This window comes from Macaca nemestrina, chromosome 18 (genome assembly GCF_043159975.1).
Source record: "Macaca nemestrina isolate mMacNem1 chromosome 18, mMacNem.hap1, whole genome shotgun sequence".
Taxonomy (NCBI): Eukaryota; Metazoa; Chordata; class Mammalia; order Primates; family Cercopithecidae; genus Macaca; species Macaca nemestrina.
Genome location: NC_092142.1, coordinates 62710829 through 62855007, shown reverse-complemented (window position 1 = coordinate 62855007; position 144179 = coordinate 62710829). Strand labels below are relative to the sequence as shown.

The following is a 144179-nucleotide window of genomic DNA, read 5'->3' as shown; positions in this document are numbered from 1 at the left end:
TGACGTGCAGGATGAAAGTACAGGAAATCTCAGAGTCCACTTCCCCTCATAAAAAGTTCAACTAAGAACTATCTACAGACCAGAACATCCTTGAGAAATGTCAAGAGAAATTTGTCAATGTCTCATCTCCCCATTTTGTTGTGTAGTGGCCTCTACAAGGCAAAAATTAAAGGTCTTCTCTCACTAGACCATGTGTGAAATCACTGTATAATAAAAAGCCTTGGCTCTTATACAAAAATCCCTTTGGCAAGTCTTCTGACGGCCTGGAAAATTCAATAAAAAGGTCTTCCAAGGTATGTTAGTTTAGTCATCAAAAACAATCTAATGGAGCTCCAAAGCACCAGACAGAAATTAATCTGTGCGTGTATAACAGCAACGTAAAAAGGAGGCAGTACATTGCAGCCACTAGGCAGGCAAGCAATTCTGGAAGGATTTCACATGATGATAATACTCACAGAGATTTCTCCTTTACTTTCTGTGCTTAAAAGCTAATAAATGCCTCCTGTTAAATGTTACAATTACCACATTCTTTGACACATTCTGACACCTTTATGAACTGGGTATCTATTTACTTTATTGAGTAGTGGAAGTAACCGTATATATACTCTGTGTGGTTTAAAATGGGAAACAGTGCCAATAAGATTGTCTCTTCTTTGCTTCTCTATGAGTCCAAGATTAATGGGAGAATATAGTCATGAATCAGATACCTTCCGAGAAATGCATCATTAGGCAATTTTGTCATTGTACAAACATCATAAAGTGTACTTACATGGACCTAGATACCATAGCCTACTACATACCTAGGCTATATGGTATAGCATGTTGCTCCTAGGTTACAAACACGTATAGCATGCTACTGTACTGCATACTGTAGGCAATCGTAATACAATGACACATTTATGTATCTAAACATACAATAAAAATACGGTACAGAAGATTTAAAATGGTACACCTGTATAGGGCATTTACAATGAATGAAGCTTGCCTGACTGCAAGTTTCTCTGGGTGAATTAGTGAGTGAGTGAATGTGAAGACCTAGACATTATTATACAGTACTGTAGACTTTATAAATACTTTACACTTAAGCTACACTAAGTGCACTAAATGTATTTTTATATTTATTTATTTATTTTTTGAGACGGAGTCTCACTCTCTCGCCCAGGCTGGAGTGCAATGGTGCAATCTCGGCTCACTGCAATCTCCTCTTCCTGGGTTCAAGCGATTCTCCTGCCTCAGCCTCCTGAGTAGTTGAGACTACAGATGCCTGCCACCATGCCCAGCTAATTGTATTTTTAGTAGAGATGGGATTTCATCATGTTGGCCAGGCTGACCTCGAACTCCTCACCTCAGGTGATCCACCCTTCTCTGCTTCCCAAAGTGTTGGGATTACAGGCGTGAGCCACTGTGCCCAGCCCAATAAATGTATTTTTAAAATATCTCTTTCTTCAATAATAAATTACCTGTACCTTACACTGTAACTTTCAAACTTTGTAAACTTTTAATTTTTTTTAACTTTGACTATTTGTAAGAATACTTAACACATGCTGCTGTATAAAAATATTTTTCTTTATATTCTTGTTCTATAAACGTTTTTCTATTTTAAAATGTTTTAATTTATTCTATTGTACTTTTTAAACTTTCTGAAAAACTAATACACAAACATACACATGAGCTTAGGTCTACACAGGTCAGCATCATCTGTATCACTGTCTTCCACTTCCACCTCGTGTCTCACTGGAAGGTCTTCAGGGGCAATAACAGGCATGGAGCTGTCATCTCCTGTGATAACAATGCCTTCTTCAGAAATAGTTTCTGAAGGACCTGCCTGAAGCTGTTTTACAGTTAACTTTTTTCCTAATAAGTAGAAGAGATAGACTCTAAAACAATAATAAAACATGTAGTATTGTAAACACATAAGCCAGTAACAGTTGTTCATTATCATTATCAAGTATTAGATACTTTATGCAAATGTGTTAGACTTTTGTATGACTGGCAGTAGGTTTATTTACCATAGCATTCACCACAAACACCTCAGTAATGCATTGTGCTATGACATCACTTGAAAATAGGAATTTTCCAGCTCCATTAAAATCTTTTGGGAACACCATTATATATGTGGTCCTTAGTCGACCAAAACTTTATTGTGTGGCACATGACTGTACTGTTAGATAAATAATACCCTAATATAAGGTCAGTATGAACAATTCCTATGTTAACAAGAAGCAAGAATTTAAGAAAGATCTCTAGACTTCCTTTCTAAGAGTGAGAGAAGACAGAGCGGAGGGAAGGTAGAATTAATTAAAATTAGATTTAAAAAGTTATTGGGAGAGAAAAGCAGAAAAAATCTAAGAGAATTGAATAGGTAAAGATTTTGAGGACATCAAGATGTAATGTTTGCTCCAGGACTTACATATGGTTGGAATTGCAATGATACAGTGGACACAGGATATAACTGTTGTGAACCTAAAAAGAAATACTACTTTAGTCTCTAAACATTAAATATTTATGCATTAGTGTCAGATGTATTCAAGTGTCAGCACCAAATACATCACTAATAGTATAATTATTTCAAATGTTATACCAATATATATTCCAGAAATTCTACAATGGATGACTATAATTATTACATATACGTATGCTATGATTGATAGAGTGTTATCAAGTTAATATGAATTTGCAATATTATTGCAAATAATAATTAGAGTGTTACCAAGTTAATATGAATTTGCAATATTATTTCAATGCCTAGCAAGTACTAGACACTCTTTAAAGCATTTTACAGGTATAATCTCATTTCATGCTTACAAAAACCTAATGGAATAGGTATAATGGAAACCTTCATATTACAGATAGAAAAGCTGAAACACTGAGCCATCAGAAAAAATACGCATGATTCACACAGTGGTAAAAATTAGAGTCTGGATTCAAATTCAAGGCATCATGAGTGTAAAACTTAAAGACAATGAAGCAAAGGAAAAGAGTAGAAACAAAATAAAACTATAACATATTGCAAAGATCCCAGCTAGACATTAAGTATGATTATCTCTACTATTTAGGAGATCACTGTTTCTCTGGAGAAGCAACACAGATTCAAGAAAGACTCACAATACAAGAAAAATAGAACATGAATGTCAAGTTCAAAGGAGTCAGACATTGCTTTTAACGATGTGGTGAAAAAGAACTTGAGGAGGTCCAGTATGAGTAGAAAATTGGAGCAGATGTACATTTATATTCCATTTCTTAGAAAAAGGGAACAAAGTGTCAGAATAGAATAATGCTAAGATGTCAACTTTACCTATCTTTGGTTCTCTAATCACAGATAAAACACTTTGAATCAGAAGAGCTGCAACAGTACCTGTCTTAACAATATCATTTACTTTATAGAGAACAATGAGACACTTGATAGGCACTCAGTTTTTTTGTTTGAAGGCGTAGATACACTCAGTAAAAATTGATTTGTTCTTTCTGCAATATTATATTTGTCATTTTCTTAACTTTTGAAGATGTAAATCCTACCCAGAGGAGTTAACATGTGAACTACTACATATTAAACACCAAGTAGCAAATGTCACTCTTAGTATTTAATAATATTTGAAATCCTAAAATCCACCTAAAAGAGATTCCCTGATGAAGCAAATTGCAAGTTCCAATTTCACCTCTGACTTCTACTATGGCCATGAAAAACTTTTCTTATCTACGAACAAGGAAAGTTAGACAAATTTTAGCTCCCGTTTTTGAAAGTCCAGATGCTTGAGTCTAGGTCCTAAATTGAATGCATCTTTCCTGGCCTCTCACTTTGAAAGAACTCTTTAGTTGGGTTTTTTATTTAATGGTATGAACAATTCTGTACAACTTAGCATCCCTGCTGCGTCCGTTGCAATTGCTTCCTATTTTCCTTCTGAAAGGAAGATTTAGCAAATTGGACTTTAGGCTTAATGTCCTTCAGAAGATATCCCCTGTATATTTTTTTCTTGATAAACTATTTCAGAACTACTTAATACACCATGAACCAACACTGATTAGTATTCATTTTGGTGTTATACATTTCCTGAAAAATAAAATGGTTGCATGCATTTAGTTTGAAATGTTCTACTAGTTGCTTTAACAGCTTTTGAGTAGTTTCACAATATAATTCCATTTAAGAGGACAAAAAATAATAGGCAATAGAGATAAACCGAAGTAGTAGCTCAGAGGAAGTTAACACTTTAAGTGACAAAGTAACCTGGTGAAAACACATATTTAGTAATTATTCCCAAACTAGGGTGGCATCCAACTTTCTTCACTGGTTTTCTTAGCAAGACATTGTTAAGAGGCAACTTCTTGGTGACAAACTTTATATTGCAATGCCAGAGGATGAAGCTGCCCATTTCTTGTCTGGGTAAGAACAAGCTAGGGCAGGCAAGGCTTCTGAGCTCTCAGAAGCATTCAGGGTTCAAATCACAAAGCCACTTGCAGGTATTTCTCTGAATCCCTAACAGTAAATCCTTCATTTTACACTATTGCTAATTTATTTTTCTCTTGTTCTTTCATTCTTTTGCTCTCTTTTAATTATTACCTTTAGTAGTTATTTTAAAAATAGCCAATTGGAGGTGGAGCAAAATGGCTGAAAAGAAGGCTTCACTACCCTACCCCTACAAAGACACCAATTTAACAACTGTCTACACACACCAAAACAAACAAACAAACAAAAAACAAAAAAACTCATAAAAACCAAAACTGAAGTGAGCATTCATAGTACCTGGTTTTAACTGCATATTACTGGGGGGGGAAAAAAAAAAAAGCACTGAAAAAGTAGAATAAACAGTCCTGAATCACCAATGCCACCACCCCCACCCCCAGCAACCCCAGCAACCCCAGCATGGTGTTGAGGGTGTTTTTGGGCACTGGGAAAGGGAGAGCACAGCAATTGTGAGGCATTGAACTTGGTGCCATTCTGTTAGAGCAGAAAGAAAAACTGGAGGAAACTCAGCTGACGCCCACCCACAGAGGGAGCATTTAAACCAGCCATAGCCAGGGGGAATCAGCGATCCCAGTGGTTAGAACTTGAGCTTGTACAACCCTCACCACCATGGGCTGAAGGGCTCTGGGTCTCTGAGTAAACTTGAAAAGCAGTCTAGACCATACAAACTGCAACTCTTGGGCAAGTCCTGGTGCTGAACTCGGCCCAGGACCAGTGGACTGGGGGGTCATACAGCCTACTGAGACACACACAGGGTGGCTAAGGAAAAGTTGGCAACACCCCTCTTGTAAACCCAGGCTGGACAGCTCACGGCTCCAAAAGACAACTCGCCTTCTTTCCACTTGAGGAGAGAGGGAAGACTGGGGAGAACTTTGTCTTGCATCTTGGATACCATCTCAGCCACAGCAAGATAGGGCAGCAGTCAGAGTTGTGAGATCCCTATTCCAGACCCTAGCTGCTGAATGACATTTCTAGACACACCCTGGGCCAGAAGGGAACCCACTGCTTTGAAGGGAAGGACGCAGTCCTGGCAGCATTCATCATCTGCTAACTGAAGAGCCTTTGGACCCTGAATAACTAAGAGTAATACCCAGGTGCTATGTGGAGGGCCTTGGGTGAGCCTCTGAGACTTGCTGGCTTTAAGGGAGACTCAGAACATTCCTAGCAGTGGAGTCTATGGGGTGAAACTCCTTTTTCTTGAGAAAAGCAGAGGGAAGAGTAAAGGGAACTTTGTCTTGCTACTTAGGTGCCAGCAAGGCCACAGGAGGGTACAGCACCAAGTGGAGTCCCTGATTCCAGGACTTGACTCTTAGACAGCATTTCTGGACATACCCTGGGCCAGAGAGGAGCCTGCTGTCCTGAAAAGTGAGTCCCAGGCCAGGCAACATTCACCACAAGCTGATTTGAAAGTCCTTGGGCCTTAAGGGAATATCAATGGTAGTCTGGGAGTACTCCCCATAGCCTGTGGTGGCAGTGGCCATGGGGTGAGGATCCTCTGCCTTTGTAAAGAGGAGGGAAGAGTGGGAAGGACGAGTCCCAGCTCAGCCACAGTGCAATAGAACACCAGATATATTTCTAAGGTTTTTGACTCTAGTCTCTGATTCCCACACAACCCACAGCACCTCTGGACTCTTCCAGGGCCTGGGAGAACTCACTGCTCTAAAGGGAAGGACACAAACCTTGTTGGCTTTGCCACCAGCTCACTGTAGAGCCTCAAGGCCTTGAGTGAACATAGGGAGTAGCCAGGGAGTGGTTACAGCAGGCCTTGGTTGACACCCAGTGCTGTCCTGGCTTCAGGTCTGACCTAGTGCAGTAATAGTGGTGGTGGCCACATGGGTACTTGTGTCACTTTACCCCCAGCTTTTGGTGACAGAACAGAGAAAGAAGCTCCATTCGTTTGGGAGAAAGTAAGGAAAAGGAACGAGAGTCTCTGTCTGGTAATCCAAATAATTCTCTTGGATCTTGTCCAATATTATCAAGGCAGCAACTCAATGAGTCTGCAAGAACCCCAGTGTTACTGGGCTGGGGTGCCCCCTTAAGCAGATACAGCTTATATCACAATACCCAATTCCTTTATAATATCTGGAGAGCTTTCCCAAGAAGAATGGGTACAAATAATCCCAGACAGTCAGACAGTAAAGACTCTAATAAATACCTAACACTTACTTCAATGCCCAGATACCGAAGAACATCTACAAGCATCAACACCATCCAGGAAAACATGACCCCACCAAATGAACTGAATAAGCCACCAATCCTGGAGAAACAGAAATATGTGACCTTTCAGACAAAGAATTCAAAATAGCTGTGTTGAAGAAATTCAATGAAGCTCAAGATAGCACAGAGAAGGAATTCGGAATTCTATCAGATAAATGTAACAAAGACATTAAAATAATTAAAAAGAATCAAGCAGAATTTCTGAAGCTGAAAAATGCAATTGGAATACTGAAGGATGCATCAGAGTCTTTTAATAGCAGAACTGATCAAGCAGGAGAAATAATTAGTGAGAGTGAAGAAGGCTATTTGAAAGTACACAGAGGAGATAAAATAAAAAGGAATAAAAAACAATGAAGCATGCCGACAGAATCTAGAAAATAGCCTCAAAAGAGCAAATCTAAGACTTATTGGCTTTAAGGAGGAGGTAGAGAAAGAGGTAGAAGGAGAAAGTTTATTCAAAGGGATAATCACAGAGAACTTTCCAAGTCTAGAGAAAGATATTGATATCCAAGTACAGGAAGGTTACAGAACACCAAGCAGATTTAACCAAAGAAGACTATCTCAAGGCATTTAATAATCAAACTCCCAAAGATCAAGCATAAAGAAAGGATCCTAAAAGCAGCAAGAGAAAAGAAATAAATAACATACTATTAAGCTCCAATATGTTTAGCAGCAGATTTTTCAGTGGAAATCTTACAGGTCAAAAGAGAGGGGTATGATGACATATTAAAGTGCTGAAGGAAAAAAACAAACAAACAAACTGTTACCCTAGAATAGTATATCTGACAAAAATATCCTTCAAGCATAAATGAGAAATAAAGACGTTCCCAAAGAAAAGCTGAAGGATTTCATCAGCACCAGACCTGTTCTACAAGAAATGCTAAATAATTCCCAAGTAACTTATGTTTTAAGGTGGGTTGTGCTCAGCAATAAGTTATTGATACACCCTCCAATAAAGTTATTTCCAAACTTCGACCATAGTTCACTTTATATGCCTGCCACTTGCAACCACATAGTCCTGACTTGAATATCTTTACTTACCCAATTACTAGCTACATTACGTTGGGCAAGTGACTGTTAAGTTTTCTCACCTGTGACAAGGATAGCAATGTTGTTGTTTGGTGGGGAAGATGTGAGGATTGAAATAATGCATTTGAGGTCCCCATGGAAAGAATAAATTTACAAAAATTATACTTGTTATTATAAATTAATCTTTTATCATATACTTAGAAGATGATAGGGAATCTGGTACAGAACAGGTGCTTTATTGAATAAATTAATAGAAGTCATTGATTGATATATTTAGACTAAGGTTTGTTTTAGGAAGACACGAATATGATCTAAAATGAGAATTCACACACATACAGATACACAAAACTATGCCTATAGTGTAACCATATGTTCTTAAAAATATTTAAAATTAAACAATGCCTGTGGTTTTGCATACTTAGAATTTGTTTATCTACTTTAAGTCTCTACTGTAATCAGTTAATAAACATTATAGGACATCACATTTATTTTACATCATATAATAGAAATTGACTTAAAATATTCTAGTGAATTTAGCTAATTATGTTTTGTCCTGCCATATTGAGACATTTAAAACATTATTAATAGGAATGAAATAGACAAGTAGAAATGGAAGTGAGCACAGAATATCTTTTTGAACAGACTATTTAATGGGTCTTATTTTTAGATTCACAAAGTAATCTGTCCTTCTGATTTTAAGAACCTAGACAGAATTACCCCTTATAATCCAAGTATGGAAAAAAAGATATTGATTTATTTTATTTTATCTGTTGTTATTGATACATCATAGATGTACAAAGTTTGAGGATATGTGTGATAATACACTCATGTAATTTGTAAAGATCAGAGCAGTATGCTTGGAGTATCTATCACCTTAAGTATGTTTTTTTCTTCATGCTACAAACAGTCAAATTATTCTTTTCTTGTTATTTTGAAATGTACAATAGATTATTGTAAACTATAGCCACCCTACTATCTATCAACTACTAGATCTTATTTCTGTTATCAAACTGCATTTTTGCGCCCATTAATCAACATCTTTTCATTCTCTCCTCCCCTACCATTCCCCATGTCGGATAACCACAAACCTCTTCTCTATTGTCATATGATCCACTTTTTAGCTTCAGTATGTAAGTGAGAACATGTGATATTTGCCCTTCTCTGCTTGGCTTATTTCACTTAAGAGAGTGACCTTTAGTTCCATCTATGTTGATTTTTTATGGCTGAAAACTATTCTGTGGTGTATATGTATAGGATTTTTCCTTTATCCAATTATCCATTGATGGAGAGTTAGGTTGATTTTATATTTTGGATATTGTGAATAGTGCTGCAATAAATGTGAGAGTGAAGATCTATCTTTAATATATTGACTTCCTTGTCTTGGGGTGTATACTCATACCCAATAGTGGAATTATGGAGCCGTATGGTAGATCTATTTTTAGTAATTTGAGGAACCTCCATACAGTTTTCTATAGTGGCTGTACTAATTTACATTCCCCTTTCTCCACATCCTCACCAGCATCTGTTATTTTCTATCTTTTTTTTTTTATGAACACAATTTTTACCTGGGGTAGGATGGTATCTTACTCTGATTTTGATTTGCATTTCCCTGGTGGTTAGTGGTGTTGAACTTTTTTTTATATACCAGTTGGCCATTTGTATGTCTTCTTTAGAAATTCAGATCTGTGCTTTTTTTAATTGGATGTTTTGCTTTTTCTGTTACTGGGTTGTTTGAGTCCTTATATATTCTGGTTAATAATTCCTTGTCAGAGGCCGGGTGTGGTGGCTCACGCCTGTAATTCCAGCACTTTGGGAGGCCAGTGTAGGTGGATCACCTGAGGTCAGAGGTTCGAAACCAACCTGACCAACATGGCAACATCCTGTTGTATTTTTGTATTTTTGTATTTTTAGTTTGTTGTTTGGTGGGGAAGATATGAGGATTGAAATAATGCATTTGAGGTCCCCATGGAAATAATAAATTTACAAAACTTTTTATAAATTTATTTATAACACAACTAAAAATACAAAAATTAGCCAGGCATGGTGGTGGGCGCCTGTAATCCCAGCTACTAGGGAGGCTGAGACATGAAAATAGCTTGAACCTGGGAGGCAGAGGTTGCAGTGAGCCGAGATCGTGCCAGTGCACCCCAGCCTGGGCGACAGAGGGAGCCTCCATCTCAAAAAAAAAAAAAAAAAGGGGGGGGGGCGCGGAGCAAGATGGCCAAATAGGAGCAGCTCCAGTCTCCAAATCCCAGCGCGAGCGACACAGAAGACCGGTGATTTCTGCATTTTCAACTGAGGTACTGGGTTCATCTCACTGGGGAGTGCCGGACGATCAGTGCTGGTCAGCTGCTGCAGCCCGACCAGCGAGAGCTGAAGCAGGGCGAGGCATTGCCTCACCTGGGAAGCGCAAGGGGGAAGGGAGTCCCTTTTCCTAGGCAGGGGAACTGAGACACACAACACTTGGAAAATCGGGTAATTCCCACCCCAATACTGCACTTTAAGCAAACAGGCACACCAGGAGATCATATCCCACACCTGGCCGGGAGGGTCCCACACCCACGGAGCCTCCCTCATTGCTAGCGCAGCAGTCTGTGATCTACCAGCAAGGCAGCAGTGAGGCTGGGGGAGGGGCGCCCGCCATTGCTGAGGCTTAAGTAGGTAAACAAAGCTGCTGGGAAGCTCGAAGTGGGTGGAGCTCACAGCAGCTCAAGGAAACCTGCCTGTCTCTGTAGACTCCACCTCTGGGGACAGGGCAATAACAAACACAGCCGAAACCTCTGCAGACGCAAACGACTCTGACAGCTTTGAAGAGAGCAGTGGATCTCCCAACACGGAGGTTGAGATCTGAGAAGGGACAGACTCCCTGCTCAAGTGGGTCCCTGACCCCTGAGTAGCCTAACTGGGAGACATCCCCCACTAGGGGCAGTCTGACACCCCACACCTCACAGGGTGGAGTACACCCCTGAGAGGAAGCTTCCAAAGCAAGAATCAGACAGGTACACTCGCTGTTCAGAAATATTCTATCTTCTGCAACCTCTGCTACGGGATACCCAGGCAAACAGGGTCTGGAGTGGACCTCAAGCAATCTCCAACAGACCTACAGCTGAGGGTCCTGACTGTTAGAAGGAAAACTATCAAACAGGAAGGACACCTACACCAAAACCCCATCAGTACATCACCATCATCAAAGACCAGAGGCAGATAAAACCACAAAGATGGGGAAAAAGCAGGGCAGAAAAGCTGGAAATTCAAAAAATAAGAGCGCATCTCCCCCGGCAAAGGAGCGCAGCTCATCGCCAGCAACGGATCAAAGCTGGACGGAGAATGACTTTGACGAGATGAGAGAAGAAGGCTTCAGTCCATCAAATTTCTCAGAGCTAAAGGAGGAATTACGTACCCAGCGCAAAGAAACTAAAAATCTTGAAAAAAAAGTGGAAGAATTGATGGCTAGAGTAATTAATGCAGAGAAGGTCATAAACGAAATGAAAGAGATGAAAACCATGACACGAGAAATACGTGACAAATGCACAAGCTTCAGTAACCGACTCGATCAACTGGAAGAAAGAGTATCTGCGATTGAGGATCAACTGAATGAAATGAAGCGAGAAGAGAAACCAAAAGAAAAAAGAAGAAAAAGAAATGAATAAAGCCTGCAAGAAGTATGGGATTATGTAAAAAGACCAAATCTACGTCTGATTGGGGTGCCTGAAAGTGAGGGGGAAAATGGAACCAAGTTGGAAAACACTCTTCAGGATATCATCCAGGAGAACTTCCCCAACCTAGTAGGGCAGGCCAACATTCAAATCCAGGAAATACAGAGAACGCCACAAAGATACTCCTCGAGAAGAGCAACTCCAAGACACATAATTGCCAGATTCATCAAAGTTGAAATGAAGGAAAAAATCTTAAGGGCAGCCAGAGAGAAAGATCGGGTTACCCACAAAGGGAAGCCCATCAGACTAACAGCAGATCTCTCGGCAGAAGCTCTCCAAGCCAGAAGAGAGTGGGGGCCAATATTCAACATTCTTAAAGAAAAGAATTTTAAACCCAGAATTTCATATCCAGCCAAACTAAGTTTCATAAGTGAAGGAGAAATAAAATCCTTTACAGATAAGCAAATGCTTAGAGATTTTGTCACCACTAGGCCTGCCTTACAAGAGACCCTGAAGGAAGCACTAAACATGGAAAGGAACAACTGGTACCAGTCATTGCAAAAACATGCCAAAATGTAAAGACCATCGAGGCTAGGAAGAAACTGCATCAACTAACGAGCAAAATAACCAGTTAATATCATAATGGCAGGATCAAGTTCACACATAACAATCTTAACCTTAAATGTAAATGGACTAAATGCTCCAATTAAAAGACACAGACTGGCAAACTGGATAAAGAGTCAAGACCCATCAGTCTGCTGTATTCAGGAGACCCATCTCACACGCAGAGACATACATAGGCTCAAAATAAAGGGATGGAGGAAGATTTACCAAGCAAATGGAGAACAAAAAAAAGTGGGGGTTGCAATACTAGTCTCTGATAAAACAGACTTTAAACCATCAAAGATCAAAAGAGACAAAGAAGGCCATTACATAATGGTAAAGGGATCAATTCAACAGGAAGAGCTAACTATCCTAAATATATATGCACCCAATACAGGAGCACCCAGATTCATCAAGCAAGTCCTTAGAGACTTACAAAGAGACTTAGACTCCCATACAATAATAATGGGAGACTTCAACACTCCACTGTCAACATTAGACAGATCAACGAGACAGAAAGTTAACAAGGATATCCAGGAATTGAACTCATCTCTGCAGCAAGCAGACCTAATAGACATCTATAGAACTCTCCACCCCAAATCAACAGAATATACATTCTTCTCAGCACCACATCGTACTTACTCCAAAATCGACCACGTAATTGGAAGTAAAGCAGTCCTCAGCAAATGTACAAGAACAGAAATTATAACAAACTGTCTCTCAGACCACAGTGCAATCAAACTAGAACTCAGGACTAAGAAACTCAATCAAAACCGCTCAACTACATGGAAACTGAACAACCTGCTCCTGAATGACTACTGGGTACATAACGAAATGAAGGCAGAAATAAAGATGTTCTTTGAAACCAATGAGAACAAAGATACAACATACCAGAAACTCTGGGACACATTTAAAGCAGTGTGTAGAGGGAAATTTATAGCACTAAATGCCCACAAGAGAAAGCAGGAAAGATCTAAAATTGACACTCTAACATCGCAATTAAAAGAACTAGAGAAGCAAGAGCAAACACATTCGAAAGCTAGCAGAAGGCAAGAAATAACTAAGATCAGAGCAGAACTGAAGGAGATAGAGACACAAAAAACCCTCCAAAAAATCAATGAATGCAGGAGTTGGTTTTTTGAAAAGATCAACAAAATTGACAGACCACTAGCAAGACTAATAAAGAAGAAAAGAGAGAAGAATCAAATCGACACAATTAAAAATGATAAAGGGGATATCACCACCGACCCCACAGAAATACAAACTACCATCAGAGAATACTATAAACACCTCTACGCAAATAAACTGGAAAATCTAGAAGAAATGGATAATTTCCTGGACACTTACACTCTTCCAAGACTAAACCAGGAAGAAGTTGAATCCCTGAATAGACCAATAGCAGGCTCTGAAATTGAGGCAACAATTAATAGCCTACCAACCAAAAAAAGTCCAGGACCAGATGGATTCACAGCTGAATTCTACCAGAGGTACAAGGAGGAGTTGGTACCATTCCTTCTGAAACTATTCCAATCAATAGAAAAAGAGGGAATCCTCCCTAACTCATTTTATGAGGCCAACATCATCCTGATACCAAAGCCTGGCAGAGACACAACAAAAAAAGAGAATTTTAGACCAATATCCCTGATGAACATTGATGCAAAAATCCTCAATAAAATACTGGCAAACCGGATTCAGCAACACATCAAAAAGCTTATCCACCATGATCAAGTGGGCTTCATCCCTGGGATGCAAGGCTGGTTCAACATTCGCAAATCAATAAACATAATCCAGCATATAAACAGAACCAAAGACAAGAACCACATGATTATCTCAATAGATGCAGAAAAGGCTTTTGACAAAATTCAACAGCCCTTCATGCTAAAAACGCTCAATAAATTCGGTATTGATGGAACGTACCTCAAAATAATAAGAGCTATTTATGACAAACCCACAGCCAATATCATACTGAATGGGCAAAAGCTGGAAAAATTCCCTTTGAAAACTGGCACAAGACAGGGATGCCCTCTCTCACCACTCCTATTCAACATAGTGTTGGAAGTTCTGGCTAGGGCAATCAGGCAAGAGAAAGAAATCAAGGGTATGCAGTTAGGAAAAGAAGAAGTCAAATTGTCCCTGTTTGCAGATGACATGATTGTATATTTAGAAAACCCCATTGTCTCAGCCCAAAATCTCCTTAAGCTGATAAGCAACTTCAGCAAAGTCTCAGGATACAAAATTAATGTGCAAAAATCACAAGCATTCTTATACACCAGTAACAGACAAACAGAGAGCCAAATCAGGAATGAACTTCCATTCACAATTGCTTCAAAGAGAATCAAATACCTAGGAATCCAACTGACAAGGGATGTAAAGGACCTCTTCAAGGAGAACTACAAACTACTGCTCAGTGAAATCAAAGAGGACACAAACAAATGGAAGAACATACCATGCTCATGGATAGGAAGAATCAATATCGTGAAAATGGCCATACTGCCCAAGGTAATTTATAGATTCAATGCCATCCCCATCAAGCTACCAATGAGTTTCTTCACAGAATTGGAAAAAACTGCTTTAAAGTTCATATGGAACCAAAAAAGAGCCCGCATCTCCAAGAGAATCCTAAGTCAAAAGAACAAAGCTGGAGGCATCACGCTACCTGACTTCAAACTATACTACAAGGCTACAGTAACCAAAACAGCATGGTACTGGTACCAAAACAGAGATATAGACCAATGGAACAGAACAGAGTCCTCAGAAATAATACCACACTTCTACAGCCATCTGATATTTGACAAACCTGAGAGAAACAAGAAATGGGGAAAGGATTCCCTATTTAATAAATGGTGCTGGGAAAATTGGCTAGCCATAAGTAGAAAGCTGAAACTGGATCCTTTCCTTACTCCTTATACGAAAATTAATTCAAGATGGATTAGAGGCTTAAATGTTAGACCTAATACCATAAAAATCCTAGAGGATAACCTAGGTAGTACCATTCAGGACATAGGCATGGGCAAAGACTTCATGTCTAAAACACCAAAAGCAATGGCAGCAAAAGCCAAAATTGACAAATGGGATCTCATTAAACTAAAGAGCTTCTGCACAGCAAAAGAAACTACCATCAGAGTGAACAGGCAACCTACAGAATGGGAGAAAATTTTTGCAATCTACTCATCTGACAAAGGGCTGATATCCAGAACCTACAAAGAACTCAAACAAATTTACAAGAAAAAAACAAACAACCCCATCAAAAAGTGGGCAAAGGATATGAACAGACATTTCTCAAAAGCAGACATTCATACAGCCAACAGACACATGAAAAAATGCTCATCATCACTGGCCATCAGAGAAATGCAAATCAAAACCACAATGAGATACCATCTCACACCAGTTAGAATGGCGATCATTAAAAAGTCAGGAAACAACAGGTGCTGGAGGGAATGTGGAGAAATAGGAACACTTTTATACTGTTGGTGGGATTGTAAACTAGTTCAACCATTATGGAAAACAGTATGGCGATTCCTCAAGGATCTAGAACTAGATGTACCATATGACCCAGCCATCCCATTACTGGGTATATACCCAAAGGATTATAAATTATGCTGCTATAAAGACACATGCACACGTATGTTTATTGCTGCACTATTCACAATAGCAAAGACTTGGAATCAACCCAAATGTCCATCAGTGACAGATTGGATTAAGAAAATGTGGCACATATACACCATGGAATACTATGCAGCCATCAAAAAGGATGAGTTTGTGTCCTTTGTAGGGACTTGGATGCAGCTGGAATCCATCATTCTTAGCAAACTATCACAAGAACAGAAAACCAAACACCGCATGTTCTCACTCATAGGTGGGAACTGAACAATGAGATCACTTGGACTCAGGAAGGGGAACATCACACACCGGGGCCTATCATGGGGAGGGGGGAGGGGGGAGGGATTGCATTGGGAGTTATACCTGATGTAAATGACGAGTTGATGGGTGCAGCACAGCAACATGGCACAAGTGTACATATGTAACAAACCTGCACATTATGCACATGTACCCTGAAACTTAAAGTATAATAATAATAAATAAATAAATAAAAAGAAAGAAAGAAAAAGGAAAAGAAAAAATAATAATAATTCCTTATCAGAGGGACGATTTCACGAAAAGCTTTTTTAAACAAGAAGCTGTTTTTACTAACTGAATTTCTATATTCTAATTGGTGGAGAGTTTGGGAAAATCCAAAATCATAGAGTTTAATCAAATGTAACTGACTACGACATATGTCATGTGCACATATCTTTTAATTTGGCTTTAGGTTTTAAATATATTAGAAAAATAAGACTAATATATTTTTAACAAAGGAATTACTTGGCTAGAAAGCCAACCTGCATAATTAATGTAAAAGGTAAAAAAGCTTTAAACAAAATATTATTATTATTATCCATGGTATTAAAATTAAAGAGGAAAATAAGACAAGTGGTCAAAATATAAATTACTGGCTAGATAAAATAAGGTATATACATGTGTATGTTTTTAGTGCATATTAATAATATTATGTAAATGCAGAGGTAATAAAATAGGATATTATTTTAGAAGTTAAGGATACAAGCCGATGTATAAGATAATGACAACTGTAACATAAAACTCAACAGATATGCAGATACATATTTACACAGGAAAAATATCTAAAAAAACCACATTCTACAGTAAAAGCACAGATAAATTATTTAATCCCACTGTGTGGTTTCCCTCATCTATAAAAGAGAGATACTAGTTTCACTTACTTTACAAAGTAAGTACAAGGATTAAAAATAATTTATCGGAAACACGAGGACCATAGTTGAATAGTCAATTAATTAATTAATTATTATTATTGTTTCTATTGCTGGTAATTAGGTGGAGTAATTGTTGGTGGTTTATTTCCTATCTTTCCATCAATTCTATACTAATTACTTTTACAGCGGAAAGCCTATATGTACAAAGAAGGAAACTAGAACTCAAGCCTTGATAATTCCTCTTTTTGATGTCAAATCAGGTTTCCAAGACTAGGGATGCCATTCTTCATGTGCCAGGTGATCAGTTACATCCTCAATTACACATCTGTACTTTTTCTTTCCTATAAGTAGAGCATAAATTTCTGACAGGGACCCAAACCTTATAAACTGCAGAAAGTAGTTAAGAAGAATATAGTCACACATCCTTAGTCCCCCATCAAATTGAATTTTTCAAAAGTAATGCCAGTTACTTCATCTACCAAATATACAGATACATAAATGTAAATATCACAGCATAAAATATCTAAACTATCCATGTAATCAGTGCTTCACGGACAGGAAGGAGACTCAGGGACAGATTCGCCAGGTGAAGCTAATTAACTTTCACCTCCCTGCTAAATTTTTTCTTCTGTTGTACTGTTGAAGGTAATTACAATTGTTATTTGAGGTGTATTTGGTGGATGAGAAGTTTTCATTCCAATCATCTGTCATTAAAAGGTATGCCTTTCCCACCAGTGAAAAATCCACAAGTAACCTTAGAGGTCACATAGAGGTCACATAGCAAGTCACATAGAGGGTGACTTTTCCAAAAGATTTTTTTCCTATATTTTTCTAAGTTCTTCTATTTTCTGGTCTAAGGTTTCTAAAAATGCCTAATGTCAGATAAATCCGAAAGCTTTTACTCAGAAACACTACATTGTTAAGAAATTTATGAATACGCACATTTTTATATGATTCCTATGACTTTTTTCATTGCACAATTAGTTTCCTTACACACTGTGTGTTGAAATCAGCTTTCAGGTTTGTTCTGATAGATACTTTTTTAAAAAGTGGAATAGGAGAAAGGTATCATTAAATGTTACTTCTCAGTTTAAGTGGTATTTCCACAAAGAAACTTTTTCTGATCTAAGAGAATGAGCTTTTTTCTTCCTGTTACACTGTATCAAGCCAATTTACGTTTTTAAGATCTGAGTTTCATTACTGCTTCCCCAGGCAAATCTTCCCTGAACTCCATGACTATGGAAAATCTTTTTTTTTTTTTTTTTAAGGACAGGCACACGAACGTGTACATCTATCTCATCCACAGCACTTTTCCAGTTGAATTTTACCCTGGTGTATAAACATTTGAATATTATCTTTATCACTATTAGGCTGTTAATGATACAAAGGCAAAAAGTGAAGTCTGTATTTGCTAACAATTATATCCCTGTTGTCAAGGACAGTGCTGAGAACATCGAAGTCACTCAGTGAATAGTATTGAGTGAGCAAATAAAGATTGTTAGCATTAAATAAAACCATATATGTAGAAGATCTGGTACATATTAAGTTATATGTTGTAATTAGAGTAACTTCTTTTGGAGATAATTTGGATTTTATGAAATATAAAATGATAGTTTATCAAAATCAATCACTATGGGTAGCTAGTGTAAATTACTTTTTAAGGTATTACAAGAAATAAGAGTTGACATGAAAGATAGAAGAGGCATTGATCCTTTTGAAGGAACAAGGAAGTAGTGTGAGCAGTGCATGCACACTGGCTGCTGCATTGACAGAACATGTGACCTTCTGAGTGGGACCTGCTGGAAAACACTATATTTTCATCTTAAGTAGTTCTAGAAGATTATTTTTAAAACAACCACACATATATTATGGTTTAGCATCCACAAAACCATGGATAGTAACATGGATAGCTCTCCACTGAGAGAAATATTGTGTGGCACAGCAGAAATGCTTTGGGGCGAGATTGATGTGTTTTTTAAGTTGAGCTCTGTCACTTTCTAACTCTTTGTTAGTCTCCTCCCGTGTAAAAGGGAGGCCATGATACCAGCAATCAAGGACTCCTTATAATATTAAATTAATATGTTTCTCAAATGTTCTGAGCCATATAGTCACACAGATAATGATCCTTCTCTCCAGAAATCAAACATACAATCAATCGAAGGTAGACATACAAATGTCAGTTAACTAGTTGTCCCAAAAAGGAGGAATAGCGGCAACATTACATGTTAAAAAATTTAACATCTACAAGGTATATTCATGTGAATCACCTAATATCCTCATAAACAATCTGAGAAGTTGATGCAAGAGAGGAAACTGAGCTCAGCATGATTAACTGCATTGGTCCAAATTCACAGTCTTCCTTTCAAAAGAAAGAGGTGAAGCCTTAACCTGTGAGGCATATTCAAATTCTGTTGACATGAGTATTTTAGTAGATAAACCTACGTGCTACAGAAATGAAATCACTTTAAAACTCTGGCAAAGGAACACACAGCACTTTTTTATATTCCTGTTTGTTTTTTTTTTTAATTTTCTAGTAAATCTATCTACTAATTGTTTAACAAACAAAATAAAAGCATATGAAAGGAAAATTCAACATCAAAGCTATGCAAGGAAGCCATCATCTTGGTAAAACCACCAGTATTTCAAGCAAAGACTTTATCTTGTTGAAGGCATGAAAACATCCAAGTTGAGCAAGTGCCAGAACAAGTTCATGTGATGTAATGAAATTTTTTGCTTTTTATGACAAAATGATGAATATTCCAAACTGACCTAAAAAAATTCTAGCCATATGATCTTACCCTTATAGTTAAGGTCAAAGAAAAAAAATAATACTGGTTACTATTTTTCTCTTTTCTCATCAATATGAATTTTAGATGAGAATTACCAAGATAGTATTCACATACAAGGTGATGTTCACAGGGTCAGTGCTCGATGAAATAGCTATTATGCTGCATGTAAAATGTCTCAAAGACAATGCCTGGCTCACTTTGAGTGCTCACATTGCTAATTCCCTAAATGAGAGAATTGAGAGCTTATTTTGCTTTTACTAAATTACGACCTGCCTCCTACCACCTACAATGGACCAAGGCACCACAAATGAATGAAGACGGGTAGCGTAATTACTAATTAAATCGCTGTAGCAATTTACTTATTTTTTAGCAAGAAATAAACATTTACATAGCAAAAATCTTAACCCGGAAAAAAAGAAAAGAATGAATAACTGGGATGGAATACTAATGCACAGAAAACAACCTAATTGTGATGTTGGCCAAACTAGAAATACAGCATATTCATTGAATTCCATTGAAAGTAGAATTGTCTAAGTAATCATTCAGTCTCAACAAGATTTGCCTAATAACAGGAGAGTTACTTTGTTCATTTCTTGCACAAATATTTTTTATATTTCCAATTATTTCCAAAGCTCCAGATATAAATGAGGGAGAGAGCTCAACCTAAAAAATAAAAGACCAGGACATTACTATCTTGTGGCATCTGCACCAGAATGGCTATATCAGAATTCCGTAAAGGGGACAACTCATAAATGTCATAGAGAAAATACAAAATCTGATATGCTAGTCCCTGAGCAAAGGAAGACTACTTAAAATTTGTTTATACAACAAACTTTATATAATGTTTATAATCTTAAACTTGGACTTTCTTGATGATTCAATTCTGTTACCATAGCAATTTTCATGTATTTCCTTAGATATTGATGTGTTCTTTGCATGGTCTATCATTGTTAAACAATTGCAATCTGTACATGCATGTAAGAATAATTTGGATTTAATATACAATAATTTATATTTTATGATCTACTTTTCAAAGCACCTTTCAAATATCAAACACTTTTATGCTCATTGACTTTATGTTCATTGGTAGTAAAATCCCTGAAATCATGTAACATGTAAACCACAGATATAATAATCTGATTCCACAGATGAGGAAACTGAGACTTAGTTTAAGCTATAAAATATGTTGATGCTCTTATAGAAAATTAATGCAAAAGCTGAAAAGGAGCCATATTAGTCAGTGTTCTCCAGGGGGATAGAAACAATGGGAACCAAAGTTTCTCCAGAGAAACAGAACCTATATACGTGTGTGTGTGTGTGTGTGTGTGTGTGTGTGTGTGTGTGTGTGTGTATGTTTCTGTGGAGAGAGAGAGAGAGAAAGAGGGGTAGTAGATAGAGAGAGAGAGATTTCTTATGAGAAATTGATTTATGAGACCGTGGAGGCTGGGGAGTTCAAGAACTGCAGTAGGCAAGCTGGTAACCAAAGAGGTAAGACTGACATAAGTTCCACTCTGAGGCTAAGTGCAAAGTCAGAAGACTGATGTTCCAGCTGAAAGACAACTAAGGGAAGAAATAATTAATACTTGCCTAGCCTCCTTTTCCGTTTGGGCCTTCAATAGATTGGATGAGGTTCACCTACATAAGGGAGGGCAATCTGCTTTATTCAGTCTACTGGTTTAAATGTTAATATCATCCAGAAACATTCTCTGAGACATCCAGGAATAATGTCTAACCACATATACAAGTACCCCATGATGCAGTCAAGGTAATATATAAAATTAACTATCACAAGAACCTAGATATCTAGGTATTCAATGGAAAATATAGGGTAATCAATCAATAGTTTTTAATTACTATGTATACATTATATAGTTCCAAATAAAAGAAAAGCTTATGGATGACTTCATATTTGCAAATTTATTTCTAGAAGGAAAGGTTCTTTTAGTTTAGCTGAATCACAGGAAATTCAAATCATTGAATCCTCACCACCAGTCTTTGCCTGAGAGTCATTTCCACTGAGGTGTACAGCTGAAGACTAGTCATTTAACCCGGCCATATGTCTTCTGGTTCCATGCATTTGACCATATGGGAAAAGCACAGATGACTGGATAATCAGCCAAAAATCTTGGAAGAGTTTCATTAAAAACTGAGCTCTAACAGTCAACATTACAGATTTGCTGCCTATTTAAATCTTTGTGATAATGCACATTTGTATAATTTGCTCCCAGTGTTTATTCATCCAGCATTTAGTCGACAATCTTTATCGAATATTTTGTTGGTGAATTTATAGTGGAGGGTGATGCTAGTGTTAGAGGACACAATATTATCTGTGCCTCCTGGGAAAGTTAAGTGTATTAAGATGTTTTCCTTTAATAAAACACAATTGCCTGAATAGAGATATTGTCTGTCTGTAACGTGATAAGATTCCCTAAGGAAAACTCAGTTTACTCACGTCAGTGTTGTTTCTGGTGCTAATTAGATACAAACTGGAAGTTGGATATTCTTGGTACATTCTAAATTTGGACAGACGCTTTCTGACAGGCCACTCATAACTAATACCGCATGAGCTCCAGTTTTATATGAAGGGCATTGTATTATATTATTTTGAGTAATATATTTTCCACATCCCCACATAGCCCTAATAAAAATCAAATCAGAGTGTTCAGCAGAGGTGAAATTAGAGAAACTTAAAGGGACCGTTTTTAAATAGATATTTTTGTGGTTGGAAAAGTAATGCCTATTAATTAGAGAGCATTAGAAAACCTAGAAATAGAAATAAAATACAAAGAGTAGACCACCTAAATATAACCATTAATAGCCATAGTTAAAATATAACCATTAACAGCCATAGTTATTAAAATATGCTTTTAGTTTCTATACATGACATATAAGATAGCTAACATTTATGAACTGCTCTTCTGCTACAATTTCTGTTCACAACAATTTACATACATTATCTCATTTCATCTTTTGGATTAGCTATTTTTAGTATTTCTACCTCATAAGTAATAAAAACACAGCAGAAAGATAAAATAATTTTCTCTAGTTAGTCATATCTAGTTAAGTAAATAAACTTTGTTGCAGGTGAATTCAAAATGTGTGCCCTTAATTACTATATTCTAATGAATATTTATACTCATAGACATACAAATTCATCCATGTTCATAGTTGGGTATTTTTGTAGAAAGCAAGAGCACTGAGTAAATTCTGTTTGTAATATGCTTTGTACAAAATCATATTATAAAAACATTTTGTTATTTATGTGTTATGTATGTTTTCAGAGTCTTAAATTGTTTTAGACGATAAACTAGAGCCTTTTATAACACACATGGTACTTGGATTTTTATTTTTAATTTTTTACTATGATTTTTATGAAGTATATTGCCTCGAAAAATATTTCTATTCTTTTCACTCTTTTAGAAAGTGAATAATTCTTGGGAATACCTATTAAACCATGGTAAGTCCTAATGAATTAGAACAGAAAAAACTTTGTGGGGAATGTGAGGATTCATGATATTCCAGATAAAGGTTAACTCTTCAGGGATAGTGTTGTCCACATACTGAGTGCATTTGCTCCTGTTTTGAGCATTGACACATCTAAAAAGAAATAGTATGATTTATCTTTTTTCCACATGACACTGGGAGAGAAATGATAGAAGGTTCAAATAACCTTTTTCGTCCATGCTGTTTTCTTTTTAGTTGACATATAATAATTATACATGTTTATGGGATACACAGTGATATTTTAATATATGTAATGATCAAATTAGGTTAATTAGCATGTCCATCACCTCAAACATCTATTATTTCTTTGTACTGGGAACATTCAAAATCTTTTAGCCTTTTGAAAATATACAATAAATTGTTAACTATATTCACTCTACAGTGCAATAGAACAATAGAACTTATTTCTCCTATTTAGCTGTAATTTTGTATCTTTTATCCAACCTCTCTCTTTATTCCCCTCCTCCCTAATCTTCCCAGCCTCAGAAAAACACAATTCTACTCTCTACTTCTATGAATTCAATTTATTTCAGCTCCCACATATGAGTGAGAACGTGTGGTATTTATCTTTCTGTGTCTTTTTTTACTTAACATAATGCCCTCCAGGCTCATCTATGTTTCTGTGAATGATAGTAAGGCAGGAGATCAGCAGGACTTACTTTCTAGTCACAACTCTGCTAACCAAAATAGGATCTTGTCCAGACAGGATAAAGTGAAGATACCACAGGAACCAGCAGATGGCGATGAAAGCAATCCTCAACTGCCCTCACTACTCATTAGCATAAGATACTCCCACCAGCACCATGGCAGTTTACAAATGCCGTGGCAAAAACCCAGAAGTTACTACCTTTTTTCATGGGCAATAACCTAGAAGTTACTGCCCTTTTTCTAGAAAGTTCTAAACAACCAACCCACAATTTGATCATCCCTCAGTTTGCATGTGCTTGAAAGTGGGTTTACATGAGTATAAATACAGTTGCCAACAGCCCATATGTTGTTGACTCTAGACACACTGCTTGGGAGTTACCCTGCTCCACACGGAGCAGCTCTGGTTCAATTAAAGATTGCTGTTCAATAACACTGGCTTGCCCTTGAATTTTACCTCGGGGGAAGCTAAGAACCTACACAGGCTAAGCCCCAATTTTCAGGCTTACATGTCCTGCATCATTTGGTGACCATGAGGGGACAAAGAAAGCAAGTGACGGACAGTGACTCATGCCATTGTGAGACACAGCAGAGATGGCAGTGATTGGGTGGTAAGATGGCAAGTCAGTGCTGATCAGCAGAGAGATGTTGAGACTGCAGTGATTGGTCACCAGTGGAGATATGGTGAGGTGGCAGTTGATAGGATGTCAAGACAGTGAAAGGCAGCATTTGGTAAGAAACAGTGAGATGGCGATCAATGCTATAGAGTTATAACACTAGCCAAAGGCTCCCTTAAGAGCCATCATCTTTCCTGGTAGGCCATGGAGCTGAGCAGATGAGCAAGTGGCACTAATGCTACTGCCTCATATGGGACCCGCTGCTCCATCCATTAGGATGAAGCTATAAAAGCAACAATAATACCTCAAACCTTTATGAGTCAACTTTTAATATGACCTTTAGAGTTTAGAACAAAAGGGGCAGGGCAAAAGAGGTGAAAAAAAAAAAAAAAAAAGAACAAAAATAACCAAAAAGCACAACTGGCAACAGTTGCTTTAAGCCCCTGGCACCTGAGAATAACCCATCCTGAGAAAGTGTTGTGTGATTGGCATCTAGGATAAACAGATAAGAATCCCCAATATTCTGGCCCCTGGGTCAGAATCAGTGTGCCTACTATAAGACAAGGTACTATTGACAATAATAATGTCCTAACCACCTCTCTGGTGAGAGAGAAAAAAAAAATAATAAACTCCCCATCAATACTAAGGTTAACCTTCTTCCACTAGCCCCAACATGCTGACTTGCTCCTGGGCTCTTCACCCAATGTTTGTGTAATGTGTGTTTTGTCTAGCATGCTGTCAAACTGACTTATAAATAAAAGAACCCTCATAAATTAAACAGATAGGATTAATCTGAACTTGTTAGTCTGAAGAAAATGTGTTTCCTAAAATTTAAGATTTTTACCTAGGTAAATCACTAATGTTTGTAGGCTTTAGAGTGGTTAAAATGGCTTTAAATGGCAATTAGCTTTTTATTACTTTTTATTAAAAGTAAAAAACTTAAATACATGTGAATAGAATAGATGATTAAATAGTGAACTTGTTATATCATTTAAAATGTTAGAATTACAAAATGGTTCTCATGTATAGAATGCCAATTTCTCATAGGCAGTTCAGAATTTCTTGCTTCCTAGGCTTATACAAAATGTGCCAAGGAAATATATTTGTTTATTGGCGGGAAATAATTTTTGTCTAATTCAGAAGTTATTAAAAGGATCAAATTATGAGGGAAGCAGTGAGTAGAAAATAGAGCTGTAAAGAATGTTATACATAAAAAATGTATTTTTTTATGCTTTAAGTTCTGGGATACATGTGCAGAATGTGCAGGTTTGTTACATAGGTATACATGTGTCACGGTAGTTTCCTGCATGCATGAACCCATCATCTACATTAGGTATTTCTCCTAATGCTCTCCCTTCCCTAACCCCACATCCCACGACAGGCCCTGGTGTGTGATGTTCCCCTCCCTGTGTCCATGTGTTCTCATTGTTCAACTCCCACTTATGAGTGAGAACATGAAGTGCTTGGTTTTCTGTTCCTGTGTTAGTTTGCTGAGAATAATGGTTTCCAGCTTCATCCATGTCACTGCAAAGGACATGAACTCATCCTTTTTTATGGCTGCATAGTATTCCATGGTATATATGTCCCACATAAAATTTATTTTTTTGGACAGGTGTGGTGGCTCATGCCTGTAATCCCAGCACTTTGGGAGGCTGAGGCGGGCAGATCATGAGGTCAGGAGATCGAGACCATCCTGGCTAACACAGTGAAACCCTGTCTCTACTAAAAAATATGAAAAATTAGCTGGGCATGGTGGTGGGCACCTGTAGTCCCAGCTACTCGGGACGCTGAGGCAAGAGAATGGTATGAACCTGGGAGGCAGAGCTTGCAGTGAGCTGAAATCACACCGCTGCACTCCAGCCTGGGCGACAGAGGGAGACTCTGTCTCAAAAAAAAAAAAAATATATATATATATATATATATATTTATATATATATATATATATTTTTTATATATATATATAAAATTTTATATATATATAAAATATATTTTTATATATATATATATATTTTTTTTTTGCAAGGAAATATATAAGAAAGAGTAATTTTGTATAAAAAGAATATTGTGCAGTAAATTCTTGTCCTAGAGTAAAATAACTGGCTATTTAAGAAAGAAGTAGCATAGGACAAGTCAGAAAGTCAAAGCATGTTGTAGATCGTCAGTGTAAGGGACGGCAGGATTTATGAAGGGGGATTTATGAAAGAAATTTTGTGTGTGATTAAGCTAGCTGTAATTAAAAGAAAATTTTTATAATAGACTTTATTAAAAAATGGTCTTCATGTTAAAACCAAACTTTCTTAAGGGATTGGTTCACCAAATTACAGGAAATATTGCTTTTAATGCTATAACCAGTTTCTCTTAGTACCTCTCATATTCGTGTCTCAAAGATTCAACTGTTGTTGTGTCTTGCTTTCAGCTCTTTCTCCCTTTAGAAAGGCCTGGAATAGGAACCAGGTCTGGTGGCTCATGCCTGTAATTCTAACACTTTGGGAGGTCAAGGTGGGCAGATCATGAGGTCAAGAGATTGAGACTATACTGGCCAACATGTTAAAACCCCGTCTCTACTAAAAATACAAAAATTAGCTGGGCGTGGTGGCACATGCCTATAGTCCCAGCTACTCAGGACGCTGAGGCAGGAGAATTGCTTGAACCCAGGAGGCGGAGGTTGCAGTGAACCAAGGTTGCACCACCACACTCCAGCCTGGTAACAGAGCGAGACTGTATCTCAAAAAAGAATAGACCTAGGGTAATGGCTGTCTCCTTTAGCTTCTTTGTCAGCTTTTATAACTTTTTCTCCTCCAGTTCTGAGTGTTATTTTGGCCTGATGATAAAATATTTAATCTTAGTGGTCTACAAAAGCAATCTTTCTCCAAGTATAATTTGATTCTATACTCTTGGGTTTTGTTTTAAGTGTAACCTTATTTTGGGGTTTTAGTTTTTGTTTCTTATGTTGTTTAAAAGGATTTTAAGTGTTAATCAGTGCCTGCTCACCTCCATTCCTGTCTGGCCTAGAATGTTTAATTGGTTATAAATCTTTTGACCCTGTGTCCCTTGGCCAAAGGAAGTCCCAAAGAAACTTGAAAAACTAACTTAGGCCATTACAGGAGACTTCACTATGCCACCCTTGATATTTACACCGGGTTCATGATGCCTTTCAAAAGTATTGAAAACAAACTATTCCCCTTTTCCACAAAGGAAAAAAAAAAATAGCTCCTTGTTCAACCAAAAGATTTAGTCATACTAAAAATTATAACAAATGTAAAAATAAAAGATACTCTGATAATACATTACAACCAAAATAAAAGTGCCTTTCATTATCAGATATTAGTAAGTACCCCCATTGCTGTTAAACTTCAGAAAGTCACTACTTGAGTATATTTGTCTATGATTAAACCTGTTTCTTATGAGTCCCTACAGACAGAAAAGGTGAACTCTATAACCTACACTTATAAACCCTGGAAAACTTAAGACTGTTTTTTTTCCCCATACATATAAATAAATAACGTGGGCACAGCAGCATTAATTTTTCTCTTGTTTTGTATTTTAATTTTCTTCTTCAGCCTCCTAGTAAAGTTTATATCTTCTAGATTTCACATAAAGATGATGCTGGCACAAGGATTTCAATGCACCCCATTTTCTGAACTGGAAAATTAAGACATCCTTCCATTGAGCCCCTTGGATCAGGTATCCAAAGAAAGTTTACACCTCCAATGCAGGTCAGGGACTACACCCATAAAATCAGCAAGAAGCAGTTCCAGAAGGTGGACATATGCCCTGCTGCAGCCCCGTTAATATTAAAGAGGAGTATTTAATCTCTGAGGTGGGGAATAACATAGGAGACCAGCAGAACTTATTTTCTGGTTACAACCCTGCTGACAAAACAGGATCTGGGCCAGATAGGATACAGTAAAGAAACTAGCAGGAAGCAGTAAATGGAAATGAAAGTGATCCCTAGCTGTCCTCATTGCTCATCAGCATAAGACATTGCCACCAGTGCTATGACAGTTTACGAATGCCATGGCAATGAATGGGAAGTTATCACCCCTTTCCATGGCAATGACCTGGAAGTTATGGCCTCTTTTCCAGAAAAATCCAAATAATCCACCCCTTAATTTGCATGTCAGTGAACCTGGGTTTGTGTGGGTATAAATATAGTTGCCAAGAACCCATACCTTGCTGACTGCAGACACACTGCCTCTTAGCCCTGCTCCACATGGAACAGCTTTGATACAATAAAAGATTGCTTTTTAACAACCCCAGCTTGCCCTTGAATTTTTTCCTGTGAGAATCTTAGAACCCTCACAGGCTAAGCCCCAATTTGGGGGCTTGCATGTCCTGCATCAACGGGATTTCATATTTTAAAGACTGAATAGTGTTCCATTGTGTGTAAATACCACATTTTTTGTTATCTGTTCATTTGTTGTTGGACACTTAGGTTGACTCTGTATCTTGGGTACTGATATTTCTTTTCCAAAGGAAAGAAAATATCTTGAAGAGATACCTGAACCTCTAAGTTTATTGCAGCACTATACACAATTGTCAATGTTTTTAAAATCAGTGCTCAGGAATCCAGAGGCAATCCTGGATTCCTACATGCTCTGATAGGAATAACCCAGTCAACCAAATAACTGTCTTCAAAGGTGAAAAAAAGATCATATATAAAAGAGAGGGAGAAACATAGTGGAAGGGTTCAGAGAAGACAATGAGTCCTTCAGGTGAGCTGAATAGGAGACCTCAAGAGGAGGTGACATTTAAACCTAGAATGAAAAGAAACCCTTTAGCAGAGCTGTACTGTGTAATACTAGTGGCAAAGAAGCTTTTTCATTATTACAAATATTTGCGCTTGTGGGGATAAGAAAATATTTTATCACTAGACATGGGCAAGCACAGTACGTCTATAGACACATGACAAGATCATGCTCAAGTTCATTTGTTGTTAGTAATATTTGGGAATACTACTATAAAGTGTGTTCTTCATTTTATAAAATACAACCTTGAATCATACACATCCTTAACAAATTTTAATAATTTATCACAACCTCTGCATGCATTGTCTAGCAAATTAACATAGCTGTATGCACAGAAATATAATTTAAGTAATGATTGGAAAAGCCAAATGAAAACCTGACAGCCTCAAATCCCGTTTAATTTATTTAATCAAAGAAACTATTACATGTGATCAATTGATGAAAACTGACAGAGTTAGATATTTTCAAAACACCGTAATTTGGCCAGTGGTTTAGGGAGTAATGAGAAAACCTAATTTGTGCTTTCCAATTTAGCAAATGATACAGCAATATTGAGAGAACTATTAGCATATACTGCAGATGAAATTGTGGACTGAGCGGTTGTATAACTATCTAGATGCATTTTATTTACTAAGAGCAGTGGGCCTCGTTGACCTCAGTTCTAAGATTGATTTAGGTATATATTATCAATAAGCTGAAATAGAATTGGAATAATTATCTGAACTGTAGAATCTTACTCTTTGCTCTTTGGATTTAGCAATCTTTTCTCTTCCTTTTCCTGTCCACAAAATAAAGAGTCTATGAGGTAGACTTTAATATTAAGATCTGTCTTTTTAGAGAAATTTTCTAAAAGTTTCTCGACATGAGAAGATTTAGTTTTTGCATCCCAGATCTATTTATTTGTCCAGAACACTAGGTTGAGGCTCTCTTAATATGTCTTAATTCCATTTATATCCCTAACCCATACCATCTCTGCAATGAGATAGATTTGAGAGGGGTTTCCTAGTGAATAAACATGAGCTTTCCACAAATATTACAAGTCAGGCATCAGAGCAACATCTGCATTTACAAACATCCTCGGCTAATCAGTCAGTGAATTTAATAAATTATCAGGCTCATGTGTAAAGTAGTGTCCATGCCTGATTTTCTCTCACTACCCAGCCAGTGCCTATTTTTATAAGTCAGATAAGAGAAGATAGAAATCTGCTCCTTCCACAAAAGTGTAATAGAGCAGATATTGATAGTAAAGTGTTTCTCATGAAATATAGGATTAATTCCACTTGGAAGGACTGGATACAAATCTGAGTAGTTCCTTTATTTATTTTTGCTATGATTTATTGAGTGATTGTTATGTGCTACACAGCGCTACATGCTGGAGACACAAAAGTGAGCACCTCTCATTGAGGACCTGGTCTTCTTGGAACTTACAGACTAATAGGTGGACATACTTTACTATATACTCATCTAGATAAATATAGACTTACAATTTTTATAAATGTTTAAAGGAAATAAATGATGCTGTAAGAGCATATAATGAATTATTTGTCCTCATAAACAGTTTCCATGAAGTCTTCTTGGAGGAAATAACATTTCTGGTGAGAAGAACAAGTACAGTATAAACTGATTTAGTGATGGTTGAGTACAACCATATTACAGAGAAGATACATCATATTCAATGACCCTGCTGGGAGTGAGGGAACAAGGGCAATTCAAAACATTAGAAGTCTGAGTCACAGGGAAACTCCATAGTTCAGGTCAGCATGGTGGGAGACATTGTTGGATGGGAGACTGGTGTAAAGAAAACATAGTGGCTCTTTGCTATCTCCCATGTGTGGACATTGGAAAGTTCCTCTATAACAGTGGCTGCCTTTTTGTTGAGTCCTTGCTAAGTACTGGGAACATAATATTCATTCTCTGATTCCACCACACATTCTGTCTCACTGCTGTACCATTTCTTAATCTCTGTGAATTTCAGTTCTCTCAACTATCTTCAGAATTCCCGGTTATACCTAATATACCTAATATATACTCTAACGCATATCTAGTATACTTATGGAGCAACTACAAGCCAGGCACTTTCATATACCGTATCTTATTCCATCTATATGTCACTCTTCCTTAATGCAGGCATTATCGCTCCAATTTAGAGAAGCAAAACTAAGACTTTCTTAACGGTATTAGGCAGGTGGAGCTGTAAGCTATATATAACCATGAGCTTTCTATTGCATCACCTGCAAATTCAAAACAGCTCTAGGAATGTTTTTGAGGAGGTACTGTATAAATTACAATTGTCTAATCAGGTGCACATAGCAATACATATAAAATAGTATATATACTAGATAAATTATTTAGTATATATTTAGTACATATGAAAATGTTATAATAGTACATTTATTTAGATATTTATATTTCACACATAAGAAACTTCAAAAGTTTTTTAGAAGAATTTCAACCACTTATTTCTTATTTGATCTTAAACAGCTAAGAGTTATGCGCCTGTATGTATTGCTTTCAAAGAGTTTTGAATTTAAATGTGTTGCCACGAAATCATATACACAGTGAGATATGGATATCATTATAACTGAGCACATTATAAACAAATCTAGTGTAATATACATGTATTAGTCTGTTCTCACACTGCCATGAAGAAATACCCAAGACTGGTTAATTTATAAAGGAAAAAGATTTAATTGACTCACAGTTTCTGACAGCTGAGGAAACCTCAGGAAGCTTACCATCATGGTGGAAGTTGCCTCTTCACAAGGTGGCAGCAGAGAAAATAAGTGCCAGCAGGGAAAATGCCAGATATTTGTAAAACCAGCAGATCTTGTGAGAACTCACTGTCATGAGAACAGCATGGGGGAAAATGGCCCCATGATTTAATTACCTAAACCTGATCCTACCCTTGACACGTGGGGATTATGGGGATTACAATTCAAGATGAGATTTTGGGTGGGGACATGAGCAAACCATATCAATACACACCCCCCACATGGAGATGTAGTGTATCCTCCTTGCTAGGGAGGGCGTGGGCTGCAGAGTCATATAAATCGATGCTGCATCCTTGGCTCTGCCACCAGTTATGTGACCCTGGGTGAGTCATTTCCCCAATCCAAGACTCAGCGATTTGTTAAACTTGTAAATTTAAAAACAGTTAGACTATTTTAGGCTTATAAATAATATATTAGTTTCACCAATAACAGTGTTTTCTTCTAACAGTCTTTTTGAAAAGTTAGCGAACAAGATTATTGTACAATATTGAATTGGTCTATTATCAGGGTTACTTTTCTCCCAGTAGAAAACCCACGTACATGATCAAATCACATCTCTGGTTTATCAGAAAGCCTATCTACTGAAGAAAAAAAAAAAAAGAAAGCCTTTGTTAACTCTTAAATTAAAAAAGAAGCAATAAGCCTACTTTCCTCCAAGCCAAATTCTAGCTGAACATTTTTCTTTACAACATGGTTTATTGATTGAATGTACATTGCATCTTGTTTGGTACTTCTTTCTGTAACTAGCACAGACAGTGTTCTCCATGATATGTTAATACAGCAGATGCGTAGGATTTTTATCTGATGCCCAAAGGAACTTAAGTCTGAAGGTCACCACATGCGCGTTTGTTCGTAACATTTGTTTTGGTTTTGTAACTTTGTTTTAAATCCTTTCCTTATAAATGGGTATCGGGAAGTCTATATTCTAACTCTGGCCCTGGTTTTGTTGTTGTTGTGTGTTGTTGTTTGCCCCTAGGCAGTTGATTCCAATTTTCATCAGTACCATACGCAGGTTGGATTACTTTGGGATGGTCGATAGATATTATTTGTATGGCATTGTAAAGGAAGCGTAATATAGAGTAATAGAAAATAACTATGAAGCAAGGTACCTGAAAATGGATTAGTTAGTCTTCCATGAGAACAAGAAAGGGGCACAAGAAGAGGTACATTGTGCATATTTTACATCCTCTATTATTTGCTTTTACGGGTCTTCCCAGCATAGACATTTTATGATGAGGCTAATCTGTGAAGACAATTAGCACTTTGTTACATCTCCAAGGGCTTTTAGTGGAAATAATATATATTTTGAATAATATTTGTAACTTTATGTGTTTTAAGTGCATGAAAATCAGCTCTTTGAATCATGATTTTTCTTCTCTTGTCTCTCTCTCTCCCTAAATTCATTTCACTTACTTCTAGAAAAACAAGAGAAAGAATGCTTGCAAATCTGTGCTAAGAATAGCAAGCTATTTAAGACATAAACAACAAGTGTGAGAAAGAGATGAATTAAAAATTTCACCCAGAATCTTGAGATTAATAAAAATATTAATCTACACATACACAAAAAATACATCAGCACCTTTCTCTCTTTTATTGATACTAGACATTGCTGATAACAACTCCATGAGGTGGCTATTATCCTTATTTTGCTGATAGATAAACTGTATACAGGAGGATTAAAATGACTTCTCACGGTCATATAACTAGTACGAGGTAAATTTGACGCTAGTCTCCTTTTTAAATATCAGCTCAGGATTTCATAGCTTCTAGTTCACTTACTTTCAAATTAAGATAGCACTCTCTGATATGTAAAAATATCTCTATGTGAAACTTTTGAATATGTCTCCTTGGACAGCTTCCACTGGCATCATCAAAGTCCACATAAAACTTTTTAAAATAAATACATAAATAAGTGACATGCAGTGTCTTTGAAAACCCTAATATTCCATTTTATAAAAGCCATGCCAAATAGGAGGATTGTAGGCCTGATCGTCATCCTGACAATTGTCCAAGATTCCATGTATGTTCATGAGACTAAATAATCCCACTTATGATAGGGTATTTTCTCTCTGAAAAATTCTATGCATATATGCAGAAATGCACTTCAACTTTCTCTGTGTGTGTGTGTGTGTGTGTGTGTGTGTGTGTGTGCACATGTAAATTTACATAAGAATTTTGGGGCTTGGGGAATCTTTTTATGGAACCAGGACACCTTTTACCTTTAGATCCTTCATCTCCAATGATATTCCCTTTGAAAATAACACTAGTCTAAGTCCAGTGTCTATCACAGGGCCTTCACGTAATGACGAAAACTAAGGGCATCAGAGTTGAGAAAGAAGAGCAAACATCAAAGATACCATTTGAGGTGCTTGATATACGTTACATGACAGTGCTTTTCTTTTTACCAGCTCTAGACTTCCCAATAAGATGAGCCAAGAACTTCTCTTTCATGGATTGGCTGGTTGCTGCTTGCAATGGAAAGTATCCTTAAGAGTAGAGATACAAAGATATAAAACCTCAGTTTTCTGGGCCTTTAAGCAACCTTCAGCCTTCCAGTGGGATATTTGTGTGTACAAGCAGCAGCATCCCAATGAGATTCTGAATGGAAATCCTCAATTACTGGGTGGCAAAATACAATGAGAAGTTCTTAACAATGTGAATTATGGGAAATAGAGGATTACTACTCAGATTTATTACTCCAACCTTTACATTTTACAGTCACTTTGAAGTGACTCTTCTGGATCCTCCAGAGATCAATAGTGTATCAACAGTCTGTGTCTTATCATCATCATATTTTCAATAATTAGTACACTTGAATATTTCATATGTGCCAGGTACTTTGTTCTAATGATGAACAGACACAAGATGTGTTCTGGAAATATATGCACTCTGCTGAGAAAGACAAGGATTTCAACAGAATATGACAATAACCAGTGATATACCCTCTGGTAGAAGAAATATAAGCATGGATTGTGGGAGCACAAAGGCCAAAAACATTTCTATGCATATTAGACTTAGCCAGTTAATGCTTAGGAAAGGGCAGAAACTGTTCTAAAAGAGAACAGCCACTACAAAGACATGGAAGCATGAAGGAACATTAACATTTTCAAATAAACAAGTGCGATGGTATATTCAATGTAGATTTACAGGGAATTAGGGTTGGGAGGGGAGACTAGAGAGATAGAGAAGTACATGAGAAGGAAGGGCCACAGTTAATACAAATGAAACAACCAAAGTGTTTAAAAGAACAGCTTTAGCCCCTGGTACACTGTGGAGAATGGATTGGATGGTGATGAGCCTGGTATTGGTTAGGTGTTTTAGGAATCCTGACAAAAGATGGTAAGGACTGCATCCAAGTAAGAACAATGAGTCTTAGAGCACTCTTTACAATAACTTGTGATGATATCACATTTGCTATGTGCCTGCAAAAAGTTATTCCCATTTCTGAATCTCAGTTTGTCTACACAACCCATAAGATCACATGTGCCAGATAGACCCCAAAGATTCTTCCTTTTCTAAAATGTGAGACTCTATGACCCATGTATCAGGTCTGTGAAGAATTTAAAGCATTTCATAGGTTGGCTTTATCCTAAAAACTCAATGAAGTTCATCAATTCAGTTCCAATAATGCAAGTGACAGTTCTGCCTATCTACATTGAGGAACCTTACTTTATTATGTCTCCATTAATTTCTATAAAGATGCTAAATTCACCATTTACCTTTTTTAGTGCAGCTGTGGTTTTCTACTCTTACTCCAAAGCCGCCTTCTCTGCACAAAGATCTATCTCTGTGTGTCTATCAACATTTGACATAATTCAAGTCCTTATTTTTATGGATAAAATGGTTGGTACCCTGCTAAGATCCCATGAAATTCATTTTAGCACATCTTTGGACCCATCATTCAGTTTTTTTTGTGCTTTGCCCTTAACATCTTACACCTACAAACTTCTGAGGCTGGCTTTTTGGGCACTGGAACTTCCATACCCATGGGAAGACCCAGAAACACTTGAGAACTTACCATCCCTCTTCCCCCAATTCCAGGCTGGCCCACACCCCATGACTGGTGGGGGAGTACAACAGTCCACGTCCTTTCTCTCAGAATGTGGTCAATGCAGGTGTAATTTCTTCTTCAAAGCTCTACTGCGCATGATGGTGCATCTGGGGCTTCACCTGAAATCGCTTCTTTGTTTGGCTTCTCTCCCTCTTAGACTGGCTCTCCTCACTCCTTTGCTATTAATAGTTCTTCCTAGGAGCATTTTCTTCACACATTTCAGTTGTACCTGAATCCTTCATCCAGGCTCTGCTTTTGATAGATGCCAATTTAAGACACCTGAAATGTTCAACGTTAGTCTTTTGTGTGGCTTTTGTTAGGCAGTTGATCCTGGAGGCATGATTACAGTATCTGGAAGCATAAGGGACTAATTCTTAAATACTATTATCCTGTGCCTTAGAAATTGAAGCTAAACAAGAAAGAGATTGTGAGTAGCAAATGATTCTGTTTAGAAAGACTCCACTAAACATAGAAAACTAGCCAAGTGGAAGTCGGATAAAAGTGTCAGAGGTCACTGCAGAGAACATGAACACTGGTGGAAATAAACATTCTAGACCCTGTCTTATTTAAACAGGCCTCAGTCCTATCTGGATGGAACATCACTCAAGATAAGCTGCTTTTGTTCACATTCTGTGATTCTCAAATAGATGACTGAGAAATATGGAGAAAGGAAGTGACAGTCTGGGGAAAAAGTAATTGAGTGACCAGTTCTACCTGGTTCTAAGGTAGTCTTTGTTCCAGTTTTCCAGCCTTGACACTGTTCTTGAAAAATCTCTTACTTCTCGCAAAGCCTTTCCTTGGTGGCATCATGTAAGATACCTTTCCCTACTTCTGGGTCCCAGAACTAGCCTTTAACACCAGACCTTTCCATACCTATGTCTGGGAGAGTCCTATGAGGATGCTGTCAGCCACCAGAATGTACTACTAAACTATTACATCAAGCTTCATTTACATGTTGTCTTGGAAAAGAGGCTACTCAGCACATCTCTGTGTCCTAATACATCCCAATATATAAAACACAGACAAAAACAAAACATGACTTGTAGTCTCACTGCTAAACAGAATTTTCTGCACCGAGCTGTGGCTTGCCATTTTGTAGGTTTAGGCAAACCTGTTCCACAAAAGAGAAAAATCTAGATGTGTTAATTAGTGTATTTTAATCATCCCACAATGTAAATATGTATTTAAATATTACATTCTAACCTGTAAATATGTACAATAATTGTCAATTAAAAATAAAATAAAAATTTTAAAGGAATATCTAAAAAAAGGAAAAATCTGGAGTCCTTGCTATTCAGGCTATTTTATTAAGAAAATGGTTTATGATGGAGGTCTCTGATGATGCACTAATCACAGGTTAGCAGCCGAAGTAAATTGTAAATGCATGGTTAGCTTTTTTTTTTTTTTTTTAAGATTGAGCAAATTCATTGTGTCGTTTTATATAAATTAACTCATATCTCCACCAGCACTCCAAACAGGACACATGCTCTCTGTCTTTGATGCATTCAATTTGAAGATCCATTTTTGGTCAAATATATACATTGGCCAGTTTGATATTATAAAATTTGAACTCTGCCACACAATTGCAACCCACAAGAACTCATTAAGCATACAGTTATTGTAATCCTAAAAGAAAAGTTACTCACTTTTGCAAATTCCTAAAGTTATTCATATATATTATCTGAATATTTCTGAGCCAATGCAGATGTAGCTATTCTGTACAAGTGCTCTTAAGATCGAAGAGCCACTGTTTCTAGGCTCAGAGGGTGGACATGTTACAGTTTACATTAATTATTTAAGCATGACTTTTCTAAAATGCCTATTCTCATATCAAGATATCTTAACAATATAAATAAAGTAGCTTAAGGCTGGACTAGGGCATTAATCTTTATGCAGTGTGAATTGTGGCAAGGAACTATGTCCACATAGGATAGATAAGACCTATTAAGTAGCAGGCTTTCAAAAAAGGCCAGATACTTATTAGATATCATATACACACTTTTCAGTAATATATGAGTTTACAAATAATGATGATATAGATTTCAGAATGCTTTGCTCCTTATATAATATGTACGGTTAGAAACAGGGAATATGGAAAGAGTATAAGCATGAGAAAAAAATCAATTTGTAATCATTTAATGCACCACACTGGCCTATCCTAAAGTAATAGGCAGTTGAAAAGAGTGCAGGATATTCCATTTCTCTCACTGCTCAGTTATGAAAAAAAATGTGGTTGCTTCCATTTTTCAACATTATGCTAATGAAATGCAAATAGAAATGGTAGAAAGGAAAACTGGATGGCAAGATGAGACTTTCTGCTGGGTCCAACATTTTAGAAAAGAAGCCCACGGCACAAATCTCATTTTCCGTGTGAAGCAAGAAGGTTAAAATTTGTATTTAATCATGGATTGGACTTGCTACAGCTCTGAAAAGCCATCATAAAGCATTGCTAGCGTGGCCACATTTGTTGACCGGATAGTAGCATAAGATTCAATTTTCCACCCTTTGCAGTTCAACACAGATAAAAAAGGAGTGAAATGTATAAATTCTCTTCTCCAAAATGATATTTCTAGTTGATGATATTCAGCTGTATCAGAGTCTGCAAAATTTCTTGGCTTTCCAAAGGCAAGGACTAAAAAAAATTGGAAAGTTGACAAGTTGGCAACCTTAAAATAGAGATAAATTTTTAAAAGAGAAATTAATAAACGTAAATACGGAAAGAACGTATATGTCCAGGGTGTAAACCGTCCTGCTTTTCAGCTGCCCAGGTCCTTGATTCAGCAAGGACCTGGCCAATGAAAGCTCAGTCCTTGTTGGCCCTGAGAAGTCCTGGTTTAGCAGAATGTTTTTTCTGAAATAGCATAAAATACCAATGATGCAAAGTGATTCTAACTTTTTAGGAAAATCCAAGTATACCAGCACCACATGACACAATCAGGACCAAATGTAGCACCCTGGCTGTGATGAGATCAGGAAAAGTGAGAAAGGTCCCGGAGAATTGTCAGCAATGGCAAACAGGTATGAAGGGCAAGCAGTGGGGAAGATGGTTAGTGAGGTCACAAAAGGAGGGCTTAACCAGCTAACTGGCAGAAACACTGAGCCAGCTGGAATTAGCATAACTCGGCTGATGGAGAGATCCCAGATGTTAAGCCACACCGGAATTGAATTGCAGCGATTCTCCTTTATGGACTGACTAACTTTAAATTTACAATCTCCCAGCATTGTAATTTCATCAATTTTAAAGCTGTTTCACAAATTTTTAAATGTGAGAATTAAGAGAAACAAATATTTACCATGTATCTGACTTGATTCTTGTCACATAGGATGTCATAAAGAAATATTTTCCTCCCATTTTACTAGAAAAGACAGCATAAATTTTGCTTAAAAAGATTATCATGGATTTGTGTTTCCTCTGAAATATCAATGTGAAAATCAATTTGAAAATTTTTGAATTACAAAGTGTAATGTCTGTTCATTTACTGAGACTGTTGGGAATATTCAAACCATCTCTTGAATTTATCCACCAGCAAAAAGCCACAACTTTGGAGAATAATCAAATCAAGATAAAATATACTAAAGAATAGTCCTCAATTCAATTCCAAAAGTCAAATATAGGAGATTAAAGATGGAGACAGAGGGTATTCCTTATGATTGCTGAGATCTTAGCCGAGGGCCTGTGGCATGGCTGGTACATGTGCATGATTGGAGAGTGTGTCAAACTTATGAAGCTACAGTCCAGCGTCTATGAAACAGAAAGCGAAGACGACTATATCATGACTGCTGAAGGAACCCCCAAACCCCATTATTCAATCACTTGTTTCTAATCTGTTTTTATTTTTACCTCTGTTGTCTAGTTGAGCTTCTGATAGTATTGCCAGGCCTGCAACTTCATAGCAATAGAAAAGAAACAAAACAAAACAACAAAACAGTATTTAAACTTGGCTTTGTTTGACATAAGCACAGATACTGAGTTACTGAATCTGGAAACAGCCGTGATTTCCTTTTACTAGGAGTTTTAATTTGGAAGACATAGAAATGAAAATGAAACTACAAAACCCCTGTTTGTGTGTTTCTTTGGTAGCTGTTTAGTGGGGCATTTTATTTAGTCGGTGTGGAATAACCTCAAGCTCCAGGGACCCAAACCCAAGTCAGCTTTCAACATGAGAAAACTCATTTTGATTCCCCCATTTGACAGAGGTGACAAACCTGTGCTGACCTTGGTGACAATTACAGGCAGGAGAAGGGCATGGGGTGTAGAAACAGCAGGCATCAGTGAGTCGGCTCTCAGAGGTAATGAGCCAAAGATGAGACTCTCTTTCAATTCCTTTGGGAAATTGCTAAAATTAGAACCTTTGCTGACTGTAAGTATAAAGCTAAAAGAAGGATTTGGGAATATTGAGGCCATGAGATTCAGACATAAATTTAAGACCTGTAAAATGAAACAAATTTCCAAAGGTGAAAAGATTGATTCTTGAAGAAAATTAAACTTGATTGAAAGTGACAACAAAATCCATGTGTCCATAGAGTGTCATAGCTGGAAGGTCCCTAAGGAAACTAATTCACCTCCTTGATTTTACGGAGGAGGAAAGAAGCCCCGGAGAGCTTATTTAACTTTCTCAAACAGCTGAAAAAGTTTGAGGCAGAGGCAGGTCTAGAACCCTGCAATTTGGAGTAACAGTTTATAGTTGTATCCCACTATCATAAATTGCTTCCTGTGTAGGAGCTACATGTTGTTATTTTCTTAGATATGATAGAGGTTAACTAAAATATTTTAAAGTGATATCGATTATTTCAAATACTGGAAGCTGTATTCTCCTTCACTAACATTCAGTCTTGTCCTTGATACATAGGAATCGTGACATTCACAGTGTTCGGTGTATGTGTGTGTTGAGTGTGTGGGGTTTCTAATAACTTTTTGGGGGGCCCCTATGGATGTGAAATGATTAAGTAAGTGAATTATCAGTTGGTATTCAATTTTAAATCTTGTTGACTAACCCATAGATTTTAACTGAATTAAATGGGCTTTAACTCTAGGCATAAAAATAGAAAAACACATTCTTGCTTTATGAGCAAAGAAGAAAAGACACAAATTATAGTAATTTACCACGTGACCATTTTCATCTTTGGCCCCAGAAAAGAATATTGCTTTCCCTTAGCATGACCATGGCCTTCAGACATATGTTATGTGAAATTCCACGCGGGCCACAGCTTCACTTTGCGGATCTCCATTTTTCTAATGCGAGGGAAATCCAGAGGTGTAGGGTTTGTCTTGGCATTGTCCTGGTGGAATGGAATGCCCAAGATGCAGAGTTTTTATTATACATTATGCTAATTGTGGCCAAGACATGTATTTGGCTATGTCAATATTTGTTTTAACCTTCTACAATAATAATAATAGTAATAATAATAGTAACATTTTTGGCTGGTCACATGTTAAACATGAGCAAAGACTACACCTTCTCATAGTTTTGTCTCAGTAATTAAGTTCTCAAGAAGAAGAAAAAGGGAATGTTGTGGGCTTTCTGATTCTTGGTTAGAGAAGGAGTTTACCTCTGTTTGCCATTATTCATTTTTTTTCTATTCTGTTTCTTGAAACAGATGTGATGGTTGGAGAGCAGGCAGTCATGTTGGATAATGAGATTGAGATCTGTCACCAGGTTCTTGAGGGATTCATGGAACCACATCAGGCATAAACTGCCTATAGTTGGCCTAGGTTGAAGTGGAGAGTACTATCTTGTCAACTTAACCCATTGCTTTAAGTTATATATCGCATGGAGATAAACCTTCTAATACATCACCCTTCATCAGAGAAATGATGATTTATTATTGGTACTTCTCTCTGGGGCTTAAATGAAAGCTAATATCTGTCTAAAATCAATGAAAATAGAGAGTCTTATTATTATTGATTCAATAGCTTTGTTTAGGAATTTGGGCCTAATAAATTAGAACAGTGTTTTGGCTGTACCTTGTTGATCAATTAAAAAAAAAAAAAGTTTACAGCTAGGTGCAGTGGCTCGTGCTTATAATAGATGCAGTGGCTCATGCTTATAATAGATGCAGTGGCTCGTGCTTATAATCCTAGCACTTTGGGAGGCCAAGGCAGGCAGATCACATGAGGTCAAGAGACCAGGCTTGCCCACATGGTGAAACCCCATCTCTACTAAAAATAAAAAAATCAGCTGGGCATGGTGATTCATCTCTGTAATCCCAGCTTTTGGGGAGGCTGAAGTATGAGAATTACTTGAACCCCAAAGGCAGAGGTTGCAGTGAGCCATGATGGCGCCATTTCACTCCATCCTGGGCAACAGGGTGAGACTCTGTCTCAAAAAAAAAAAAAAAAAAAAAAAAAAGAAAAAGCTTTTATTCTTGTCACATCCTGTAATGTTGTATACTGAACAATACACTCAGTTTTCAAAGGGAGGGGAAATATTTGCCTATAAATATCACTGGTTAAAATATTAACTACCTTCTAATTTCAACTAAAATGTTAGATAATCATCTATAGAACATAATATAAACAAAAATGTCTCTACATTCAACCCCATCAATATTATACCATCATCTATTGGCTTTATTGAATAATTATTGAGTACCCTGTTCTGTGCCAGGCACTGCACTCTGTGTCTTGGATATTTTGCTCTACTTCAATGCTCTTGAAAACCTAGGAGATAAACTTAGTTTTGCCAACTTCATTCAGTTCATTTTTCAATGGACTTTCATTAAGGCTTCTCTTGATAACATTACCCTAATTTGCTTGCAGGAATTCTGCACGATCCAGGCTTTCTTTGCCATCCAATATGGCTTTCACGTGACATTGAAAGAGAGCAAGAAAGAGAGAAAAAATACAGGGAGAAAGAGTGAATGCTGGCAACTGTTTGTGTGTGGTTGTGTGGAGGGATGTGTCAGTGCATATGGTCAACCTTACACTGCACTCCTAGATTCTAGAAAACAACATTTACACAGGGTTTTGAGTACTACAAGTGCTGACATCCACTGCCTTAGATTTGTCAGGCTGGTTACAGGGTTGCTCGGGCAGCTGGAGGGGTGCTCTTATTTTTCTGGCACTGTAACTGTACCTCCCAGCTGGGCTCAGTGTGGTCAGTGACTCCCTCAAGCCCCAAAAGACTTTGTAAATTTGAATACTACAAAAAGACCATGAAATTTTAAGACCTCTGTGCTATCTCAGTGTCAGCTGTGCATTCTTGTGACAGTCTTTGCATCCCCCCAAATAAATGTATGATTTTAAGACAGTACTAAGGTCTGGGCTGCCTAATGTTTCTGTTGCCTGGGTTAACACTGATGGATTGGGTAGGCTCTCGGCATGGTCAAGAATCATTCTTTTTGCTCACCAGCCACAGGTACCTGTCAAACCAACTTCATTAATTTGAAATAATAGTGTCTTAAGAGCTGACAGTGTCAAAATAATAAAAGACCTGAATTATTAAATATCTTAAAATATTTAAGTATGGATTTTGTTTTGGGAAGGCATGTTGCTTTATTCCCTTCAAAAACACCGTAACTCCAGTGAATTGCTAATACTTTGTAGTGAAAATCAACTTTGATATTTAGATGAGGACTGCAAGACTGTTTTACTAAGAGATAAGACTAACTATGTATATTTATGTGTAGCCGTAATGTGTTTCAACATTTAGTTTGCTTTCATGTAGTACGTGCCAGGTGGGGGCTTGTGAAAAGTGCCCTACTTATATACAGAAATCAACTGCGTAGAGTTCCAGACCACAGGCAACAGGATGACAAAATTTAAATGAGTAGCATTTGAAGTTAGATTTGGATTCAAAAATCGATTCCTGTATTTAAAACATTTGTGTTTTGGATGATGTGTTATTTCTCTGTGTCTTTATATGAGCATCAGATATTTGTGGAAAGAAGCATTAAAGTCGGTTCCAAGCTCAGGGTATTTGTGTAGCCTTTGTTAGTTCCCTTCCAGTTCATAAGAGAGAGGAAAGTATAACGACCTGGGAATTTGAAGAATGGCATGATCCCTTTTGGCAATCATAGAGAGAAAAGGTTATTACATGAAAAAGTATTGGACTAGAGCTTGAAGCAGGGATATTCTGCTTGGATAAGTTAAAATATGAGTAATGTTTGGAAGGGTAAACTTTGGTTGACAAAGGGGAATCATTTGAGAAAAATATTGGAGACAGTAATGCATGATGCCTGTGTAGAATATATGCATTGTCAAATTTACTTGAAGCATAATTTAATTATCTGAAACTATTTTCCTCTGCAATTTCTCAGTCTTATTTAAAATCTTTGTTGCATTATTAAGCCTGTGTGTTTCATGATATTATTAGACTAGGTATTTCAAATAGCCAGAGCCTGAATTATCACACTTTTTGAATTAATGGAATCTACATGAACACTCAGTGAGTACCGAGCACATGACAGCCTAAGAATAAACTTATCATCTTCACTGTCTTCAATGAGCGCTTGACATGCACAGCTCCAGAAAAATAATACAATGTCTCTGTCACAATGTCTTTTTTTTTTTTTAACTTGGTCTTCCTTTCTTTGATATAAATATGCAGAGAATTGTTTATAAGATGAGATCACCTGGCTGTCTTTGAAGTGTTTACAACAAAGATTCCCCAGGCTGTTAAAGAAAGATTATAGAAACTATCAAAGCCTTGTTAATGACCATCAATAAAACTATGGCTTAGTTCATCTCATATTAATCTAAACAACATTTTGTGATCCAAGGTCAGCCTTTCATCTTGGTTAGGCAATCAAACCATGAATGAAAATTCATTTTAGCAGTTATTGAGTGGCATAGGTATTGGGATCAGAAAGATCTTGATTTGATTCTTAGTTGTACCATTAACTAGTTTTACACATACAAATATGTTTTTATACATATATATCAGTTCTAATTTTCATCTTTAAAATGGGATGATATCTTTCTCATACAGTAGTATGTAATATTTTCAAGATATATTTTTTTAAAAATCTGTCACAGGGCCTAATAGTAAGATTTTAATAATTATTTTTATCTCAATCGTGTACAGAACATGTAGTATGTGCATGTATACACTAGACTCAATCACTATCTTAATGGAAATTTATAGTGGAGGAAGGATTCATTTATGACTAATAAATTATGGTAGGGTAAAATTAATCTTTAATAAATTCATAAGTGTAGTTCTGAAAGAGTGCAGATGAAAGAATGATTAATTTGGGCTTGAGAAATTAGGGCAGGCATCCCAGCAGCATTGACATTTGAATTTAGCCATGAAGGATGAATATTCTAATAATCTGAGAACGAAAGAAAGGGCATTTCAAATGAAGGAACTGCATGGAACTCAGGAACAGGAATAGCAGTCCTCATGAAAACTGGAGTGGAGAAAAGAGATTAGTATTATGGTCTCTAAGAGACAATGACATTCCTTATATTTGCTTCCATCTGAGAATCTACTGCAGCTACATTGCCATCTTTGCCTTCCTCCTCCTTCTCCAACTTACATTTCCCTTACCTCTCTCTCTCTCTCTCTTTTTTTTTTTTTATCATTTTGCATTTCATAAAGTCCTGCCACAGCTGTGTTTCCAGAACACCTATGTTTAGCAAAGGAATCACCAGTATACATCACTAGAACCATACATATTTTTTGGGAGGAAACACATACAAATAGAGGAATAGTAGCTTAGTAGCATGCATGCCACCTCTCCAAACTTTAATTAAAGCACATCATAATGCAGTCATAGATGTTTATACATTACAGGCAAAGTTCCAATGGAGAGTATCCCTGCACCCATGATTTTCTATTTGTTATAAACATAGGAGGTAGGGAATATTGATGTGTTTATATGATGATGGTAGCTCACCATTTGGGAAAACTACCTTGCTAAAAACAGGAAGCTTCTGTAGCTCATTGACTGCCATTAGCTGGTTCCTCCATCTAGCTAACTCAGAAATGTTAAACTGTCTTCTAAGCAGCAGTATTCAGATTTGTCTTTTATCCAGCCAGCTTCTAGCTCTAGTCCCAACCATTGATTGAGTCTCTGCTATCCAAGTGTAGACTTTCTTTCTTTTTCTTTTCTATTTTTTTGTTTTGTTTTGTTTTGTTTGTTTTTTGATGGAGTTTCACTCTTTTTGCCCAGTCTGGAGTGCAGTGGCGTGGTCTTGGCTCAATGCAACCTATGCCTCGCAGGTTCAAGTAATTCTCCCGCCTCAGCTTCCTGATTAGTTGAGATTGGAGGCGACTGCCACCACGCCCGGCTAATTTTGTATTTTTAGTAGAGATGGGGGTTCACCATGTTGGCCAGGCTTGTCTTGAATTTCTGACCTCAGGTGATCTGCCTGCCTTGGCCTCCCAATGTGCTGGGATTACAGGCATGAGCCACTGCCCCCGTTTTCAATGAGAAGCTTTGATTGTCCTCACCTGGGTCAGGTGAACACTCAGCACTCATGGTGTGGGCCTGGGCACTGCAATTAACTTGACTGGAATAGAAACCCTGATATGACAAGAAATGCGAACCAATGTATCACTCAAGACTTTCCAGAACAATGGGGAAATGATATCCAGAAAGGTATGAAGGAAGAGGTAGCACTGCAAGTTTTAGAGGAATTATTACTCGGTAGCATAACTCAGAAGCATAAAGATATACTCTAGGAACTAACAGTGAGGGTCACCAAATGCCTGGCAAAATGGGGCAAATATTATTAATTATGCATGGTATTGTACCCCTGAAAACTCTTGAGTCTTTAGAGCCTTTCTCAAGCCAACACTACATGCAACCAGAACAGATTGCTTCAAGTCAGTTTCATTAGACAAAACTTATCTGGCATCCTAGAGTTCTACACTACAGTCATAGAGGAAGTGAATCTCTGTGGATGGTACAGATGTAAAAATTCTTTAGCTTCTGGGCCTGTCTCCAGGTTTCTATCTCCTTGGTGCTTATATTGGTTAAAGATTTTCTAGGATAAAAACGTTAATGTTGCTATGACAAATGGAGATCTACACCTGCTTTGTATTCCTATCACTAGATTCTCATCCTAACTTGTAATAGCAGGGTACGTGATGAAGGATGAAGGGGAATATGAAAGGTCTGAACAAAAAATAATTTAAAAATTAAGTTGAAGGGGGAATAAAAATTAAAAAAAACTGAAGAAACTAGAATATGAATATCTTATAAAATACCATATATATATATATAAAATGACATAATGAAACTAAAAGCATTTTGGAATATGATTTGGCTTCATTCATATGCTTTATAATCAGGTTTCTGAGCCATACTTGTTGTGGTTGACATAGGAGCTTATATAAGCAACATGGGCTCCCCATTTCTGGAATTACCCATTAGATAAGAGCAGTAAAACACAGGACAAAAAACATGTGTTGATCGCATCTCCTTTATTTTCAAACCACAGATCATAAATAAAGATTTCACTTTCAGTAAACTAACTTGAGTACATGGAATCTATAGATGTGTTAAGTCACTAAATTAATGGAGGGCTCACTAATTCGATATAGAATGTATATACACATTCACTATGTACTCATTTTCACTATTTACCTATATTTAAGTCAAATACAGGGTTTCTTCAACTTATTTTAAGTGCTTACTGAATAATTATAGTTAATCTTCGTAAATTAATCATAACTATAAATTAATAATTGATTACAGCACTGATCTTACTTGATATATTTGACAAGAAAGAATTATTAATGAAGGTTTTATATTACTTTTGCCATTGGGGATTTTTCTCTGTAGACTTTGATTGGCTACAAATTCAAATACTCAACATTTTCAGGCTGATACCCAGATATGTGATTCCAGACTGCTTGGATTTGGTAGATTTGGATAAACTTTCATAGTCTTGTTTAATAAACTTATGTAACACTTAATCTATCTAAAATTTCATTTTATAAATTTTTAAAAAATAAATAAATAGAAGTATTATGGGGAAAGATCATGTTATTCTAGATATTTAGATTCCATCTAGATTTAAAATTGTCCAAAAATAGGCACTTTATTTTTCTCTGTTTTTGCAAGGCATGGAAAAGCCTAGGAGAAATAATCCATATATATTCAAATTGCTATTGTAGTTATTTTTGTACCTGAACAATAAAAGAGTTGAAATTGGACTGTAATATTGATTGTTGTTGAATCCATTTGGAAAGCACTAAGTGTACTTGCAATTTAAATAGCACCATTTTATAGTGTTGATTTAATCCTTCGTATAAATATGTTTTACTAGACTTCTAACAAAAGGAGTATAAATGGATAACGACATACATGGAGTTTAACATTACATACTTCAACCCACAAATGAATTAGATCAAGAGAGCTTTGAAAAGCCCACTCAGAATTGCTCTCCAAGAATAGAATACAAAAGTAGTAATTGATAACTCTTCCTGGGGACCCTTCCTGAGAATTTACAATAATTTGTGATAATTACAAACAGAAGATCAAGAACTGGTATACTGTTTCTGATTATTAGAAGTCTCTCAGTTTCTCATACAGTAGAGACAAATTATAGCGTAAAAGCAAAAAGTGAAAGCCTGTTTTATTTTTGTTTATTTGTTTGTTTTCTCCCCACACCCACACTCTGATATACACTATACACTAAGCACCAACCACACTGCTTGGCACAAATTAAAAATATTTCATGAAAATCTTAATAGGCTAGTTTTCAAAAAGCAAAGAGCTATGGAAGGAGGAATAATACCTATTTATAGTGTTTAAATTTTGGTTGGTAAAATAGTCTTTTCAGTTCTGCCTTCTAAGATGTTAACTACACACGTTTATGTTTTTTTCTTTGCCAGGAATTAATAAGTGGTAGATTTTCAGATGTGTGGGACTGCATTAGGGTTCTTCAGAGAAACAGAATTAGATAGACAGACAGACAGACAGATAGATAGATAGATAGATTGATAGATAGATAATTATGAGATTTGCTCTAGTAATTATGGAGGCTGAGGAGTCCCCACAGTATGCCCTCTGCAAGCTGGAGAACCAGGTAAGCCTGTAGTGTGATTCAGTTTGAGTCAAAAGGTCTGGAAACCAGGGCAGGTGATGGTGTACTCTCAGTCTAAAGCTGAAAGCCTGAGAAACTGGAGGACCATATGTGTAAGTTCCAGAGTCCAAAGGCCAAAGAAACTGGAGTTCTAATGCCCAAAACCAGGAGCTCCAGAAAAGAGCAGCTTCACCTTTCCTCTGCCCTTTTGTTGTATTTAGGCCCTCAACAGATTAGATGATGCCTTCTCACACTGGGTAATGATGGATCTTCCTTACAGAGTCTACTGAGTAATGCCTTGCCAGCTATATGGGTATCCCTTAACCCAATGAAGGTGACACATGAAATTAAACGTTAAGCTGTTCAGTAATCCTATGGCTCAGGAATTGGTCAAAATAAGTCAAAAATGTCATTAATAATACAAAGATAAAGGCTTAACTACTGATTCATAAACTCTGTAACTTAAGTAGAAAGTTTCAAAAATGAACAAAAGGCTTACAATCTAAACAAATTACTAAATGAATTAAAGAAGTAATAATCAAAACTATCAAGTTATAGTAAATGTATCTCTAATGATTATACCCGTCTTTATTGAAACAACTGCATTATGTGAAGTTTAAACACAACATGAACACATGTACATGAATGCATGCCCCACTTTCATATTGAGTGGCGTTTACTGCTATGCTCACCTAAGCCTTGCTAAACCAGCTGACATTGGTGCTGTTGTCCCTCTGAGAGCAGCATCTCATCTCTATCCTTATGTGCAGTAGAGTACCCTTCTAATGCAAGCTATAGCACATTTGTGTTTTTGTTGCTGTGGTTTTGTGTGCTATTAAATCCTCAGTGGCTCAAACAGTGTTGGATACCTAGTAGGTAATCAGTACATTTTATGGAATGAATGAAGATGACAAAATACTTCAAATCCTGTAAGTAACCATTGGTACGAATAAACTTCACATATTTTCTTGCTCTTAAAGCTGGACTCAAGTCCAAGAGACCAATTCAATATAAGCTTATGTACTTTCCTAATACATTGCTCTATATTATTATCTTCCTTCCACAGTGACTTTTTCTCTGGTCATTATTTAGCAAATAATAATGCCGAATAGGGTCTATTTAGCACCTCCTGTGTGTTGTAAGATGTGTTGGCATCTTCTTAAAAGGGTCAGGTGCCTCTTTTCAAGTTATATTCCAGCTATTCTTAACAGAAACCATTTATGAAAATAGAATATTGGGGACACAATTATTCTGCCACATCTGAACCAGAACTGACATTAAAGTCGGGTTTCCAGAAGTACTTTATAACTCTGGAAGTTATTTTCCCAAATAACTTTTTTTTACTTATCTTTGTTACATTTATTTGTGTCTTGTTGCTTGTTCCTAGAGGCTATTTTTTTTTTAGGGAAAAAAAGTACATTGCTTTTATTAGCAATGCAGAAAGCAAGAACTTCAGCATTATTGTTATACAAATTATTTAAATAGAATATATTTTACAGAAAAATCTCGAGATTGTAAAATAGCTGTGGCTCTGTGGTTTCAACTTTGGTGACGAAAACTGAATAATCAATGTAAGTACCAGGAACTTTTTTTTTTTTTTTTTTTAAGACGGGTCTCACTCTGTCACCCAGGCTGGAGTGCAGTGGTATGATCTCAGCTCACTGCAATCTCCGCCTCCCAGGTTCAAGAAATTGTCCTCTCTCAGCCTCCCGAGTAGTTAGGACTACAGGCGCACACCACCATGCCTGGCTGATTTTTGTATTTTTATTAGAGACAGGGTTTCACCATATTGGCCAGCCTGGTCTTGAACTCCTGACCTCAAATAATCCACCCGCTGCAGCCTCCCAAAGTGCTGAGATTACAGGCATGAGCCACGAGCCACCACCCCCGGGCTAGCAGGAACTTTTTAGTAAGTAGGCTTGGACTCTTATCCCTGATAATTTTTAGCTTTGGAGCCTTGACCAAATTACTTACATTACCTTTTGAATCATAGTTTTCTCCTTTACTACATGCAATTTAAAATGCCTGCAATTAAAGGTCATAGAGTTTTGTAGAAAATGTATGCAAACATGATTCTCAGAAAATGACCAATGCATGACTTGGGCTATTGTGATTGTTTTAGAACCCCCTTTTCTGAAAAAAAGAAAACACTTAGTTTATCCCCATTCACATGCTAGCCACTTTGAATAATGTAAGTTGCATTCTATCAAATAATTGGTTCATACTTATAGATTTTTTCTTAAAACTATTTTTATTAACACGTAGGAAATGTACATGTTTTTGGAATGTATGTGGTAATTTGATCATGCAATCAAATCTGGGTAATTGGGATATTCATCACCCTATTTATTTTATATGTTTATGTTTATTTTTGCTGGGAACATTTGAATTACTATGTTCTAGCTCCTTTTTTTGTTTTGTTTTGTTTTGTTTTTAAAAGACGTAGTTTCACTCTTGTTGCCCAGGAGTGTGCAGTGTGCAATAGCACACTCTTGGCTCACCGCAACCTCTGCCTCCCGGGTTCAAGCGATTCTCCTCCCTCAGCCTCCTGAGTAGCTGGGATTACAGACATGCGCCACCACGCCTAGCTAATTTTGTATTTTCAGTAGAGATGGAGTTTCTCCATGTTGGTCCGGCTGGTCTTGAACTCCCGACCTCCGGTGATCTGCCTGCCTCAGCTTCCCAAAGTGCTGGGATTACAGGCATGAGCCACTGAGCCTGGCTTGTTCTAGCTATTTATAAATGTGCAATAAATTACTGTTAACTGTAGTCACTCTAGTGATTTATCAAACAACAGGTCATATTTCTTCCATCTAAATGTATAGTTATACCCATTAACCAACCTCTCTATCCCTTCTCTCTACCTTTTCTGGTCCTCTGGTAACCACCAATCTACTATCTACCTTCATAAAATGCACTTTTTGAGTGCCCACATCAGGGCGAACATGAGTGAGAATGTGCGATATTTGTCTTTCTGTGTACCTGGCTTACTTTTTAACACAATGACCTCCATTTCCACCCATGTTGTTGCAAATGACAGGATTTCATTAGGTTTTTACTTCTGAGTAATATTCCGTTGTGTATTTATACCACATTTCTTCATCCATCCATTGATGGACACTTAGGTCGATCCCATATTTAGGCTATTATGAATAACGCTGCAACAGACAAGGGAGTATAGTTATATCTTTGATATATTGATTTTCTTTCTCTTCGGTATATACCCAGTAATGGAGTTGTTGGATTATATGGTAGTTCTATTTTTAGTTTTTTGAGAAACTCTGTACAATTTTCCATAAAGACTGCATGAATTTACATTCCCACCACCAATGTACAAGGGTTCCTCTTTCTACACATCCTCACTGGCGTGTGTTATTCCCTATCTTTTTGATAAAAGACATTTTAATTGGAGTGAGAGGATATCTTACTGTGGTTTTTAATTTGCATTTCATTGATTATTAGTGATGTTGAGCTTTTTTTGCATATACCTGTTGGCCATTTGTATGCCTTTTTTTTTTTTTCTTTTTGAGACAGGGTCTTGCTCTGTCACCCAAGCTGGAGTACACTGGCATGATTATAGCTTACTGCAATCTCAAATACTTGGACTCAAGCAGTCCTCTTGTCTGAGCCGCTTGTGTAGCTAGGACCATTGGCACATGTCACAAAAAATTGATTTTTAATTTTAATTTTTTTTTTTTTGTAGAGATGGGGGTCTTACTATGTTACCCAGGCTGGTCTGGAACTCCTAGCCTCAAGCCACCCCATTCTCTTGCCTCAGCCTCCCCAACTGCTGGAATTATGAGGATGAGCCACCCCACCTTCCCTGTATGTCTTTTTTTGAGAAATGTTTGTTTAGATCTTTTGCCCTTTTTAAAAATGAATTATTTGGTTTTTTGCTATTAACTTGTTTGATCTCCATAAATATTCATTGTTAATCCCTTGTCAGATAGATAGTTTTGCAAATATTTTCTCCCATTCTGAGTTGTGTCTTCATTTAGTTATTTCCTTTGCTATGCAGAAGCTTTTTAACTTTGTGTAATTCCATTTGTCTATTTTTGTTTTGTTACCTGTGCTTTTGAGGTCTTATACAAAAAAATCTTTACCCAGACCTGAAGAGCTTCTAGGAGCTTTGTAGTTTCAAGTCTTAGATTTAAGTTTTACACTCTTTTTACTTGATTTTCATATATGGTGAGAAATATGGGTCTAGTTCCATTTTCTGTGTATGGTTATCCAGTTTACCCAGCCCCATTTTTTGAAAAGTTTGTCTAATTCCCATTGCAGGCTCCTGGTGCCTTTGTATAAAATAAAATAAGCAGCCTGTAAATGTGTAGATTTATATCTGAATTCTGTATCCGTTTCATTGGTGTATGAGTGTTTTTATGCCATGCTGATTTGATTACTATACATCTGCAGTATATTTTGATGTCAGAGAGTGTGATGCCTCCAGTTTTGTTCTTTTTGCTCAGGAAGGCTTTGACTATATGGGAGTTTTTATGGATTGTTGTAAATTTTAGGATGTTTTTTCAATTTCTATGAAGAATTAGTTGGCATTTTGATAGAACTTGCAGTAAATATATATATTGCTTTGGGTAGAATTATCATTTTAACAATAATAGTTCTTCCAAGCCGTGAGCTTGAAATAGCTTTCCATTGTTTATGTCTTCTTAAATTTATTTCATTAGTGTTTTATAGTTTCACTTGTAAACATCTTTCACTTCTTTAGTTAAATTAATTCCTAGGTGCTTTATATTTTTGTAGCTACTATAAATGTGATTGCTTTCTTGATTTCTTTTTCAAATTGTTTGCTTTTGACATATATAAATGCTACTAATTTTTGTATGTTGATTTTTTATCCTGCAGCTTTACTGAATTTGTTTATTAGTTCTAGCAGTTTTTTGGTGGAGTCTTTAGTTTTTCTAAATATAAGATCACATTGTCTGTGAACAAGGCTACTTTGACTTCTTCCTTTCCAAATTGGATGTATTTTATTTCTTTCTCTTGCCTAATTGTTCTGGCCAGGACTTCCAGTACTTTGTTTAGCAAAAGTGCTGAAAATGGGTATCCTTGTCTTGTTCCAGGTATTAGAGTGAAGGCTTTCGATTTTTCACCATTTGGTATGATATTGGCTGTGAGTTAGTCACATATGGCTGTTCTTACTTTGAGGTATGATTTTTCTCTGCCCAGTTTAATGAAGGTTTTTTTCATAAAGGCATATTTAATTTTATTGAATGATTTGTTTAGAATCTTAAAATGATCACATAGGTTTTGCTCTTCATTCTGTTAATGTGATGTACCATGCTTATTTGTTTGCATATGTTTAACCATCCTTGCAAACTTGGGATGAATCCCACTTGATCATGTTGAATGATCTTTGTAACATTTTGATGAATTCAGTTTACCAGTATTTTGTTGCTTATTATTGAATCTATGTTCATTGGTGATATGAGCCTGTAGTTTGCTTTTTCTGTTGTATTATTGTCTCATTTTGGTATCAGAGTAATTACTGGCCATGTAGAATGAGGTTGGGAGTATTTACTGCTCTTAATTTTTTTGAAGAGTTTGAGTAGAACTGGTGTTAGTTTTTCTTCAAATATTTGTTAGATAGGACTTGGCAGTGAAGTCATCAGGTCTTGAGATTTTCTTTGATAGGATTTGTGGCTTTGATTTTATTACTTGTTATTGGTTTTCCAGGTTTCTTATTTGTTTATGTTATATTTTGGCTTTGATCTTATGACTTGTTATTAGTTTTTCAGGTTTTCTATTTGTTTATGGTATAAACTTGGTAAGTTGTATGTGTCCAGAAATTTGTGCATTTCTTCTAGGTTTATCACTTTGTTGGCATACAGATGTTCATAATAATCTCTAATAATTCTTTGTATTTCTGTGGTCACAGTTGCTATGTCTTATTTTGTTTCTGATTGTATTTATTAGGTTTTCTCTTTTTCTTAGGTAGTCTAGCTAATGGTTTGTGGATTTTCTTTACTTTTTTGAAAAACATTTTATTTTGTTGATTTTCTGTGTTTTTCTTTAATCTCAACTTCATTTAGTTTTGTTCTGATCCTTAACATTTGTTTTTCTTATACTAATTTTGGGTTTGGTTTGTTCTTGCTTTTTTAGTTCTTTGAGGTCCATCATTATACTGGTTATATGAAGTCTTCCAGCTTTTTTTCACATGTGTTTATTGTTATAAACTTCTCTGTTAGTACTGTTTTTGTTGTATTCCATAGATTTTGAAATGTTTCATTTGTATTTGTTTCAGAAAATAAATTTACTTTTACGTTTCCTTCTTGACCCATTGGTCATTCAAGAGCATGTTGTTAAATTTCCATGTGTTTGTGTATTTTCCACGGTTCCTCTTGTTATTGATTTCTAGTTTTATTCCATTGTGGTCAGAAAATATTATTGATAAAATTTCTACTTTTTTTTGAATGAATTGAGACATATTTTGTGGCCTAAAATATGGTCTATTGTGGATAATGTCCCATGTACTGATGAAAAAGAAATGTATATTCTGTCGCAGATGGGTGAAATTTTATATAAAGGTCATTTAGGTCTATTTGGCCTAGTTTGTATTTTGACCCTGATATTTTTTTGCAGACTTTTGTTTAGGCAATCTGTTCATTAATTAGAATGGGTGTTGAAATTCCCTACTACTATTATAATTCAGTCTATCTCTCCCTTTCCATCTATTAATGTTTGCTTTATGTACTTGTGTGTGTAGATACTCACAGGTATTATATCCTCTTGCTGAACTAACCCCTTTATCATCACATAGTGACCTTCTTTGTCTTTTTACAGTCTTTGATGAGTAGTCTATTTTATCTGATATAAATAAAGCTACTTGCTCTTTTTTGGTTTGCACTTGCATGGAATGCATTTTTTCCATCCCTTCACTTTCAGTCTCTATCAGTCTTTATAGGTAAGGTGAGTTTCTTTTAGGCAGCATATAGTTGGTTCTTATTTCTTAATTCAGTCAGCTCTTCTGTGTTTTTTAATTGGAGAACTGAATTCATTTACATTCATTGATATTATTGATAACTAAGGACTTACTACTGCAACTTTGTTGCTTGCCTACTTTATTTTGTAACTCTTCCTTTCTTCCTTTCTTAATGCCATTCTTTGCAGTTAAGTGATTTATCTGATAGTATGTTTTTAAGGGAGGAGACCACCCCTTATACTGTCTTATGACCAATTTTTGCCTCCAAAGAAAGAAGACTTAACAACTAAAAGGCAGAAATGAAATCTACAGGCAGACAGCCCAGTGCCACACCCTGGGCCTGGTAGTTAAAGATCAACCCCTGACCTAATCAGTTATGTTATCTGTAGATTACAGACATTGTAAAGAAAAGCTCTGTGAAAATCCCTGTCCTGTTCTGTTCCGTTCTAATTACCGGTGCATGCAGCCCCCAGTCACGTACCCCCTGCTTGCTCAATCGATCACGACCCTCTCATGCAGACCCCCTTAGAGTTGTAAGCCCTTAAGGGGGACAGGAATTTCTCATTTGGGGAGCTCGGTTTTTGGAGATGTGAGTCTGCCAATGCTCCCAGCTGAATAAAGTCCTTCCTTCTATAACTGGATGTCTGAGGGGTTTTGTCTGTGGTTGTTCTGCTACATTTTAACTTGTTGAATTTTTTTTAGTGTACCAATTATACATTTTTGCATTGTGGTTTCCGTGAGGCTTACAAAAACCAACTAATAGATATAGCAAGTTATTTTAAAGAGTTGACAACTTGATCATGAAATAAGTATAAAAACAAACCAACTCAAACCAAAAATCTCAATTTTAATTCCATACCAAACATTTTGACTTTTGGTTGTCTCCATTTACATTTTTTAATATTGGCTATCTTTTAAAAGATTGTTTTTAATAGATTTGTCTTTTAGGCTTAAATTAGTGTTACAATTGGATTGCACACCACAATTACAGTAATAGAGTATTCTGGGGTTGCTTTTGTACTTAATATTACCAGTGAGTTTTATACCTTCAAATGCTTTCTTTTTGCATATTATTATTTATTTGTTTATTTAAATGTTCATATTGAAGACTTTTTAAATATTTTTTTATAAGATGGGTCTGGTGGTTGTGAATTGTCACTGTTTTTGTTTGTCTAGAAAAGACTTCATATCTCCTTCATATTTGAAGGATAGTTTTGTTCTATTCTCAGATGGCAGTTTTTTCTTTCAGCACTTTAAAAATGTTTTACTCCCTCCTGGCCTGTAGGATTTTCATTTAGAAGTCTGTTGGCAGAGGAATTAAGGCTCCTCTGTATGTTATTTGCAACTGTTCTTTTGTGCTTTTAGGATCCTAAATTTGTCTTTGACCTTTGAGAGTTTGATTATTATATATCTTGGAGTAGTCATTTGCATCAAATATGTTTGGCATTCTCTAATTTTCCTGTAACTGTATATCTATATCTTTCTCAGGTTTGGGAATTTTTTGTTATTATTTCTTTAAGTTTTCCACCTCTTGCTCTTGTTCAACTCCCTACTGAACATCAATAGTTCTTAGATTTTTTTGAGATAATTTTCTGTATCTTGTAGGAGATTATCATTTCTTCTCATTCTTTTTTTTTTCTTCTAACAGCGTAATATCAAATAGTCTGTGTTTAAGCTCACTGATTCTTTCCTTTGCTTATTCCATTCTTCTGTTCAGAGCCTCCAATGAGTTTTTCAGTTTACCAAATTCATTTTTGATTTCTAAGATTTCTATTTGATTTTAAAAATCATTTCAATTTATTTGTTAAATTACTTTGATAAATTTCTGAATTGCTATTCACTGTGCATTCTTAAATTCTTGGTCAGACAACACACATATTGCCATCTTGCTATGGTCAGTGACTGTTTTTTCTTTTTTTCTTGGGATGGGGGTGGAGGGAAGGTTATGGTTCCTAGCTGGCTGTTGTTTCTCATGATGTAGGTCTGTGTCTTTGCATTGAAGAACTAGTTATATATTCCAGTCCTCTCTGTCTGGTTTGATTTTTTTCCTTCAATAGATTAGAAGTGTATTTAGCTAACATTGAAGATGCACCTGGAAAGAAAAACACACAAATTACAGTAACACTTGTAATCTATGCTTTTTCCAAGGCGATTTTGTGAACTTCAATATTTAAATGGGAAAGAGCAAGCAGGAGGGGAAAAAAAGATAGGAAATGTAGGCAGTGAGTCAAGTGGTTACATTCTCATGAAGCTCTAATTAGCATATGTAAATCTACATTTTACATGTGAAAAGAGAGAGTAGAGAAAAAAATCAATTATGCACTGTTTCACACTTAGTGTATCTACATTTTATATAAGATAAAGTAAACATTTGAAAAGAAAATGTAAAGAAGAAGTAAAGGAGATGAGGCTATGACATGTGATTGAACAAAAAGAAGACAGCTTTGATGACTCAGTTTCCAAGCTTAACTTTCCCTTTGGCATAGTGAGTTTCATGTCCCAAGATTCTATTTCTTTTTTCTAACTTTCCCCCATTCTTCAAAATCTTTCAGAGAAAATATTGCAGAAGAAATATGTGTGTGTGTGTGTGTGTGTGTGTACACACATACACATATAGTCTTTATGCTGCTTCTCTTTTGGGATCCTGTTTTGGCTAATTTTTTTTTTTAGTTGGCTAAAACATTTTTCTTTTTTTTTTTTTTTTGAGATGGAGTCTCGCTCCAGGGCCCAGGTTGGAGTGCAGTAGTGCGATCTCGGCTCACTGCAAGCTCCACTTCCCAGGTTCATGCCATTCTCCTGCCTCAGCCTCCTGAGTAGCTGGGACTACAGGCGCCCGCCACCACGCCTGCCTAATTTTTTGTATTTTTAGTAAAGACAGGGTTTCACCATGTTCGCCAGGATGGTCTCGAGCTCCTGACCTCGTAATCCACCCGCCTTGGCCTCCCAAAGTGCTGGGATTACACCAAGTTCGGCGGCTAAGACATTTTAAAACATTTACGTAATTGGCACCACTGTTTACTTCCTTTCTTAAAATTGTTCTATTTATTTTTATTCCACCTTATTCCTCCTTTCTGCCATCTTCAGTTTCTTTTGCATTGCACTGCAACCAGCCTCCGGGGGATGTCCTTACAATCAGGTACACTGTGAAAGCATTTTATCTTGTAGCATTTTCCTCTTTGGAGGAACCCAAGATTTGATGTAAAAATAGGACCCTTGATTTTTGGGGGATCTGTGTTCTGCCTTCCAGCTGTGCTTGCTTCTCACGTATATGAATATTAGGCCCTAAAATCTACATGTTTCCTTCCCATATTCACCACAGGGCTCCATCAAGAAGCTGGTATTCTAATTAAGAAACAAACTAAGTTTGAGAGCCAAAATATAAATTTCTATCATTTAGCTGACTCCCCTCAAACAGTTTTGTACAAAAAATTTACATCTTTATAAAGGTTTCCACTTGGAAGGGTGTCTGCCTGTGTATGTTAGAAACTCATAGCACTGTTTTAGATTTGTAAGTAATACCTTTGTTTAAGGTACTTTTCCTGGACATCTCAACTGAACTTTTATTTATACCACTGTTTCTTCTTGGTTTGAGCAAATGACGGTACAATATTTAGGCCTAATATTTTGGTTCTGTGCTTTGAGACACAAATTTTCTACCTTGTATCACTTATGAGTTGTCCCTTTAGAAATTCAAATTCGGGCTTACCTAGGTAGCAATTATTTGGTACGGAAAACAGAAAATCAAGAGATAGGGAGTCTAAGGTATAGGAGAGAAACTGAAAACTAGCAAATGAAGAATCTTATACATTTGTAAGATCTGCTTCTATATGTATCTATGTCTATCTATATATTTATATGTGTCTCATGTATGTGATATTGCATACCAAAAGATATAAGAGCTGTAATTATTGGCTTAAAACTTAAACGAAGCACTCAAACCAAATATTTTATCAAAAATATAAAAGCTAGCTCAAATGCCTTTTAGTTCACAGAATTTTAGTAATCTTTGGTTAATGAGACAGTTTTAGAATTATTGGTAAGAAATTTTAAAAGGCTTCAAAATTTAATTTAGACATTTGGTCAGATTTTGTCTGCTGGATGGTTTAAGGTTATAAACTACTTCTGTGATATTTTTGATAATTGTTTAAGGTGTCTGTATTAGAGCCATTAATTTCTAGGCTGTAAAACAAATGGCCATGATAAGGCCTAGTGACATGTGGAGCTCCCCTGGGCCCAACTCTGCCTCCTGGCTATGCCGGGAAGGTTCAGGCCTTATCTGCAGCTCTGCCCTTTGTCCTAGACTCCGCATCTGATTCATAATTAAAATTGCTTACTTCCTAGTTTTTTCACTAAATATAAGTTAACATTAAAACAAATGTATGTAATTAAAACAACTATGTATAAGATACAAAATTATTCATGCAAAATACATAAGGAAAGTAGGACGTGTTTTTTGTTAAAAAGGGAAAAATAGTAAGGCAGCATGGGAATATGGTTTTTGCTCAAGTATAGTAAATTTGCCTAGAGTTAAAAAAAAAAAAAAAAGAACTAAAGGAATAAAAAAAAGATAGGTAAAACCATATGGATATAAAAAGTTGGGGAAAACAGTAAATTTATATATAGGCAAGATGATCTCGGAGTATAAGGAGAAGTTATAGCCACTTGCAATAAACCTTCACCTTCTGCTACCAAATCCCAAAATGAAACACCAAACCAGCTCCTTACCTGAAGATAGGGTCCAAGCTGAAAACTTCTCTTTACTATATCAGATGTTGGAAACTTGCCCTCCTTATTGGAAATCAGTAAAAACTCTCAGAAAAAGAAGTTCCATAGCACAATAAACCTCACATCTCAACCAAAATTTTTGGGAGATACAGATCTCTGGAGGGAGAAGCTCCCAGACCCCCGCAAATTGTCCAATTGATCAGAGTCATAAAGAGCTCTACCTGATACCAGAACCCCAATAGGAGAGTCGTTGCAGGCCACAGACCAACCCCACTCAGAGTATCCCTTTGTAGTTACCAAAACGTAAACCAAAAAGTGACTGAGGGAGGTGTCTCAATTGATCAGAGGTTTATTTAGCCAAGGTTGAGGATGTGCCTGGGCAAAAATACACAAATCACAGGAGCATCTGTGAGCTCTGATTTTTTTACTGCATTAGTTTTTATTTGGGTATGTTTGCTTTGAGATTGTTTATAATTTACATATTAAATATTTTATGTTTTTTCCCACTAGGTCATTGCCTCCTTTTTGGCAATAGATGGTGCCTATAAACCAGGTTTGCCTTGGCTACAGCAAATGACTAGAGCCCTATGGTTCCAGAATGAGAAATGCCCTTAAGGGGACATTCAGGCAGTGTGGAAAGGCTGGCTAAGGATTCATGCTCAGGGAAATGTGAAAGGTACATCCTACAGCATGGTGCTACTAAATAACCACTCCGATTCGGTGTCTCCCCTTTTTCCCAGTTGCAAAGCAGAGTGAGGACAGTCAGTCCCGCCTCCTCTCTTTGTCTCTTGGTGTCCTCAAAACTGTGTCTCCTTTCATGCATTTTTGATGCTTCCGGTGGTCTGAGGCCTGGGTAGGTGTCCTCCCAAAGAACTGAAGATGGGAAAGCTAGTTGAACACCTGAACCTGACATTTTTCCAGTGTAGAAACTGAGTTGGGGGAATTTTTGCTTGCCTGGTACCAGACGTATTAGGGGAGGGGCATTGTGGATATGAAAATTTAATTATCTTACCATGTGGTCAAAGATGTTTTCACTTCTCTGTGGCTCCAGAAACTGACTCATCATATTAGAGTTCTGGGATGTTGCTGGTGATAATCTCAAATATATATATATACTTGGTTTTCTGTGATGGAGTGAAACCTGCTTGTATCTGTATCATCATTTTGGAACCAGCGGTCCTTTATACATTTCTAAGTAATTCTGCTTGTTTACCTACCTAAAATTAAGTAAATAGGCTTATGTGTAATTGATAATTTCCACTTCATAGAGCAGTTGGTTGTTGAGCTAAGCAGACTGGCACATTACTTTCTGTGAAATAAATGAATTATGTATGAGAACTTTGGAGCAAGACTTTTCTGGTCTTTCAACTTCTTTAGTATCCATTACAAAGGTATTATGAGCTTTATTTGACCCACTTTAGTTGTTTTCTGTCAAGTGAAATAAGTTAAGCAAAGTGAATCCTGCAACATTCCGCCTAAGAGAAGTTATGAATGTAACAAGCTAAATATCAAAAAGTCAAAACTTAATTTTAAGTTTCAAACAATTTTGTACACTGTGTAAGTAAAAGCAGATGATAACTACCACAATTTTCTACGTGGCTAATTTTAATGAGACCATTTTTTCTACTTCTTTTGTGAAATTAGTACTAGGATTCCAAAGAAAGGAATATTTTTACTCATCACATTTCATATTCTCAACACCATTAGGTATTTTGCATATGCTACTTTGTTTTGTTTCTACAACTGTTGTCTGCAACAAATATTCTTACACCTGAATTAATCAAAACTTCTGGAGTTGAGAGTGTCAGAAATAACTTAGATTAACTTGGGTATAAGGATAGGTTAATTTTTTGGCTTATATACTGACAGGGAAGGCAATGTAAAGCTAAACTGTTAGGGTTTCATAAAGGAAAGTGAGACTTGAAAACCAGTGGTGTTCTCATGTGCAATCTATAAAAAGCAACTCTGATAAGATTAAAAGGAAAAGTAAATTTTGAAAGATATTAGGCATTTTTGGAATCAATGTAGGTTGAGACCCAAGTTTGGAATATGGCAGAAACAAAGACATTTCTGAAAGTCAGAGAGCAATACACTTAGTGTTTTTTGTATCAGGAATGTTCCTCTAGGAAACCACTTCTATTCTACCAGGATGTAGCTACCTCTTTCTGTTAGGCCTCTGAGCCCAAGCGAAGCCATCATATCCCCTGTGACGTGCATGTATACATCCAGATGGCCTGGAGCAACTGAAGACCCACAAAAGAAGCGAAAATAGCCTTAACTGATGACATTCCACCACTGTGATTTGTTTCTGCCCCACCCTTGCTGATCAATGTATTTTGTAATCTCCTCCACCCTTAAGAAGGTTCTTTATAATTCTCCCCACCCTTGAGAATGTACTCTGTGAGATCCACCCCCTGCCCGCAAAACATTGCTCCTAACTCCACAGCCTATCCCAAAACCTATAAGAACTAATGATAATCCCACCACCCTTTGCTGACTCCTTTTTCGGACTCAGCCCACCTGCACCCAGGTGAAATAAACAGTCTTGTTGCTCACACAAAGCTTGTTTGGTGGTCTCTTCACTTGGACGCACGTGACACTTCCAATTAATGGTCACCACCAACAAATCCGCAAATATATTCTTGCAGTTACTCTGTGTATTCTACACTCTGCACTGACAATGGGAGAGTAGCATCCAATTAGACTAGCCTAGAAATTGGCCATCTCTCCTGCAGGTTTTTCTCAAGGAAAGAGTATGACTCTCTGTAAGATTGCCTAAAAAGAGGGATTCCGCAAATGAGCAAAGGTGACAGGAGCCTAGAAAACTCCTGAGCTATCTCCCTTTAACCAGCAGTTTTGTCTTTCTCAGTATTGGCAGTATTATTTCCTATATGTCTTTTTTCATTTGTCAGGAAGAAAGACTTTCATCAAGTTGCAAACTGACAAATCCTTCACCAAAGGGAAAATATTTAATTATCTTTTAGGCTTCTTTATAAATTCTGGGAACCTCTTAGATTATGAGTATCAAAATTGCAAGCCCACCTCTGATTTCATGCTAGTTCCCATTTAAGCATCTTCCATTATAAACATTGTTAAGTTGGCCCTAGAATCATTACTCTAAACATATTAGCTTTACACAGTCACCCAAAATTTTATTTTATTCAAGATAGTATTGAATTTAGCAAAGATTAATTAATATTTGTATAGTTATAAGAATGCTAGTTATTAGAGTTGCTATTGAAATTCAGCAGTGTATGGCTATTTTTCAACTGAATTATTCTATCTTCCAACTTCTCTATGAAGAAGAAATATGGTCACATTAGCAACTTAATGTGCCATACCTAAATATTTGATGAAACAATGGAAAATTTATGTTTTCAAAAATGAAATGGAATAATGATTTTAATCAAATCTTCAGAAGTAAACTATTTTATTTATCTGAGCATGTAAAATGTCTGATTAGAAATTTCTAGTCAGCTTATTTTTAATGGAATTAGCCTGATTTTAAAGAAAAAAAAGTCCTCTAGAAAATGTTAAGTATTGCCTTGATTTCTCAAGTAATAATGTGTAAAATAGTCTTGCTATGACCTTTAATTATTTGGGGGTTATTTATCAAAGACAAAATGTCATTCCAGTGATTAGATAATACTATCAAAGTAATAATTACTTAGGCAGAAATTTGTACGGCAAATTATATAATAGCGTGCTTCTTAGTCGATTTGTGTTGCCATAAAGGAAGGCCTGAGAGTGGGTAATTTATAAAGAAAAGAGGTTTATTTGGCTCATGGTTCTGCAGGTTGTACAGGAAGCATGGTGCTTGTATCTGGTGAGGGCCTCAAGGTGCTTCCACTCATGGTGGAAAGGGAAGGGGAGCTGGCATGTGCAGAGATCATATGGCAACTCAGGAAACAAGAGAGAGAGAGAGGAGGGAAGTGCCAGGCTCCTTTAAACAACCAGCTCTCACAGAAACTACGAGGATGCTATGGGGATGGTACTAAGAAATTCATGAGGGATTCACCGCCTTGCCCAAACCACCTCTCATTAAGGCCCACCTGCAACATTGAGAATCAAATTTCAACATGAGGTTTGGAGGGTCAAATGACCAAACTCTAGCAATCATGAAGTAGGTATTTTCGTGTACATAATAAGAAAGTCCTATATTTAGGAAGAATTGAATGCAGGAGCAAAGAAACAAGGTAGTAAACACAATGCGTGAAGATGGAATAGTTAAAAGGACAGGTTAGAATTGCCGTTTTGGTATGAGAAATGACTGGAAGCCACGTGTAAGATGTATCAGTGTAGAAGACATTAGGGTTTTAAAGACTCAATTTATACATAACTGTAGGAAGTAAAAATCAGGGTTTGACAAGATGAGAATGAGAAAATACAATAGAATTTCAAATTTTGTCATCTGTCTACCTAGCATCCTTGTTGGGCTATCTTAAGAACTATGTGTGTTACAGTAGATTGCTAGTCGGATGTGAGGAAGGCTGAAGCCTCAGCCCCGCAATCAGGAATGCGGGCAACCATCTGGTGATAGGCAGTTGTTATACTGTCTGTCTAAAATAATAACTGGTCACAAACAGCGTCAGGGAAAAGCCATCTCCCAATAGCTACAAAAAAACAGAAACTGGTGATCAGCAGCTTCCCGATAAGATCTCAGGAATTAGGTGTGTGGGCTCAAGCATGTGCACTAAGAGGAAAAATGGTGGAGTTTAACCGGTATATGACCTTCTGGGAACATTTGGCTGGTAAGGGAAGAATGCCTCAAGTGAGCATGCGTACAACTCTAGTAAACACGCTGCACATGTGGCCTCTCTCAAGTGCTGGAAAGCCACTGTGCATGCAGACAACTTACCCCAAAGGAAGATTCAGGCCAGGAGAGATGCAGACCCCGGAAGAATACCAACATAGACAACTCCAAGTCAAATGTCAAACTGCATATGAGAGTCTCTCAAGTCACACACTTGGCCCTCTTCCAAGTGTGCTTGACTTCCTTTTGTAACTGCCCTAAAACATTTGAATAAACTTTCACTCCTGCTCTACCACTTGCTTTGCTCTCTCACTCTGCCTTATGTTCCCTTGATCAAATTCTTTCGTCTGAGGAGGCAAGAATTGAGGTTGTCGCCAAGGAGGCAAGAATTGGGTTGACCCATGGGAATTCACCACTGGTAACATGTGCAGATGCCTTTTCTTTAGATGAGATAAGCTTTTGCCTGCAACCCCTACATGTTATGGAAAATTCGAATACCTGCATGCAATTGATTTAATGGGATGATGCTGATATTTAGCCATAAAGCTTCCCAACAGGAAAGCTACCTTCCTGCAATGGTATACATTCCTGAAGTCTTGGCTCCAGCTTACACTACTTTTTGCAATCAGAAGAATTACAAACTGTCAGAAATAGTCTGACTATACCCCAAGAAGTGTTGCTAAAAGTTGAAGTTTATTGCTTCCAATCACAGTCAATATGGTTTCCTTCCTAAGTTTTAATTACCTCTTGGCTTTATTCGAAGTGTTCCTCATACTGACTAATCAGAGCTTCTGTACTGCTCATTTCCCATCCTTATACATTTTCCATACCCCTTGCCTTTTTCACATACAGTTTGGCTCATTTTGATTTGTCTTTTGGCGAGATACTTTTTTTTTCAATAAAAGTCTTTCCTTCTCCTCTTTGCCCATATGTAAGTGATATCATGCCTATAAACCCCAACCTGTGCTTGAGTTGCTGTACTCGGCTTCCTTCATAACAGAGGACCATCTCTCTGAAACTGAAGCTCCAGAGGAACTTTTCTACTACTGATGCTGAGACTGTTTGATTGTTTTATTATACCCTTTCTGTTCTTTTCCATTTTCTACCTAGTCATGCTGCAAGACTATATTTTTGTGCTCTCCTTGCAGTGAGTTGTAATGTTGTAACTGAATTCTGGCCAGTCGGATATAGGCAAAAAATGTCTCTTCAACAACAGCACAACAACAGCAGCAACAACACATTCCATAATCCTTCATGATCTTTCTCTCACTCTGCTGGCCTAATGCAGGGGAGCTATTGGAGGACCCCAAATCTCTTGGTGATGTCAGATTTACCAGACAGAAGATGTAGGGGTCCTTGCTGACTTGAATTGCACCCTGAAAGTAGAAGAGAAATAAACTTCTCCAGTATTATGGCACTGAGCTTTTAGGTTTGCTACCAAAAGTTATCTTTGTGAATTATATAGCTGAGCACAACTCGGCCAGTAGTCTGGAGCTAGACCTGAAGTTGCTGGTAGACAGACCCTGCACAACTCACTGAACTTGGCTGAACCTTAGCTTCATTAGCTGAAAAATAAGAAGACATAAAGAGAGATAACATTTACTCTTTCAGCTTATGGTGATGTTATGGACTGAAGGTTTGTGTCACTTTAACCTACCATCCGCTCTACTCCATGGTATTTGGAAGAAGGGCTTTTGGGAAAAAGTTTACATGAAGATGACTCACTGATGATGGCATTATTGGACATATAAGAAGAAGAAGAGAGGCCAGATCTTCCTTTTTTCTCCACCATATGAGAACACAGGAAGAAGGCAGCCGTCTGAAAGCCAGGAAGAGAATGCTCACCAGGAGTCAAATCAGCCAGTACCTTAATCTTAGACTCCTAACTTCCCAGACTCTACAACTGAGAAACAAACGTCTGTTGTTTAAGCCATCCAGTCTATGGTAGTTTGATATGGCAACCTGAACTAAGATGACAAATAAATAATACACAATTACTAATAATATTTAGCACAAGGCCTAGAACACAATAGGTTATCAAATGTGAGTTTCCTTTATTCATTCTGCTTTCCTGATTAAATGTTCCAAGTCAAGTATTTTATTACACATTTCCCTGAAATAAGAGTCAAAAATATTTACTTTATTTTTCTTTAAAATTTAACAATTTACCAAACCACATAATTTACACTCTAGTGATTATATTTTTTCTCATTCCTTGCCACTGCCCTATTGCTTTTTATTTTTAATTTTGAAAATAGACTCGGTAGTAAAATTAATAGAAAAAATTTTAAATATCTCTCAACTAGTCACTCATGAATAATAAAAGAATTTTATAGTCAGCATTATAACTTTTATCAAGAAATAGATACTTTATTAATCATTCTACATAATCTGCATTGAAAAAACTATTTCAGGATAACCTGGGATGGTAGCTGCTATCACTCTGGCTTTCTTGATCCACCTGAACTCTTAAAAATGGGAAGATTTAGAAAGTAGACATGCAGATTAAATTTGGCTAAGTATAGTCTTTGCAAAAAAGATTTTTTACTTTTTATTCCATTAGACTGTGAGTAACTTGTAGATCAGCACTATTCTTTACAGGTTTGTCAAAGGAATGAATAAGTGATAGACAGACATATATATTTATACTTTGTTTCCTGTTTCTCTGGCTCCCATGTAACTACATTTTTAAAAAATGCTAATAAACCTTACTTTTTAGAAAAAGTTTAGATGTACAGAAAAATTGTGAAGATAGTAAAGGAAGTTCCCAAAACTCTAAATCCAGTTTACCCTATCACTGAGATCTTCAATTATTATGGTATACTTCTCACTATTAATAAATCAATACTGATATATTGTTATTAAACAAAACCCACCCTTTATCTAAATTTTCTCAGTTTTTTCCTGTTGTCCTTTATGTGTTCCAAAATTCCATCTAGGATATCACACCGTATTTAGTAATCATCTCTCCTTAGGCTCATCTACACTGTAACAGTTTATTAGCCTTTCCTTGTTTTTGATGATCTTAATTTTAGGGAGTACTGGCCAGCTTATTTTATGGAATGTTCATTAAATTGGATTTGTCTGATGCTTTTGCTACGATTAGATTGCGATTATGGGTTATTGAGAGGAAGACAACAGAGGCTGTCATTTCATGACATCATGTTGACGATGCATACTAACAACCTTCGTTATCACCACTGATGTTAAACTTGCTCACATGGCTGAGATAATGTCTGTCAGATTTCTCCTTTATAAAGTTACTACTTTCTCTCTCTTTCCACACTGCATTCTTGTAAAAGAAGACACTCTGAATAGCACAAACATGAGTGGGGAATTACGCTCTATCCCCTTTAGGGCAGATTATATAAATTATCTAGATTCTGCATGTGATATTTGTCTTTTTTGCCCCATTTATTTATAATGAATTATTATTCATCACTTATCTGTATATATGGGTTCATAAATATTGCTTTACTACTTTGGGCTATTATTCTATCCTACTGTCTTTGTTTTATTGCCTAAATTGTTCCAGCTTTGGCCATCGAATGCTTTTTCATTTGAATCTTAAGTGACTTTGTTATACCTCCTACCTCGTGTTTTGCTTTTTGTTGTGTTTTTAGTACTTCTTTACATTTGTCACTACAAAATGCTATAGGCTCATCTTGTATATTTCCTTTTCCAGCCCCAGAATTAGTAATTTTTTTTATAGGTAGTTAACTATTATGTGGTTGCTTTATAGTGTCAATGGTCTATGTACTTAAGTGTGTTTTTGTGGTAGCTGGTAAAGGTCTTTCCATATTTAGCACTCCCTTCAGGACCTTTTATAAGGCAGGTTTGGTAGACAAGTATTTGCTTGTCTGAAAAGTATATTTTTTCCCTTTGGTTATATAGCTTAGTTTGTCTGGATATGAAATTCTTGGTTGGAGTTTCTTTAAGAATCCTGAATACACACCCTCAGTTTCTTCTGGCTTATAGGGTTTCTGTTGAGCCTGGTGGGAATATGTTTTAACCAATCTTGTCCCTTCCCTCTAACTGCCTTTCATATTTGTTCTTTCATGTCCGCATTGGAGAATCCGATGACTATGTATTTTGGGGATGGTCGTGTGCTATAAGTATCTGGTAGGGATTCTCTCCATTTACTGAATATGAATGTTGGCCTCTCTAACAAGGTTGGGGAAATTTTCATGGACAATATCCTCAAATATATTTTTCAAGTAGTTTGCTCTCTCTCGCTCTCTTTTCTCTCTCAGATGCCAATGAGTCTAGGTTTGGTCTCTTTACATAATCTCATTTTTCTCAGAGACTTTGTTCATTTTGCCTTATTCTGAATTCTTTATTTCTGTCTGACTAAGTTATTTCAGAAAACCAAGTGTTGAGCTCTAAAATTCTTTCATCAGCTTGGTTGATTCTGCAGCTAATACTTGTGATTGTATTATGAAATTACTGAAATGAGGTTGTTAGCTCTATCAGATCAGTTTGGTTCTTTCTTAAAATGGCCAATCTTTCATCTCCTGTATCATTTTACTAGATTACTTAGATTACTTGGATTGGATTTTTACTTTTTCCTGATTCTCAATCCTATCCGTATTCTAAATTCTATTTGTGTCATTTCAGCCATTTGAGCCTGGTTAAGAACTATTGATTTGGAACTAGTGTGATCATTTGGAGATGAGAAGAAACTCTGGCTTTTTGAGTTGTCAGAGTTCTTGCAATGGTTCTTTCTCAGCTGTATGGGCTGATGTTCCTTTAATCTTTGAAGCTGCTGTACTTGGATAGGCTTTTTTGCTTTTATGTTCTTTGATGCCCTTGGGTATTTGATTGTGGTATAAGGTGTGTTCAGTTGACTGGCTTCATTTCTGGAAGACTGTAGAGGGATAAGACTCAACTCAGCACTTCTGGGCTGCATGCTGTAACTCTGGGGGTTTGTATTGAGCTCCTGGTTTTGTCCTCTGGCCCCTTGAACTTAGGAACCTGGTGCACTGAAGGGGCTGAGATGTTCCCAGTCAGCTGGCCACAACACTCTGAATGATGTTGATGGCTCACTTTGTTGGGGCAGTGGTAGCAGGATTTGTGCTCGCTTGCACATGCCAGCAGTCGCAGCAGTGTGTCAGTGTTCACATGTGTTGTCATGGGTTGGATACCATTAGTAGCAGGGCTGTGGCATTCCTGCACTTGTTCACATGAGCAGAGGCAGAGCACTGGCAGGAGTGAGGTGGCTGGCATTCGTGGTTGCACTTGTACCAGCCGCAGCAGCAGCAGCAGATTCAGGGCACTGGTGGGTGTGAGACTACCAGCCTCCATGAGTGCATTTGCACTAGTGGCAGTGCAGGGAGGTTGGGGTCACTGGCATCCTTACACGCATTCACCCTGGTAGCTGTGCCTGTGTGGGGAAGGGGAGGTGGTGGGATTGCCAGAGTCTGTGCACATATTGGCGCCTGCAGTTGAGGTGTGGTCTTGTGCCTGTGTGTCAGTGGGGAGAGAAGAGATGGTTTGTTGTGCTTATGCCAGCAGCAAGCAGTGGCACAATGCAGTGCATGTGCACACATACACTGGAGGGGAAAGGGAAGCTAGGTCAGCCTGTGCCATCCACCAGTAACATGATGGGTTATGGCTGTGGTCAAGTTCATGCCAGCAAGCAGGGTGTGGGGGAGGCTGAGGTGGTGGGAGGATGTGGGTGGGCTGGTGCGCTTTGGTGGGGTTCCCTCTACTGCAGCTCTCCAGTGGTTAAGTGTGGTCTGCTGGCAAAACAGCTGTGATGAAGGTCCCTGGGAAGCACCCTGTTTGGCCATCTGAGGCTGTGCTACTAGCAGGCATAACTAGGCTAGGGCCCTAGGAGAAGCCAGCAGACTGGGAGGCACTCTGACTGGACTTGCCCCATCTCATGGGCAAGACTGCTCTGCTCTGTCCAGGTTTGACATTCACGCTAAGGCTAAAGTCTTCTAGAGGAGCATGGTGAGCGTTGGGTACCTGGTATTCCAGGTTGTGCTTCACAACACACATTCCTACACCAAACTCTCTAGGCTCTATACAGACTGAAGTCCTGTCCTTGTCACCTCTCTAAGCAGCTCTCCTTGTAAGCCCAAGTGTCCATGGGGGTCATGGGATCTCCTGCTGCCAGCATTCTGGAGGTCTGTGGCAAGAGTGAGTCACTCCTTACGTGTTCTATTTACCCCTTCCCCAGCAGTCACTGGGGGCCACGAACGAGTACTGGTGCTTCTTAGTCCCATGCGGTGTTCCCAGTTTCTTTCCCCTTTAGCCTAGCATCTGTGTCTTCCCTCCACCTATTCTCAATGTCTTCCCTCCAAAGAACTGCTTGGAGTATGCCAGTCTTCCTGATGTCCCAGTCTCTCAGCAGCAGATGTTCCTCCTGCTGTGTCTCGTTGGTCATCTTGGCTCCCAAAAAGCTCAGCAATTTTTCTAAGGAGGCCTTGGTTGTTCCTTTTGTTTAATAGTGGTATTAGAAACCAAGATCAGGGTGCTGGACGAATTCATGGCTACTGAGTTGTTGCTTCTGGACTCAGTTGAAAGAACAAGAAAATAGATGTGTATATACACATGTATATATTTATACATAAAATCTTCTGAATCTATTTTGACCCAAACATTTCATCCTAATATCCTCAACTCTAATCCCTATATAATTGTTATAATCATTGTAGTCACTTCCACTTACTGATCTCTAAACTCCAACTCCAGTGATGGGAAGCCTGGCTACTGGTATCTATTATTTATGTACTTAAGTGTTCCATTACGTACTTCTTCTATTTAATTATCTGAATTGTTAAACCTACCTCTATGAGAAATGACTGTATCAGCTAGAATACAATACTTTTGTATAGTTTTTATTTTCATAGTTGTTGTTTTAGTTTTATAGATTCCACTCATTTCCAAAGTTTCCTAGGTCACATTTTTCTCTGGCCTTTTCAGTGAGGTTGTTCCATATATTTGAAAAGCAGTACACTGTTTTGCTATTGTCTCCTTACCACATAGGATTCTCCAGACCTTCTAGATTATTTATTTGTAATTTTCCTAAATTAGGGTTCATTCTTTGTGCTATACCATGCTGTCTATTTTAACAAATGCCTAATGCTTTTTGTCCACAATTTCAGTATCAGAGAAAATCGCTTCATCATCCTGAAAATTGCTCTGTGATTCAACTCTTCAGTCTTCTCCTCTTACTGATCTGTTTGTTGCTTGTTTATTGCTTTTTATAGAATGTCATTTCATAGAGTCATGCACTATGCAGTCTTTTCAGGCTTGCTTCTTTGAACTAGCAATGGACATTTAAGCTTCATCCTTGTCTTTTGTGGTTAGATAGCTCATCTCAGCTTATTGCTGAATACGCTGCTATTGCATAGATGCACCATAGTTAGTTCACCCATTTACCTACTGAAGTTTATCTTGGTTGCTTATTACTTCTTACAAACTTTTTGGCAATTATGGGTAAACTGATATAGACATTCATTTGTAGGTATTGGTGTGCACATAGTTTTTAATTTTTTTTTTTTTTTGGTAAATAGGAAGGATATTGCTGAATCATATGTTAAGACTATGTTTACTTTTGTAAGAAACGGCCATACAGCCTTTCAAATTGGTAATATCATTTTTGCATTCCCACCAGCAATGAATAAGAGACTTTGTTGTCCAGCATTCTCATCAGAAATTAGTATGGCCAGTGTATTTGGATGATCAAGATTTTTGCTGTGGTTGTTGTTGTTGTCTTGATATTGTCATCATCTTAACGTCAATTTTTAAAAACCATTCTAATAAGTAAATAGTTGTATCAAATTATTATTTTAATTTACAAGCCCCTAAAACATATGATGTTGAACATCTTTTCATTTGATTATTTATCATGTCCATATCCTGTTTCTTTTATGAGGTGTTCATATCTTTTAACCACTTTTAGTTAGTTTGTTTCCTTTTTGTTTATTTTAAGGGATCTTTTTTAAGGAGGGTGGTGCATATTTTGCATACCCGTCCTTTATTAAAAACATGTTTTGCAAAGATTTTTCTCTGTTTGTGGCCTGTTTTTAAGTTTTCTTACAGCAGAAGTTTTTATTTTAATGAAGTGTAGCATCCGTTTTTTTCTTCTTTCATTGATTATACTTTGAGTGTTGTGTCTAAAAAGTCAGTATTATATCCCAAGTCACCTAGATATTCTCCTGTCTTTTATTCTAGAAGTTTTATGTTTAATGGTTAAGTCTATTATTCATTTCAGATTACTTTTTGTGAAAGGTATAAGGTCAGTGTCTAGATTTATTTTTTTGAATATGGATGTCTAATTGTTCCAACATCATTGATTTAAAAAAACAAAACTATCCTTTCTTCATAAAATTGGCTTTGCTCCTCTGTCAAAGATGAGTCAACTATATTTGTGCAGTTCTATTTCTGGACTCTATTTTATTACATTGATTGATGTCTCCATTTGTCAATACCATCATATTCATTATTTTTGCTTTCTAATTGGTCTTCAAGCCAGGAAGTGTTAGTTCTCCAACTCTTTCTGAAGTATTGTGTTGCTTATCCTAGGCCTTCTGATATTCCACATACACTTTAGAGTCAGTTGTTAGTACATACAAAATAGTAATTGGGTTTTTGATTGGGATGGCATTAAATCTATAAATCAAATTTCATTCAATTGACATCTTAATAATATTAAGTCTTCCAATACATAAAAATGAAATATCTCTACATTTATTTATAACTTCTTTGGTTTCTTTAATCAGACCTATGTGGTTTTCTGCATATAAATAATGCACACAATTTGTTAGTTTTATGCCAGTTTTTAAAAATCTGGTGTTATTGTAAATGGTATTATCATTATTTTTACTTCAAATTCCTATTTCTGTGCCGATACAAAAGACTAATTTTTTTCTATATTAACCTTAGATTCAGTGGCCTTGCCATACTTGCTTATTGTTTAGAGGAGTCATTTTGATAACTCGTCTGCAGTTTTCTAAGTCTTACTTTTGATTCTGTTTACTTTTTCCTTCCCTTCTTTTGTATTTGAACCATCTGAAATGTTCAGTACAATACTGAACTGAATTGGTGAGATGACTTTCTTGCCTTTTCCCTGTTCCTGTTCAATCTCTTACCATTTAGTATGATGTCAGTTTTGTTTAATTTTTGTTCATTTGTTTGTTTCTTGGTAAATGTTCTTTGTTAAATCAGGAATGTTTGCCTTTATTATTAATTTGCTGAGACTTTTAAAAATAAATTATTGTCAATTTTTAAAAATAACTGACATAATCATATAAATTTTCCTCCCTTATCCTGTTCACATAGCTCATTGCAATGATTAATTTATGAATTATCAACCGGCCTTGCATACCTGGAATAAATCCCACTTGTTGGAGGTATATAATTATTTTTATGTTTTCTGTGATTTGATTTGCTTATATTTCACTGACAATTTTTGCATCCATGTTCATGAGAGATATAGATATGTATATTTCCTTTGTTATAATGCCTTTGTCTTGCTTCAGTATTAGGATACTGCTGGTCTCATACATTGATTTAAGAAGTTGTCTCTCTGTTTCTGTTTTCTGGACAATATTGTGGAGAATTGGGATTATTTCTTCAATAAATGTTTGGTAGAATTCACCAGTGAAACGATCTGAGTAGGGGGCTTTATTTTTTTGGAAGGTTATAAATTATTCATTGAATTTTATAAAAAGACACAGGCCTATTCAGATTATGTATTTAACCACATTCAAGTTTAGGCATTTTATGTCTTTTAAGAAATTGACCAATTGTATTTAAATAATAAAATGTAAAGTCATGGAGTTTTTTGTAACATTCCATTGTTATTCATTTAATATCCATAGGGCCATTAATGATCTATCCCCCTCTCAGTTCTGGTATTTATAACTTGTATCTTCTCTTTTTTATTCTTGGTTAGCCAAGTTTACATTTATCAATTTTATTTATTTGTTTAAAGAATCAACTTTTGGGTTTATCTGTTTCTTTTACTGTTTTCTGTTCATTAATGTCTTTTATTTCTGCTCTTTTATTGCTTTCTGCATGGTTTAGGTCAAGTTTTGCTAGTTTTCTAAAGTGAAAACTTTTACATTTTTTGTTTGAGATCTTTATTCTTCTGTAATACATGCATTGGATGCAATAAATTTCCCTCTAGTCTCTAATTTTGTTATATCTCACAAATTTTGATAAGTTGTAAATTCATTTTCACTTAGTTCAATATATATTCTTATATATTATATCTAGTACATTATACATAATGTGAAAATTGTATAGAACATATTAACATATCTTAATTCTTTTCTGTTATGTATATGTTTTTTAGAAGTTTTTTTTTTAATCTCCAAATATTTAGGAAATTTCCATATATCTTTCTCTTTTTTATTTTTAGTTTAATTCCATTGTAGTCCAAGAACATACTTTATAGCTTCTTTCTTATAAGTTTGTTAATGTGTATTTTATTTGCCATAATACATTCTATGATGCTGAATATTACCTGAGAAGCTTGGGAGAAATGTTGATTGTGTTATTGCTGAATGGAATATTCCAAGAAATGTTAATTAGATTAAGTTGATTGATAGTGCTGGAGAAACCAACTATTCCCTTAATGATTTTCTGCCTTCCTATTATATCAATTCCTGAAAGAGGCATGGTAAAGTCTTCAACTATAATACTGTATTTTTCTATTTATCCTCACAATTCCATCAGTTTTCATTTCACATATTTTATCACAATTGTCAGTTTTCATCTCACATATTTTAATACTCTGTTGTTAGGTGCATACACCTTTAGGATTGTTAGGTGCATATACCTTTAGGGTTGTTAGGTACATACACCTTTAGGATTATAATGCATTTTTGGAGAACTGAACTTTTTGGAGAATTGAATTATTATATTAATGCCATACTTATCCCTGGCAATTTTTCATATCCTGAGATTTGCTTTGTGTGCAACTAATACAGATACTCCAGCTCTATTAGATCAGTGTTAGTATGGAATATCTTTCTTGATTCCCTTACACTTAATGTATCTTAATATTTGAATTTAAGTTAATTTCTTGAAAATACCATATAGTTGGCTATTCTCATCCACCTTGACTGTCTTTTAATTATTATTTCATATTATCTATATAATAAGTGATTATTGGCATATTTGGATTAATATATATTATATTTTTGACTATTTATTTGTTACACTTCTTTGTTTCTTTCCAACCCTCAACTTTTAATGTCATCTCTGCTTCTGATTAATCATTTTATATGATTCTATTTAATCTAATTTCTTAGCATACCAAGATATTTTTATTTTTAGTCATTACCCTGGAGCTTGCAATATACATTTTTAACTAAGCCTATCTTCCTATGAAACTGTAACTCTTCACATGAAAAAATATATTCTATTCTTTCATCTATTATTTTCAGATGTTTCTTCTTTATTTATGTAGATTTAAGTTCCAGATATTTTTTATTTAAATCTTCCTTAAAGAAGTTTTTGGAAATTTTTTGCAGGACAGTTCTACTGGCATGGAGTTCCCTCAGTTTTTGTTTGTCATAGAAAGGCTTTATTGTCCGTTCACTTTGGAAGGATAATTTTATTGGTATAGCATTCTAGGTAGGAGGGTTGTTTTTATCCCCAAACTTTAAATATTTAATTCTACTCTTTTCTTGGTGGCATAACTTCTGAAAACACATTCAGTGTAATGGTTTTTCCTCTAACTCTGTTGGTAAGTAAATGGTTTATTCCCTGTCTTCTGTCACAATATTTCTTTGTCTCGGGTTTCTATAGTTTGCATATGATACGACTCTTTTTTAAAAATCCTTCTTGGTGTTTTCTGAGCTTACTGAATCTGTAGTTTGGTGTTTGTCATTCATTTCGAAAAATTCAGTCATTATTACTTCAAACATTTCTTCCGCTGTGCTCTTTGGTTTCCTGCTTCTACTATTCCACTTGCATGTCTGTTAGACATTTTGAAATCATCCCACTGTGCTTGGAAATCTGCTCTTTTTTTAATTGCATGTTGGAAGGTTTCTATTGGATTATCTCAAGCTCTCTCATTCATCTCTCAGTCATATGCATTCTACTGATAAATCTATGAAAGTTCTCATTTCCATGTTTTGTTCTGATTTTTAGCTTTTCTTTGAAACTTTATTATACTTTTCATCTCTCTGAATGCCTACTGTTACTTCTTATTCCTGGTTCTTTGTTTACACTGTATATTCAATTTTTCGCTTTAATGTAGCTCTTTCTTACATATGTCACACACCTGTTATGCCAGTGTACTCCATACTAAGGGTATGGAGAACATGATCTACGCACATCTCACTCTGATATAATTTATTTTTTTCCTCTCTCTCTCTCTGCGTATGCGCATGCACACACATGAGCATTGTGTATTAGAGTTGGAAGACATAAAGACAAAAAATGATAACCATATGAATGCAAGCTAATGTCAGAAAATAATATACGTTAGGAAGAAATTGTACCATGTTGGTTTGTTACTGAGAGAGTCTTGTGCAAGAGTTCTTTATAATGTGTAATCATTCAAGAATATCATTGTGAGGAGATGACTTTGCGCTGAAATAAAATTCTTTAGAAGAATCCAATCATTTGAAGAATCGAGGAGAAACATTCCAAGCAGAGGATAAGAATGAGCCCGATCTATTTAAAAAGAAGAAAAAATCCCCATGTGAGTTGCTAGAACATAGCAAATGCAGTAAAGCATGGTATATAAGATGAGATTTTCAGAGCGTACTGGACGAAGATAAAATAGGGACTTGGAAATAAGGTGATTGCATTTTTATCGTGTGTAGGAGGGCAGTAACTGGGAAGGTTTAAATATGTATGTGGAGAGGCTGCAGTTTTCTTAACTGATTCACATATTTGTTACCACTAATAAAAGAAACACTCTCCTATCTGTTACCTCTTAGGTTAGATGCCTACATTTGCCTCCATAAAAATATGAACTTTGCCAGGCGCAGTGGCTCATGCCTGTAATCCCAACACTTTGGGAGGCCAAAGTGGTGGGTCACCTGAAGTCAGGAGCTCCATACTAGCCTGGCCAACATGGTGAAACCCTGCCTGTACTAAAAGTACAAAAATTAGCCGGGTGTGGTGGTGGGCGTCTGTAATCACAGCTACTCCGGAGACTGAGGCAGGAAAATCCCTTGAACCCAGGAAGCGGAGGTTGCAGTGAGCGGAGATTGTGCCACTGCACTCCAGCCTGGGCGACAAGCATGAGACTCTGTCAAAAAACAAAACAAAACAAAAAAACAAAAAACAAAAACAAACAAACAAAAAGCTTGATGAACTTGATTCTAAGATAAGTTTATTCTTTCCAAATCTCTAAAACTGGCTTAGTGCTTGCATACTAAGTGATAATAAATGCCTATTCTTTCAGTTAAATAAGTAAATCTACTTAATTACATAGACAGATTTCTTACACTAATAGAAGATGAAAGAGACATAAAAGTGATTTGTTCATTCATATCCTGAGATGATGGAGGATATGCCACCATAGCTTGCATACCTTGTTCAGTGCTAACTATCAGCATGAACAGGTGAGCTGATTCTTTGCTTAAGAATATTATTATCCATGGTTTTCTCCAAAGCCATCTACTACTGTCAGCCCGGAAGGTCTGAGATTCCCAGAAAATGGATTTTGTGAGAATCACTTATTATCAAAAGCAAAAAATAAATTAAAGGTTAATTAATCCAGTTCTCCAAGCAGTTTGAAGTTGCCTAACACTAACCTAATTTGGTGATTTTACACTTCTATCATAAGGGAGTTTGCTGTCTCCTAAGACAGCCAATACTATTTCTAATATGAGTGCTTGGCAGTTACAAGTAGCCATATATGGGCCTCCTAAAAAAATTTAGTAAAGAACTCATGCTAGTATTAAGTAACTTTAAATTTGAGAATAATTTCCTTATAATGAGCCTAATTTATTATTGAATTATATATTTGTGTCTTATTCCTGTCTACTGTGGACATAAAGTTCAAGTCCAATCTCTAGCTACTCTGCACATACCATTTTATGAAGATTTCTATTTCTTTCCATATAATTCTAGTGAATGACTCATGGGCACTCTTCAATATGGGACACCACGAAAAGAATATAGTTATCTTGATGAGCTTGTGCAGTCTTCAGATGTTCTGGAAATTTTTGTGCCTTTAAGAGGGATGAAGTTCCTGCCTGGTTTTTGAAAGAATAAATAATGCTGGACTGAAGCAGTGCTTGTGCAGTCATTGTGGTGACATTGAAAACAACCATGGCCTTGGAGCCAGACACACCTAGTTCAAGTTCTGGAGCTATACCTTATTAATTCTGCAAGTGAGATCAAGGCACTTATTCTTTCAGAACTTCATGGACAATATGAAAAATGAAGACTTGTTTACCTGGCAATTTGTAGGAGCAATAGATACTAACATAGTTTTAAAATTGTAATATTCACACACAAAATATTTTTACCTTTGTCAACATTGTCATTATTTTTTTGGTCATTGATTTCTCATGAAACAGCGAAATGAAGCAGATTTTGAAAACAGTAGAGTGACTAGGAAGTAGTAAAAGGGGCATTGAAATGTGGTGTAAATTGTAGGACATAATTAATGAATTAAAAACATATATTACCTCCTTCGTGGTTTGCCAAAATGCAGAACAACCCCCATGTGGTCCTTTTTTGGTTATAACCACCTTACCATCTCTTGATCTGTTATTTTTTCACCCAGTGTGTGGTATGAGGCAAAACTAAAATATTTGTTTTCCTTGACAATCCTGAGCTATGAACAAGAATGATTTTTGCTTATTTTAAAAATGTGGAGGCTGGGCACAGTGTCTCATGCCTGTCATCCCAGCACTTTGGAAGGCTGGGGCAGGTGGATCACGATGTCACAAGATGGAGACCATCCTGGCTAACATGGTGAAACCCCATCTCTACAAAACATACAAAAAATTAGCCAGATGTGGTGGTGGGTGCCTGTAGTCCCAGCTACTCAGGAGGTGAGGCAGGAGAAAGGCTTGAACCTGGGAGGCGGAGGTTGTAGTGAGCTGAGATCTCACCACTAAACTCCAGCCTGCCTACAGAGTGAGACTCGGTCTCAAAAAAAAGTGGAAACTAGGGTTTTAGAATCTAGAAAATAAATATATGCAGTCACAAATTTTGTTTTAGAGATGAGCTGGAATCCAATTCAAAAATACAGAGAATTTATTTTCACGCTTGTGCCAAAGCTCCTTTCCCTATACAACATGGCTTCTCGCCAAATGTAGGTCATTTGATGCTCCATTTAATCCCATCGGTTTTTTAATATGTCAGTTTCTTACAGTCCAAAACAGCTAGAAACTCATGTGTAAGACTGTCTATGTGCTACTGACACATTCAAAATCCCCTAGGTTTCAATAACCCTTTTTCATCCTGAGGGCAGAGTAATGCAATCACAACAGTTAAGCAGGGAACATATCTATCCCAACCTGGAAAAAAAAAAACAGTGAATTCTGGTTTAAACATCTATTGCACAGAATAAATGTTTGGACACATTCTAATTACATAAAGAATGTCACATTGCTCTAATAAGCTATCATTCCACTCTGGTTTTAGACACATAATTTAAAAAGTGAAAGGGTGAACTACCTACAACCCACGGGTGCTGTTTCTCTAGCCATTGTTATGGTAGTAGTGATAATCTGTTGGACTCCTTTAGGGAATACAGGCATAGTTTGGTTCAGTAGCATTATCAGCAATGCTAAAAGGAATAGTCCTTCAAAGGAGAGAGATTTCTTATACATCTGTGTGTGCACATGTATCACGTACTATTAGCGCATAATCATTCCACTACAGAATATGGCTTCCATTTTAGAGAGTAGAAAGAAGGTTTGAGTCTGATTCTCTGCCAGCTAGTGACCATTTCATGAACTGGAAGGCACGAAAGGGGCCACAGAAAGTCTAGGAGAAGAGGCTACACTAACTTTTACCGGTCCATTAAAGGCCATCTACTAATCTTAAAAGAAAAAGAAAAAGAAAAAAAAATGCAATGCTTCTTTTCTTCCTAGAAACATTGTCCAACAATGTGCCTATGATTTTACCATTAGCGTGGCAAAATCATGACTTTGCTTTGGGAAAAGCAATGTTGCATAGTGCTGGAAGGGCCATTTGGCTTTTGCCTCCAAGAAACATGAGTTTTGTGGCCAAGTGCTCCAGCTCAGGGCATCAAATAGTCATACTAAAGCATGTTAGAGTTTCTCATGCATCACTTCAAAATCTTCTTAGTCATTCATAGTTTCTGTGACAACTGATTTAAGTAGGCCTTGACGAGTTTCGTGGAGGAGCAACATGAACAGCACATTGTCTTGGTTCTATGTTGTAAATATTTTTGTTTCATACTCGGGTTTCATTTGATGTGTAAAGATGGGACTGTCATAGAAAAAGTCTCTTCAAGCATTCATGTGCAACCTGGAAGTGCAGGCTCAGGGATCCACCCTTGGCCAATGGGAACAAAATATGATAGAAATTTTCCCCCTATTATTCCCCAGGCAGCAAATTTTGACATATGTTTCATAAAGCTCTTCAAAAATTCCCAGTGGGACTGGTCACTGGTTATTCATACTAGTGGCCAACTTGATCATTTATCCTTGTATTGGCTTTTATTCCTTCTCTGTGCCACTCACCTGCCCTATATTCCTATTCCCTGGTATCATATTACCAAATAAATCACCTTCCATAAACATTTTTTCTCAGACCCCGGAAGAAGACACTTGCTTTAAGTCTTTGTTCCTTGAAGTATGGTCTGTGTAACGTCAGTATTGGCATCACCCGGGAGCCTGTTAGAGAGATAAGCCTTAAGGAGTATCCTGGACCTAGAGAATTATAATCTGCATTTCAGGAAGATCTTAGGTGCTCATTAAAACCTGGAAACTTTGCCTTAAAATTCAAATATCATAACAATTTGTATCAGATGACAAATTCACATGCATCAGAGGCCAGACAAATTATTTAAATGAGTTAAGTTGACTGTCAGACAACAGAGAATACTGGAGTCTTCAAATTGGAAAGCATCCCTACTGTGCTAAAGGGTGAAGCTACCACATGAGCATTGAAAACTGGAACGATACAGTAACACAAGTCTCACTTCTTGCAAAGTGTTCTAGAGACACAGCAAATAGAAGCTATAAGCACTATGTGGGCCCAACAAAGCCACCTAGAGGTTGTATATAACTTAAAGGCTCCTACATGGCGGCCTCCTCTCTAGACATTTAAGCTATTGTACTTATGAGGCACCAGCAAGTGAAGGGACAGCAGAAATGGACAATCCAGGTATTTTGCAAAGGTGTCTTGCTAAATCTCAACTTTCTTCCATTTTAAACTTACTAATTCCTTCTACCTCCATATGCTCGCTTGTCAAATCCATTGTCATGTATTTCTCAGATTTCTCTCCATGCTCTTGAAGGCACAATCTGGCCTCTCAGTTTGATCTTACTCTATGGTCTTTACTCCACAAAGGAATCAACTGTCCCTTTCTCTTTCAACTTTGTTTGAGGGGATATGCTATCATAGACCCCACTGGAATCAACTATGACAATCACCTCCTCAGACCTGCTAGGTTTTCTTGAAGGTCAGTAATTATTTGGATTTCAGAGAGTTGTTTTGCTTGCTATTGTTACCACTGCTGTTTATGATCATAAACTCTGCACATTTTCCCATTTTTAAATTGAACAAATTCAATATTAGCCATTATTTCTCAATAAGTACAATGTTACATTAGAAGATATTCTAAAAACATGGTGACCTAAAAACAGCAATTAAAATGTTCCAATTTAAAAAATAAAATGTTCCTCCCCTTGGAAGGGAAAAAATAATCACTGTGCCAGGTTATCACTAAGGATCCTTTAGTTTTTGACTTCTCATGATTTTCTCATTCACTGCAATTTATTCTTATCAGCAACTTACGAGGTTCCCTTGGACAGAAAAATGACATGCACCATGGTAGGATTATTTCCTCTTCCCATTTGATTATTAATTTTGTTATCACAGTGTAAGCAAATTCTACCCTAAGCCTTGTGATTTGAAGATGGATAATAAGAATCAGAAAATCAATACTTTGTAAAATAATTTAGCAAAAAATAAACAATAAATTTTTGTATTTGAAGATTAACTTGGTTGTTTGTCTCTCCTTATGAAATTACTTTTGTTCAAGGCCTACTGTGCAGAGAAGGCCTTAGGGAAATAAAGTGGTACATTTTTCATTGTCTTCAAATCTATTTTCTGCTTGAATGGAGTCAGCATTAAATTTAAAGCAAGAAAATCACTCGTTGATGGAAGTCTTAGCATACAAAGCAAGGTAGAAAGGTCCACTCACTTCCACATGTTGAGTTTTAAGTCACTCAGGGGCACATATCCTGACCACATAAACATCAGGGATGTGATTTAACACAGCTTGAACACCTAACCTGTACCACAAAAAGAGGAGATTCTTATTTTAAGAACACAAATATTGCTATTTTTAGGTAATCTGGCAGAAGAAAGAGCCTCACCTTTTATGTCTGAGAGACCTGGCTTTAAATCTGTGCTCTTATACTTATTAGCCATGTGATCTTAGATAACACACTTAACGTCACTGAATATTTTCTGACTCTATAATCCCTGGTATTTCTATTGTATTAGCATGTGTTGGCACATATACAATTTTTATTGCAGAAAGATTTACGTAAAATCTTTTTCTAAATTTCCAAAAGTGTTATATTCTCTGCCCTCAGAGTCCATAACATGTCTGTTCTCATCCCCTAATACTTTATCCTACACAAATACCCATTGAATTTCTGTAGCTAGTAGTCTATTTATCAGATCGTGACCTACATAAATCCAGTGTCTGTTTTTTACATATCCATTTCCCTAAATTAAAGGACCTCTGGAAATTAGTCATTCCTTAATAATTATTGATTCTTCTCCTTCTTAGTCCATTTAAATATAATATAGTTGTCCCTTTGTATCCATGAGGGTTTGATTTCAGCACACTCCATGGATACTATATTATGCAGATGCTAGAGATCCCTATATAAAATGGAGTAGTAATTGCATATAACCTACACATATTCTTCTGTATACTTTAAATCATCACAAGATTACTTATATTAATGTAATGTAAATGTTATGTAAATAGTTGTCATACTACATTGTTTAGGGGACAATGACAAGGAAAATGTGTTTACCTGTTCAGTACAGAAGCAACCATTCTTTTAAACTTTTTCAAACATCTTTTTATCTATGGCTGATTGAATCCACTGATGCAGAGTGCATGGATATGGAAGGCCAGCTGTATACAGTAGTACTCCCTGATCCATGGTTTTGTTTTCCATGATTTTAGTTTTCCCTGGTCAACTTTGATCTGAAAACATTACATAAAAAATATCAGAAATAAACAATTTATAAGTTTTAAAGTGCACGTCATTCTGTGTAGCTTGATGGAATCTTACACCATCCAGCTCCATCCTGCCTGGGATGTGAATAATCTCTTTGTCCAGTGTTTCCATGAGGTAGATATGACTTATCCATTAGTGATTGACATCATCTGTTCCTGATATCCAACTATCAACATCTTCATGGCTCGATGATCCAGGATCATCTGAAGCAAAGGATCCTCCTTTGGATGTATCCCCGGAAGGTCAATAGTAGCCTAATATTATGTCACAATGCCTATTTCATTCACCTCAGTTCATCTTGTCATCATAGGCACTGTATCTCACACCATCACAAGAAGAGGAAAAGAAAATAGGACTAAAATATTTTGAAAGACCACATTTTCATAATTTTTATTACAGTATATTTTTATAATTTTTAAAATTTTATTATTGCTATTTATCTCTTATGTCTAATTTATAAATTAAACTTTATCATGGTGCATATATATAGGAAAAAAATAGTATATGTAGAATTTGGTACTATTCTTTGTTGCAGGCATCCAGTGGGGGTGTTAGAAGATATCACCCATGCGTAAGAGAGGACTACTATGTGTTCAATGAATGTAGATAATTGGAAAGTAATATTATCTGTAGATTATATCTAGCTTTGGAGTATTCTGCTTAAAGGTGAGAGAAGTAATTCAAAAAGTTGAACAGCATTTTATGTTAGAGAAAGAGCTGTAAACAAGCTAGTTGTTAGTAAACAGTGTCTCAGGTTGATGGCTCAATTTTCTCTCCTTTTAACTGTGTTCATTTCTCAGGGTAATACGTGTTGCTGGAGGGACAGAAAGGTCATATGTAGCATGAGACATATGTCACCTCCTGTGTCATTACTAGGAGAGTTTACTTTGCCTGGTTTACCTCTTAACAAGCTCCTACTTATTTTCCAATTCCCACTCAAATAAACTTGTTTCAAGGATAAAATTCAGGGAGCAGTTCTACAGGAAGAAAGAAGGCAGCATGGGTGGTTTTCAAACAATTGTGCATGTGAAATGTTTTCCGTGGGCAAATATTCAGCTTTGTATCCTGCTTTTGAGTATAATTCGTTCAGCTGAGTGACTCCACTGCAAAAATGAGGCCCAGGGAAATGCAATTTGTCTCTTTGCTTAACCCAATATTCTGGTTAACAAAGTTCTTTGATAAACAGTGAGTGTTAAATTTTGATTAAGAAGAGAGGCAAATATAAGTAGAAGAGAGAATAACATGATTGAGATTTATTCACCAACTCAGCTAATATTTAATAAGCAATTATTTTATAGCATACACATAATTGCTGGAATTTTGGTCCATGCTAGGATGACAAAAACTGTCTAGTTAAGAGAAGAAAGACAACTATGCCAATAATTAAAAATTATTATAAATTGGAAGAGTTGATATCAAGGAAATACATAGAGGATGTAATATCTAATGACATGAGGAAAAGGTAAGAAGAAAGTTCGTAGCAGACCTCTTTGATGCAGTGAAATTTGAGCTCAGCCCTGAAAAATAACATATTTCTGCTGTGATAAAAATGAAATAACAAGGACTACATTTACCTTTGACCTAGAATAACAACAAAAATCATAAAAAGCAAAATAGATAAAGCAACGGTTTTTCAAGACCTGGGACATCAGGTAACAACAGCATCAAAAACATCAGCCCTGAGAGATGACAAGCAAACTCAGCAAGTTCTATGAGCCTACCTTATTGCCTTTTGAAAGTTTCCTGGCAGCAATGTACATAGTAAAGGCCAGGCTGCATGCAGCTATCCCCCTGAACTGGGGAGACAAGGCCAAGAATGTGAGATCCATTGATTGAGTTCCCAGAACCAAGAAACAGAAGAGATGGCTGCACTCAGAGAAAATTATATGTATCTGTAAAGGATCCTCCTTAAGTATCAGAGCATCTATGAGATGCAACAACCTGAGACCAGGGAAAGAACTACCCAGAAATTTAAAAGGTAATAGTGGTGGTACTTATAGAGAGCTGGAAATAGTGCTTTTTCCCAATAGCCATACTGGAAAACTTTACGATTCATGGAACATTGAGTACAAAACACAGAGGAATAGCCCTAGACTGAGCACTGATAAATTCCCACATAAGAAATGGTAAAAGTAAGACCTGGAAGGACTTATGTAACTATTTCCACGTTCAATAACTGTGTCCCAGAACAAGATTTAACAATATTTACAAGAATATAGAAATAGCCAGCACATACATAGTAAAACTTATAATGTCTGACATACAATAAAAGGTTATTAGACATGAAAATAAGTAGAAAATATGACTATAATGAGAAGGTAAGTAAAGTAACTGACACTGACCCAGAAGGGACACAGGTGTTAGAATTAGTAGAAAAGAACATTAAGATGATTTTCATAACTATTTTATATGTGCCAAAAAATAAGTGGCAACAAGGAAGGTATAAAAAAGAAGTCAAATTTCTAGAGATTAAAATTATAATTTCTTTGAAGAAATATGCACTGAATGGGAGTTGTGGAAGATACAATATTGCAGTAATACAAATAGTTAATTTGAAGGTGTAGCAATAACAATCATCAAAAATGAAACAGATATAAAATTAAAATGAAAGAAAAGATCATCTGTGAGTTGTGAGATAGGTTCAAATGACCTAATATACATGTAGTTACAATTCTGAAAGTGCAGACAGACAAGAGAGATGTGGTTTCAAAAACATGATGGCTGAATAATTTTGAAATTAGTTTAAAATAAAAATAGATCCTGAAATCTCAATCAGCCCCAAGCACTAAGCCCCGTCATAATTGAATTGCTCAAAACCAGTGATAAAACAAAATACTTAAAAGTACACATTATGGGCCAGTGTGGTGGTTCACACCTGTAATCCCAGTGCTTTGTGAGGCCGAGACGGGCAGATCACTTGAGGTCAGGAGTTTGAGACCAGAGTGGTCAACATGGTGAAACCCCATCTCTCCTAAAAATACAAAAATTAACCAGGCATGGTGTTGGGCACCTGTAATCCCAGCTACCGGGGAGGCTGAGGCAGGAGAATTGCTTGAACCTGGGAGGTGGAGGTTGCAGTGAGCCAAGTTCACACTACTGCATGGGTGACAGAGCAGGACTCTGTCTCAAGGAAAAAAAAAAAAAAGAAAGAAAAATAAATAAAGGTAAAAAATGACAACAGAAACTTTGTTGGAAATAACATAAGCAAGAAGATAGTGAAGCAATATATTTAAGATGCTAAAAGAATAAAACTATCAACTTAGAATTCTTTTCCCAGAAATCATATCTATGAAAATAGAGATGAAATAAATACTTGTTCTGACATACTAAAAAAAAATTAATCACTAACAGACCCACATTTCAAGAAAGGTTAAAAAGTTATCCTTCAGGCAGAGGAAAAAAATCATTTAATCTAAAAACCTACATTTACACAGAAGAATGAAGAGTAACTACAAAAGTAAACATATAAGATATTTTCTATTATTTTAATCTCTTTAAAAGACAATTGTTTTTACAAAAATAATCTAGTGGGGATGCTTATTAACATATATAACAGCAAATTCGGTGACAGTAACAGCACAAATTTCAGGAGGGAGAAATGAAAGGGGACTTCATCAAGTTTGTGAAAAATTAAATGAAAAGAGAAGATAAAATACATGAACTTTATTTCTCAATACAAGCTCTATCATGGTCAAGACACTTTTGTAAGTGGCAATACTAGCCATTTAGTCCATCCCTAGAGAACTGAGGGTACTAGGAATTTAACCATGTCAATGTAGTATTTTTTATTTTATAAACTGAAAACCAGTGGGTGGCCTTTAAATAATTTTATAAGATTAGGAAACAAAAAGATGTCAGCAGGAGCCAAATCAGGACTGCGAGGTGAATGCCTAATGGTTTTGCTTTGAAACTCTCACAGAACTGTCCCTTTGATGAGCCAGCAGTATTGTTGCAATGGAGAGGGGGTCTCTAGTAAAGTTTTCTCAGGCGCTTTTCTGCTAAAGGTTTGACCACCTTTCTCAAAACACTCTCATAACAAGCAGATGTTACTGTTCTTTGATCCTCCAGAAATTCAACAAGCGGCATATGTTGAGCATCCCAAAAAATTGTTGCCATTATCTTTACTCTTGATCATGTCACTTTTGCTTTGACTGGACCACTTCCACATCTTGGTTTCCATTGCTTTGACTGTAATTTGTCTTCATGATTGTACTAGTAAAGGCATATTTCATCTCTTGTTATAATTCTTTCAATTAATTCTTCAGGATCTTGATCGTATTTATTTAAAATGTCCATTGAAAGCTCTCCTTTTGTCTGTGGCTCATCTAGGTGCAATGGTTTTGGCACCCATTGGGTAGAAAGTTTGCTCAACTATAATTTTCCAGTCAAAATTGTCTAAACTGAACTAATTGAGATATCTATGGTGTGGGCTATTGTTTGTGCTATTAACCTTCAGTCTTCTTCAATTAGGGCATGACTAAATTGAACTTTTTCTTTGAAAATGAATGGGGATTGTCTGCTACTGTAGACTGCATTTTCAACATTGTTTCATCCCTTCTTAAAATGAGTTATCCATTTCTATGGAGCATTGTTCCAATATAAAATTTTAATAAAGCATCAGTAATTTCACCATTTTTCATCTCAAGTTTCACTATAAAATTGATGTTTGTTTTTGCTTCAATTTTAGTGGGATTCACCTTGCTTAGGTAGGAGTTCTTTGTACACTAGTGTCTTCTACTTATGACCTCAAGTTAGATCTTGTGTAGACACATTATAACAAGGAAGTATAAGATTATGTTGGTACAAAAAATTTTAAATCCATGCATAGATTTGTATAATATGTTCTTTTCATGAATGTTCTGAAGACCCCCAAATATACTATGGTAAGTTTCTTATATTATGCATGAAGTGATATTATATTACTCTAAGATACATTTTGAAAGGTTATGATGGAGGCCATAAACCCTAAAGCAACCACTAAGTTAATCAAACAAGAAATTGTAGCTGATAAACCAAAAAAGGAGATAAAATAGAGTCATAAAAATTTGAAATCATTCAAAGAAGGCAGGTAAAGATTAAAGAAACCATGGGACAAATACAAAGCTAGAAATAAAATGATAGACCTAAAACTAATCATACAAATACATGCAAATAGTAAATATCCCATTAGATTTTTTTTTAAAACCTACAAGACCCAACTACATGCCAGCTGAAAGAAATTATCTTTAATAAGACAAAAGTAGTTTACAACTAAAAGAATTGAAGAGATATACCATGCTAATATTTATCAAAATAAAGTTGGATATAATATTATATAATAGTAATATTTAACAGTAGATTTTGGAGCAAATATGAAGAATACTATGGACAAAGATGATCATTTCATAATTATAAAGGAGACAGGTCTTCAAGAGACTATAACTACCTTAAACATTTATGCACCTAATAACAGATTTAAAATGCACAAATCACAAACCAATAAAACTGCAAAGAGAAATGGACAAACACACAGTCAGATATTTCAGTGTATACATCTCTCAGTAATTGATAAGAAAAATACATGGAATATCTGTAAGAATCAAGATTTAGACAACACTATTATTTGCCTTGATCTAAATGGCATTTATGGAACAATCTTTTCTAAAACATGAAGGGGTGGTACCTAACAAACTCCAAGACAAAATACCTAATGAAGACCAAAAAAAAAAAAAAAAAATACAATTTTGAATTAGTCAAGCCTCTTCCTGTGTTAACTTTTACATGCCTGTACTCCTGAAGTAGTCTCTTACTTGAACTCTCTGGACTGTTCTCACTTGAATCCTTCTTTTGCATCTCTCTCCAAAGGTTATCTTCTAATGTCTTTGGTTTTTCAGTTCTCCTTCAGCATACACTGAAGACGTTTGTTCTGGAGCCAAGTGCTTGAAGTTCCATTCATCTACATTACTCAAGGGTCTGCCTATATTCCTCATGGACTTCCAACATTACTCCTCTGGTCCTACCAGATTCCGCCATATTCTAAGTAAATTATGTTAATCCTTGAGCACCAAGACCTTTTCCCTGATTCTTCTTTACACACTCCTCTTCTCATCACCTCCATGAAATCTTCAATTCCAGAATAGGATCTGTGTACATTTAAGTCCGTTCAACATGATTTATATTGAAGCAAAATAATCACATTCCATTTCCCACGACCAATATATAAGAAATCTGATTTCAAGGGAAAAGTGTGTGAGTAAATATAGTTCAAAAGCTTATTAAGTAGAAAAGAAAAATAAATAAGAAGTGTGAATACTTCTTGTCTGGGATTTGAGAATGCTGTAAAGTGAGATCAATTATTTAAAATTAGTATGTTAACCTAGGAATACAGCTAACGAGGCATGTGAAGGACCTCTTCAAGGAAAACTGCAAACCACTGCTGAAGGGAATAAGAGAGAACACAAACAAATGGAAAAACATTCCATTCTCATGGATAGGAAAAATCAGTATCTTGAAAATGGCCACACTGTCGAAAGTAATTTATAGATTCAGTGCTATCACCATCAAACTACCATTGACATTCTTCACACAATTAGAAAAAAACTATTTTGAATTTCTTGTGGAATCAAAGAAGACCCCATATAGCCAAGAAAATCCTAAGCAAAAAGAACAAAGCTGGAGGCGTCACACTACCTGACTTCAAACTGTACTACAAGGCTACAGTAACCGAAACAGCACTATACTGGTGCCAAAACAGACGTATAGACCAATGTAGCAAAACAGAGCCCTCAGAAATAACACCACACATCCACATCCTTCTGATCTTTGACAAAAACTGACAGAAATAAGCAATGGGGAAAGAAACTCCTATTCAGTAAACGGTGCTGGGAAAAATTGCTAGCCATATGCAGAAAACTGAAACTGGACCCATTCCTTACACCTTGTACAAAAATTAACTCAAGATGTATTAAAGATTTAAATGTAAAACCCCAAACCATAAAAACGCTAGAAAAAAACCTAGGCAATACCATTAAGGACATAGGCATGGGCAAAGACTTCATGACAAAAACACCTAAAAGCAATAGCAACAAAAGCCAAAATTAATAAATGCGATCTAATTAAACTATAGAGCTTCTGCATAGCAAAAGAATCATCAGAGTGAGCAGGCAACCTACAGAATGAGAGAACATTTTTGCAATCTACCCATCTGACAAAAGTCTGATATCCAGAATTTACAAGGAACTTAAACATATTTACAAGAAAGAAAAACCTTATCAAAAGTGGGCAAAGGATATCAACAGACACTTCTCAAAAGATCACATTTATGTGGCCAACAAACATATGAAAGAAAGTTCAACATCACTGATCCTTAGAGAAATGCAAATCAAAACCACAATGAGATACCATCTCACGCCAGTCAGAATAGCGATTATTATAAAGTCTAGAAACAATAGATGCTGTTGAGGCTGTGGAGAAATAAGAACACTTTCACACTGTTGGTGAGAATGTAAATTAGTTCAACCATTGTGGAAGACAGTACAACGATTCCTCAAGGATCTACAAGCAGAAATATCATTTGACCCAGCAATCCCATTACTGGGTATATACCCAGAGGAATATAAATCATAAAGACACATGCACACATATGTTTATTGCAGCACTATTTATAATAGCAAAGTCATGGAACCAAGTCAAATGCCCATCAATGATAGGCAGGATAAAGAAAATGTGGCACATATACACCATGGAATACTATGGAGACATAGAAAAGGACAAGATTATGTCCTTTGCAGGGACTTGGATAAAGCTGGAAGCCATCCTCCTCAGCAAACTAACACAGGAACAGAAAAGCAAACACCGCATGTTCTCACTCATAAGTGGAAGTTGACCATTGAGAACACATGGTCACAGAGAGGGGAACAACACACACCAGGGCCAGTTGTGGGGTGGGAGTTGAGGGGAGGTCACTTAATGGATGGGTCAATAGATGCAGCAAACCACCTTGGCACATGTATATCTATGTAATAAACCTGCACGTTCTGCACATGTATCCTGTTTTTGTTTTTAGAAATCAAAAACAGACATTTACATAGGTGTGTACATTTGTGTGTGTGTATGCATATGTATATATTAGATAAATTCAAGTTCTGTTGTAATAGACTATAAGTACTTGTGTGAGCCATTTAACTTCCCTGATCCAGTTACTACAGCTATAAAACGAGCGTAATAACTCCTGCGATGCTGCCTTCATGGGGTTGTTATGAGAGCTATAACAGAAATAGGACATGAATGGTCTTTGAAAATATGCTTTTTTTTTTTTTTTACATGCATGAGAGATTTTTATCGTGTGTATATTTGAAATATAGTGAAAGTAATAAGGTAGTGAATTTCAAAATGTTATTTGTAAAACTTAGATATCAAATTAGATCATAATTAATCAAAATGTTCCCAGTCTGTCAGTGGTTTATATGAGAGCACTTAGGTTCCTATCCTGGTTGTACCTCTTATTGTTTTTGGATTTCACTACCAATTATTGTTTATAGATTTTTAAGCTAGTTACTTAACTTCTCTGAACCTTAGTTTCAACATGAGTTGAAGGTATTAAAAATATCTGGTTCAAGAATATTTGTGAGAATTAAATGAGATAATGTAAGACTCATCCCTACAGGATATACACGACTTAATGGGCTTCGTGTATAGATATATAGACGAAGGCATAGAGCACGTGGAAAGGCAAATTATCAACATTTTCTTGATCTTATTAGACCCTTAATTCATTGTGTAATACTATGGTTCTCACTGTTGCCCCCAAGAAACATTTGCCAATATATGGAGATATTTTTGTATCACAGACAGGGGCAGAAGGGTGCTAGTGGCATCTAGTGGGTAGAGGTTAAACATGCTGCTAAAAATGCTACAATGCACAGGACAGCCCCATGCAACAAATTATTCAGCCCTAAATATCAATAGTGCAGAGGTTGAGAAATCCAGTTGCAATGAATAAACAAAGCAGATATGCAAGATTCTATTCCTTATATGTGTACAGCTTCTAACAAATGAAAAATGTATGTATGCAGAGAGAGAGAGAGAAACAGAGGGAGAGAAAGTAAAGTAGAGGTATACATTTTGTTATTTTCTTTCCTTTGTCTCTTTTGTTTGCTCATATTTTTTTGGTGGGCTATTCTTCAGTTTTGTCATGGTTACTGGTCAGCAGGGTCCAATAAAGCAGCCACATCTTATGCAGAAGCTGTGACTACTGTCATAATAAAACTGGAACATTGTGCCCAGCATGGTGACATTATTCCTGATTCATTTTCCCCTGTATCTTTTCTCTTGGAAGATACTTAAATTATTTCTTAGAGACTTTCTGTATGTCTGCCTCCATAAACTAAATCAAAATATAGGCTGGTTTGGGGTAGAGAAAGGCAGTCTTCTCAATCTTGAATTCTATTCCTAAAGACACTAGCAGAATTACAACTTTTGATTCTGATTGGCAGGGTCATTAATTTCCTTTGTAGGCTAATTTCATCAAAAGTAAAAAATTAAAATGAAAAACAACCCTTAACATGTATCACAAATTCTCATATTCCACATCTAGACGAAGAACAATTTCTGATTACGTGAGACAGATATCAAATTGTCATGGATAACCCCAGATTACAAATCCTGTGCACGTGACCCATGAAGAGATGCCTGATCTGTCATTGTAAGTCAGGTTATTGCTCCTCCCACGAGAATTCATTCATGCATGGCGGCACAAATGAAGAGAGGTTCAAAGTCACAAAGACAAGTGATAACACTGCATTTTTAGGGCAATAAACATTACACGAATGGCATGAGAACAGGTATATGGATGAAAACAGTGGAAGCATGATCCTGGAAAGAATGCAGGAAGGTTATTTTATGTCATGTTTTTGTCAGGAAAGTCATCTGGCTATTTTATTGTATTTTATGGCAGCAGTAGAGGTAGAGACAAGATTGATTAGCCATGAGGTAGGAACTCACAATGTTTGCCAAGCATAGTTAATTATTAATAATACTTGGGTGGCTCCTTAAGATGAAATGATGGACTTCCCATTGTTCTTAGGGTAAAAGCCAAAATCCTTTATATGATTTGCGAGAGTAGCTTTCTTTCAATGCTGTGAATCTTGCCCTCCACAACTAGGGCCTTTCCTTAAGCTCTTCTTTCAGCCAAAATATTCAGGAAATAAACTGCTGTTTATTCTTCAGATTGTGGCTTAGAATCTACCTGAACATCTTCCCTGATTCCTAAACATAGCACACGTATCTCTTCTTTGTATTACTTACTAAATTTTAATTCTACACTAATCAATGCAGTCATTTGGTGAATCACCTACATATTCTATAATAAAGGCAGAGGATACAACAATCTTAGCTTATCGGTTTATCACCAATGTCTATACATAGTACCTGTTCTTTATTGGGCCCTCAGTAAAGACATTTGAAATAAATAAATAAATAAGTGAATGAACATATGAGTCTACACACCCTTTGTGTTTTCTCAGGCCATTCTAGGTACAGAAAAATATGACAAAATGTGTAAACTGTATTTTCGTGGAAGTATCTCACAAGCTAATAGAGGCTCAGATATGTGAGCATACAAAGCAAAATAAATATGAAAATAAATAGATATAAGAACAGTGAAGTAGGAGTATGTATAGATATTTGCACCCCTCACCCCCCAGGGAGCAAGGTATATGTCATTTCTACCAATCTCCATTTGTTTATCACATTCCAATAAAACCATTCTTCTGTTGTTATTTTTCTTTCAAACAGAACAAATTTGGTTCCATTTAGATCTTTAGTATTCCTATATCATGTTTTTGAAATCTCTGTCTCTCCCACTCTAGCTCCCTTCACTCATTCGGTTCAAGTAAAGGTTCCTAAAAGTTGCCTCCCTAGGCTGGGCGCGGTGGCTCACGCCTGTAATCCCAGCACTTTGGGAGGCTGAGGTGGGCAGATCACAAGGTCAGGAGTTCGAGACCAACCTGATCAACATGGTGAAACCCCGTCTCTACTAAAAATACAAAAAATTAGCTGGCGCATGCCTGTAATCCCAGCTACTCAGGAGGCTGAGGCAGGATAATTGCTTGGACCTAAGAGGCAGAGGTTGCAGTGGGCCGAGATCACACAACTGCACTCCAGCTAGGGTGACAGACTGAGACTCCATCTCAAAAAACAAAAAAAAAGTCGCCTCCCTAACAACCACGTTTATGACACTCATCCCTTTTCCCTGGCATTTTTACACTATAACCTTGGTTTTATTGTTGTACTCAATATTATTTTTAAAAACATGCTTATTTTTAATTTTTATATCCTTTAAGATATAAGTGCTATGGAAGAAAAAAAAGCTTTTTTTTCTGTCTTTTTTGTTTTTTAGCATTTTTCTCCCTGACATCTCAAAGACAGCCAAGGACCTAGAAAACACCCTCAAATATTTTTTGAATGAGTGGATGGATTGAGAAAGGATGAATGCATAAGTTAGGAGACTATAGAAATTCTAAAATTTAAATTTGATCTTGCAGGGTGAAAATGGTTTCCTGTTCAAAAAGAGAGAGGTAAAAAGGAAGCAGAAAAAAAAAAAAAGATATACACTGAGTCACTGAGGCATAAAACAAGTTATGATATATTAGAGTGTTTTTGTTGTTGTTGTTGTTGTTGTTGTTGTTGTTAAGGGGGGAAGCCTCCCACTTGTCTTGATCAGGAGCCAGAGACAAGGTCACACAAGTAGAAAGGTGAAAGTAGGGCAGATTATGGCAAAACCTCAAAGTTAATGAATGTATCTTCTCTTCTCTAAGCAATAGGAAGTCACAGAAGGCATTTAGACTGCTAAATGAAATGATGCATTTTGCATTTTAGGAAGATCAGTTCAGCAGTTGGATGGAAATGAAATGGAGGAGAAGGTGGCTGCTAGCCAAGACACCAGCTAGAAGACTGTTGCCAAAGTCTAGGGAGTATTTCTAAAGTGCCTCCTTTAAGACTACCAGTTTTGTTTTCCTTAAAATATAGACCTGACAATATTTAGTATCACAATCAGCCTTAAAAATATATCCCTCTCATACTATTTTGTTTCTTTTATTTTTAATGCATTTAATAGCTTTTTATTCCAAGTTTATAAATGTAGGAGAATGCAAAGAGACAAAAAAGGATCCGAGACTTTTTTAAGCCTATTCTATTTAATATGCATGTTATCAAAGGTTAAGCTGTATAAGTGCATTCATAAATAAAGGATAAAGAGAGACCAAGGTAATACACAAAGAAAGGCTAAAGCCAGGGTGTAAGGAGGCCAAGAGAAGGTCAATATTACCATATGAGACTTAAATAGAGATTATAGGATGGCATATATAAAGGAAAAACAGTAATATTAAAATTAAGAGCACTGGTAGGTATCAGAGGACAAAGATGGTCATGAGGGCAAAGATGTTGATACAAATGCAACAACATGGATGAACCTGGAGGGCATTATGCTAAACGGAATTAGCTAAACACAGAAATACAAATACTGCATGATCACACTTATATGTGGACTCAAAAAAATTAAAATTCAAACTCATAGTAACAGAAAGTGGAATAGTGGTTATCAGGAGCTGAGGGAGAGAAAGAAAAATGGAAATACTGGTAAAGGTACAAATTTTCAGTTAAGTTCTGTAGACATAATATACAGCATGGTGACTGTAATTAATAATAATTACTCTTGAAATTGTTAAGAGAGTAGATCTCATGTTCTCACTGCATAAACACACACGTATGTGAACACATACAGATGGTAGGTAAGTGAGGTGATGGATATGTTAGCTTGATTGTGGTAGCCATTTCACAATGAATATACATAACAAAACAACACATTTTTACACTTTAAATGTATTTTTATCAATCATACCTAAATAAAGCTGAAAGAAAACAGTGCAATTAGCCAGGGACTCAGCTCCATCCAGGCTCCAGTTCTTACTGTGGTCCTCACTAGCAGTGTAACACTGCGTGAGAATACTACTTTCTCTGCTTAGAACTTAACTTCTTTTCTCTCTTAAAGCATTGGTCTCAAGGTGCTATTAAAATTAGGGGTTCCCTGCTTTCTAAAAGACTGCAAATTAGAGCTACAGATATGAAAACCACATGTGTCATTTCAGGACTCTAAAAGGAGTTCTACGTTTTCTGATGAAAATGCTACAGCAGGTATTGCAACATCAGAGTCCCATTTTATGTCTGAAAATATGACTCATAGTAGTAATTTTGCATTGTTGATAGCTCTGATTAGTGATTATATATTTTGTATTCATAAAAATTGAAACATTACGGCTGTCTTCAGGTGATTTATTTTGCAGACAAAAGTTTATCACACATAGACCAAAAAGGAACCACACATAACTGAAGAGATGCCCAAGAGACAGGCTCAGATTTTCAGTGCCATATGATGAATGACGATCATTCCAGCTCTTTTACCTGTTTCCTTCTCATCATGTTTGGGTGAGAAAAACAATAGTTTTCATTTTATAGCCTCAAAGAAGCACCTGTCAGAATATTTCCTTAGCATATTCATGAGGCGTTATTATTATGAAATGTTAATTTGTGATAGGCAAAAACATAACTGGGAATCTCGGGGCTCTTTTGTCGTTCTTTCCTCTGAAGTTTCCTGTGGGTGGTCTCTGAGATTACAGGAGCTCTGCATGAGTTTCTCTTACGCTTTTGGAACTAATTTGTTGACTTTATGGATGAGATAAAATATTCCATTTCCAAAATTTCTCATTTTCCCCCCAGTGGTGGAAAATGAGTTACTTGGCAAAAGAGCCTATTTTCCTTTTGATAGAAAATAATGTAGAGCATGTAGAAATGTTGGTCTTTGGGAAAGCAAATTTAGAAAGTGAATCTTGGGCATTGCAGGACACTATTTGAGGAACAAATAGAACCTGATAAACTAGAATAACGTGGAGAGGCAGGGCAGGGCGCGGTGGCACTTTGGGAGGCCGAGGCAGGCGGATCATGAGGTCAGGAGATCAAGACCATCCTGGCTAAGACGGTGAAACGCTGTCTCTACTAAAAATACAAAAAATTAACCGGGTGTGGTGGCGGCACCTGTAGTCCCAGCTACTCGGGAGACTGAGGCAGGAGAATGGCATGAACCCAGGAGGCGGAGCTTGTGGTGAGCCGAGATCGCCCCCACTGCACTCCAGCCTGGGCGACAGAGCCAGACTCCATCTCAAAAAAAGAAAAAGAAAAAGAAAAACGTGGAGAGGCATTAATTGGCATGAGGACATGCTCAAGTGCCATCTGAGGAGTGGCCTGGTGTTACATATGCAGGATCAACACATACTGGAATTTTTTGGAATCATCCTAGTTTATTACTTCTCTCAAAATATGACTCTTATTAGGGTCCTCACACACTTCAAGAAGGGTCCAGATTTGAATGATAAACTAAATAGTCACCCTGTATACATGGGATTAGGTCCAGGAATTAGGTAATTTTGAAGTGTCTTTGATCCTCTGGGATAATACCCAAGGTTCGTTGCCTCACACCAAGGAAATCAAGAACACAGGCACACAAGACGTGAGCTTAAGAGTGGAAGTTTAACAGGCAAAAGAGGAAAGCTCCCTCGTGCAAAGGGGGGGGGGGGGGTTCTGAGCAGATCTCCCCGTTCGTGGGGAGATGTAGTTGATTTTATAGATGAGCTCCAAGAGGCAGTGTCGGATTTACATAGGGCACAAGGGATTGGTTGGACTAGGTGTGTCATTTACATAGTGCATGAGGAAGCTGGCCACTCTACCGTAGTTAGTCTTTTATTATGTAGATGGTTCTCTACCTGGCCGGCGCCACGTTGGTTGCCTGCTTCTTTACTGCACACGTGGCAACAAATGGAAGAATGAGCCTCCATGTTGAACATACCTGGCTTCCAGGTATCTCTTTTCTATTGGCACAGCTGCTAGCATTTACGTATGCAAGCTTCCTGCTTGCTTATCTATGTCTGCAGCTTGATTTTTCAGGCTGCTTTTTGTTAGAAAAGAAATTACCTTGGGGTTGCTTTTCATTAAAAGGAAATTTCACAAAGGACTCTCTTACCCTCACTATCTGCGTAAATAATTTTTTTAAGCTCTTGTATCAATTTCACAGGCTTCCCACAGCTTCTACTTCAAAACTTGGGTATAACCAGCAGAGGCCGTATCTCTGTTGTTTGTCACCTTTAGCATGGTACCTAACTCTACCTCTTTAATTCATCCGATGCTGATGTTTCATACCTGGGAATTTCATTTGATTTGCCAGATCTAGATTTGGAAAGGGATTTCCCCTTTTTTTTTTCCCCTAAAGTAAATAAGAAAAGAAGGGTGGTTACTTTCTCTAGCAAATATTCAATATTTACTATTTGTTCTTCACATTGTTTTTTCTTTTCTTTTTTTTTTTTTTTTTTTTTTTTTTGAGACGGAGTCTCGCTGTGTCTCCCAGGCTGGAGTGCAGTGGTGCGATCTCGGCTCACTGCAAGCTCCGCCTCCCGGGTTCACGCCATTCTCCCGCCTCAGCCTCCGAGTAGCTGGGACTACAGGCGCCGCCACCACGCCCGGCTAATTTTTTGTATTTTTAGTAGAGACGGGGTTTCACCGTGTTAGCCAGGATGGTCTCGATCTCCTGACCTTGTGATCCGCCCGTCTCGGCCTCCCAAAGTGCTGGGATTACAGGCTTGAGCCACCGCGCCCAGCTCTGGTTACTTATTGTGGAACTCTGGGTGTGGATACCAATTTCTGCTTATTTTAGGCCATCAGTTTCTTGTTAAGACTTTCTAGTGGAGAGTTGGACTTTGGATCTCTAAAACTGATTTATTCTATCAGTTATTTACCCCTTCACCAGCTGTGTTATACTAGATCATCATCAGTTTTAAGTAATGTTCCATTCTTTCAACTCTAAAAAGAAAGTAGTGTGATATAACATTTGGGGGGGGAAAAAATAAAAATGTGGGCCAATCACTCACCATACTGCATGACATAAATAGATATTGATTAAATGTTAGTTCTCACTTTTCCTAATTCGAAAATGCCAAAGAAGAAGAAAGAGATCAGGGAATTGACATGTGACTACTCAGCTTTTGACGTTCCTGACTTAAAATATCAGAATAAAAGAAAAATACCTAGGGTATCATATAAATAGGTCTAGAATCTGATTTTTTGTTTCTTATGATGGCATGACCAAAATATTGGATATTGGAGAGGCTTGGATTATGTATAAAATGAACATAGCTGAATGATTTGTTAAAGAAAATGTATATGAATTGTCAGACACATAATATTTGCACAAGATATTTTTCATTTTGCTTTCCTCATTACAGAAAACACACATGATTTGGAGTAACAAGTGTGACGCCTTGTAAAGCAGAAATCCAGGATATTTAATGCCCCTGCATTTGGTACATTCTAATTCAATAAGGTGTCCTCAGGTCTACAGAAACTTCTTCATTATCTTAAGAAGAGTGCATTGTTACGGCCGGGTGCAGTGGCTCAAGCCTGTAATCCCAGCACTTTGGGAGGCCAAGACGGGCAGATCACGAGGTTAGGAGATCGAGACCATCCTGGCTAACACAGTGAAACCCCGTCTCTACTAAAAAAAAATACAAAAAAACTTGCCGGGCGAGGTGGGGGGCGCCTGTAGTCCCAGCTACTCGGGAGGCTGAGGCAGGAGAATGGCGTAAACCCGGGAGGCGGAGCTTGCAGTGAGCTGAGATTCGGCGGCTGCACTCCAGCCTGGGCGACAGAGTGAGACTCCGTCTCAACAAAAAAAAAAAAAAAAAAAAAAAAAAAAAAGTACATTGTTTATTGTGGTAGAGGATTACCTACATGAGGCAATTGCTATTTAATACGAAGTGCAAAGTTGTTTAATGAAAAAGCAGGAATAATCAATGATAATGACTGAGGGAGAATATAAAGTCACATAATGTGAACTGTAGTATTCAAAAAAACATTAAGTCCTAAATAAATAAATATAATGAAATAAATTAATAAAAGCATAAAGGAAGCGTCAACCTTAATAGAATCAGGAGGTGTGATTAAGTATAGAGTTTATTCAAGTGCAAAACTTGAGGATAGCCACCTGGATAACACTGACTGCAGAAGAATGGAGTGAGTGCTTGCAAGTGGAGAAGTAAAGATTTCGCTTATGTAGGGAGAGATGGAGAAATTTAGGAGTTGCAACATTTTCCATTCCAAGGCCAATACATAAGTTGCAGCAACGTGATTGGTTACAGTTTGCTGCATTCCAAGGAAAATTGCTTTAATGTTCCCTAAGGAGGGTTAATGGACTCAAGGGGGGGTCTTATCTCTTTCACCTTTTAGTCTTTCCTAATCATCCATAGTACAGGAATAAGGGTGGAAATTAATCTATAATGAGAGAAGCAGAATTTGCAGCTGCATTCTATGTGATTCAGGCTTCATAGTCACATTCCTCTCAAGGCTCAAATAATTTAAAGTTTCAACAGCTTTATGTTTAAATTTTTTAATTTTAAATTTCTTCCTTTTCATCAAGATCTTTCAAGGAAAACATCATAGATGAATTCAAGCTGTTTTGGCTCCTTTTATGTTCAGAAGCTTAGTCCCACATTGCTAGGAAGGCTCATTCCTAGAAAGTCATATCCCACAGCAGAAGGAATTTGTCAGGTTATAAAGCTGGTGGGGTATAAGACTGATTTAGAGCAATGTGAAGGAGGTGCTTGTGTGACCTGACTCAGACTACACAGCTGTATCTCTTCAATTAATGCAATTCTTTGCCTGATCATTATTTCATTATAATTAGTTTTGCACTGGGTCTACTGCAAACAAATACCACAGCAGCAGTAAAAGCAAAAACAGAACAAAGCACAACAAATGATTATAATTCCTAGAATAGGTAACAGCTTCTGCTACCAGGGTCCTCCAAATCCGAACAAGCTGCTTAGCCAATTGTTTAGAAAGGACTGGTTATTTGGGTTTTAATATCAGCCACTAATTTAGTGATGTTATCTTATTCATTTGGGATGTACACACAACACCCAGTTTTTATGATAGACCAGCTTCTCACTTAGGCTCCAGCGAGTATGTCTAATGCCATATGGGTCTGTAATGCAGCTTTCTCATAAGATGAACTTTATTGTTGAATAACAAGATATCCATGAGGTATTGTTTCGTGCTTTTTTTCCTATCATTGATCAGGGCATCTACATGCCAAATGCCATCTGCAATACCAGTTGTGGCAGAAAGATAGAAGCTAAATGATCATACCAGTAGAATACAGAATGAACCCGATAAGAATGTTGTAGATAAGGAAAATGTTTGTGCTTTAAAAGAGTATGAAATATTTGAACTTGTACCTAGGTATAACCTGCAAAATAGAGTCCTAAATATCCTCCTGGTGGCCATGACCATAGATTGGTGCTGCACAGTCAATAGGCTTCATTTGGAGCTAGTGATTAAACACCCAGTCATTCTTCCCAGGCAGTGGCACGTCAATCAGTACTTTTAATATAATGGTGTGGAACACTGTTCCCTTGGGTATCCTTCCCATAATTCTAGTGCTATTGAGCCATGTATCTTTGATGTGATTCTTTTGTTCCCAACCTGAAGGAGCAAGCTCAGTAAGCAGACCAAAAGACAGGGTAAACCAAATAAGACCATCTCAAATTTGTGTTCTATCCCCCTCAAATTGAGTTGCCTTATTGCTCGGTTTGATCAGTGCTATCATTAAAGCTAAATAATTGGTTTCATTTACCAAAAATCTTTCCCTATAGCCTTTACTTTGTAAAGTACTATAATTAAGCCAGTGATGTATAACATCCTTCGTCATACCAGTGTTAAGCACCAATGATTATTCTTGAGAAACAGATATATTTCTGGTGTTCTACCCCATCTTGCCCTTGGAAAGGAGATACCCACCATAGTAGGCCAGACTCACTGGAAAGAGGCATGAGGCTGTATATCCAACAAGTGGTTTTCTGTAATCCATTAGTCTTGGGCCCATTGCAAAAAGAGGTTTGCTTCATTGGCAACAGCTGATGATAGTAGCAATGAAACATAACAGTCTGGCGTCTTGGAAAAGCTGTCTACCTCAGATATCTTTTTCTCATCTTTACTAGTTATGGGGAATTTCCATTGAAGATCACAGGTTTGAGATGAAGTACAAATTGGCAAAGTAACTTTCTTTAAATGGGTGATGTGTATTTAGAAATCAATTACTTTTGCTGTGCAGAAGCTCTTTAGTTTAATTAGATCCCATTTGTCAATTTTGGCTTTTTTTGCCGTTGCTTTTGGTGTTTTAGACATGAAGTCCTTGCCCGTGCCAATGTCCTGATTGGTGTTACCTAGGTTTTCTTCTAGGATTTTTATGGTTTTAGATCTAACATTTAAGTCTCTAATCCATCTTGAATTAATTTTCGTATAAGGAGTAAGGAAAGGATCCAGTTTCAGCTTTCTACTTACGGCTAGCAAGTTTTCCCAGCACCATTTATTAAATAGGGAATCCTTTCCCCATTTCTTGTTTTTCTCATGTTTGTCAAAGATCAGATGGCTGTAGACTTGTGGTATTATTTCTGAGGGCTCTGTTCTGTTCCATTGGTCTATATCTCTTTTGGTACCAGTACCATGCTGTTTTGGTTACAAGAGCTTCTGCACAGCAAAAGAAACTACCATCAGAGTGAACAGGCAACCTACAGAATGGGAGAAAATTTTTGCAATCTACTCATCTGACAAAGGGCTAATATCCAGAACCCACAAAGAACTCAAACAAATTTACAAGAAAAAAACAAACAACCCCATCAAAAAGTGGGCTAAGGATACGAACAGACACTTCTCAAAAGAATACATTCATACAGCCAACAGACACATGAAAAAATGCTCATCATCACTCGCCATCAGAGAAATGCAAATCAAAACCACGATGAGATACCATCTCACACCAATTAGAATGGCCATCATTAAAAAGTCAAGAAACAACAGGTGCTGGAGAGGATGTGGAGAAATAGGAACACTTTCACACTGTTGGTGGGACTGTAAACTAGTTCAACCATTATGGAAAACAGTGTGGCGATTCCTCAAGGATCTAAAACTAGAAATACCATTTGACCCAGCCATCCCATTACTGGGGATATACACAAAGAATTATACATCATGCTGCTATAAAGACACATGTACACGTATGTTTATTGTGGCACTATTCACAATAGCAAAGACTTGGAATCAACCCAGATGTCCATCAGTGACAGACTGGATTAAGAAAACATGGCACATGTACACCATGGAATACTATGCAGCCATAAAAAAGAGCGAGTTCCTGTCATTTGTAGGGATGTGGATGCAGCTGGAAACCATCATTCTCAGCAAACTATTGCAAGAACAGAAAACCAAATACTGCATGTTCTCACTCATAGGTGTGAATTGAACAATGAGATCACTTGGACACAGGAAGGGGAACATCACACACCAGGGCCTATTGTGGGGAGTGCGGAGGGGTGAGGGATAGCATCAGAAGATCTACTTAATGTAAATGACGAGTTAGTGGGTGCAGCACACCAACATGGCACATGTATACATATGTAACAAACCTGCACGTTGTGTACATGTACCCTAGAACTTAAAAGTATAATTAAAAAAAAAAATCAATTACTTTTAGCTTAGCAGCACAAAGGTTAGTTTGAAAGCACCTGATAAGGTCCTTTCTAACTTGGTTGGAGGGAGTCTTTTAAAAGATTCTGTTTCAAATAGACCAAGACTGGTTGAATTCCAAGGTCCTTGAGGTCCAGGAGCTCACTGTGGAAAGAGTCTTGTTCTAAATTACAGTTTTCAGTTAGCTGTTTTTAAGACCACTGCAATAATAGAACACATTCTCTTTTAATATCATTGATTCAAAATTTTCCTAGAGACATTTTCAAAGATCTACCTGTTACAATTCCAAGTAGAGACAGTTGGTGCTTAGCGAAGGGAGTTAATCTTAGGCTAAGCAAAACTAATGGAAAAGATTTTGGCCAAGAAATTTTAAAAACCTCAGTTAATTTTGCCATTTGAGGTTTTCATTCTTATTTAAGAGTCTCACTTTGTCTCCCAGTCTGGAGTGTAGTGGCATTATCTTGGCTCACTGTAACCTCCACCTTCCTGGTTCAAGCCTCAGCCTCCAGAGTGGCTGGGATTATATGCATTTGCCACCATGCCCAGCCAATTTTTTGCATTTTTAGTAGAGATGAGGTATCGCTGTGTTGGCCAGGCTGATCCTGAACTTCTGGCCTCAAGTGATCCACCCACCTTGGCCTCCCAAAGTACTGGGTTTATAGGCATGAGCCTCTGCACCTTGCCTATTTATTTATTTTTGAGACAAGTTCTTGCTCTGTTGCCCAGGCTGGAGTGCACCGGTATGATCAAGGTTCACTGAAGCCTTAATTTCCTGGACTCAAGAAATCCTCCCATTTCAGCTTCACAAGGAGCTAGGACTATAGACATGTGTCATCATGCCTGGCTAAGTTTTAAAAGTTTTTTTTAGAGACAAGGTATTTCTATGTTGCCCAGGGTGGTTTCAAACTTCTGGCCTTAGTCTGTCCTCTTGCCTCAGCCTCACAAAGTGCTGAGATTACAGGTGGCCAATTGAGTTTTAATTATTTTGCTTGTGCGTTCCATTAATTCAGATGACTGGCAGTGATAGGTATTTTTCATACTGACTGAGTTATTTGCCTAGTGAAATGAGCACCTCTGTCAGTATAAAGTTCTAGGGGAACTCCTTAGGTTGGAATACTTTTTTATCTAAGATAATTTTACTTGCTGCTAAGGCTATTGCTTTTCTGCTTGAAAATACTTCCACTCAATGAGAAAACATACAAACCATCATTACAAAATACTTGCATCCTTGTAGTAGTGGCAGGTGAATAAAATACAATTGCCGTACTTTGAAAAGCCCTTCTGTAAAGAAAAAGGACCTTGAAAACTATGAACGCTTCCCTGAGTTATGTTTCAATGAGTTGGAAAATATACTAAGAAAGATGACTGTAATTTTGTTAGAACTATGGGTAGACCATTTGGTCCATACCACAGTCAGTCTCAGAAGAGGATGCTCCCCCTGTCTTTCCCAATTTTCTTGTTGTGCTTTTGGAGCTTTGGATTGAGCTAATTTTATATTAGAATCAAATGCTTTCTTAAAAGCTAAAATGGTTTGATTTTCCTGTTTAGATATATTTAGAGCAGTTCTTTAGACCATGTAATCTACTAATTGATTTCCCTTGCTTTCTGCAGTATTTGACTTTGTATGGCCTGGAATCTTGATAATCGTAATGATTTGGGCAATAATTTGACTTCCAATAATTTTAAAACAAGGTGTCCACTTTTCTATGGACTGACTGAAAGAGGTCAAAAAATCCTCTTTGTTTCATAGTATTCTAAAGTCATGAACTACTGCAAAAGCATATTTGCTGTCTGTATAAATATTAGCAGTTATTACTTTTGACAATTGACAAGCTCTAATTATTGCTATTAACTCTGCTTGTTGAGTCAAGATTGCTTCTGGAAGACAGGCACTTTCTGTTTCCTCAAATGAACATACTATAGCATAACCTGCGTGATAAATTCCGCATTATACTTCAAGTAAGATTCATCTGTCACCCAAACAACATTAGTGTTTATGGGGAACAGGGGTTGCAGGTCTGCCGTAGGAAAGAGAAATTATGTAATCATGTGGCATTTCTTCTGATGGCAGGAGTAGAAGAGTGGCAGGGTTTGGATTATTACATCTGGAGATTGTAATATGGGGAAAAGAAAGAAGAAGAACTTTACAAGAAGTTATCCTACTCAGTGAATAGCATTGAGTGTGGTACAAGTTTAGAAGCACTTACACAGAATGAGGAACAAAGACCCTAAAGGGACATCTCATCACTATTTCTTTGATTTCTCTGTGCTTTGATTAACAGGGCAGTAGCAGCTATTACTTTCATGCAAGTTGGAAATCCTTTAGCCATAAGGTCCAGTTGTTGACTGCAGTATCCTACACATCTATTTTGATTTTCACGTTTTTGAGTCAGAATGGCTAGGGTGTTTCCCTGATTTTCATGAGTAAACAATGAAAACTGAATATTATAATTTGGATATCCTAATGCTGGGACATCTATAAAACTCCTTTTAATGTTTTCTAGTGTTAACTGATTTTTCTCTGTCCATTCCAGGGGGTCTGGCTTATCTCATTTTAAAAGAGTATATAAATATTGAGCTTTCAAGGTGAAATTTGGAATCCAATTTCTGTAGTATCCTATCAACCCTGAAAGTCCTCTCAGTTGTTTAACAGTTTTGGATTAGGGAAGGCTAATATTCCTTTTATTCTATACAGATTGATAAAAAGAACTTCCTTCAATACTAGATGACCTAAATACCTCACCTGTTTTTGATAGAACTAAAGTTTTTCTTCTGAGACTTTGTGTCCCTTTGAAGCTAATTATTCTAATAAAAATTATTACCTATGGAGGCTTGCTTATTCCCTGAGCAGAGAGTAAATAATCTATGTACTGTATCAAGGTGGATTTTTTAGGGAAGGCCACATCAAAAAAGTCTGCCTTTAATATTTATGAAAAATAAGTTGGGCTCTTCATACATCCCTGAGGCGTGACTGTCCATGTGTATTGTCTGTCTTCCCGGGTGAAAGAGAATAGAAATTGACTATCTTTACCCATGGGAATGCTAAAGAATGAACTACATAGGTCTATTGCAGTAACAGTTGGGATGACAGTCAACAATGTATGGGAGTCTGGTACTCATAGATGCTGAGGAATAGCAATAGCATTCATTGCTCTCAGATCCTGTAAAATTCTTCATCCTCTACTCTTCGGTTTTCTTATAGGGAGGATTGGAGTGTTATGTGGGCTTGTGTGAGATATAATCAAGTCTCTTAGTATATAATTCAACATTATGAGTCTTTTCCCTTTCAAGGCCTCTGATCTTAGAGGGTATTTTTTAAGGTTCAGAAGAGATTCTGTTAGATCTCTTTGAATTTTAATTGGCACAGCTGAGATAATTTTCCCAATATTGATGGAGGATTTTAACTCCATCAGGTACTGATGATCAGGTAGTATTTTTAACAGTTCTTATAATTTTTCATGATTTAACATTTTAGTTACTTCCATGACAATATAAATAGCAATCTGTGAATTAAAAAGATCTGAGTTCAAAGAAAAAATTTACCAAATGATTCTATTTTGTTTTCTAATTCTATATACATTTTCCCTTTCTGAGAGAAAGAGATGTGGTATTGTATAATTCTGAAAAGGGTCTTTTTATCAAATGGGTAGGGACTGAGGGAACCAATAGTAAAATATGTGTTCCCCTAGGGGATCAGACTGAAAATTGTAGGTTGAGGTTTACATGCTTTTATAGGAATATTTGTTAATTTCACCGTTTGTATTGTTTTCTGATTCTGAAGAATGAGACCTTGTAATAAGGTGGGATTTATCACTGCTAAGGTAGGTCCTGTGTCAATAAGAGTTTTGTTTGTTTTCCATATAAAATAGTTTAAATTTACACTAAGGTATGAGTGAGGAGGAAACAGCAGGTCCCTTTGGTTTTCTTGAAACATTCTATCCTTCCTTTTCTTTGGTCTCTTGTTGTTCTTTCCATTTTAATATTCTACAGTCTTTTAAGAACTGTCCAGTCTTTTTGCAGTAATTGCAAACCAGGGATTGGGTTGGTTCTGAAATGTACTAGGCTGTTTAGGGGATACAGATTGGTTGAACAATTGTTCTAGGTGTAAACTCATGACTGTATTTGCCTTTTCTCTCTATGTTTAGCTTTCCTTTCCTTTTCCTCCTTGGTTAGGGTACAGGACATTTGATTGGCACAGTTAACACGATCATGAGTTTGACAGACAGTCTAAATAGGGTGTTGTCTCTTTATTGTAATTGCCAGTTCTTCATCTAATATGTGTATAAAGTTTGAGTTAAGCAGTATTTCATTTTGGTGGTAAGTATAACTTTCTTCTGACAGGTCTGAATATTGTTTAAACTTTTTTCCCTCCAAATCTTCTACAGTATGTCATTACAGGCTCTTCAGTATTTTGTTGGCTTTGTTATACTTTGTTTCAATCAACTAACTTTCAGAAAACTTAAGGGAAAACATCTTGCAGAGTTTTGGCAGGATTGTTAGGGCTATTCATGATCTGCTTTAGAAAATTTATTGATCTCCTAAAGCATTTCTTTAATTTGCCATTTCAGTCCAATCTTTGCCTTTACTTTCTGACACTAACATGTGAACTCACTGATATAAATCAGGGAATCTGGGATCATACATTCAAATACTTAATTCAGATTTCCTAGTAAATCAAATATGGTGCTGAAGAGGATCTGAGAATTCTTTAATTATGCCTTCAAGTTCTATGATGGCCCATGGTTAGTAAACCAAGGCAGGATTTTCTCTAACAGACATGGTGTTCCTGAAATGGAGTTGGAACACAGAAGGAGGAGGAGCATAAGGAATGGGAAGTGAGCCCAGTGAAAGAAGTTCTGTCAGTGGGGCATAAAGAGAAGGAGGAGCTGAAGGAGAATAAATTTCAGCCTTCTTTTTCAATTCAGAAATTGTTTTAGTCAGTTTTTTGTTTTCCTTCTGCAAAGCCATGATTTTATCAGAACGTCTTTTAGAAACTTCTAAGTACAACTGAAAATAACTCTCCCAGGTATTTCATTTTATTTTAGAGATTATTTTCTAATTGAATACACAGATAAACTACTTTAGGTATTTGAAGGATATCCCTTTTTGGACATTGCAATTTCACGTCACTGAGAGTTATGTGAGACCGTTTTTCTAAATATTTGCATGAAGAGACACTGTTAAGTATTAGACATGAATCCAGCAGATGTTTCTAATGACGAGTCTCTTCCTTAAGGAGGAAGACTTGGTTTTAGAAGGGCGACTGCCATAATTTAGATTTTCCTTTTGAAATTTAACAGAGTTGTCAGAAGACCTAGTGGGAGGTTTTAGGATTGGGTGTGCTGCTTGTGAGAATAGCTCCTAAAGGGGTCACCCTTGAGTTGATTCTTCCCTTTTATGTGTCTTGGTGATCCCAAGAGACTTGAAAGATTTTTTTGCTTTCTGTTTTGTTTTGTTTTTTTGAGACAGAATCTCGCTCTGTCACCCAGGCAGGGGTGCAGAGCCATGATCCCAGCTCATTGCAACCTCCTCCTTCTCCTGGGTTCAAGTGATTCTTCTGCCTCAACCTCCCAAGTAGCTGGGATTAAAGGCACCTGCCACCACACCCAGCTAATTTTTGTATTTTCATTAGAAATGTGGTTTAACCATTTTGGCCAGGCTGTTCTAGAACTCCTGACCTCAGGTGATCCACCCACCTCAGCATCCCAAAGTGCTGGGATTACCGGCACGAGCCACCACACCTGGCCAGGACTTGAGTTCTTAAGGAGCTAGCTGATCAGCATTTACATGTGCCCCTCAGATTAAGCATAGTTCTCTGTATGTTCTGCTTAAGGGATTTCCGATTAGACCATTTCGCGTCGTGAGCTATGAACTCCAATACCCCTGTAACACCTCTGTCAGCTATAGTGTCTTTTAGCCAGGAGGAACAATGTCTCATCTTCAGGATGTAGTTTGTCCTCATAAAGAATATTTATGATTTTGGTCACTCAAACATAAAACTACAGATTTGTCAGTTGAACCTAGCTTCAGAATCTGGCCGGTTTAAAAGATTACATATTTTTCACTTAAGTCACAAAGATAGGTCTTTCTCTTTTTAAAGAAAAACCATTTCCTCCCTGATCAAAATTTTAAATGAGAGAAAAGGTTGTAAAAATTCTGAGTAACTGAAACAAACAAACAAAAAATTGGCCTCACAAAGTAGTGAAAATCATAAATCTACAATGAGCAAAAGTATTGAGAGAATAGCAAATAAAACTTCTACCTTGCAGGTAGTGCTTCTATTCCAACCCCGTCAAATTAGGAACTTGTACTGCTTGAATAAAGTCTGAATCTCAACCAAGCCCGGAGATTCAAACTAAAGAGGGGCCTTACCAGAGAACCTCGGTGACTCCAGCAAGGTCTCATGTTACTCATCATGGTACCAAGGCTCTGGTTGTCAGTGAAATGATGGGGATGATTGGAAGTTCACTCTGATTCCCTTTTTGACAACTAAAATGTCAGCCTTGAATAATGAGATTCAGAAAATATGATTAAGTTTAGAGTTTATCCAAGTACAAAGCTTGAGGATAGGCACTCAGGTTAACTCCAATAGAATAGAGTCAGTGCTCCCAAGGGGAAGTTAGTATTTCACTTATATAGGAAGAGATAGAGAATAGGAAGAGATAGAGAACTTTAACAGAGTTGCCATATTTTCCATGTAAAACAATACATAAGTTACAGCAATGTGATGGTGACATTTTACTACGTTCCAAGGAAGATAGATTGCTTTAATATTCCATAAGGAGAGGTCATAGATTTGGGGTTGTGGTTGGTCTTATCTCTTGAGCCTTTAGGTCTTCAGACCTAAATACTTTTTTTATTTTTATTTTTTTACTTTAATGATCTTCCTTTATTTAAATGATCTGTATGGATTCGGTGATGACGTTGAAGAGCTCCTGACACAGACTCCAGGGTTTCAGCATCTATGGAAATCAGGGCTGTTCCATGATTTCTTCCTCTATTGCCATGGGGCCTTCTTGAGCCCTAATCCAGCAATGTCGTGGGGCTGAGGTAGCCAGTGGGTATGACCGATGAGTGTGTCTTTCTGGATTTTGTTCACCATGGCAACCACGTACCCAGATTTTATTTTGGAAAATGAGTAATTTGGTCCCAAAGAGAACCTATTCCAACATGGAGTAAATAATCATCTTGAAGACCATCCTGAGAAATGCTGACATCTGCTGTTACACAACAGAAGAAATGCAAGACTTCCCAGACCCCACCCCAGGGGAAAGTGGAATAAAAATGGCAGCTGGCATCCATTATCTGACTGAGAACTTGAACCACTGGCTCTAACAAGTGACATGTAGAAAATGAGGTCTTTCCAGGATCTGTGTTTGAGCGGCCACAGCTCCTCATGGTCTCCAGGTAGCAGCAGATGAGCGCATCGGTCTTCACCTTGTTCTCCCACCAGTAGGAGATTCCTGGCTACAGCTCGTGGTGCCGTCCCACAGAGCTCTGGTCCTCATAGTAGATGATGACCTGCTGGCCTCGTGACCACAGCTGCTGCAGCATCAGTGCCGCCTGTCAAAGGGCAGGACCCGTAGTCTCTCAAAGGCTGAGTCACCTTTTCCTGGGGATCTGTATATGCCTTGCTAAATCAACTCTTGCCATCCACCCATTCTCCACATATTTCTGCTTCCTACAACTTGCTGAAATGAATTGATGGAATCTGGACCAAAAGTGGATGTGGATTTAACATCTCAGGCTTCCTGCGCACAGGGGAACCTGTGTGAAATCAGAGTGGAGCTGCCACAAGCCAGGAGGCACCTGCTTTTGGAGGGAGTCTGGGGCACCCTCTATGGGGGCCTTCAGGACACCTTGATTCTGTCTGCAGAAGTGGGCAGGCACACATCTCTTCCTACAGTACAGGAGTAAGGGAGGTAGTTAATCTATAATCAGAGAAGCAGAAGCTGCAGCTGCATGCTATATGACTCAGGCTACTTAGTCACATTCCTTTCAAGGCTCAAATAATTTAGGTTCCAATGCTTTTAAGTTTGAATTATTTAATTTCATAGAAGGCATACAAGAAAAAAAATAGTCTGTCCTTTCTCTGGAAACAGAATATTGATATGCACCATCCACAATGTTATGTATGTTCTTTCCCTATTTACTTAAAAGAAAAATCAGGTATCCCTACTCTTTCTCCTCCCACATTTCAATTTGTCTGCAGTCATATACTGATATGTGAAAAATTCAAATCTCAGAGGACATTTATATTTCTCAAAAAGTCCTAGAAAGCATTAAGGTACATTTATTGAAGATGTGTTGATGGGGTGACTGAAAATTTACAAACTTATAGACTCTAGCAAGGAGATTTTATTGGAACTGGCAATAAAAACACAACTTGTTTCTAAACCACTATATTTGCTGGTGGTTCTCATTTTTATCTTGGTCATAGGCAGGTCATTTGTTAAAATACAGTTGGCTGTCATGTACCCTATGCTTATTGACTCAACTGGTAGGAACAAGGCTGAGACATCTCACCCAATCCCCAGGCCTCAATGGTCTCTGATTGATTCCTCTTTCCCTTTCTTTTATTCTGAGATTTTCTTCCATGTGGCGATGAAATAAGTTAGAACAATAAAGAAAACATGGCATCATGAACATGTGGTTTAATTAAGGTGTTCATTACTGTGTCAGGTGGATAATGAAAGGCTACTATTTTCCAGGACATTCTGTAGCATGCAGTATAAATGTCTGCCCCACAGGTAGGTATTGATGGAAAGGTTGAAGTCTGCTCTTAGGGGACAGTTTTGTTGTTTTATTCCCATAACCCTGAGCCCAACACTCACAAAACACACCCATATATTTTTGTTTATTTTTCACCAACTTTAGCTCTTTAGTAACTCAATGGTTTGTCTATTTCTCCCTCGAGGCAGTACAAATATCAGCTCATTTGGTCAGAATTGACTAATGCCCGCTGGATAGCGGAAGTGTTCATGCCCTTGTTCCACTCTTGTTTTCAGCTTCCACTGATGGTTTGAACCTTGAGGATGTTCTTTAATTTCTTCTAAGTTCAACTAGGTAATAGAAAGCATTTTTATTATTTTTATTCAATATTCAAGGGGTTCCATAATGTTAATTTTTCAGGAATCTGGTCCACTGTATTATTGAAAATGATGTCAAATTATTCTGTTTCTACTAATAAACACAATAATATTTTTAACTAAATCCCAAAAAGAAATGATCATGTACAGAACTTCTTATAAAGTGAATTTCCTAGAAAATCTGTTACTCTTTCAAATCAATGAAATTCTTTCCTGGCAGATAGTACCCATTCCTAGGCATACAATTTTCAATTCTGCAACACATACCCAAGGTATTAACAGAGTGCCAAAAAGTTTGTCAATGCTGCCCTGGCTATAGCTCCTGCCTCGCTCACCTGGACTTGCTTCATCCTCTGGTAATACAGTGCAGCTAACACTTCCCACTTCTCACATTTCTGCCTCATTATTCTCTTTATCTTGAAAATCTTGCTGTTCTTCCTCATATAATAACATACGGTTGGGTAAAATAACTGACGCTGGTAATCCAGCACTTTGGGGGGCTGATGAGGGCAGATTGCTAGAGCCCAGTAGTTCAAAACCAGCCTGGGCAACACAGAGATACTTTGTTGTTACTCAAAATGCAAAAAATTAGCCGTACGTGGTAGCACACACCTGTAGTCCCAGCTACTCGGGAGACTGATGTGGGAGGATCATTTGAGCCCAGGGAAGTCAATGCTGCATGGTGCGACTGCGCATCAACCTGGGTGACAGAGTGAGACCCTGTCTCAAAAAAAAGAAAAAAGCAAGTCCAGTGACATCTTCTACAAAAGCTTCTTGGATTTCTAAAAAACCTCAATCCCTATGACAAACGCAGTCTCTCTCAATAATTGCTTATGTAACCCTAAGATAAATAATCAAAGCAATGCATATGTTACTATTCTTTAATTTCTTATATTCCATAAATTATTTTTATGATAATTTTGTATTTCTTAGTTGTACATATTGGAGATTGCTCTATATCATATAATACTATATTAACCAATTATCCTAACTCTTAAAAAGCATTCACGTTACTAGCTTAGACATTTGCTTTGTACTTGGACAATTTCCTTCTTTGAAGACAGGAGATAACTTCCTCATCTATGTATATGGAGTGCCAACAAGGGTAGCAGTTATGGGGACATTCAGGACACAGTTGTTAAATAAATGAAAGTGGGTTAGTTTCTACTCATTAATATGTTTTTATTTCAATGGGTAATGTTCATACTGTATCAACTATCTCAGAAAATTCCAGTAACTATTATGTCACTGTTTCAGCTTTTAGGGACAATGCTTTTCACCTTAAATTGTGGAGAAAATTTGGTTGAACTCAATGTGGCTTAAAAAATATAGATTAAGGATTTGAATTACCTTGAATATTGCTTCATTTGAGAAAAAAAAAATAGAAAGTTACCTCTAAAATTCTCCTGTACAGGCCCACCCTGCAGGCATATAGAATCAGCTTTGCCTTTCTGAAAATTTCTAGCTAACCTTTAGAAAAAGCTGAGTTTTGGAGCTCTGCAGTAATAACACAAAGTGTTGCTACTGCCATTACTAATTTTGAATAAAGAAAACCTCATGAAATATTTAAAAAGATGGTCTTAGTTACTTAACAATTATTATTTTTAAGTTCATGAATAGAAATAGGATTTTAAGAACAGGAATATTCAAACATAGATACCTCTCTCTTGCTCATGCCTGTTTATGAGTGGGTTTTTTGTTTGTTTGTTTGTTTTGTTTGTTTTTAAGTTTCAACTTGCCACTTGTACTGTGTTTAATCAATTTCTGCAACTCTTTCCCCTATTTCCTTACCAGTAAAATGACAATAATTGTAGTAAGGTATACAGCATAGTATAATTGGAATCACTTCATATTGAATCAGATACAAAAGTTACCATGAACATCCCCTGCCAGATGGTGCAACCTAGAGGAAAGACACTGTCTGGTTAATCAGAGGATAAGGGTTTAATTCCGGCTTTGCTGCTAACTCCCGTTTTCTCCATTCCTCTTTTGTGATCAAATGAGAAGTGTGGACTGAATGTCTATAGAAGCCTTTTTCGTTTCTTCAAGTTGAGGAAGCGCTTGCCATGGCACAATACCTTATGGGCTTCCCCTGTATCCTCCCAGAGGTGTGGCTTCTCAATGACCTTCGTTAAAACTTCTTAAAACACATGCCTTTCACATGGTGTGTGCGCCTGTCAAGAACTTATTGAAAAACCTACTGCTTCAAAATCAGGAAGTTTACTGAGGAAAAATAAAACAGCAAGGAAGCGTCTGATGAAAAAATCAATATTAGAAAGAAGTGAGGTGAATTCCAAAATGGCAGCTGCCCGCCATACCTGGGAAGCAACCCGTGTTTTCTGGAACAAGGAGCTGTGAGAGTCTAGATGGAGGTCTTTGAGGTAAAAACAAACACATTTTTAAGAAGTAGCCGGGCGTGATGGCACACGCCTGTATTCCCAGCTACTGGTAGGCTGAGGCGGAAGAATCGCTTGAACTTGGGAGATGGAGGTTGCAGTGAGCCGAGATCGCGCCCCTGCACTCCAGCCTGGGCGAGGGAGCGAGACTCCGCCTCAAAGTAAATAAATAAATAAATAAATAAATAAATAAATAAATAAATACCATAATAAAAAAAAGAGGTAATAAATTATCGGAATTTTTGACAGTACCACAAGTTATTTTAAAAAGGCATTTTAGAGATCCCTTGGAAGTATAGAAACACTTAGATTTTCAAAGACTATTGAGAGAATAAAAATGTGACAATATTATGTATAAACAAATCAAAAACTAACACTTGTTCAAAATGTGGAATGAAGCCACAGTTTATTTCTTGGTTTAGTAATAAATACTACTTATATACATACAGCAATAACAATATAAATATTCATTTATCTGAAAATGGAGACAGTTTATTTAGTGGAAGAAAGGACGGAATTGTGAATAAGCTCAATCTACATCTACCTTAAAATAACATGTAATGTGGTCGGGTGCTGTGGCTCATGCCTGTAATCCCAGCACTTTTGGAGGCCAAGGCGGGCGAATCACCTGAAGTCAGGAGTTCGAGACCAGCCTGGTCAACATGGTGAAACCCTGTCTGTACTAAAAATACAAAAATTAGACGGGCATGGTGTCAGGTGCCTGTAATCCCAGCTACTTGGGAGGCTACATTAAACGTTATGGCAGTAGTCTTGCAGTTTAACAGATTAAAAAAGCTACATGGAAAATGCAAGCATGTTATCACCACACAGTGATTTCCATTGTAGCAGAATTTTATTTGCTGTCCCTGGAAAAAATACAAATAATTAAAAACAGTCTGCACAAAACTGACCTGACCGGTAATTAGATAATAATTTTTCTAGCTGTGTGTTTGGATATTGAGTTTGCAATTTTCTCCTCCAATGCTTCTGGGTTTTCATTCACCTTTATTGATTGTTGACAATAGTCATCATTAGCAAAAAGATATTCCAGAGGCCAAAACCTCAGTGCTTCTGGCAAAGGAGAGAATTTATGCAATAAGAAAGCACTCACACTTCTAATTTTTAGTAATCTGTTTCTATACAAATATTTCAAATAGGATGGACTCATGGGGCATATTTCATCTTGATTATAAACTCTGTAGTACCTGATACCTGGTATCGTTAGGTTCCAAGGCTAACTATCACAATCAGGGGTGATAGCAATACAAAAGGAAAATGGCAGAAAGCTATTATTGTGGCATTTTTTTTCCCCCGGGACACCTATTAACATATAAAGTCTAATACAATTTGACTGCATTCAATACTTACTAATAAGTACTTTTATCTTCTAAATGATACCATTCATTAATCCTTCCATGCATGGATGGATACATTCACCTATTCAGATGTTTGACAAATGGATACCCACCACATGCCTGACCTCGTTCTGTGCCCAAAGGATACAGTGATGACAAGCACTGTTTGTACCCTTTATATGAGGAGACAGAATGGCAGGACATGGTTTTAATGCAAAATGACAGATGGGATAATCAGAGTGGAGGAAGACCCCAGCTTGACTTCAGGGTGAACTCAGCTCTGTCTGCTGTGTTAGAATTCCCTGTACAATTAGTACTGCTGAACATTTCTTTCCACAAGAAGGAAAAGAGGGAAGATTCAGAGAATTGGACCTGGTTCCAAGAGAATGGGTGATTCAAATCATATCTGTACCTTGCTTCTCTCATTGTCCTCCAGCCCAGGTCTCTCCAGTTCTTACTGAATACTAACTAATGTGAGGGCTAACACCAGAAGAATGAATAAGAATTGTAATCTCTCTTCCCTCTCCTATGTTTCCTCCGTGAGCCTTATGTTGAGACAACTGGGAGAGTCAAAGGCAGAAGTCAGACAGAGGTCAGACGCAGTGGCTCATGCTTGTAATCCTAGTACTTTGGGAGGTCGTGGCAGGTGGATCACTTGAGGTCAGGAGTTCAAGAGCAGCCTGGCCAACATGGCAAAACCCCGTCTCTACTAAAAATACAAAAATTAGCGAGGCACACACCTGTAGTCCCAGCTCCTTGGGAAGTTAAGGGAGGAGAATTGCTTGAACCTGGGAGGCAGAGGTTGCAGTCAGCCGAGATGGTGCCACTGCACTCCAGCCTGGGCGACAGAGTGAGATTCCGTCTCAAAAGAACCAAAAAACAAAAAGGCAGAAGTCAGACAAAGATCAAAGATCAATTTTACCCTAAGCATATCCTTCATTGGGAAATATCTCCTAGAATTTTCATCAAAACACAATATCTTCAAGATACACCCAAATATCATACTCTGAAACAGATCTGAAATAGGTGTTACCTGCCCTCTCAGCTGTAGGTAAAGGACACATAAAACAATGGCAAGCCTGTTTTTCAATTTGGCCTTCAGGAATTTTAAATAAGAATAGGATAGTACATTTAAAAAATGTTAAATAATATTAGGACACCACCTAAAACCTTCTTGGCTTACCTTGTCCCCATAATTTAGCATGTTATTCAGTGTAGTTTATTAGCTTGGTGAACCTTATGTTAATTTTGAAACTGGGAGGAGAATTAGGAATATATCACTTAAGTATATTCAGAGTCAAAGCAAACACCGTTGTTTTTGTTTTAACAGCTGTTGGGAAATAACAATTTTAAGGAGAATTACAGACATAAATTGGAGAAGAAATACTACTTCTGATATCCTGTGTGTTTCTAACTTAAACACATTTCAAAGCATCTTCAAATATTGATGACATAAAGCTACTATTTTTACTCTCCCAGGACAAAAAGGAAAGATGTTTATCTTACACAGATTTTTGCCTTACTGAACAGTTTTTCTTGACGAAAGTGTCCTTTCATTGGTTTAATAGCTGAACAAATGGTGCTTTCAATCTTGTGTAATTTGGTCTAAGTATCTGTCATTTCCTAGGATTAATGCCAGATGGACCCTGGGAACATTTCTAAGAGTTCACTGCTAAAATAAAGACAGGGTACAAATACACACCTGGTCACAGGTGATAAGAGTGTGTGGGTAAGAGAGGCATCTGTTCAACAGGAGGCTATGCATGTGGCTTTGCAATAAAGGTATGAGATGGAGGCTGACCTCTTAAAGCAAAATGCCACAAAGCAAAAGCCAGAAGACTGGTTTCTCTCTCCTCTTAAGTGACTGCTTGATTCACTTCACTGAGCATTTACTGTCTACTGGGCACTGAGCTAAGAATAGTCCTTACAACGAAGTTCAATGCTCACCCTCATTTTACGGATGAGAAAACAGACTCCAAAAGGTTAAAGACATTCCCAGATTCATGTTAAAAAAGATTGGCAGAGGTGGGGTTTTAATCCAAAGCCCTCTGACCTGAAACCTATGCGTATTCCACTATGTTTTGGAAGCTTATGAAATCTTATAATTTTAGGGCTGAAAAGGATGGAATCATCCATAAATCCGTCACTCCTATCTTTCACCAGAATTCCTTCCACAACGTAAGCAGATCATCTAACCTATTCTAATACCTCCACTGCTTATTCCTCTGAACATTTTTTCAGTCATATATTCCCTTTTCAAACGTTACATATTGTATTTGCTCACTTCTTTGCTCCTTCATCCACAGTGCTGCCAGGCTGACCTCGTATACAGACCACAGCAATGATTTTCCCTTCCAACCTCTTGATGGCTCTCCTTTGCCTATAGGATACATTGTAGAACACTTCAAAATTTGATGAAAATCTATCTATCTGGACTCTTTCTGTTCCCACATATTGTGGACAACAGTGATTAACATAAAAAAATACAATTGAATTATGAAAATGCATATTATTATTTTAGATTCAGGGGTACAGGTGTAGATTTGTTATATGGGTGTGTTGTATAATGCTAGAGTTTAGGCTTCTACTGAACCTGTCACCAAAATAGTGACCATCGTACCCAATAGGTAGTTTTTCAACCCTAGTGCACCCCCTCCCTCCTCCCACTTGGAAACACTTGGAGTCCCTAGTGTCTATTGTTTCTCTCTTCATGTCCATGCATACTTAGTGTTTAGCTCCCACAATTCACAGTATTTGATTTTCTATTTCAGGATGAATTCACTTAGGATAATAGTCTTCATGCATCCATGTTGCTGAAAAGGACATAATTTCAATTTTTTTATGGCTGCATAGTATTCTCTTGTGTATATATGCCACATTTTCTTTATATAACCCACCATTGTGGGTACCTAGGTTGATTCTATTACTTTACTATTGTGAATAGTGCAGTGATAAGCCATGAGTGTAAGTACCATTTTGATAGAGTGATTTCTTTTCCTTTGGTGGAAGCCCCTTAGTGGAATTTCTGGGTTGAATGGTAATTCTATTTTTAATTATTTGAGAAATCTCCATACTGTTTTCCATAGGGGTTACACTAATTTACATTCCTACCAACAGTTTACAAGCATTTCCTTTTCTCCACATATTTGCCAACATCTGTTAATTTTTGTCTTCAAAATAGTTTCTAAATTTTGTGAAGATTGCATCCCTATGTCACTGGTTATCCTTTTTTCTGCCTGGAATTGGCTCTCTAGACCGTGCCATCTGTAGAAAGACTATTCATAAATCATAACCCATTCTAATGATCAACTTATTTGGGAAGTCCTATTAGGTTCTTCAATCAAAACCAGTCTCACTGAACAATGAGTCTGATATTTATTTGCTTATAGAATTTTATAACAAAAGAAGCAGCATATCCTGATTTATCTCAACATGTTTTCTTTCCCAAAGGATCGTAAACATCTTGGGGACAGTTTCCATATTATCGTTTGTGCCTGACTGTGTTGCCATATATCCCTGGAACACAGTAAGTAGTATTAGTATAATACTAAGTATAGCTTAGAAATTATCCAATGTGTGAATTTAACTTGAGCTGTACAGCTGCAAAGTTATATTTTTCTTGAACTTCATTTTCAGTCTATCCCCTTCTGTTTAGACTCTCATTTCATTATATCTTCACTACATTCTAGCTTGAATTCTTTCTAAATCATTCGTAGGTATACACAATGATTAGCTCATCTGGGTGTGGTTATCACATGATTACACCTCCACATAACTCATGCACACATAGTGGAAAATCAAACTCATAGATTTATGAAAATTTATGGACAGTGATAGTTACCAGCTAGGCAATGACTACTGATTAGAAACGTTTTCCATGCTAAGTATTTATTTCATTTAAAAAAAAAAAATCCTAAAATTCCCACCATGTGCAACTTCACAACATTTTAAGAGTATTTGAAGATTGTTTATAAGGATTTTGTAAAAATCCTTACAAAGTACTTTGTCTTTTTATTTAACAAATTTAACAATTGTACATGATTTAAACATTTGGGGGTTTTTTAGTAAAAAGTTTAAATACTTGAAAAGTATACAACTAGTATTATCCTGAAAAATATTTGGCAATCAATACATTGTGTATGTATGTTACTAAGGTAAAAATTGACAATGGTTAAGATAACAGAGGATGCAATGAAAGAGAAGAACTGTTAGAGAAAAAGAGGCTAGGCCAGGCATAGTGGTTCACACCTGTAATCTGAATACTTTGGGAGGCTGAGGCAGGAAGATCACGTGGGGCTACGAGTTTGAGACCAGTCTGGGCAAAATAGCAAGACCCCATCTCCACTAAAGATAAAATAAAAAATTAGCCAGGTATGGTGGTGCACCCCTGGAGCCCCAGCTACTTGGAAGGGTGAGGTGGGAAGATCACTTGAGCCTGAGAGGTTGAGGCTGCAGTGAGCTCTGATTGCTCCACTGTACTACAGCCTGGGCAACAGAGTGAGACTCTGTCTAAACAAACAAACAAATAAAACAACAAAAACATGAGAGTGAAATGTCATAATGCTAGCACTAATCAGCTAACAAAACTAGCAATCTAGGTGTAAACAACCAATGAGCTGCAGTCAATCTGAATATCCTAGCAAGGGAAGTATGTATTCCAAATGCCAAATGTGAACACTGCAATGAAAGCTACGAGGGGTGAAAGTTAAACATGTGAGATAAATACTGAGTTTTCTCCATCCAAACTGTGGAATACATGAACTATTAAACTGCTATTCAAGTTTAAAATAAGAGCTTCTAGGATATTATGTCAGATTCAGACATTATATAGAGTATATATTCTAGTTTTTGTCATCTATTTCCTATATTTTTCACCTTTATCTTTTCTTTTTCTCACAAGAAAAATACACTTTTTGTTATTTTTTATTTTTATTTTTATTTTTGAGATGGAGTCTCACTCTGTCACCCAGGCTGGAGTGCAGTGGTGCAATCTTGGCTCACTGCAACCTCCACCTGCCAGGTTCAAGCCATTCTCCTGCCTCAGCCTCCTGAGTAGGTGGGACGACAGGCGCACGGCACCATGCCCAGCTAATTTTTTTTGTTTTGTTTAAGACCGGGTTTCACCATGCTGGCCAGGCTGATCTCAAACTCCTGACCTTGTGATCCATCCGCCTTGGCCTCCCAAATTGCTGGGATTACAGGTGTGAGCCACTGTGTCCGGCCGACACTTTTTTAAAAATGAGAATTAAAGTAAAACCTAGACACAAGTGAAAGCAGCCAGTAGGGTATATGTCATGAATGTTAAGACAAACCATCTTTCTTGCTTTAATCCAGCTTTGGCTCTTCCTCCTTTATAGCTTCTGATTCCTCATTGCTAACACTTCATAGTCCCAAAGTAATATACAGAAAGTAATATATATGTCTTACTGTATTTCAGTTAATCTACATGGTGTCTGTCTGCATTTCTGCCAAGAAGGCTACATGCATTTATTCAATCATAAAAAAAAAAAAAATCCATGGCACCTACTATAGACAGTAGACTACTATAGACACTGAGTAGATATAGATAAATAAAAATATTCTCCATCCTCAATGGGATCATAGTATTCTTGCAGAGTGCTAACTTCTTTTTTACTTTTTTTTTTCTTTTATTTTTTTTGAGACGGAGTCTGGCTCTATCCCCAGGCTGGAGTGCATTGGCACGATCTCAGATCACTGTAATCTCCACCTCCCAGGTGCAAGCGATTCTCATGTCTCAGCCACGCGAGTAGCTGGGATGACAGGCACCTGCCACCACGCCCAGCTGATTTTTGTATATTTAGTAGAGATGGAGTTTCGCCATGTTGGCCAGGCTGGTCTCAAACTCCTGACCTCAGGGGATCTGCTTGCCTCAGTCTCCCAAAGTGCTGGGATTACAGGCCTGAGCCACTGCATGCAGCCCAGAGTGCTAACTTCTAACTGAATGTTAGAACTTAAGTAGAGGAAATCTCAGGAAATGAGAGACAAAGGCATTTAAGTTATACTAGAACACATGTTCAGGGAAAGCATTAAGTATGAAGATATATATAAGCTAGGTTGTTAGAAAAAAATAAGAGCTTTCTCTTTGAAACAAATTCTTGACAAGCAGAAGAGCATGGCAGTTTTACTGTTATTGAAGTATGCATCACCCTTTATATAAGACTCTATGCATTACAAATGCTGACTTCTTTATATAATTTCATCTCTCCCACCATATGCTCCCGTTAATAGTTCAAAATTAAGTAAAAATGCAAATTCCTTTAGATCTGAGGTTTGCTTAACTAGCTAAACTGTGATATTTTTACCATCCTCTTTAATCTGGTGGTCAAAACATGTAATAGATATTTTTTGTAGTGGATTCTGTAGTGTTGCACCAAGATCCTCTCTTCATGGGCAAGAAAAACTACACACAGCTGCTGGGAATATCTGCTGTTGATGGCCCACAGTTGTGTCTTTTATTATTCCGTTCACTCAGCTGCAGGAAACCGCCCTGTACCTTCTCCCAGGGGTGGCCCATAGTCATGTATTGGCTGACGGGGAACAGAGGGCCATTTCTTTTATTTAAATTTAGAACAAGTAAAAATATTCTTTATGAGCTGAGCTCCATTAGACCCATCAAGTGATAAGGTCAGGTGGAATCAACATAAATTGGAAGCAGAACAGCCAGGATCTAATAATAAAAAGAACAAAAAAGCCCAGGTAAGCTGCAAAAGCAGGCAGTTTGGAACTACCTACTACTGCTGTGCTTGTGCCTCACCCTCTGCTTATACCTGTGTTTATATGGGGAGGTGGATGTTTCTTTTCACCAAGTGATGGAAGAGGAAATGGGATGGTGTGGTTCTTACAAGTACTGGCTCAGTATGTGGATCACAGATAAAATTTGACTGTTTTACTACATGCCAATTAATGAGTGGTCGTGAAAGGCAACATAGAAAGCAAAATCAATGGGAAGATCTCTTGGTGGTGTACATTGTCATCCAATATGTATCAAAAGTATAGTGGCCTGGGACAAGAATATACATGGACTTATAGGCGCTAGCAAATAGCCAACCTAATTGGTCAAAATCTAGAAGGAAAAATATTGGAAGATTATGGCCAAAGAGATCTAGCCAACAAGCATGCAGATGAACATATGAGAGTGGGCACAGAATATGATATCTTTATATTATGTGTTTACACCCACCAGACAGCATCTATTATACTATGGGAAAAACACTGGACAAGTAGACAGCACAATCTAGCCAACCAACCTTAGTTGGCCTCTATCATTGACCATTTTAAGGAGATGCACTGTGATGCATGAACACAATAGCCACGGCGGTGGAACAGAGGCTATATGGGGTAATGGCATAAGTTCCCATTCGTTAAGGCTGATCTAGGTCTTTCACTGCTGAGTTCCCAATATGCTAAAAGTAGAGACCAATGCTGAACCTCCAATATGGCCCCACTGACCAAGTAAACCAATTAGCTACTTGGTGGCAAGTTGACTACATTGGACTTTCAGTTTGAAAGAGCCAGTTATTCAGTTTACAAGGAATAGACACATATTATAAGTAGAGATTTATTTATCCTGCCCTATGGGCATTGGCCAGAACCAGTATAGTGAATTCTACATGAGGTACCATGTATTACTCACTTTACAGAAGAGGAACTACAATAATAGTACACAATGATGGATTACTGTTCTTACTGCATACCACATATTTCAAAATTATTGGTATGATATATGATACTGTGGTGTAATGACCTCATAAAGATGCCTCTCAGATCCATCAAGCAGCTTTTTAAATTAGAAAAGGAGACATTTTCTGGCAAAGAAGGAACACTAACCTCCAGATACAGCATACATCCTAAATCCAAAGCCATATTGTGTACTCAGCAGGTGGTATCCATGGATTTGGAAACCACCAGGATAATGCTACACAATGAGAAAATGGAGGAATGTTTTTTCTCTCAGGTGATTCAATGGGGTATGTAAGTGCTTCCATGCCCAGTATTAATGGTAAATGGAAAGGTAACACAGCCATAGCCAAAAAGAAAGAAAGATGACTAGGGTCCAGACATATCAAGCACAAAAATATGGGGAAGTCCATAAGGCAAACTGCCAAGACCAATAGACATAGAAGCTGAAAACAAAAAAAAATGTAGAATTGTTGTTATACACAAAAGAGAATTGTTAGGATAACTATAAATCCTTAGAAGAAAAAAAGAAATTATATTTTAATGAGTCAACATTAATGTCTGTTTTTCCCAGTCTACATAAGGCATCGAGAAATGTGTAGTTTTAAATTTTGTTTATTTCTAATTTTTATTTTCATATAGTTAGTTAATTTTAATTTTTACTTTTTGAGATAGGCTCTGTCATCCAGGCTGGAGTGCAGTGGCATGATCTTCGTGCACTGCGACCTCTGCCTCCCATGCTCAAGCCCTCCTTCTACCTCAGCCTCCCAAGTAGCTGGGAGTACAGGCACATGCCACCATGCCCAGCTCATTTATGGTTGTTTTTTTTTTTTTTTTTTTTTTTGGTAGAGATGGGTTTTCGCCATGTTACCCAGGCTGGTCTTGAACTCCTGAGCTCTGCCTGCCATGGCCTCCCAAAGTGCTGGGATTACAAGCAGGACCTTATTCTAATTTTTAAACTTCATTTTTCCAGCTTTATTGAGGTATGAGTTATGAACAAAAGTTATATATTTTTGTATTTCATAGTATATATTTTATAATATTTAAACTTAAAAAGTACATATTCATGGTGTACATGATATTTTGAGGTTTATATAGAGGATAATAGATGATAAAATGATTACCAAAATCAAGCATAAACATCACGTGTGTTTATGTGTGTGTTGACAACACTTGAGATACACTCTGGTAGAAAATTATAAATATATAATACATTATTATTAACTAAAGTCTCTATGCTGGATGTTCAGTCTCCAGAACTTATTCATCTTATAACTGAATGTTTGTAAGTTTTCACTAATAATACCCCTTTTTCTCCACCTCTCAGCTCCTGGTAAACACCATTCTCCTTTTGTTAATATGAGTTTGATTTTTCTTTAGAGTTCATATATAAGTGAAATCATGTGGTATAATAAATCTCTTTCAATTTATTTTACACACACCACACATGCATGCACACAGATATACATACATTTCTTTATCCATTCTTCAGTTGATAGACACTTAGGCTGTTTCCATATCTTAGCTGTTGTGAATAATGCTGCAATGAACATAGGAGTGGAGATATTTCTTGGCAATATATATTTTTTCTTTTGGATATATACCCAGAAGTGCTATTGCTGGATAATATGGTAGTTTTATTTTAAACTGTTTGAGGAACTTTCATACTACTTTCCTTAATGGTTGTACCAATCTACATTCCTCCCAGCAGTATAGAATACTCTTGTCTCCATATCCTCAACAATACTTGTCATCTTTTGACTTTTTTATGATGGCCATCCTAATAGGTGTGAGGTGATGTCTCATTGTCATTTTGATATACTTTTCACTGATAATTAGTGATGTTGAACATTTGTTTTATGTGTACATATATGCATATATGTGTATATGTGTATGCGTATATATATGTGTGTGTATATATGTGTATATATATGTGTATATATATTTATTTGACCATCTGAATATCTTTTTGGGAGAAAGTGTCTATTCAGATCACGTGCTGAGTTTTAAGTCAGATTATTTGTTTTCCTTTTTTTCTTTGCTGTTAAACTGTATGAGTTTCATATATATTTTTGAATTTGACCATTAGTTGAATACATGGTCAGCAAATATTTTGTCCCATTCTATAGGTTGCCACTATTCTTTTCATCCATGTTGGATGACCGTGTATACCACCCAGATATCTGCCAATTGTTTGGTTTTTTCTCTATGTGGTTTCATGACCACTCATATATGAGCATGCAGTAATGCAGTCAAATTTTATCTCTGATTCACATACTGAGCCTGTCCTTGTAAGAACCACACTCATCCCATTTTTTCCTCTTTCAGTTGGTAATAAGAAACATTTTGAGGAAAAATATCAAAGCTGGAGGCATCATACACCCTAATTTCAAATTATATTACAAAGCTATAGCGATCTAAATAGTATGGTAGTGGAATAAAAACAGATACATAGACCAATGAAAGACAGTGGAAAGCCCAGAAGAAAACTCACATGTGTAGAGTTAAAGAATTTTTGACAAAGGTGCCAAAAATACACAATGGGGAAATGATAGTTTATTCAATAAATAGTGTAGGGAAAACTGGATATTCACCTATAAAATAATGTAATTGGGCTCTTAACCTTACACAAAAGTCAACTGAAAATTGATTAATGACTAAAATGAAGGACCTGAAACCATAACATTTCTAGAAGAAAACATAGGGGGAAAGCTCCTGGATACTGGACTTGGCCATATTTTAGGAGGTGTGTTGAGGGGTATACCAAAAGCACAGACAACAAAAGCAAAAATAAATAAATAAGGCTACACCAAACTAAATAAACTTACTTGTTTGTTAAGTGTTTTTTACATTGTAGATGCTGTCTGGTGGGTGTTATCACGTAATGTAAAGATACCATATTCTGTGCCCATTCTCATATGTCCATTTGCATGCTTATTGACTGAATCTCTTTGCCCATAATCTTCCAATCTTTTTCCTTCTAGATTGTGACCAAATTAGGTTGGCTATTTGCTAGCCCCTATAAGTCCATGTATATTCCTGTCTCAGGCTATTATACTTTGCTGGAAGCTTTTTAGTTTCGTCTAGTCCTACATGTTTATCTTTGGTTTTGTTATCTATGCTTTGGTATAAACCGCCAAAACTGAAATCCAGGAGCTTTTGCCCTATGTTTTCTTCTGGGAATTTTATGGTTTCGGGTTTTACATGTTACTCATTAATCAATTTTCAGCTGACTTTGTGTAAAGTTTAAAAATCAAATTACATTCTTTTGTAGGTGGTTCTCAAGTTTTCCATACACCATTTATTGAAGAAACTATCCTTTCCCCATTGTGTATTTTGGAACCTTTGTCAAAAATTCCTTGACTCTCTCTCTATACATGAGTTTATATGTGGACTTTTCATTCTCTTCCATTGGTCTGTGTACCTGTTTTTATTTTAGTGCCACACCATTTTAATTGCTATAGCTTTGTAATATAATTTGAAATTAGGGAGTATTATGCCAGCAGCTTTGTTATTTTTCCTTGAGATTACTTTAGCCATTTGGAGTTTTTTGTGGCTCTGTGTAAATTTTAGAACTGTTTTCATTTTTCTGTGAATAATATTATTGAAATTTTAATAGGGATTGCTTTCAATCTGTAGATTGCTTTAGGTAGCATATACATTTTAATAATATTAATTATTCCAATCAATGAACACAAGATACTTTTTCAATTATTTGTGCTTCTTCAGTTTTTAAAATCAGTTTCTTATAGTTTTCAGTGTACAGCTCATCGACCTCCTTGTTAAATTTATTCCTAAGTATTTTATTTGTTTTGATGCCACAATAAACAAGATGGCTTTCTTAATTTATTTTTCAGATAGTTTATTATTAGTGTATAGAAACACAACTGAATTTTGGATATTGATTTTGTATCCTAAAACTTTACTGAGCTTATTTATTTATCACTGATAACAGTTTTTCTTTCTCCCCTGCCTTTTTTTTTTTTTTTGATGGTGTCAAAGATAACCTAAAGGTTTTTTGATGTGTAGATTCATGTCATTTGCAAAGAGACAGTTTTACTTTTTTCTTTCCTGTTTTGATGACTTTTATTTCTTTTTCTTGCCTAATTGCTCTCCTTAGAACTTCTAGGACAATGTTGAGTAGAGGCGGATGGGAGGACACTTATCTTACCTTGTTCATTATCTTAGAGGAAATGCTTTCAGATTTTCACTGCTGAGTATGACATTAGCTGTGTGTATGACATATATTGCCTTATTATGTTGAGATAAATTCCTTCTACATCAGTATTTTTAGAGTTTTTGCTGAGAGAATGTGGAAATTTTTCAAATGCTTTTCCTGCATCTACTGAGATGATTATATCATTCATCCTCCATTTTGTTAATGGAGTGTACCACATTTATTGAATTGTATATATCAAACCACCTTTGGATCCTAGAGATAAAGGCAATTTAATCAAGGTGAATGATACTTTTAATATATTGTTGAATTTGGTTTGTTAGTATTTTGTTGAAAATTTTTGCATTTATGTGAATCAGGGATATTGATCTACAATGTTCTTTTAGTTTTCTTGTTTGGCTTTAGTATCTGGGCAATGCTAGCCTTATAAAATGGGTTTGACTGTGTCATGTTCTATTTAATTTTTGAAAGAGTCTAGGGAGACTCGGCATTAGTTTTTTTTATTTATTTTTATTTTTATGTTTTCTAGAATTTACCAGTGAAGCCAACTGGTCCTGGACTTTTCTTTGATGAAAGATTTTTGATTACTGATTCAATCTCCTTACTCATTATTGGTCTGTTCAGATTTTCTCTTTCTTCATCTCACTCTTGTTAGGTTGTAGCTTTCTTAGAATGTATCCATTAATTCTAGGTTATCCAATTTGTTGTCATATAATAGTTCAAAGCAGTCTCCTATGTTCCTTTATATTTCTGTGTGATGGTCATAATGTCTCCTCTTTCACTTTTGATTTCTTTTGGTATATTTGAGACATGTCTCTTTTTTTTCTTAATGTAGCCAAAGTGTGTCAATTTTGTCATTTCAAGAAACCAAGTGTTAGTTTTACTGAACTTTTGTATTGTTTTTCTAGTCCCTATTTATTTTTTGATTTTTTTATATCCTTGATTCTGAGGACTTTGTGTTTAGTTTTTCTTTCTTTTTCTAGTTCCTTGAGGTATTAACTCAGGTTGTTTACTGGAGATCTTATTTTCCTAATGTAGGCCTTTATCACTATAAATTTGTCTCTTAGAATGCATGAGATGCTTTTCCTGCATCTAATAAGTTTTGTGATTTCAATTTTTATTTGTATCCATACTTTTAAAAAATTGTCTGTTTTGGTTTGTTCTTTGATTCAATGATTATTCAAAAGTGTATTTGTACGTATTTGTCAATTTTCCAATTTTCCTCGTGTTCTTGATTACTAGTTTCATACAATTCTGGCTGCAATAGATGTTTAATATAATTTCAAAATTCTTAAATGTGTTAAGATTTATTTTGTAGCCTAATGTATATTCTGTCCTAGAGAATGTTCTTTGTGCACTTGAGAAGGATACGTATTCTGTTGTTGTGGAACAGAATGTTCTATAAATGTCTGCAGGTCCGTTTGGTCTAAAGTTTGGTTCAAGTCCAGTGATTCCTTATAGATTTTTTGTCTGGATGATCAATCAATTGTTGAAAGTGGGATAATGCAGTCCTGTACTATTATTGTATTGCTGTCTATTTCTCCCTTCACATCTGTTAGTATTTGCTTTATGTATTTATGTGCTGTAGCATTGGATACATATATATTAATATCTATAATTATTATATCATTTTGAGGAGTTATTCCCTTTATCAATACATAATGACCATCTTTGTCTTTCGTAAAAGATTTTGACAAAGTCTATTTTGACTACTATAAGAATAGCATCATTTGCTTTCTTTTGATTTACATCAGAATGAAATATCTCTTTCCATACCTCCACTTTTAGTCTATGTGTATAGTTAAAGCTAAAGTGACTCACTTTAAGCAGTATATAGTTGAGTATTGGTTTTATCCATCCCTTCTATGTGTTGTGATTAGAGAATTTAATTCATTTTAAATTCAACATAATTATTGAGAGGTAAGGACTTACTACTCCCATTTTGCTAACGCTTTTTGTCTGCTTTGTTGATTCTTTGCTTTTTTAGTTTTTTCCTTCATTACTATGTTTCCTTGTGATTTGATGATTTTCTGTCATGGGATTCTTTGATCCCTTTATCTTTATCTTACATTTATCTGCTATAGGTTTCTGCTGTGTAGATATCATGAGGCTCACATAAAAACATCTTATAGTTAAAACAGTATATATGCTGATAACAACATTGATCATATACAAAAGCCACGTGCTTTTACTCCTCACCACATATTATTTGTTTTTGATGTCACAATTACAACTGTGTATATAATATGTCCATTAACAAATTATTGTAGCTATTGTTATTTTTATGACTTTGTATTTTAACCTTTATACTGCAGTTATATGTGATTTATATACCAACATTACAGTATTAGGATATTCTGATACTATTTATTTATTGTTACCAATGCATTTTATACTTCCGTATGTTTTTATATTACTAAGTAGCATTCTTTGGTTTCATCTTAAAGATCTCCTTTCAGCGTTTCTTTAAAGGCAGGTCTAGTGGTGATTAATTCCCTCCGATTTTGTTTCACAGGATGATCTATATCTCTCCCTCATTTCTAAAGGATAGCTTTGTTGAGTATATTATTGTTGGTTGGCTATTATTTTCTGTAAAAACTTTGAATATATTATCTCTCTCTCTCACTGGCCTGTTAAGTTTCTATTGATATCTACTAAAAGCCTGGTAAGATTTCCCTTGTGATGAAACTCTCTTCTCCTGCTTTTTTTCAAAACTCTCTGTCTTTGATGTTGACAGTGTTGTTATAATATGTCGTGGTGAAGTCTACCTTTAGTTGAACTTGATTGGAGAATTTTTAGCTTCATGTACCTAGATATCCATATCTCTCCCCAGATTTGACAAGTCTCCAGCCATTATTATTATTACTGTTATTATCATTTGAGACAGAGTCTCACTCTGTTGCCCAGGCTGGAGTGCAATGGTGCAATCTTGGCTCACTGCAACCTATACCTCCCAGGTTCAAGGGATTCTCCTGCCTCAGCCTCCCGAGTAGCTGGGATTACAGGCACCTGCCACTATGGCTGGCTAATTTTTGTATTTTTAGTATGGACAGGGTTTAACCATGTTAGTCAGACTGGTCTCGAACTCCTGACCTCAGGTGATCTGCCTGCCTCGGCCTCCCAAAGTGCTGGGATTGCAGGTGTGAGCCACCACGCCCAGCCCAATATTTTTAAACCAAGTTTATTGTCCTCATTTGGTCTTTTTTCCACTATATTTTCTATAATGTGAATATTAACTCTATTAATGGTGTTCCATAAAATCTCATAGATGTTTTAAAATCCCTTTTCATTTTTTTTCCATTTTCTTCTATGATTACACAGGTTCAAATGATCTGTCTTTATATTTGCTGATCCTTCTGCTTGAAGCTCTCTATTGCATTTTTTTTTGTTATTTTTTTAAGGTTTTTTTTTTTTTCTTCAACTTTTATTTAAAGTTCCAGGGTGCTAGCACAGGATGTGCAGGTTTGTTACATAGGTAAACATGTGCTATGGTGGTTTGCTGCACACATCAACCCATCACCTAGATATTAAGCCCAGCATGCATTAGCTATTCTTTCTGATGCTTTCCCTTCTCTAGCATCTCCCAACAGGATCCAGTTTGCGTTGTTCGCCACCTGTGTTCATATGTTCCCATCGTTCAGTTCCCACTTGTAAGTGAGAATATATTGCATTTTTAATTTTGGTTACTGTATCTTTTAGTTCCAACATTTCTCTTCGATTATTTTTAATGTTTTCTATCTCTTGAAATTATTATTTTTTCTTGTATTATTTTCCAGATTTTATTGTTTATATGTATCTCATATTTAATGAGCTTCTTAAAACCAATTATTTGAATCATTCTTAGGGAATTTGTGTATCTCTATTTCTTTGGGTTTGATTATTAGAATTTTACTTTGTTCCTTTGGTAATGTCATGTTTTTCTGATTTTTTTACAACTCTTGAAGCCTTGCATACATGTCTACACATTCAAATAAATAGTAACCTCTTAGAGACCTCATAGACTGCTTTGGTAAGCAAAGACATTTACCTGTGTGGTGGGAGCCTGGCTGGAGTGTGCTGTGTCACCAGGCACAAAGTGTGGAGGCATGTAGAGGCTCTAGATCCATGGCATCACAGTGTTTCATTAATCTGCAAGATTTTGTCAGTGAGGGCTTCAGGGGTCTGCAGTGTCTGTAAGGTCTTTTGGGGTCTTCGGCAGCATCTCTGGGTTCAGTAATGAGAGGTTAGAGCTACTGGTTGTGGAGACTGGGGCCAGTAGTGTATACAGTCTCTGTTGTAGGGGCTGGCTAGCTATAGGCATGTACATAGCAACAGGGGTCACTTGTGAGCACATGCATAGCTAGCAGCAGGGTCCTGTGGCTTGCATAGGCTGTTACAGGGACTGGGGCTAGTGGCAAGCAAGTACATGACTGCAGGGGCCATTTGCAGGAACGCATGTGATTGGGAGGGCTGGCAACAGGGGTTAGGCCCATTATGTACATAAAGTAGCTCCTTGGGCTGATGCCAGAAATATGCACGTGTGCAGCTGTAAGGGACAGCTATGAACTAGCACACGGTGGTGGGGATTGTTGACAGTGGTTAGATTGGCCGTGTGCACACACAGTGCTGCAGGAATTGGGGCTGGTGATAGGCATTCATGTGGCCATAGGAGACAGCTTCATACACCCATACAGAAGTGGGAGCTGGGACCACAAGTAAATGTCTAGGCCATTTGCAGACACAAATGCAGTGACCTTACTACATTCTGGGGCCAAAGCACACTTGGCAACACCAGCTGGAGCAGCTCCAGAGAGCCTGGAGGGAGAGGCATGGCTCAGACAGTAGAAGTCTGAGAAGGCAGAAAAACTGCAGGGCCCTCCGTGGTAAAGAGTGAGTAGTCCACAGAGGCTGTGCTGGCTGTTGGTTTCCTTAGCAGTGAAAATTCTTGGTTTCCTCTGCGGTGCAACGCTTTGTGGTCCATGATGGTGAACCCTGGGGGTTCCTCAGCAGTGAAAACTGCAGAGGATGCACATCAGCTGTAAGGGCTTCTGAGGCCGTCAGTGGCAAATGCTGTTGGGATTCTCCATAGAGTAGACCACTGGAGATAGTCAGGGGACCTGCTATGTAGCTGAAACTGATAATCCTCGCCTTTCATCTTTGTTCTTAGCTGTCTTCAGATGTCTCAGCTATGTTAATTTCCCTTGCAATCTGAATAGAGTATAATCAAAGTGCATCCTTTGGAATATATTTTAAAAAGCCAGGGAAATTGGTTACTCATCTTTCTCTCCTTTTCCCTGTGAAGGGAACTCATGGATTGGGCATTCCCACTCAGTGCTGTGTAGACCTAGGGGATGAGATAATGCAGGGAAAATGAAACTTATTTCTTCCTATTTGTTTTGTGCTGTTATTCTCACATGTTTGTCCCACTATGTTGTTATAGCTTCTTAAATGGACTCCTGAATTCACTAGGGATAGTTTCATTGATGGATCGATGTCTAATTGCTGACTTTTATCAACAAAAAGGCCCCTAGCACTCACATGAAGGTCTTTCCCTTGATGGTGACAAAGGCTGGGATCCCCTCTTCTGCTATCTTGATATCACTCTTATTTTTTTTTTATTTAGGAAAATAATTAAAAATCTACAATATCAGAGTTTCCTGTTTGTTGTTTTATAGTCTGCTTTGTTGTGCATTGTTAAAATTTCTGAACCCAGGTAACCACATAGCAATTATGAAACTGAGACTATAGAGCTGATTAGCCTACATTCCTTATGGACTCCATGTTAATTAATTTCACACTGAAGAAAACTGATTCATCTTTATCGTGGATGTGATCAAGAATTAGGCATTTATTTTTTGGAGAGGCTTTGACACAGTCCAAAAAGCCTATAAGAAACTTGAAAAATTAATAATGAAAATAGCAAACCATCCTAACCAACAAACACAAGATGATATGTCCATGTAATGGCTATTTATGTCTGTCAACCTGGATATACTATGGAGTCCAGGTATTTGGTCAGACAACTGGTATGGATGTTGCTGTGAAGGTATTTTTGATGTGATTAACATTTACCTCAGTAGACATTGAATAAAGCAGATTACCCTCTATAATGTGAGTAGTCCCCACAGTTGAAGGTCTTAAAAAAAAAAAAAGACTGAGGTTCCCTGAAGAAGAAAGCATTCTATTTCCAGACTACTTGCAGACTCAAGATTGCAACATCAGCTGTTTTCTGAGTCCCTAGTCTACCGATCCGCCCTGCAAATTTTGGACTTGACAGCACCCACAGTTGTGTGAGCCAATTATTTAAAGTCTCTGGGTCTCTCTTTAATCTCTCTTTCTCTCTGTCTCTCTCATCTCTACTGTCTCTCTCTCTCCCTGTCTCTCCAGCCCACCCTCATACAACCTGTTGGTTCTGTTTCTCCAGATAACCCTGACTAATATAGCTCAGTAATAAAGAACAACTCTAGAAACAATTCCAGAGATGGTAATGATCAACTTCTATCATTTAACATAATACTACAATAAAGCATGTAGTTTATGAATTACATTTGAATTATTATATTTTAACAAATACTGTGGGGTTGTTTGGTTTTTGTTTATTTTTTAAAGCACAGTTATGTTTTTTAAAATAGGCACTCCAGTATTTTTGTGATGCAGTCTATGACCATCAGAAATCTATTTCTAGATAATCTGCTTAAGGATTAGATGGATTAGTCCATACTTCTTATTAATCAACCCTTCAGCTTTCAATTAATTTAAAACCAGTTTAATTTGAATATGAGTGGGTTACTTTTTCTCTTTTTAAAAAATAATCGAGAAAAATATTTGTGAAAATGAATCTGGACTTTGTGTTCATGGTGGTTTCTATTTACAGTTGCACCTTCAAAATTGAAAGTGATATTGTCATAAAATTGTTAATGTAAATTGGTTAAATTTTTAAGCGTTGGACATCTTTTAATCTCTGTGTTATTTAGTTTGTGATATGTTACTTTGATAAATTATTGCTATGAAAAGGGGTAACTGCATTTTTATACTTCAACTATATTTTTAGAGTAATAATATAAATTATTGATTTTCAGAAAAACACACAAAGAAGTGATTTCCCTCCAGGGAGCTTGAATCACTGTTGATGTAGATCATTGACAGTCTGTTGGCACATGCCTGATCCTTGATTCTTGATTCTGAGTGTTTGGAAACAGGAGCAAGACTTACTTTTGAGTATCTCCTTCCTAACTTTAGATATATAATTATGTGTTAAACCAGTCAAAGCCCAGATGTCAGAAGTGTGTCAAATGGCCAAATATCAAGAGAGGGCATCTATGTCCCACTAAAGCAGCATCATTTGCCAACCATGCTTCTTAGGTCTTAAGAAGATGCTTGCCATTTTATCAACAGTCACTGCTGAGATAAGGCAGTGGAACAAGTTATACGAGAACCTGAAGTAGCTATGGGAAGCAAGCCGATTTCCTTTTGCAACAAAAAGATAAGTGTTCCTTTCCATGATTTCAGTAATTCAGTAACACAAAAAATAACTGATTGGATAACAACCTGATTATTAACAATTAAAGTGCTTGACCTAAAATTTTGATTGAAATGTTGACATTGATATGGTTTCAGGGAAAATTGGAATTAAAGTAAAGCAGCACACAAACTGTAATAAAACTTTTTTCAAATGCAGTCCACATCCCTGCTTCTAGTGCCTGCATGTGGAATAGTATGAGTAAAGTGTGCATGGTGGACTAGGTAAATGATGCCTAAGATCTGGGATAGCATTGCCTTAGGGCTTCGTAGTCTGACTCTCAGCAGTTCCACCAAAGGCACAGAACAGTAAGCCAAAGAGCATGCATGTGTAAGTTCTTCTAAATCAGAAACTCGCTATCTCAGAGATAACAATCTGTCCTTCTTGCTTATGAAGTACATCCTTCGGAGCTACAGAAAGGTGGAACATGGCCCAATGGTATAACTCTCTTAAAATTCAAAATACATTTATTTAATGCGACTTTCAATCAACTCTTCAAGGAAGGTGAAATGAACTCATTCTGTAGGTGGATGATAAAGGTACTAAACAAGGTTCTCAATCATCTCTAAACCCAATGGGTCTGATTAGATTAGGAGTGGCAGGGGAGAAAAAAAACAGTAAATGGAGGAAGTACTTTACCAATTCTGTGTAAGGTATTGTACTCAGTAATTTTATTTGACTCTTTTCATTTTCAGGCAAAAAATTCTGAAGTTTATATATTATCTTTATTATGCAAATAAAATGACAAATTTTGGAGAGTTGGAATATTTTGCCTATAGTTACAACATGTATCTAGAATTCACATGCATGCATATTTTACCCAACATCCATGTTCTTTCCACTGTACTATAACATCTTTCTGTATGACCAGTCAACTCATATGTAAGTGGAAAGATTAAGCTTTTCTGAAAAGTCGAAGGACATTGTTAAATATTGTAAGGAACAACATTAAGGACATTGAATGTTGTCCTGCATTGAATGAGGCCATAAGTATGTATATCTCTTTTTAATGTCTTTCTAGTCACCATAAATTATAATACTATTTTAGAGTATTATAGTAGGAGTTCTAGGTATCCATAAAAATTATGGTTCTTGTCTTCTTGAAAGTGCATGGGAAAATTAAAATTTCCTAATTTCCTAAAATTGGGATGATTAAATATCTAATATTTTGTCAATAGAATTTATGAGAAGAAGTGGCCTGTCACTTCCATTGATATGGACAGGAGACAGGGAAACACTGGATAGAAGACGGTAGTCCCCCGAGAAGGGACCCACCCTCAAGCCTGAAGACCCATGGCCCTAAATAGGGACAGGAGTTTCTGTTTTTATGCCCCAAAGTTGTCTTTTGGCCCACTATGCCCCCTGTCCTATACCCACATAAACCCTGAGCCCCAGGTTCCAGAGGCAGATGAGCAGACAAAGAGACAAGGAGACATACAGGTAAAGGGCAGAATGATGTGACAGAGAAAGAGAGAGGAGGAGGAACATCTGAATGCTGGGAGGAATTCAGCTGGGGGCAGTTGGAGAGGAGCTTGGCTGTTGGATGGCCAGGCTCCAGAAGAAGATCGTCTCCCCACTCCATCACGATTTCCACTCTCCATCCATCCTGCTGAGAGCCACCTCCACTACTCAGTAAAACCCGTGTATCCATCCTTTCAGTCTGTGTGTGACTAAATTCCTCCAAGACGCTGGACAAGAGCTCAGGATACAGAAAGCTGTCACACTGGCCCTCTGCCCTTATGGAAAGGCAGAGCGTCCACTGAACTGGTTAACACTCCAGCCATCCATGGACTGCAGGCGCACTGTAACACATGCTTGCTTGGGCTCCTGCACCTGTTCCTCTGTATGCTCCCCTTCTCGTCAGGGGTTTGAGCAGCAGCAGCAGTGACCAAATAGGCAGGCCACACCCCTGCCACCCATCCTGTGAGGGGGATCAGGGAATTTACCTGTTTCACCAGGCCAAAGCATTTAATTGACAATATTTGATTTTTCAACTTTCTCTTTCTGTGTCACAGTGAACCTGAAGGCACATGTGTGTGATTGCATCATAAAATGGCATAGGGTGATGTGTGGACACAAACCTACTGCCAACTTGTGTTGAAAATATATAGCTTAATATAGTTTAAAATAAAGTTTACTTGTGTGAAGCTATGAAGAATTTTGATATTTAGTTACTGCAGCATAGTGTAGGTTCCCCTGATTGATGAACTTAAAATGAATATATTTCTCATGTATTATTCCTTTCTCACTAAGTAGAGCAGTCCTTAAATAGTTTATATGGGTAAAACATCAGAAGTAAGAAAATGTTCCCATGATCACTATTGCATTTCATCCTTCCTACAACCATTTTTCATCATCTCATTTTGAAGAAGAGGGTGTTCAAGTTCATGGGGGCAAAGGAATTTGTTCTGTACTGCACAGCAATTACTTAGAGTCGGGATGTGAATACAGATCACTTAGGTCTTAGCCCAGGATTTCTTTCTTTTGTCCTTGGCCATTCCCAGTTCTTAGTGCCAAATCCAATAAATGTGTTTTAGATCTAAATGGACTCTTTTAGTAGGTTTTTCAGCTGCTTTTGACATTATTGATGTTGTCCTCCTCAAAATTCTCTATTCTCTTAACTTCTGTGACACCACCTTTTTTTAAATTCACTCTTTTATCTGTCTTTGCTTCCTTCATGAACTTGACTTCCTCTGCCTGTCTCCTAAATATTCATATTTTTATGTGTTCGCAGCTAATTTCTTTCCTTTTTTCTAGCATCTCCAACTGGGTGATCTCATTCACTCTTATGATTATAATTCTCAGTTTTATGCTAATGACTTTCTAATTTATAGGCAGGTACAATGTTTTTTTCCTGAAATTTAAAGCTCTATAGTCAGTGCCACAGAAGCATCTCTTTTTGAACATCCCCAAGGCTCGTGGTCCCCCGTATTTAAAATAATGTAATTATCATTCACTTAGTCATTTAATCCTGAAGCTTGGATACCACTCAAAACCCATTCATCTTCTTCATCACAACACAGCCTATCAAACTGTAAAATATATTGATGATAACTTCTGGATATTGTAGGGGTTTTGTGCCTGTTTCCCTCCTTCTGCCAAAATTCCAGATTAGTTTTATTGTTGTTGTTGTTCGATCCTTTCTATTGAACTTCTATACAGACAATAACTAGGCATTATGCAGTCATCTCCGGCTTTATTTTTCATTCAATCACATTGCTAGCAGTGTGCTGTCCTTAGAGCATCTTTTAATCAGTTTTATTGAAGTATAATTAATACATAATAAAATTCACACACATGAAAAACAGTGTTTAATATGTCTTAATAAATGTGCATGCCCATTGTAGCCACCACCGTGGGCTCCCTGGCAAAAGTATCATAGGCTGGGTGGCTTAAACGACAAATATTTATTTTCACACAGTTCTGGAGGCTAGAAATCTAAGATCGATTCAGTTTTCAGTGAGGGCTTTCTTCCTCATTTACAGACAGCCACCTTCTCTCTGTGTGCTTATGAGGGAGAGACAGACAGAGACAGAGTCAGATAGAGAAATAAGAATCTGGTGTCTCTTTATAAGTAGACTAATCCTATAGGATGAAGGCCACATCCTTATAATTTCATTTAGCTTTAATTACTTCCTCAGAGGCCAGGTTTCCAAATACAGTAATGTTTTGGGTTAGAGCTTCAACTTATGAGTTCCGGGGGTACACAATTCAGTTCATAAAACCCATGTTTTCACCACTGTAGTCAAGATATGTAACATTTCTTTAACCATGAAAACAAATTGTGTGGCTCTTCACTTTCAACATACTCACCGTCACAAAAAATAAATGAGACAGAACTAAACTAGTAAACCACTTGTCTGCTTTGGGTTCCTATATTACTTTGTCTTCTTGAGAATCCATATAAGTGAATCATACAGTGTTTATGCTTTGTGTTTTGCTTCCTTCACTCTGCATGATGTTTCTGAGGTTTACCTGTTTTGTCTTGGGATTCAGTATTTCTTTCCTTTATATTGCTGAGTAGTATTTCATTATATGGAAATACCATGATATCCTTATGCATTCATCTGTCGACTGAAATATGGGTTGTTTTTACCTTATGGCAAAAGTATATGTTGAAATTATACGTTCAATTATGGTCTGATTATCTTGTGTAGGTTTGTTTTTATATTTTGGTAGTGGGCATCTATAGAAAGCACACGGTATTTAACTTCTGAAGGAGTGAATGGTACTTTATCTAAGTTAAAAATCTTACCAAGTCTTAATTTTAGGCTTTCTTTATGGGGGGAATACATCTTACTTGTCTGTGTGATCTTTACTCTGAAGTCACAGTCTTTATTGTATCCTAAATAGTGCCATATTGGAGATAAGGTAATACAGGAAGCTCTCCACTCTGCCAGGGAGAGGATCCCATGTCCTTTCCTATTACCCATCTCTAAGCACTGCCTGATGACTAACATCTCCCCTGCTTTCAAATCTACAGAATTTTACTCTGGTAAGGCTCAGATAATCCATTCTGTACATATATAATATAGCCCTCAGCCACAAACTTGTGGGAGACCCCATATGGATTTCTGGGGCGCTCTTTGATTCATCACTGTTTTAGTTTGGGCTGCTATAAAAAATTAAAATGTCATAGACTGGTTGGCTTATAAACATCAGAAATTTATGTCTCACAGTTTTGAAGGCTGGGAAGTTCAAGATCAAGGTACTGACAGATTATGTGTTTATTGAAGACTCTTTTCCAGATCGTAGACTGCGGACTTTTCTTTGTATCCTGACATGGCAGGGGGAAAGAAATGGTCAGAGGCTCTCTGAGATCTCTTATATAAGGACACCAATCCCATTCATGAGGTCTTTACCTTAATAAGTTAATTATCTCCCAAAGGCCAGAACTCCTAATATCATCACCTTGGGAGTTAGGATTTCAACATATCAGTTTTGGGGGAGAATGTTATGATCTGAATGTTGTTGTCACCCAAAATTCAAATGTTGAAACACAATGCTCAAAGTGCTAAGATTAAGAGAAGAAACCTTGTGGAAAGGGATTAAGTGCCCTTATAAAAGAGGTTGAAGGGAGCTTCATTGGCCCTTCTGCTGTGTAAGCCCACATAGAGTGTGTCATCAATGAGAAACAGGCCCTCGCCAACACCAAACTTTATGGTGCCTTGATCTTCGAATTTCCTAACCTCCAGAAATATGAGAAATAAATTTCTATTGTTTATAAGCCAGCCAGTCTAAAGTATTTATGTTATAGCAGCAGAAACAGACTAATACGGGAGGACACAGATGTTCAGTCTGTAACATATACCTCTCAGACTCAGTTGCCCCATCTCTGATCTCCACGTTCTCAGCTCAGAAGACAGCAGTGTCCTGCTCAGACCTTATCCCTATGTGATGAGAAATTTCCCGTAGACAGATATCTAAGCAGTGGGTCTCACCTGTGAGCTCCCCTTCTCTTAGCGATCTCATGATGCACTGCATATTGCCAGAGCCTGAAGTACGTCATATATCTTTTCCAGTTTTAGTTTTAATGGTGCAGTTGATAGCTAGCCTGGAAAATTTTACTACCTGAAACATATAATTTTATATATATATTATTTCATAGTATTATTTTAAATGTATTATGTCCAAGCTAAAAATTCCTTAAATTTTATGTATCATAAACAGCTCGGCAGGTTTTTGTTTTTTAAGGGCCTTGATGTTTGATTCCTTGACTCTATTCTTTAGCCTCTTTTAATCTCCATTTCGTGCCTGAAATTTTAAATTGCTTACAAAGACCATGATGCTACTAGGCTCCATCCATTCCAACACACATTTTGTTATTTGACACCACACCATAATTAATACCTTGGAAATTTATTATGATCCCAAAATGTTTCTGACATCACTTAGATATGTTTATCCCATATCTGACAATAGGCTACTGTGAGCACATACAACAACTGAGTTAACAAGAGATTTAGGAATCTCCCCAGGTGTGGGAAAATAATCTTTTAAATCTTTTAAGCAGCACACAATCAAATGTCAACAGTATCTTTCAGATAAACAAATAATGGCAAGTTCTCCTTTGTTCAGGATGGGGAGCATGCCTGTTCTTTTGATCGTAATCAATCAAGTATAAGAAAAGGCATTTTAAAAATGTTCTTATAAAATACTAGCACTAAATTAGAGGTCAGAAAAAAATACTGATCAAGTATTTTAAAAATAATAAGCTTGGCTGGGCACAGTGGCTCACACCTGTCAATCCCAGCACTTTGGGAGGCTGAGGTGAAATGATCGCTTTAGCCCAGGAGCTCAAGACCAGCCTGGGCAACGTGGTGGGGTCCCATCTCTACAAATAATTTAAAAATTAGTCAGACATGTTGATGCATGCCGGTAGTCCTAGCTACCCAGGAGATTGAGGTAGAAGGATCACTTGAGCCCAGGAGGTCGAAGCTGCAGTGAACTGTGATCGCACCACTGAACTCCAGCCTGGGGGACAGTGAGACCCTGTCTCAAAATAATAATAATAAACTTAGAAGTACACACTTTTAAAGTCTTTAGCATATAAAACTTTGTACATTTCATTCATATATCTATCAAATATTTATCAATCACCTTTAATATTATATAGTACTTACCAGGGATACCCAAAGATGACTGAGGCATTCTTCCCCAAGAATGTCTTTTGAAATTGTTTCCTGAACATACCCTAAGAAAAAACTCTTCTCCTAAAT

At 36.9% G+C, this 144179-nt stretch overlaps 2 long non-coding RNA genes across 2 annotated transcripts; one reads left to right on the top strand and one right to left on the bottom strand.

The window, feature by feature from the left end:
* The first annotated feature begins 24320 nt into the window (after positions 1-24320).
* Positions 24321-121580, top strand: LOC105491483 (uncharacterized). The gene is made up of 3 exons (XR_011616173.1): positions 24321-24403; positions 61010-61175; positions 121538-121580. It is a non-coding gene; the product is annotated as an uncharacterized lncRNA (long non-coding RNA).
* LOC105491482 (uncharacterized) lies at positions 77752-84863 on the bottom strand. The gene is made up of 3 exons (XR_011616172.1): positions 84701-84863; positions 84437-84612; positions 77752-77894 (listed from the first exon to the last, which is right to left on the bottom strand). It is a non-coding gene; the product is annotated as an uncharacterized lncRNA (long non-coding RNA).
* Positions 121581-144179: the final 22599 nt, after the last annotated feature.